The sequence below is a fragment of the Xenopus laevis genome, chromosome 8L, assembly GCF_017654675.1.
Source record: "Xenopus laevis strain J_2021 chromosome 8L, Xenopus_laevis_v10.1, whole genome shotgun sequence".
NCBI lineage: Eukaryota > Metazoa > Chordata > Amphibia > Anura > Pipidae > Xenopus > Xenopus laevis.
Genome location: NC_054385.1, coordinates 59,474,153 through 59,615,252, shown reverse-complemented (window position 1 = coordinate 59,615,252; position 141,100 = coordinate 59,474,153). Strand labels below are relative to the sequence as shown.

The window sequence follows — 141,100 nt, the reverse complement described above, 5'->3', positions numbered from 1 at the left end:
TCATCCTTGGAAGAAAGGAGACATATTGTTCTGTAACGTTGCTTAATAAAAGTGAAATGCTTTGGAACTCTCCAGTGCCCTGGAGTCTTTGGAGGTTTGAGATCGCAACTGATATTAGGATGGTGGTGACACCCCTTTCAGTAAACACCAAGTTGAAGAAAAAGTTTGCGGGTAATATCCACTTAACATGTGGATGGATACAGTATACCACATGTTTAATTGTGTCTGTGCATATACAGTCACATGAAAAAGTTTGGGAACCCCTCTTAATTCTTTGGAGTTTTATTAATCATTGGCTGAGCTTTCAAAGTAGCAACTTCTTTTTAACATATACTGTAACATGCCCTATGGAAACAGTAGTATTTCAGCAGTGTCATAAAGTTTATTGGATTAACAGAAAATATGCAATATGCATCATAACTAAATTAGACAGGTGCATAAATGTGGGCACCCCAGCAGAGATAGTACATCAATACTTAATTGAGACTCCTTTTGCAAATGTAACAGCCTATAGACACTGCCTATAGCCGTGGATGAATGTCTGGATTCTGGATGGCGGTATTTTTGACCATTCGTCCATATAAAATCTCTCCAGTTCAGTTAAATTTGATGGCTGCTGAGCATGGAAAGCCTGCTTCAAATAATCTCATAGATTTTCAATGATATTCAAATCGGGGGACTGTGGCGGCCATTCCAGAATATTGTACTTCTCCCTCTGCATAAATGCCTTTGTAGATTTTCGAAGTGTGTTTAGGATCATTGTCTTGTTGGAATATGTAACCCCGGCGTAACTTAAACTTTGTGACCGATGCTTAAAACATTATCCTGAAGAATTTGTTGATATTGGGTTGAATGCATCCAACCCTCGACTTTAACAAGGGCTCCAGTCCCTGAACTAGGCACACAGCCCCACAGCATGATGGAACCTCCACCAAATTTGACAGTAGGTAGCAGATGTTTTTCTTGGAATGCAGTGTTCTTCTTCCACCATGCAAAGTGCTTTTTGTTATGACCAAATAACTCCATTTTTGTCTCATCAGTCCAAAGAATTTTGTTCCAAAATTGTCTAAATGAGCTTTTGCATATAACAAGCATCTCTGTTTGTGGTGTGAGTGCAGAAAGGGCTTCTTTCTCATCACCCTGCCATACAGATGTTCTTTGTGCAAATTGCGCTGAATTGTAGAAAGATGTACAGATACACCATCTGCAGCAAGATGTTCTTGCAGGTCTTTGAAGGTGATCTTCGGGTTGTCTGTAACCACTCACAATCCTCCGCATAAGGCGCTCCTGTATTTTTCTTGGCCTGCCAGGCCTGGGTATTACAGCAACTGTGCCTGTAGCCTTCCATTTCCTAATTAGATTCCTTACAGTTGAAACTGACAGTTTAAACCTCTGAGATAGCTTTTTGTAGCCTTCCCCTAAACCATGATACTGAACAATCTTTGTTTTCAGATCTTTTGAGAGTTGCTTTGAGGATCCCATGCTGTCACTCTTTAGAGGAGAGTCAAACAGAAGCACAACTTGCAATTGGCCACCTTAAATACCTTTTCTTGTGATTGAACACACCTGCCTATGAAGTTCAAGGCTTAACGAGCTAATCCAACCAATTTGGTGTAGCCAGTAATCAGTATTGAGCAGTTGCATGCATTCAAATTAGCAAAATTAAAAGTGTACCCAAATTTTTGCACAGCCAGTTTTTCACATTTGATTAAATTTCATTCAACTAAATGCTTCACTTAAAATCTTTGTTTAGAAAACTCTTGCTGGGAAAATGAAAGACATACCATCTTTTTTGTTTAAAGTGGAGTAAATTATTGGGGTTCTCAAACTTTTTCATATGACTAATTGTTAAACTTTATGTTTAAAACCCTCACCATACCATTAGATATCTAACCATCTGGAAAAATGGATGAATGTGATGTTCACTAATCTGTAAAACAAATAATGGACGTACAATTTCAGGGAAATCATAATTGACTGTTTTTATCTTGTGGTACCTACCAAAATATGTATGTTTGAGTGCAGATCCCCCCTGAGCCAGTGTGCTGCTCACAGTTGGTTGAGAAAGGCTATAGTTCTTCAGTTGCAGACGTCAAATGGAAGTTTATGGCAACGTGCTGCACACGGATTAATCCTTCTAGTGTAACCTCTTAAAGTGGGGGTGGGGAATACCAGGATATCTGGAATAGATAAGAGCTTTGTAAAATGCACGATTCTTTCTCCACCTCAGTGGAAAGAAAAATACAAATGAACAGGATTAATACATAACGCAATAGTAATTTGTAATAGACAAAAATATTTCTTACAAATGAATGGTGAAAGAGCAGTGATACTTTCTTTTGTAGTAAAAAAAGTGCAAACCTGTATTTTGGCAACACTTTTTTTAAAGCCTTGAACAGAACCCTAGCGAGCAGATCTCTGCATGTGAATTGCACAATATCAAAGAAAAAAACATGCATTCTTTTCTTAAAGGATAAAGCATGAATGAAATAAAACTGCTACCAATGAAGGGTTAAAAAGAAAGCTTTGCTCTGACACATTCTTCAAACCACAGCCAAGTATTCATAGTTGCTCCAAGAAGAATTGTGTAACCTTGCATAAAAACATGATTTCCAAAGAGCTAAAGTATGTGAGCCCTCTCTTGCTGCCACTGAGATTTGTAACTCTTTGCCAAGATATGCTCTACACACACAGTTGGCAACTTTTTGCTTTATATTAAAAAATATAATGATTTGTAGTGGTGATCCATACAATGATAGCCGGCGGGCTTCTCAAAGGAAACCGATAGACGTTGCTTCCATTAAGATACAGACTTAATATTTCAAAAGTATATTAGCAGAAGTTGTGGCTAGCATTATCAGAGTGGGATGCCAATACTTCCAGCTTGCCAATGGATGTGGCATTAATAACTGCATTAATGGACATTTCACTCAGGGCATGTGTGCTGCAGCTATTGACAACCCCCAGAACCCTGGAATTACATTCATATCCAATTCATAGCAGCAGCATGTGCACTTGGTTACTATTCATTAAGTAGGATGGGCACAATTTTATTAGGTTATAAAAAAAACAAAAACAGAAATAACATTATGTATATGTTTCTAAATAAACTGTAATGCTTCCCTGCAAAACCAGCACATTTCAGCATTTATTAATTTTTGATAGGGGTATATCAAATATATTGATAGGGTGTATCAAATTAAAACTCAAATCAAATATCAAAACTCAAGTGTGTGTTTCTGGGCTGTTCAGTGTTAGCCTGAGGACATTTGGGCAGTTTGAAGGGTTGGTGGTATTCTGGCGGAGGATAAAATCACTTGAGAGTGTCAATAAGGAACCCCTCAAAGAGCAAGAATGTTAACATTTTCCACAGTCTAATGTGCTTCCTATATACAGTATATAAGAAAACAAACTAGATGAGAGGTATTTTGCTAGGGTACGTATTTCCATCAATTTTCCATGGTGGCTGGGCTGGGTGCATGAATTTATTAGTCAGAGTACACGTACACAGAACACAAGTTATTTTTTAGGGAAGGTGCAATGGCAATATAGTGTATGTTAACATAATAATAAGACGACTCAGGTATACTCCTGGCTAAATGGATCTTAGCAGGACAAAAGCTAGTTAAGTTCCATATCTTTTGCAAATGGAATAATAAATGTCCTGCACTGAGACAACGTGTTGGGTAGACTCAAATACTGATATGTCTCTTTACTTCAGTAGTGCAGGCTTTGTCTTTGCCTATAGGGACACCTTACTGATTCTGAGTCAGGGTTAAATTCTACCCAGAAATACATTGTGCTGTGCTTGCTAGTCCCTCCTGTCTGTGGCACACAGCCACCAGCTGAAAGCTACAGTACCCTCTCACATTCCTTGCCACTGTCAGTTTGTTTGTTCTCCTTGCAGAAAGTAATGCGATTGTTGCAAAATTCATTATATTCCTAATTCCTGGTCCAAGCTCGAAAACAAAAGAGTCATGTCTGAAATGAGCTTGGTGCATTGGAGATATATCAGACACAAAACAATTACTATCTGAACACTGGGCATAAAATTGATAGTCTGCAAAAAAATCATTATGAAACTATTTCCCTTACTGGATAGCCGTCTAGACCTCTAATGCTACAGTAGTAGTCATTGGCTGCTTGTTTTACCATGCACAGCTTCATGTGGGAATACCCTTTTATCTACAATGACTGACTGCAGACTGTAATGTCAGTATCTGAAGCTTTTCCTGTATTTTAAGACATACATTCAAATGAGATATCAGTGAGTGATAAGACTATTAGCTCTTTGCTTTGTCTGATTCTGTACTTTGTTTCTTCCTCATGCAGGTTGCTGAAACGTGCCTTTACTGAAGCCAACGCTGCTTGGATTTCTATCTAGTGCTGCCTCTCCTATTTTTTTTTTTCGCTTTGCTTTTTTTTTCCCATTTTGCCGTTGCTTGCAGGCCATACCCCAACGGCAATCCATTTAACCTGTTTTCACTTTAACAGTTCCAATTTAACTTTTTCAACATTAAAAATCAGTTATTAGACCCTACTGTAACATTCATTAACTGAATAAATACGTTTAACAGCACCAAAACTAAAAAGTTGCTATTGGTTGAAACTGTTTCGTTTGGAGCACAGAATTGTCTTAAGACTGCCGGTTTCATCTAAGTGATTCCAGAACTGACTGAAAGATATTAAAAAAAAAAAAAAAAAAGAGAAAGAGAGAGAGAAAAGAAAAACGAATACTTTTGAACTTTGACTTTTGCACTTTTCAGGGGCTGGCCTCTAATTAGATTTATTTTTGTTTCCGAGTTATCAGATTAAAAGTCTATTTTATAATTGGATTTTATTCTCTTATTTTATGTATTTTTTTTGTCTTGACAAATAGATTGACTTTGTAAAAACAAACCGAAGTGCTGACAAATTGTTTAAATTTTTTTTAACCAAAGCTACAAGGCAAATTTTTTGTCCCGTTAAGCTTGAAATCCCATACCCCCTAAGTACCCTTTTCTAAAAAGTGGAACGATTGTGTTAGAAAAGGAAAGTACCTCTAACCCAGGGGTTCTTTAATATGGCCGTTAACGTTTCCCTGGTACGTGACACAAAATGGCTGACTCTGGAAGTTTGTCGAGAGTTCCAGAGAGGCACCTGTTCAAGATCTGATATGGAGTGCAAATTTGCTCACCCTTCTCGGAGTTGCCATGTGGAAAATGGTCGAGTGATTGCTTGCTTTGACTCCTTAAAGGTATGACTGTTCATATCACAAACTTAAAGGGATTCTGTCATAAGAAAACATATTTTTTTTACAAAATGCATCAGTTAGTAGTGCTTCAACAAAATTCTGCATTGAAATCTGTTTTTCAAAAGATCAAACTGATTTTTTTTTATTTATCAAAATGTGACATGGAGCTAGACATATTGTCAGTTTCCCAGGTGCACTCAGCCATGTGACTTCTGTTATGATGAACTTCAGTCACTCTTTTCTGCTGCACTGCAAGTGATTTCACCCCCTCCCCCAGCAGCCTATCAACAGAACAATGGGAAGGTAACCAGATAAGGCTGGGCCACACAACAGTGATCTCAGTCAGGCTGCGAAGCAGATTTTGATTCCGAAATACAAGATTTTGCATTTCACAAAAAAATCCGTCATGCCTGCAGCGCAGCAGAAGAAGAGAAGTGGAGCAGTGGGGCAACAGATTCTCGACCTGCAGAGGATCCATTTCGTTTGGCCCTAGTCTAACAGGTTTCTGACAACTACTGCTAAAAATTCTCCCACCTTGTGGTAGATATGAGAACAGCAATCAATAGTAAAAATCCAATTGCCTTTTCCCTTGACCAAATAGTGTTCACTACACCATTAGTTGGGCTATAAAGCTATGAATCAGTGAGCAATCAAATATTTGGCAGACTGGGGTGTACATTTGCATATATAACTCACTGATTACTGGTGGACATTACCTTGGAACATGTAACTTCTGAAATATACATGTGCATGAGTATTTGGAGGGTGAGGTATTTGACCTTCAACAGTGTATTTAGCACTTCATTTTAAAGTGTCAGTAACACTTTTGCACTGATGAGACATTATTCCATAATTTAGTCATATATTTGAAAAAAAAACAAAAAAAACTTTATACCACATTGGGAATTAACAGTAGTTTTTGTGAAACTGTGAAACTGGCTCTTTTCTGTGGCTGATTACACACAACAGATTGGTTGCCATATTTGCAATCATGGTAGGAAAGTGCAAGCCTAGAGATTGGAGAACAATCTGAAAATCTGATTACATTTCAGCATATGTTTTTAGAATGTAATGTTTACAGTTGTGCTGTCATAGCTTTTTATGTTCACCCTCTACAATGCATGTTAAAATGTACTTTTCTACTAATTTAGGTTGACTTTTTTTGTATTTTACCGAGTATTTTGAATTGCTTTCATCTCCGACATGAGTGTTTCTCTCGTATCTGCTACCAAACAAAGCATTTGGGTGGGACTTGTTCACAGGCCCGAATTTGTGGAAAGGCCACCTAGGCCCTGGACTAGGGTGGCAGGATTTTAGAGGGGTGGCATGCTGCTCAACCACACCCACATTGGTTCAAAAACACTAGGGAGATATAAATGCTGGAGATAATGATTTTTTAAATTTCCCATGCACCAATCCCCATTGCTCTGGTCCAGATGATGAAAATTTGCACGAATAAAGGGGAGGGGACAGGGACGATGAACGGCAGTGGGCCTAGGGGCACCCACTTTATAAATCTGGCCCGGTTTGTTCATGTATATGCTTTGTTGTTCTACATGGAATTTGATCAAATATCATTTGTTGGCAATTTATATTTTCTGCTTTATACACCAGGAAGTAAATGTATCTATTTTCCATGCAATGCAATGGTATATATTATAATAAAACCAGCATCAAAATTTAAAAATAAACACTGTAAAAATCAGTGAGTTGAAAAATAGATGGAATATATATATGGGTGGATGAATGGGTGTTGGTTTAAGGGGCAGATTTACTAAGCTCGAGTGAATAATTTGAATGAAAAAATATTTGAATTTCAAAGTAGTTTTTTGGGTACTTCGACCATCGAATTGATCAAATTCGATCGAATTAGATCGAATCGAATAATTCGAACGATTTGATGTAAAAATCGTTATTCGATAATCGAAGTACTGTCTCTTTAAAAAAAAACTTCAACTTCATACTTCGCCACTTTAAACCTACCGAAGTCCAATGTTAGCCTATGGGGACCTTCCCCAGCACTTTTCTAAGTTCTTTTGGGTCGAATAAAAATCCGATTCGAACGATTTTTATTCTATCATTTGATCGAACCTTTTGCGTTAAAATCCTTCGAATTCGATATTTGAATTAGAAGGATTTTACTTCGAGGGTCGAATTCGAGGGGTTTTTTAACCCTCTAAATTCGACCCTTGATAAATCTGCCCCCAAGTCTACTATAAAATAATTTAAACATTGATGAAACTTAGTATGGTTGTTTTGGCTCCAGTAAGGATTAATTATATCTTAGTTGGGATCAAATACAACGTACCATTTTATTATTACAGAGAAATCGGAAATACATTTTATTTAAAATGGAGTCTATGGGAGATGGCCTTCCTGTAATTCAAAACTTTCTGGATAACGAATCTCATACCTGTAATTCCTTCCAGGTATTTTTTGGTGTTGTGCAAATGGTTCATGGTTCTACGACCTACAAATGTTTGGATGGTGTATTTTCAGATTCTAGCGATTTCCAAAAGATTCAAGTTTTTTTCAAAAAACTTGAAAAAATGCTAGTTTTTTTTTTTTTAAACTGAAAATGTGAGTTGAAAAACACAACTCCATCCTTGATAAATAATCTTGTATTAGTAGCCCATACTTCCCATTACAAAGCATTACTATGGCCCATGGGATTGAGCATGAAGCAGTTAGAGAATTCTGTGTTTTTCCTACAGAATTATGCGGCAATCCAAATTCTGTGTGTTCCATGACCCTGAGAGCAATTGGTGGTTACTGTCAGTGCCCAGGTTTCAATACCACTAAACAAGGCCTTACAGCAAAAAGCACATTTTCCATGTTATTAGAATAATCCATTTTAGATAGCTCAGGAGACTCACATATGCTGCTGATCACATGCTGCAGAAGAGTTAATTATGACAAAATGTTTTAGGACTCCTAAAGCCTGCCAACAGGATATGCAGAGAGAATGCAGCTTATTTTATTAACCCCTTTCCAGTTTCTGAAGCCTACATCCTAATACAGAATGGGGACCTGATGTTTAAAAACAAATTTGACTCCAGCATTGTGTGAGCAAACATTGTATCCTGCCAGAGTGTAGATTGCAAAACTGCACAAAAAAAGAGCTGTGCTTCTGCCCTTGAAACATTTGATCCACGGCCAACACAAAGCCTGACTGCTTCAAATGAAAAGATTAATGAGTTTACTTAGTGTTTTTCCAATAACTTGTAGCCAAAATAGAAATACCATATCTATATTTTATATATGGAATTTCTATCTTACCTACAACTCATTGGTAAAAAAGTAAACTCTCATATAATATACATAATCTTCCAGATTTAATTCCAGGATGAGCATTAATTAATAAAACAAGGTATCAGAGGAGAAAATTGATGCATGTCGCTTGACTCATTTAGTTTGAGCTTATACAATATGCCCAAGCAATAGACTGACATTTATAAACACTGGGCAAAATTGTGACTTTGAAGAAAACGTTTGCAACCAATCAGATGTTTGCAACCAATCAGATGTTTGCTTTTATTGTTCTACCTACAGCTGGCAAATCACTGATTGGTTTTTAACGGTTACTACCCAGGCGCATATTTGCCCAGCGTTTATAAATGAGCCCCTATATTCAAACTCTAAAGAGTACGTAAAATGTATATTTTAAGTTGCATTTCAACTTTCTATTGGAGCATTTCCTTGTTTTATTGAAAATCGATACATGCATATAGTGCAACAAACATGTCCATTTAAAAATCAATGAAGCTCATTTTATTTTTATATTGCCTTGTCATTATCTCAAAGTCACTTGTCAGAACATTAGTGAGAGCTCTAATCCAGTCTTTCTACTTTGCAAGTCTGGTGATAAGTCAGAAAAGAGAAAAGTTGTGATTCGGTGACCCCTTAAAGGAGATAACACAGGAAAGAGATCTTAACATGAAGAGTTAAAAAGTATCTATGAGAGATGCAAGGTACTGCATTCGGTTTTCATTTTAAAATGAATCGACATTGCATAATCAAGTCATGGCATTCATAGTTTCACTTAAACTTGCATCTTACAATGATTTGGGTGTGGTTAGCATCACAGAAAATGGAAAATGCATGAGAATTAGCTTGGTAGCTGTTTTATTAGTCTGCAGGAATATTTTCCATTTGTCATGTTAATAGAATATGCTGATTACACCATAATAGGTAAGGTTTAGCGCTGAAATGTATATAATCTGGCTATCATTTAGATTGTGAGCAGTGAATACATTCCATTACTTATCCAACATTAAATTGTTTGTTTTACATGGTGGTGCCGTTAGTTTTCTTGATGTGTAAAGTACCACTCTCATTTATTGTTTTTCAGAAATCACAGGTGCTAGGTTTTCCCATAGGAGTCATCTCCGCTATTTCAATCTGTTAGCTAAAGTCCTTTTTTAACTCCAGCTCAGTGTAACAGAGGCCTCTATTAGCACATGTCCCATTTTCTCCTCTGTAATGATTTCTATTTGTACAGGTATGGGATCCATTATCCTGAAACCTGTTATTCAGAAAGCTCCAAATTGCAGGAAGGCCATCTCCCATAGACTCCATTTAAATCAAATTATTTTTTTTTTTTTTTTTTTTTTTTAAATAATTTCCTTTTTCTCTGTAATGATAAAACAGTACCATGTACATGATCAAAGCTAAAATTTAATTCATCCCTATTGGAGACAAAATAATCCTATTGTGTTTAATAGGTAAATTATATTTTAGTAGACATAAGGTATGTAGATCCAGATTAATGCAAGACCCCTACAGAAAACACCACGTTCTGAACATTCTGGATAACAGGTTCCACACATGTAATTTTAGGCAGTGATTAATCTTATGAATGGGCTGGTGTTTGCTTAGCTTGCAGAAACTAGAAAATGTTTGTTTCTTTAGTCATTTACAAGGCATTTTTAAGTCTGTTTCAGTGTATCCTTTTGGTGGGCCATTCTTTGCTCTGCATGTCTGTATGTAACCAGCCTTAATATGGGAATGGCTAAAACAAATCTGCTAAACATGTACAGTATATGGATAGTTCAACCTATAGGCAGTCAAAGCACTATTACAGATACTGACACCATGATTGCAAATGACATACATATACACCGCACGACTTGTCTTGCTTTCTTACTTTTTTTTTTTTTTTGAATGTATTATTTTCCACTCTTTGCTTTCCTTTACATGTGCTGTTATGTGCTGAAGGTGACAGGCCTCTGTGAAGACAAATGTACATAGGTGACTACAGGATGTAAACAAAAGCAGCATGTTTCAAAAGAAACCTTGAGTCACTTTCTGCCTCGGTTTACTTTCTATCCTGGGGTATGAGCACACATCTTCACAGGACACTTACCTAAAGCTGGCCATAGACGCAAAGATTTTACCTCAATATCGGACGAACGATTGTACCTCCTCATCTCCCAACCTGCCACTAACCATTCAGACCAAATAAAGTAGTAAAAGAACAGATCAGCCGATGTTCTCACCCTACAGCAATTGTATGAAAGTTTATGTCCGACCAAGCTGGTGACAGTCTCCCACTGAAAATCGTCCAATCGGCAATACATGCAGAGATATGATCGTCAGCCAACAGAAATTTTCTAACCCATTGATCGACTGAACAACCGATCGGCATGGCAAGATAAGTGTCGGGACACTCCACACATGATCCAAAAATCGTACAAAACAAGGATTCGTATGATCGAATCTGTGCGCCTATGGCCATCTTAAGGGAAGTATAGAAATACAGCAGGCTCTCGCACACCCAATTATATTATGCTATGTCTGGTGCTCAATGGTAGAGGTTCGGCCACCTCACAAATCATTCAAATAGAAAATTATCCACGGCACACAGGCTGCTGCAAGCAAGGAACCCGTTGCACGTTTATTGCGGAAGTGAGCAATGTTTCGGGGTCACGCCCCTTTGTCAAGTCTTAAGGGAAGCACAGAAATGGTAATCCTCGGCTGTCTTTCAGGAGATTAGAAAGCTAGTATCATGACTGACCCACACAAGATTATTTTGATATTTATATTTAACTGGAATTAACGGACATTAAAAACTTGATTCCATGAAATAGACATTTGGGACTAACCCTTCTTTCAGGTGCAAATGTGAGAAAAGTACTATTACCAGAAACAATATACCCTCTCTGCCTCATTAAAGAAGCATATGTTCTGCACGGTTTCTTTGCTTCAGCTAGGGAGGGGTCCCATGGTTAAACACTGAATTGTTTTTGTCATTCATGATTATAATGAGCTGTATGTGGTTATATCTTATTTAAGATTATAATCATACATCCCTTATAAAGTCTTAGGGGTATATTTATAGAGTGAAGTTAGAAATCGCCAGAGTTCTCTAGAGTGAAATTGCACCACTCTCCATTCATTTCTATAGGATTTTGAAAGGCGTATTTATCAAAGTATGAACTTTCACTTTCACCCATTGATAAATGCTCTTTTAAAAATCCCATATAAATGAATGGAGAGTGGTGGAATTTCACTCTAGAGGACTATATTGATCCCTAACTTCACTCTTTGATAAATATACCCCTTTATCGGTTGAGGTGCACAGTGCAGTACCAAGGCTTATAAGGGGAGCAGCAATGATATTTGAATTCCAATCCAGCCAATACTGCAGTGCTATAATCATTTACATTAACACCATATATTTCTATAAATAGTAGAATAATTAATATACCATTTTGTTTCTTAATATCTATTCTGAAGAAATTAAAATGGTTAAATAGCTGTATGTTTTTTTTCCAAACTACCAATCTGGAGATCTTTACAAAAGTTAGAACTTTTCCGAAAACCAATTGTAATTGCCAACAGTAACGTAGACAAAATTTGTGATTCTAGGTGTTATTTAGAAATGCGCTAAATAAACAGGCAATGTCTGTCCAGTTCCCAGAAGAACGTAAACACATGTTGCTGCAAGCATTATTTATACCAAATATACTCAAATGTTGTTGAAACATTCTAACTTATTACAGATGGTCATTTTCAGCCAGCCAAACCATTTCATTTATCAGAGTTCAGTGTTTGTCTTTTGCAGAAATAAAATGAGGGCTAGGTAAAAATGCACACAAATGTAGCAACTGCTAAAAATTCTAGCTTGCAGTTGAACTTTTTTGTGATTCACCAATCCAAAATACAAATTGGCATCTATGGGAAATCTTGCACGTACAAGTTGTTCTTAGTTTGTGTGCGGAAGAATCACACCATGGGCAGCAAGGAGAGGGAACCGGTGCAAGAACTTTTGTAAAATGCATTTTAGTGCAAAAAATAATCTACTTGTGCTTGCGCTTGTGTTCATAAATAAGTGCCGTTGACTTTCACACTACAGTAAATTGTATTCTAGGATCAATGTTTCCCTAAAAGTTACTCAGTCTTATGATTCAAGCTCAGTGCCGTGATGCACTGCTATTTTCACCCCAATGAAACTTCCAACTGTCCTAAAAACGTATACATTGCGTTTATGTATTTTAATGCAAGTAAGTACATTTCGAAAGCATTTCTCAGTTTCAACATATTTCGAAAGTGGATCCAGCATATTATGGCCCTTACACACAAACTTGTCTAGGAAAATATGGGCTTAATATGTCAAAACACTTATATTGCATTTAAATGAGGAGTGTGTCTAAGGTCAACATGCAATTCTCTTTTTTTGTGTTTTGAACACTTGCCAAAAACATAGAAATGCAGCAGGTTGTCTTTGAACATAATGAAACATAATGGAACTTGACAATGCTTAGTAACACTAAAAACTACATTTGAAACCTTTATGAAAACAAAGCATGTGTGTAAGGGCCCCAAAGGGAGATTCATGAGCAAAGCAGCTAACTTACTGCACTTACTAATCCCCCATGTTCAGTAGATTTAGTTAAATAATTATGTCTTCATTAATCCAGGACAATTTGCAATTGTCTTTTTGTTTTTGAATTATTTAGCTTCTTTTTAGCAGCTCTCCAGTTTGGAATTTCACCAGCATCTGGCTACTAGTGTCCAAATGACCATAGCAACGAGGCAGTGGTTTGAATGAGAGGCTGAAATATGATTAGGAGAGGGGCCAAATAGAAAAAAATAATATCAAGAAAATTGTAGTCTTACTGAGCAATAGATTTTGGCTGCTGGGGTCTGTGGCCCCTTTTTGTAAGCTTAAAAGAGTCAAAAGAAGGCAAAAAACCTATTTGAATTAAAATATGAAGATCAAGTGAAAAGTTGCTAAGAATTTGCCATTCTATAACATGCTAAAAGTGAAGGTGAACTTATCCTTTAATATTTTATGTTACATGACTGGAAGTGGGAATGTTGTTAAACCATCTGGATAAAGACGTTAAGGGTGATTTATCACCCACAGGAAATCTCCTATTCTGTGAGCACTTTACATGCGGCGATTATAGGTACACAGGCATGAAAGCACACAGTAAGGTTGTTACCTGTATTAATTCTGATTTGCCAAACCTGGAGGCCTGAAGTTTGAGGCACTCAACCAGAGAAGTCTGGCAACTTGGAAAGCTTTTGACCAAACTGACTGACATTTGTTCAGTCTAACAAGTAGTAACCTTGTGCATGTTAAAGTCAATAAAACATCTAAAATAAAGTTTTTAATGGTACTTGGGATTTAGTGCATATTTTCAACAATATAATGGTCATTTACATCAAGGGCAGTGTACAAGGTGCAATTTTGAAGGCAAATTGCAATGATTTTTTTTCCACAATGCAGCATTTTCCACCACAATGACAGTATAATTGAAGTCATGCACATTTGCAACCACGCATTTTAATGAGCTGGGTGCATCTGTGCTTTTTAACGAATCAGATACAAGTCAGGGACAAAACTGTCAGGGTGTGGGAGACATGGGCAGAGACATACCTGCCACTTTCCCCCAAACTGGCTTAGGAATAACCAACTCACTCACCATACATTTATTTTGTTGGAGTCTTTTTGGCCACAGCTTTATTGCACAAAACATAATTTAACAATAGATAACACATATCAATAAGAGTTAAATTAACAACATTTTAAACATACAAATCTGAACAGTGATGTACCAGTAACTTGTAATCCTCTGCAAGGCCCCTGGCAATGGACCCAATTAGGTGCATGCAATCGTACCAGCCACCAGCCGCTTGTGCCTTCTAGCATGATGGGTACGCTGGATTGCAAGCTACCACTAATACAACACCACCAACCAAGTTCCATTAACCAACTTGGGACTTGGTAAAAAAACTCCAGCTTCTCAATTAACTCTCCCCATTGCCAGGGACACGCCACCCGGCTGTGACAATGGGCTATTCCCTCTCATCACCTCTTGGTTAGTCAGCCCAATACTCACCATTCCACATCAACTTAACCTGTGCCCCACTAACCCAGGCCACAATTGTGACAACTAGCCCAAAGGGTTAATACAAGTGAGGGAGGGTGGGACTCCTTTTCTTCTTCCAAAATGGATGCCCTCATTAGCAGTTAGTGCTATACATCCCCTTTAAACTCCACCCCCCAACTACGTCACTAAACCCATTACTAATCCCCTGCCAGGCAGCTTTGTCCCGACCCTGTCATGTACCCATTATCTTACCTTTGCATTGTCTAAAATAAGCAATTCAAACACATAATGGCTCATTTATTAATTGAAACCACAGTGGCAGTTGCACAGTTTTTCCTGCAGTTGTTTGTGCAAAACTGCCCCATTCATTAAAGTTACTTGTGCATTTTGTGCCAGTCTGTTTAATTGAATCACATGCAGTTCACCTATTAAGGCAAGTGAACCCTGACACTACTGCCAAAAGCAGTAAAGGTGGCACAGCTCCAGAGTTGACACACACTTGAATCTGACAATTTTCGGCGCATTTGTGTCCAACTTATGTCAAAGTAAATGTACAATTGCAGACATTTAAGTGAATCAGTGACTATTGCATCAGGCACATTACCAACTAGAGGGCACAACTGGAATTATGGCTGGCTGGCACGCCTGGAATTATGAGGAGAAAACACTGTATTGTGGGTAAAAAAAAACCATACACTGCACTTATGCTCGTAAATAAGTCCTATATACTTTGAGAATGAAAATGTCAAGAAGAAATATTCAGGAACATTTGGACATAAGAAACCTCTAATGCCCCATCCATCTCTCAACAAAAGGCACCTTTCCACATTTATGGAATGAAAAGGAAAGATTTTTTCCAATCCAATTTATTAGACTGAATAAACCAGTTTTTTCCACTTTGTTTTAAGGAAGCAATGTGTTTGGTGTAAATACGTGTATAAGTGTTCTGCAGCTGCTTAGGGTTATCACCATGCAGGAAACTGTTCCTTATGAAATAATACAAATAATACTTTAATCCACTGATTGCCATCATCATCATGGTATGAAACATCCTGTCCCTCCATTTTTAGAATTCTAAAAAGGGGCACTTTAATTGTGCATCCTTAAAGCAGTAAACATTTGAGATGTGGTCCTCCGAGAACTTTGCACACGTATGCCAGAACATACATTGTTTTCCCATCAGAACATGCAATTACAGGTATGGGACCTATTATGCAGAATGCTTGGGATATGGGGATCTTTCTGTAATTTGGGTCTCCATACGAGAAGGAAAGTCATCTTCTATTTAGTGGTGCCAAATGTTACAAATATAATTTAAACATAAATTAAACCCAATAGGATTGTTTTGCCTCCAATAATGGTTGATTATACCTTAGGATCAAGTACAAGGCACTGTGTTATTACTACGGGGAAAAGAGAAATAATTTTTTAAAATGTTTTTTGAACAAAATGGAATCTATAGGACATGCCCTTTCCATTATTCAGAGCTTTCTGGATAATGGGTTTCATACCTGTCATTGCGATGTTAAAAATGGAATATTTTTTAGATTTAGGAAACCAATTGTTATTACAATTTAGTATTCTTTAATAAAGTTCCTATTGTTTGCAGCAAAGGTCATTTAAGAGAATGATCAGAATGAACATTTTAACTGGCGAGGTCCTCTCAGGCCCTTGCTTGCTGGCAAATGCTTTCCATTTATATGAATAGGAAACAAATGGGCAATGACCGTGCTAGTGTCAGTCACAGACAGCATGTTTCCCATTGAAATAAATGGAGTGGGTGCCAGCTCACAAATGGTTGGGTATTCTGATTGCTGTGGTTCTCTCAGGGAGAACTGAGATACACAGCAGTGTCTAGATTGTCTTCAGACATAAGCTGTCAATGTGGCTTTAGGAAACCTACATTTAGTATTTCTTTACAGAGACCCCGGCTATGAGCTTTTGAAAGGCAGGGACTGCTCAGGCACTTTCACTTCAAAAAGGACTTAACAGTACTAGCTACTGTTTTTATCAAGAAAAGGGTAGTCTAAATACTGTAATACATTATAAAGTTATTTAGAAGGTTTGCAGGCATACATACCTAAAGAGAAATCTTGCAATAGCATGTATAATCAGCACTTATTTTTAGTAGTCTTTGCATCTACTGCCTTTCATTAGACATTCCTTTGTAAAAACCATGGTTTATGTTGAAATCGGCTGAAGGGCCACCGCTTTGTGGACTCTTTCACAACTCAAGGGGTTACGTATTTGTTCCTCTCAATGCTTTTCCAGGACACTGACATATAAAACAGAAGTGCCATTGTACACCCAAGTGCTGCATTCTTCATTCAGGCCAACATCAGATGCCAACCAATTATGGCATTGCGCTCTAAAGCTCAAGCTATAACAAGAAGTGCAGCCAAGGCCTAATGCTGGGGAGGGTTAGACAAGCTGAAAGATGTCTATTGCACCATTCATTCAGAAACCCTTTATTTTTCAAATGTAGGCTCTGTACGGTCTGTAATCAAGCAAGAGTATATTGGCTGGATAAAGCCTATTATTTAAAATTTTTCTCTTTGCAGAGATGAGAGGTAAATAACACATCTAACAATCTTCCTAGGTAGAGAACAAATGCCCAGTTACTTGATCCTGGCAGATTTAAGTGGAGACAAATCACAGCAATATACTGTATGTAATATTTTATTCCCACTCAGATCTGACATTTTTATATTCAGCACATATTTTTTTTGAATTTCTAAATGCTAGTATATCTGCTGAGTAACTATGGAACTTAATGAAAACCCAATGACAGGAGCAGAGACCCCCCTGAAATCCTGGGTGACCTAAGATATATATCTACAATAAATGACATAACCCATAAAAGGTGCACCCAGTGAAAATATTTATTTTATTAACTAACATCCTAATGTGAAATGTATCACATTGTATTGATGCTTATTTTTTTTTTAAAAAAAGGTCCTATCAGGAGATCCAATTCAACTATTATCCTTAAAGGAAACAAATATATTTAGGGGGTTATTTATTAAAGTCTGAATGCCAAAAACTCGAAAGATTTGAGTTCTTTTAACTGAATTCTTTGTGAAAAAAAAAATTTCAGTATTTATTATACCTCGAGGATGGAAAAAGTCAGAATCCGAATATCCAGCATCTCATTGGCTTACTGATGTCTTAGTTGTACAGTATTTAGGACATTATAGCTTTAACTGTGTGAAAGCCTTACAATATTGACATGGGGCTGTCCCTATTAATCAAGGCTATAAACTGTGCTTTTCTATTTGCACTGTAGGTTCAGTATATTTCAGTATAAAAATTAGGATTGTAGTAGTTTATTCGCAGATGCTTTCGAATGTGATTATTGCAGCATTGTTAAGTCTGCTTTGAGTCTCCGGATGTCTCAGATTGCTATGACTGGTTTCCAAGGGCTGCTTAGGCTCTTTACATTCAATGAGACAATCTTAATGAGTGAAGCGTTTTAAAAGTTTCAGTCATGGCCGCAATTGATTAAATGCAATTACAGCCAACGTGTCCATTTATGCATGACCTTCAGACACTGACCGCAGCTCATATCGGATATCAGTGACTATCAAGTAAATAAATAAATTAAAGAGCAAATACAAAATACAGAGCTTTTTTTTATTATTTTGCAGTATAATTTAAAGATTTTTGTTGCCAGCCATTATCTGGAACAAGTAGCATGGCAAAGACTTACTTACTCTGCCAACAATATAATGATGTGATATCTTCATTGTAATGTGCTTGTGAGATTCCATGCTACAATGCTTCTGAAACTCTTCTGAATCTTTCAACAACCAAGAATGGTGATATCACTCCTATAGAGACAACTACAATGAAGTAATAAAGATCACAATATGCCATGAATTAGTTTCTTAAGACTTGATTACTGGAAGTAAATGGTCAGGAAAAATACATTTTATACTGACTATATGTATTCATAAGGGTTTTTTGGTACTTTTTAGCTCAAAAATGCATTAGCAACTGTTTTACACATACACCGTATCTGCATGGTGTCACAGGTAATGTATGTGTGCCTTTGGGCTATGGGTGAGCAACATTCTAGGGCCAGACCCAAGTTTTTTCCATTCAAATACAGCGAACACATCTGTGCTAAAGCTTGTTCACCATGTTACAGCAGGTTTAGCTCAGGCCTCTATACAACATAGGCCAAAGTGAACCAATAGCTATGGGGCTGTGTTTGTTAATGAATCATATCAGTAACAAGCACGTTCGCTGAAGGAAATGCCTGCACAGGTTTGTTCAATTCAGTGTGTCTGAGTTAAATGGATTTTATTATTATCATCATCATTATTATAGTATAAGTAAAATCAATTTGAAATAGTTTTGTTGCATGTGGTGAAGGTATTAAGCCGATTCAGCTTTTTATTTATGGATTTCCTCTATGTACTCCATAAAACTTATCCTTCTTTCTTTCTATTTTACCTTTAGGGTCGGTGTACAAGAGAAAATTGTAAATATCTGCATCCTCCCCCGCACTTAAAAACTCAGTTAGAAATCAATGGAAGGAACAATCTCATACAGCAAAAGACAGCGGCAGCAATGCTTGCACAGCAGATGCAATTCATGCTCCCAGGAACACAGTTACAGCCAATCGTAAGTGGTCCTGATATACTCAAAAAACAGTATCTCTTGTTGTGTTAACCAATGTGGGTCTACTGAGGACAAATCATAGCTCCTCTATTAGACATGCCATACTTATACCTGCATCTACACTTTCTCAACTTATTGGATATAAAACCATTTCAAATATCATTACCATGTCAGATAACTCCTGTTACCCTTTATCAATCACTAAAGATCATGTTATTTAAGCTAGCACTATAATGCCATTTCAGTGGAAACGTAAACACGGATAGATAATGAGTCGCGACATTTATGAGAAAATAAGGTATGTTATGACATTTATAATGTCACTACCCTAATTACTTTGTGTCAGCTTGAGTTACACCAACTCGACTGTTAAAGTGCAATCCAAAACACAATAAAGTGGGGTTGAATGGTTCTTCTAACATAAAAGTGACACGAAGAAATATACGGCATATAAATATATTTGTATGTATGTGCTTTTTAACCTTGCTACCTGAAGGAAGTTAGTTCAACCTTTATTGTTTCTCTAATAGAATCAGCATCTGCACCCTGAGCTTCTAGTGTAATGTGTTGTTGTGACTGGGTTTGTTCTGGCAGTATTGCACAACACTCCATTTTCTTTTAAATGAATCAAGCAATGCATTTACTGGGTTAATTATGAACTCTGCAAGTCAGGGGGTGCACCCCTTAGCAGGTCTGGACTGAGAATTAAAATAGGCCCTGGCATTTCAGGTACATAGAGGCCCACTCAGCCCACACAGAGGCTCAAACAACCCCACCAGCCCACTAAATACTGACTTTCTATGGGACCTTATAGCAGTCCCTCTGGCATTTGCCAGAACCCACAGGTTGCCAGTCCGGGCCTGCCCCTTAGTGCTTTACAGAAAGCTCTTCTGCCTAGGGTCAGTCTATCCAAAGTGCAGCATTTGTGAGCATATGCCATCCTTACCTTCTGCCCGCTAACCCACCTGAATGCAGTGCTGCCATGTGAGAATTATTTAGGCTGAAATGCATGGTGCAAAATGCAAAAAAAGACTCTCTGTTTTATGGACTTTGCAACCTGCCATCTAAGTCACAGGTCTGGACTGGGGATCAAAATAGGCCTCGGCATTCCAAGTACACAGAGGCCCAAACATCTCCCCACCAGCCCGCTAAATAGTGACTTTCTATGGCATCTGCCAGAACCCCACAGATTGCCAATATAGTATCCCTTTTGTGCCACTTTGGCACTTTATGCAACCAACGGTGCACCAATCTAATGGCATTTTAGCTTCATAATGTATTAATGGCTCCACTAAACAATCAATTAGGAAAAGACACGGATGGTATGATCCTCAGAAGAGCCCTTTATACGTTTTAGAAGGAAAGTAGTTTCGATATCCTTTTGTATTTTGGGCTGCCCAAGCCAATTGCTGGTCAGCAGTAAACTATCTATATAGAGTGACACAGAGTAACAGGTCACTGGCAAAGCACAGAGCATCTTTGTGAGAATGGAAAATGATTTCTGACCATAAAATAGAATAAGCTCTATTTTGATGGCATTTTCTATTATTAAACTGATAGCCCTTGGTTGGCAATGGAGAATAGGACTGGGCCTTTTGTTAGTGTAAGAAAATACAAGCTGAAAAGAAAACATGCTACAAAGATTTATTTTGCTAGGACTTTGGTGTCTGACTGCAATAAAAAGTGCTGAAAGCTACTGCTTATGATTGTTATGTAAAAACACAAACCAATGAAAATCTAATGACAGTTGCACATTACTGGTAGCGCAAAAACCCCACAAGACAATATCCACTGACATAACATCTTGCCACATCTAAAATATCTTAATACACCTTTATTTGTCATCCTCCTTCTCCAATATAGACAGTTTGTGCATACTCATAGAGCACTATGGGCTGGTGTTGCTAAAGACACATTCTCACGTCATCTGCTCTAGAACAGCCTCTGCACACCAGCAGTGATAGAATTTGCTTTCTGACTGCATATGATTATTAAGGTTTCCTTGTTCAATTCACACAGAACATATTCAGTTGAGGGTTCATAAGCGAAAATTACGAACGTTCTTTAGCTTGTTGGTTTTTGTTCAGGCAATGGTTTGACTACTTAAAGCTGGAACTCTGTGGGTTCTGCTCTGTATAGTCTGTAATGTTGCAGGGTCAGTAATAAAAGGTTGCTGTATGTTAATTGAATAGTGATCGAGTGTTCTGCTAAAACTTGAATATGAATAATTATTTGAATGGCTGCCACTTAACCCAGAACCTGCCTATAAGCCATCTATGGTATTTAAATGCTGACATAGATATCATTACACCCTAATTGCTTTTGGAAAATAATTAGCAGTTTCTGTTTAATGACTTTAAATGAATGCTTAAATGAATAGCAATACCTTCATCAGCAATAGCGGGGTTCATTTTGGAAAAATTTTATTTCAGCGTCAAAAATTAACCTTATATAATCTGATTACATATTCTGATTATGCTTAATAGGACCATACTTTTTATACCCATACTAGTGACACTAGTAAGGAAACAAATCTAATCCATCTTCCCATCAGTGGCCAAATGGACAGTGGCTATATACTGTAATACAATAGTTATGGCAAAATAGAACAATCCATAAAATGAAAACATGGTAGACATGTTTACTTTTCTTTTAATGAACACTTCACAAAATCAGGACTAATCAGGACAAATGTACCCTAGCAACCATGCATTTTTTGAGAAAGAGACAAATATAAATGTGAGGGCCTGAATAGAACGATGAGTATAAATAAGTAGCGATAGCAATACATTTGATAGCTGCAAAGAGAAGAAAAAGGCAAATATTTTTTAAAAAAATATATAAAAATTAATGAAGACCAGTTGAAAAGTTGCTTAGAATTGACCATTCTAGAATATGCTAAAAGTTAACTTAAAGGCAAACCACCCTTTTAAATCTTCAAATAAGGTATATGAAGTTCTATATAAGTTAATGTAAATGCTTGTTGATTGTAAATATTCCTAATATTTTTATGAGAAGTTTCCCATGTATAGAACTTAGGCTATTCTACTTAAATGCTTTTTTGGGATATACTCATTTTCCTTCTGATATCTTGTGATATACTGGATATTCACTTATGCTGGATCACCATGAAAACAAGAATTGTATTGAGTCAAGTTTCAAGACATCCTCGCATAAATGACTAAAGAAGGGCCCAGTGACTAAAGAAAACCAGTAATATCCTAGTTTGTGATCTGTCATGCTGGTCTTTTGTCACAAGCATATGTTAGGTCCCTTTAAGAGTCAGAGAGATGAATTTTGCATAGATCATGTAGGTAACCCTATAAATCATTAGGGTAGACAGTTTAAGAAATGAAGACATAATATTTAAATTACTTTAAAAACATTAAAGCTTTTTAAAGTTTCATTAATATTTGGACACATTAATGAGAATCTTGTTTGCCCTGTAATTTAACAGCACTGCAACCAACAATGTGTGGTACAACTGTACCTGGGCCCACCAGGGACAACAGCACAAATATGTCAGACACAGTGAGGGTTTCTGGGGATCCCAGACACATAGTTTGCCTTCTGGGAGATGGTTATGTCGCTCAACAGGGTCAGAATATATAAAGCTCCAATTTGAATTTCAGAACTCAGAATGAGTTGTATCCCTATTAGCAACCACTAGCACACCAATGGGATTGAAATGCGATGGAGAAAATTATTAATGAAACTAAATAATCTGTGCAAGTTTAGCTCAAATGCCAGTAAATCTTATATACAGGTACTGTCTAGACTTAAACAGCATACAGTACATTCTAGAGAACAGCATTTTGCATTTACATTTTACACTCTTTTGTCTTTAATAAATATGAAATTATGTTGAGAGAAATATCTGGGGATAGTTAGTTTTTTTTCTCGCTTTTTTATATGCCTCATTTTCATTTTAATGAGTTTGTTTGAATGGTTATAGTATTGAAAGGTTCTAATTACAGTGCTGCTAATGTCCTGTTGTTGCCTCAGAATGTTTTCTTCAACGTGCATGTTTTTTCACCGATTTAAAGAACAAAATAATGACTAGCATCAAAAACTGAGTGGTATACATAGTATGTATAGAGGAAAAGCAGTTGGCCAAAATAACAGAGGAGAAATTCAATTACTGATTTAATATTAAATTCATAGTAGACTAGGTTGACATAAATGTAAGTATGATCAGGCAGTTTGGTCAGTTTTACAACCCTAAATATTATGTTTGGATCCCCTGGCAGCATATGTCAACAGTATTCTGTGGTTGCACTTGATCTGTCCAGAGAGAACATTTTGTTTGACTTCTGTTGGGGAGTGTAAAGTAGGCTTTAAAGCAGTGATTCCCAACCAGTAGCTCGTGAGCAACATGTTGCTCACCAACCACTTTGATGTCTCTCTCAGTGTCCTCAAACCAAGCACTTATTTTTGAATTACTGACTTGGAGGCATGGTTTTAACAGCATAAAAACCACACATGCTGCTAAACAGAGCCTCAAGTAGGTTAACAGTCCACCTAGGGGCTACCAAATTGCCAATCACAGCACTTATTATACACCCCAAGAACATAATTCATGCTTGTGTTGCTCCCCCAACTCCTATAACATCTGAATGTTGCTCACGGGTTCACAGGGTTTGGGATCCCTGCTTTAAAGTATAGGGGCAGCTACACATTCTCTTTACTGTTTCATCACATGTAGAGAATATTGGATAACAAACCCATTGAATCCACTGGCCACCTTGTTATATAATCCAATCCCTTTTGTAATATAGCAACTTGGAGCATTTTCTAGGGGGAATTCCTGGGCATTTTAGACGTCCAGTTGGTCAATGTAGCAGGTCTGAAGATGAAAAACATCTTAGCAGGCCAGTTAATCAGTGATGTGTTTGTTACCATCAACCATGTAATAATTAAATAACTAATGCAATTTTTCTCTTACCAACAGACCACATTCTCTGTGACACCATCACTTGCTACAAATCCATCCATGGCTTTTAGCCCATACCTAAGTCATATGTCCCCAGGAATGGGCTTAGTTCCTGCTGAGCTTCTAACAAATACTCCTGTCTTGGTCTCTGGAAACCCAGCTGTTACAGTACCTGGTGGCTCTGCTGGTCAGAAACTTATGCGCACAGACAAACTCGAGGTATGCGATTATTGACAACATGTGACCTAATGTACAATGACTAAAGTTAGAAAAAGGTTACATCAAGTATGATCAGAATTCAGGGTATTTAAGGAGTTAAAGAGGAAGGCAGCTTTGAACCCCTCACTGTGGTAGGCTTTATTAGGCTAATTTATATGCAAAGCTATTTCAAGCAGCAATAGTTTACATTAGGCTAATTAATATTGCAAGATTCAAACATGTGTAGCCAAAATTTCATTTGTATTGTATAAATAAATATTGTATAAAATAAGCCTAGGCATAAGCTGAGGCATGCACAGTAGCCAGTTGCTCTGGCAACGTGCATGTAAAGTTCGCTATGCATGAAGAAAGACAATGTGCATGTAAATGATTATGCAAACTACTGCCTGACATCAGTGTCAATAAGCGGTGGCCTGAGGAAATCTCTTAAAAGAGAATATTCCATATGAACATAATGGAAAATAGTCTATTGGTATATAAATTGATTAATTCACTGGGGAATACCAATTTGTTAAGCTCCCCCCAGTGAATTTAAATTGGTTCCTCTTTTAATTTAAAAACAAAAAAAACACCAGCCAGAATATTCCTGTACGTGTCACCATTGTCTATGGATGGTACTGAAAAATCACAACACCCCTTGTGATTTTGCAGCTTGTATCATGTCTAATGCTGCTGACACTTGCTGCCTTTTGTAGTACTTTGCTTTATGGAACAGAATAGGACCTCTATGTACCCAAGCAAGACTTGTAAATGTACTATAAGAGGGCTTAATGCTAGCACCGGTTATGAATCTCTAGGGAATGCAATTGGATCCCGATTATTTATACCACATATACATCAGTAGCGTCACTTGAGGGGGGCGGGCCCTGGTGCGTGACGCGCAGCCGGGCCCGCCCCCCCTCCGTTCAGCCGCATTTGGCCGTTTTTGTCAGTGGAGCGTGAGCTGCCGGGGGGCCCTGAGGGGGTGCGGGCCCTGGCCCGCTCGCACCCCCTGCTCCCCCGGTAGTTCCGCCACTGATACACATATATACAACAACTGTGAAACATAACAATGACTGTCTGATTCACTGCATCGCTCGCACCCCCATTAGATGGAGCCAATACCCCCCCTCCGGCCTGAGAAGAACTGAGAGACAAGGCAAAAGCTACCAGCGATGTGTACCTCCAACCGCTTGTAGCGCAAGTGAAAACTAGAAGTTTGATATATGCTATGTGAAAGAACACGAGACTTCTGATGGCAGCTATTTGTCACCCCTCTAGGTGTCAAATGAGGGATATGGGCAGCACTACTTACACTCTTCAGGTGTTGTTGGATACGGTGGTGCTATTCTTTAGATGTATGGCCACGTCAACACTTAATATTTGCAGGAAAGGCAAGCACTTCACCACTTCTTGCTGTGGAATAAATCCTTTATGTTAAGCCAGTTTTGCCATTTCAAGTGCAGAACCTCGTTTGGGGGGGGGGTTGCACCTCTCTTCGTCAGGTCACCTCTGTAGGTGTGACACTTTAGGAACACCTACATTTCTGTTCCTTCAAAGTCCTGCTGACAACAGCTTTCTAAATTATAATGCAACCCAGAAGGCACAAAACAGTGGCCCAAAGGGGAACTTGACAATGACAAAGGCAACAGGGGCCAAAATCTGGGGTTTCTGACTGTATTCAAGCTACCATAGCTGTTGGGCAACTCTATGATACAGGAATTAGTTATATAATATTATTTAGTACAATATAAAACAAACTTGAGCTGGTCATACACAGGCAGGTTTTGACTGAGTTTGTCCATAATGTTTCCAATTAAGCCATTATGTAGGCTTATACTTGATATAATTGTAGACATGAAACATGTTTTGAATCTGTTACCAGTTCTGTTTTGTACATGCCCAAAAGAGCACATTTAAATTGATGAGCAAATATCCAGTGGTTTTTACAATCAAATGATGGTATAAGTTTATTTGGCAGATAAAACCGAGAGGCATGGTAAGTACTGTTAATAGGATCTCCAGTGAAATGCCACTCTGCGTAGTGCTCCCTTCCTCTCTGGAGGTTTACCAGGCACTCTAAGCAAATGTACTGTATTTTTCTTTAATATCATACAGGGCACCGGCCTACTTGATTATCTCTAGGGAAAAAAACACGTCAGTAAATGCAATACTGCTGAAACCTCAATGTGTACGGAATCCTAAAGTAACTAATTGTGTAGGACAGCCCTTAGGTTTGCCATGTGATATGGGTGAACTTCAATTTTATTCAGCAAGATGGGCCTCTCCTACACACTGGACCACCACAAGGTTAGATACAAAAAGGGGGGTTGTGGGTGCACTCCTATGGCTAAGTAAAATATATAATAAAAGTATAATGGAAGTCAGTAGCATTTCCTTTATACTTTTAATATATTTTTTACTTAGCCTTAGGAGTACACCCACAACCCCCCTTTTGCACCACAAGGTTAGCACCCTGTTACTCACAGAAGTTCAGCTTTCTCTCTCAAGCTCAGGTTCCTTGGCTCTCTGTCTCAGGCCAGAACCCCCAGGTATTTATGGGAGCACACCCTCTACTGGCAGCTCCACTCTTAGCTGCCACCTAATGACCTGACTGGAAGGGAATATTACAGTTTCTCCACTAGGCATTCCCCTAGAGAGTGTGTGTAGGCAAAAAGCTCACAGTACTATTTCAAAAATAGATATACAGTACACAATGCACTGTTGAGCATTTCAGATGACTTTTTATATATTTTTATTATTTCTATCTTTTTTGCAGAATGCAACACAGTCATAAGAAAGTGTTTTTTATTGTAGTATACTGTACTTTTTTTTAATAAATGTGCATATCTAACAAATTAACATAAAAAAATTAATACAGTTGTATGTTTCATTTATTGCAGGTATGCAGAGAGTTCCAGCGAGGGAACTGTACCCGTGGTGAGAATGACTGCCGTTATGCTCACCCAATAGACATTGCCATGATTGACACAAACGAAAACACTGTAACTGTTTGCATGGATTACATCAAAGGGAGATGCTCTCGGGAGAAATGCAAGTACTTTCATCCCCCTGCACACTTGCAAGCCAAAATAAAGGCAGCCCAGCACCAGGTGAACCAAACAGCAGCAGCTGCCATGGTAAGGCCATGCCCTGTCTGTATCTGGGGACATATACAGGTGCCTGGGGTCTAATTAAACTCCCTATAACCACTTGGAAGAGTAGGTTCTGCAATACCTGAACAAACTAAATATAATGTAAAAGATCACAGACTAGCACTAGTAAACATTACTTTTTCAAGAGAACAGAATTTGTCCAAACTTGTGGGTCAAATACAAATGGAGGGGCTAGATTAATCCCATTTCTAAAGAGCAAGTTCACCTTTAATTGAACATTTATTATGTGGTAGATTGTAAGACTGTACTTTTTCAGATTTATGATTCAAAAACAACAAAGGCCAATTGAAATCTGTCTTAGAATGCCACTCGCTACATTATAATTCTTTTGCAAAAACACGCTTGATCTTGGTCTTTGCAAAACGCATTCAGGAGAAAATGTTGAAATTCAGTTTAGGAAATGATTCATGTGTACAGTTCTGCTATCGATTTACTTGTAGACAATCGTAAATTGTTAACTACCAGTAGAAGTTGGGCAGGATGGCAACAAAAGGAGTGGGGTGTGGGCTAACGTTAGAGAGTTATAAAGATACAAGAGTCCAAGGGTAAACTAGTTTGCTAAATATCAACATGTACAGCCCATAACAGTATTGATCTCAGTCACAGCTATCACACACACTTATTTCACCTGGCAGATAAAGGTTTTGGGCCATAATTGAATTACTTATTGAAAATGTAGTTTCTTAAGGTACAATGGTCTAATTGTCTATTTTGAAAGTACTAAAGGTTTGTTTTTATCAGGAATACATTCATATTATAGCCTTTTTTTAAAGTTGCAAAGTATACAGAAGTTTGTGACAATTATTTTCATGTTGTTATGCCAGAGCTGTCTAACCCCATACGTCAAAGACCAACAGGCTAAGTATGCCAGTCAGTGAAAATGTATTGTATCTCTGATCACTTCCCCTTTGCTCAAGTGGAAATTCTGTGTTGGAAACTCTTAAAGCCACTGAGATGTTTAGCCAGTCCTTTTTTTATGTATTAATATAAAACAAATCATCTTGTCAAACAGGGACTTTGACAGGGACAAGATGTGTTGTTTTTACCACTTCTAAAAACAGCGATTTGTCTTTTTTAAAAAGAAAAGCTTAAAAAATGGCTTAAATCAGAAAATAGATTATAACGCTTTTAGTTTTACACTGAAAAGCATGTTTGAAATGGCATGCTTTGTTTCTCAGTAGTCTGCAACAGCAGGTTTCTTGACCACTTGCCTTCTAAGCAGCATTGTTTAAATAGTGCAGTGCATAGAAAACATTGAAGATGAAACTGAAGTATTTTGCGCAATGTTATTCATGCTGGATGTTTTCCTGCATGAATGGTATACAGACAGTTGTGTGCTTAAAGGGGATCACAAAATGAAAATTAAATCTAAGCTTCATCATACTGATATAAGGAACTTTAATATAATCAATTAAAATTCTGTACTAAATGTACATCTCCCTCTAGGCATCTGTTTCTTTTTATTCTCTCTTCATGCAGGAGACAGGTGTCAGATTTTAAATGGATCTAGGTAAGATATTATATGTTTTAGGGGGATCCATTTCCTAGCAGATGTATTACAGCTCACTCAACTCCAGCACAAACAATACCTAGCAAAACCAACCGACTTCGGCACAAATCCTACATTTAGAGAGACATGATTTCTAGTGATTATAAAAGAGTGAGCATCTTCTACGCAATAGGAGCCCACCCAAAGGATATATTAGATCTGACAATCATAAGGGGGAAAATAATGAAGAGTGATTTGATTTTGACTTCTTATTTTAGTATGATGAAACTTATTTTACATTTTCATTTTTGAATTAGTTCCCCTTTAAAGATTTCTCCACCGCACCTTTCACACCACACCTGCATGGTCTGATTGGCCTTACCTTACTCTGTCCTGTAATATGCATTCAGCTGGGAAGGAACAAGTGATCACGATCTGCAACATGAAATGGGGGAGAACAGGGATACTACAGTATCACAGTGCGGGACAGAGTAAGGGATAGATTGAGGTGGATACAAACACTGCTTAAAAAGAGGTTAAAAAGAGAAAATCTGACAGAGGAAAGGAGCGTGAGGGATCGTGTGTAAACGACCTACAGTATATGTGACATGACTCTTCTGCATATTGACAGAAAACACATAGGGGTACATTTTTTAAACATTTGAGACAAACATCACTAATGATGATGCCCATAGCAACCAATTAGCAATTGTCATCTACAAGAACGAAAAAGAAAAGATCTGATTGGTTAATAAATATGCCCTTAAGGTGGCCATAGACGGCCAGATTATATCGTGCAAAATGAATTTTCGTACAATATTTGGAGCGTGTATGGTGGGAAAAGAGCCAATATCGGTCGGGCTGGATGGAAAATTTTGAACGGGTGCCTTTGAAAGCACCCAAACATCGTCCATTGTTAAGTGCTGCATCGTCAGATACAGGTACAATTCTATTGTTTCTACCTGTATATCTGACGATTCAGCTCTACAAGTGTGTATTGAAACGAAGATCTTACTTGGAAAGATCTTTTCCAAGAAAGATCGTAATTGTTACGTCTATGGCCACCTTTAGTGTCGGCAAACAATAGGTTTACAGCATTGTGAGAAGTGTTAGGGTAAGTGTGAGGACTTCTATGACTACAACCACAGCTGTGGACTAGCAAAAATGGATACAGTTATTGTGCACTGTGGCGCAATTACTTAAAATTACTTGCATCCAAAGATTCTCTTTGCATTTTTTACAACAGACTTGCAGCAAAAAAATCACGTGCAGATGTATTTTTAATGCACGAGTGCCAGAAAATATGCAGTTCCGACTTGCATTAGATTCGTCAAAAAGGGTACACACTGCAAACCTACTTTGTGGCAACCTTTTTCCAGCGCAGTGCTTGTTCACTGGTTTCTGTTTGCCTTTAAACCTTTTCATGGACAGGACACATTTGTTAAATGCCAGTTACACATACCTAACCAAATGTTTCCTTTAAACACACTGTGCATTTGCTGGTACATAAACGTTTTAATGACCCCAATTTATTCTGTGCTGACAGCACAAAAAAGCCTGAAAAGTTGGTTTAACAATAATATTAAATAACTGTAGTAACCATTCTTTGTGCATGCTTAGATTTCTTAATATAATGCATTCTTGTGTTTTTTTTCTTCTTATCTTCATCCTCACAATGTTCCTCTCCTTATGATGCACCTCTGCTTGCTGTTTTTTGTTGTGCTTGACCCCCTTGGCTCATTTCCATCACGCGCTCCCTGCCTGCTTAATAAGATTCAACCAACTGTCAGATCACTGAAGCGACCTCACAAGGCAACCCTTGACCTGGTACTTGCATCTTTGACCTTTTGCTTTGCATGTGATCATCTGAGAGAGCTCATTCCTCGTTATACCATGCAATGTTTGCAGCTCATGTCAATGAGGAATTCATATCCATGAAGCCTAGAAACTACATTGGTTTCCTTTACATGCTATATGATTTAGAAATACCTTATTTCAAATGTACCTTTTTTTCATTATAATAAGTTAAACAAGGAAAACTATAGGGGAGTTAGGAGCAAGAGATAGTTTCATGACTTTACATGTGACGTGTGCATTGGGTAGGCACCTTGAAGTAATTGCCTGTATCAATATGTAGACCCCAATATTATGCATGCATACATGTTTCCTTTTTCATACTTTATACCAAACGATGAATAATAATTTTCAATTTCCTCCATATGTCATGGCCCTCCAGGGCAAGTTGTACATATAAAAATTTTAAAAATAAAGTTAAGCATAAAGCAAAAAATAAAGTTTTTTATTGCCACGGATATATTTATAAAACGGCATACTATATTTATTGTTTTTATTTATCGCATACTGGGCCATTTGATGAGAATCATGTTTTAGGTCATGGGAAAAAATGGGAAGGAAACATTTATTAAATACTGCCTATTGTTTTAGCAGAAGGCACCATAAAATTATTTCAATATCCAACCAAAGAGCCAGGATTCATTTTAAGCCATTTTACTATGAATTTAAATAAATCTTGTGACCTTTAGGTGTGACATTTGAAATCTGTTCCACTTTAAATATGTAAATTGGGCTGTATCAATTGAAATTTAAGATGAGATCATACAACTTAAGTGGGAGTGGCAATTAAAGATAAATAGCAATGAGGCATGATTTGAATTTTTTTTTAGAAACAATGGAGATTACATTCCATGCTGCTATTTCTGACAATGTGCTGCAAACCAAATGTCTTCATCTCTGTGTGCAATAATATTAGATTCCCATTGCTTTCTTTTCTTGGCATATCCACGTAACTTTACTCTTCATCCTCTTGTTTCACTTTTCCATAAAATATTTTCCTCTGCTAGGCAGTCTGCAGTTCATTAATTATGTGGTAAACGGATTACCCTGTTCTGTTTGTCTAAAAAACGTATTAGATTTAAACGTATTAGTTGTGGGCAACAGATATAGAGCTATTATACTACTCTTCCCTGTATGCTGTAACCTGGAAGGCCTACCCTACCAAAATCAGCCAGATATCTATTGGGTATGTTTGAAAATACCTTTGGGGGAGGAGATCGGTGTGTTGATAGGTTTCTTGTCCCACAGATCTCCAAAGGAGGCTTTATCATTCAGACATTGACTCAGATGTGTCCCGGCCCAGAGGTGGCCAAACTGAAACCTCACCAAGAAGGGGATCTCAATGTGTATGGCTAGGTTGACATTTTATACATTAAAGCTGGCAACAGTGAGATAAGGCCAGACAATCCAGTTGCTTTTTTGGGCAAAATTGTCAAATTATCTTTCCATTTTTGGAGCTGATCAAGATGAAAAATCGTGCTGTGACAACACAACCACATTTGCTACCAAGCTGTAATATAAAGGTGGGGATGGGATCTGTTATCTTGAAACCGGTTATGCAGAAAGCTCTGAATTATGGGAAAGCAATAGACTCCATTTTAATCAAATAATTTAAATCTTAAAAAAATATTTCCCTTTACTCTGTAATAATAAAACAGTAGATCCTAACTAAAATATAACTAACCTTGGGCTTGGGTACTGTTGCATTCTGTCTTGGGTATGGTCAGAAAGAACTTTATATGTAATAAAAGGCACTAAGTTTGCACAGTCGCAGTAACCCATAGCAACCAATAAGATGTTTATTTTTAAACTGGTGACCAGTAAACTGTATCTGCTGATTGGTAACTATGGGTTACTGCACCTAAGCAAACTTAGTATATTCTATTACATAACACCTTTTTTAGACCAGTAAAGACTAATGCTTAATTATTAAAATAATAGCAATTTTGTCTTTTGCCATAATATAACACAACCCTTAATTTGACTCACCATTATGTTGCCTTGGTTGGGAATCTATAAAATACCTCCATTTCTTTCTTAACATGAATTTGACCCCATCTAGTTCCGGTCATAAGTCTCACTTTTATACGAATTTGTTCTAAGTGGCTTCAATGTTAACACTGCTGCCCAATCATACTGGGCTTGTTTATTAACAATTTTGCACCTGAGCAGCAACCAACCAGTTGCAATGGGTTACTTCCCTTGTACAAGTTTGTCTAGTGCTTATAAATGAGCCCTACCATGATCCAGAGCTCTAGGATCAAATGCGACCAATTCAGCCAAAAGCATATCGACTTAAGCCTGCATCACTGTACTTTGAGAAACATGGTATTAAAAACAATTGTGTACTTTTGTCACCAAAATGCATTTTTCCTAAAACGGACAAATGCTTAGGAACACTGCAGCTGGATTTGATTGATTGGTTAAGTTGCAAATCCTAGTTATTTAGTTAGTTGTTCAGTCATCTTCTAGTTTGGACAAGGCCGTCGTTTCAAGGTCACCAGCACAGTGTGCCTGAAAAAGTAAACCGATCATCAATGTTAACTATTTTCTGTTACCCACAACTATATGTATCAGTACAATATAATCTTCCTCTTTACCTCCTGTAACTTTGTGAAATTATTTGATAATTAAAAACCCAGTAATGGCTAATGTGTGCCTCACAAAGTATTTTTGCTATACAGCTCTGGCATCTTTCAACAACTATTTGCTTTTAGAAACTAATGGGTTACTTATCAAAGTCCGAATTTATCTCAATATTTTCTGCTATAAACTCCGATCAAATCCACTTGGGTTTTTAATGCTTATTTATTATTACATTTTCCAGAAAATTTGCTTTGCGGGAAAAAAAAATAAGATTTTCACATTTTATTCTGATTTTTTCATCCGATTTTCATGGTTTTTCGCCCCCGAAAACCCCGAATACTTCGAGGTATTGCACGAAACCCAGCGCACATCAAAAAATAATTGGAACTTCTCCCATTGACGTTTATGCAACCGCGACAGGTCTGAGATGTCAGATTTTCAGATTCAGACTTTACCATCCTTGGAGTTTAATAAATTCCGAAAAATTCATGATTTTTTAAGTCAGATTTTATAAATAAAAAAAATCACAAATTTTTCGTGATTTTGCATTTGGAGTTTAGTAAATAACCCCCTTAAAGTCGTGAGTGCTACACATTAGTCATTTCTTCCACCTTTGACCTTCTGTTTCGTGTTAAGGAAATAAATATGAATATAAATACTACATATATCAAACTCTGTTAACTTGTACATGTGATTTGCCTCTTTATTCCCGGTAAGGTTTTTTTTTTATTTATTAATAACTCCTTCATTTACAGGCTATGCAGCCTGGAGCACTTCAACCTTTACCAAAGAGGCCAGCACTTGAGAAGAGCAATGGTGCCACAACAATGTTTAACCCAAGTGTTTTCCACTACCAACAGGCTCTAGCAAATATGCAGTTACAACAACCTACATTTATCCCTACAGGTGAGAAATATTCATGGATGATATTTATACTGTAAGTCTAAGCTGTAAATGATCATCTCTTCTCTGCAATAATACTTACAGAGCCATTAATAGTATCAGAACGATAACTATGGATGATATCATCTACCCATTTTTGTCTGGAGTGTAGTGCAGAGGGCACAAAGTCACTATCATTTTAAAAGACTAGGTTTAGCCTTGTAGCTAAATTCCATAGTCATGGAGGCAAATTCACTAAGATCCAAAGTTGCGCTCAGGGAGGGGAACGGTAGCGAAGTTGCGCTAGCGTTAATTCGTCAAGCAAATCGAAGTTAAGCTAGCGATGCCTAATTTGCATACAGTGCCAAGTTAAAGCAGCAAATACATTACACTACACAAGCTGGGAAAGCTTCATAAAATAAAATAGAGTTGTTATTTTGCCCTATACATGTGCCCACTGTATAGTTTAGGTACCAAATGTTAGGAAATGTAGGGGGGAAAGAGGGTACCCCAAAACAATTTACGATCTTTTTCAGCCTATCACCCTTAAAAAAGGAAAAGACGCCAGCATTTTTTGGGACTTAGAAAAAATTTCAACTTTTTTTGAAGCAAGCCATATCTACTCTATTGCACGTCGCCTGGTCTCAGGTGGCGAAGGCAAGTCTAGCGCAAGAGGTAACGTTCAGTAAAATGCGCAAGCTAGTGAATTAGCGTAGTTACGTCCCATTCCCCATAGCGCAACTTCGTCTGGTGTAAGGGTGCGAAGTAGCGCTAGAGTAGGTCCACTTCGCTAGCGAATTTATGCCAGCACCTGTTAGTAAATCGCCGAACGAAATGATGACACGCTGGTGAATTTGCGCTAGCGTTAGCCGCTTCGCGCTGTAGTGAATTTGCCCCATGATGCAGTAGTTATCCTGACAATCACTATGATGTTGGAGTAAATGCAGCAATTGCTAGACCACTTTTATAAATGCTGTTAAGGCACTTATCACAAAGAGAGGCACCTTTTTTTGTCTTGGGCTTAGCTAGAGAATCCAGGTTTAGCATAGGACAAACTGCTTGGTTCCATTTTGGAAGTTCCATCACCAGTAAATGTAACGTTACCGATCAGCTACTTTTTTTATCCCAGTGTTACTCAGCAGTGTTTTTTTGATAATTATATGCAGTCAGAACATAGGAGAGCTATTTGCCTTCACCCTGCTCCATATCTGAAATCATGAAATTGTACTTTCAAATGGTTTGTGTATTTTGTGTGATGTTTAGAAATTCATAATATATATTATATGCACTGTCTTCAGAATTTAAAAAGGTAGAAATAAAAATTAGAACTGCTGAAATAACAAATCACTGGTATATAGAGATGCAATTTAAATTTATAGTTTACGTGAGCAAAGTGGAGCCCCCCTTCCCCTTTAAAAGGCAGTTTAGGGTGGAGAACTCACTTATGACCGAGGTGTTTCTGCACATTTAATATGTAACTACAAGATGTTGCTAAGTAGGCAATACAAACTCAAAGCACATACCATTTTTTTTCCTCTTTCCTTCCCAAGGTTTCTGTGGCTTTGGATGGCTTTGCCACCAGTAAATTGACACCGATATTTTTATTTGCATTCTATTTTTGTCTTCATTGGACCTTTATACACACACCCACAGTTCTTAAAATAAGCAACAGCTGGTTTTGGATATCTGTACATTATTGTATGTGATAATACATTTTCTATTGTAAACTTGCACATGCCAGTGTATTCAACTAGGCCACTGAAGTTACATTCCAAGATGTAAATATGTAGGAAGTTCCTAATAAATAGAGCCTACAAATGTACACTACAAACAAGTCTTTCAATATCATTCTCCATCAGAATTTCATTTCTAACACTTCCTCTTCAAAATGCATGTTTCTTTGTAGAGTGCCTCTCAATCCCTGTTAAGTTACTATTAAGTATTCATTTAAATAATCTTTTCCTGCGAACTTTCTTAAACCTTTGTTTTGTCCTAGTATGTTCTTGAGTGTGTAGCCCATTATTATCATGGTTTGTGAATGTGATCTTTATTAGGGGGTTATTTACTTTAATTTATCTGGTTGGGCTTTTTGGGGCAAAAACTCAAATTTTTCATGAAAAAAACCTCAAATATTGCAAGATTTATTAAACCCGATGCTGCAAAAAAAAAAACTACCTCAGACCGGTCAAGGTCATGTATAAAAGTCAATGGGAGATGTCCCTATCCCAATTGATATAAAAAGATATTGTAGTCTGTGCTGGGTTTAGCCCGGTAATCCGATAAATTCAGGGTTTTTGGGCAAAACCCCAAAAAAATCTAGCGAAATTGGGGAAAAAAAGTCTGAAAAAGTCATACGGTTTTTTATTGATATTATTTGTTTGAGTTATTTTATTAATACATAAAGCAAAATCAGCTATGGTAGTTTGGTTGAGCTTTTTATTTAAATTATGAGATAAATTTGGATTTTAGTAAATAACCCCCATAGTGTCCCTACCAATTTTCTTCTTTCTAAAGTACATTCTCAACTGCCCAACTCTTTCCTTAAAGGACCAGTAACATCAAAAGAATTTTTAAAAAAATTTGTTACAATACAACGAAAAAAAACACATCAAGACCAATTAAAATTTAAAGTAGCAAATCCTTTATTAAGATAACTTACAGAAACTCCACTTCCTGTCTTTTACAGAAACAGCGACCATCCATGCTGCTGTGCTTGATTGCTCTTCTCTGGCTCTTCACCGACAGCGTTCCAATCTCCTCCAGCTCTTCAGAAGGCCGCATCGGTGTTATTATGCCTGTCCCCACTGTAACATAGCAGACCGCCAGCATACAAGGGTAACCCAGAACCCCCTGCCCCTGAATTATTTCAACCCTCCTTGCACCGGGAGGATCCTTCTGCTTGCTGCTGTGGGCTGCTGGGGAGATGCGCAATCAATGTATGCAGAGCCTGCCTTCGGAAGGTAATCCAGCTGGCCGGCGTGTTTGTGAATGGCAGGACCCTGCCCAATGTTGTCCGGCTCTCTCCGCACCCCCAAGGCGAACTTCTGCCTTCACGATGGCTCCAATCACCTAGCAACGCCAAGACTCCCGCCCGTCGTTTCCCGATTCCTCCAGAGCGGAGGTTATACAATCCTCAGCCTTTTGCCCCGCTCGGGCTTCCTTATTGTGTGCAAGGCTCTCCTTTTGGTGCCGGAATCACTCCGGTTTTGTTACTGATGTAACTGCTCTGGAGGAATCCGGAAACGAGAGGCGGGAGCTGCGGAGCCTTGGCACAGGGAACTAGGCTGCTAGGTGATTGCCATCGCAAAGGCAGCAGTTCACCTTGCGGAGAGTACCGGACAGCATTGGGCAGGGGCCTGCCATTCACAAACATGCCGGCCAGCTGGTTCACCTTCCGAAGGCAGGCTCTGAAGAAACGCTGCTCTCTTTACTGATCTATACATTGATTGCGCGTCTCCCCAGCAGCCCACAGCAGCAGGCAGAAGGAATATTCTCGGTGCCAGGAGGGTTAAAATAATGCAGGGGCAGGGGGTTACCCTTGTATGCTGGCGGTCTGCTATGTTACAGACAGGCATAATAACACCGCTGCAGCCTTCTCAAGAGCTGGAGGAGATCGACCCGCTGTCAGTGAAGAGCCAGGGAAGAGCAATCAAGCACAGCAGGATGGATGGTCGCCCTTTTGCCATTTCTGTAGAAGATAGGAAGTGGAGTTTCTGTAAGTTATATCTTAATAAAGGATTTGCTATTTTAAATTTTAATTGGTCTTGATGTTTTTGTTCGTTGTATTGTAACGAAATTTTTTGTAAAAATTTTTTGATGTTACTGGTCCTTTAACAGTCTGATATAAGATGTAGCACTACATTTTATCATGCTAATGACAGTTCTGTGTCCAAAGTTGTTTTTTTTAATTCCCCCTATATTTGCCATACGGCCCAGTCTCTCCACAAGCATACCTTTGTCTGAAACTGTTCATTCAGTATCCCATGAACTTTGGGAGACTGGCTGACTTTTGACCCAAAAAATGTGCATTAGAGCATTCTCAGTCTAAAAAAACCAACTGCAACAATTATGTCAGACAGGTTTCATTAAAGTCAATAGCAGGAGGTATGGCTGTTCCAAGGGGTATAATTATCAAAGAGTGAAGTTGGAGATGGCTACAGTGAAATCCCATTAATTTCTATGGGATTTTTAAAAGAGTATTTATCAATGGGTGAAAGTGCAAATTCACCCTTTGATAAATATGCCTTTAAAAATCCCATAGGAATACAGTCATATGAAAAAGTTTTGAGAACCCCTCTCAGTCTGGAAAATAATTTACTCCACTTTCAACAAAAAGATAACAGTCGTATGTTTTTCATTTCCCAGGAACATCTGAGTACTGGGGTATTTTCTGAACAAAGTTTTAGTGAAGCAGTATTCAGTTGTATGAAATTAAAAACAAATGTGAAGAACTGGCTGTGCAAAAATTTTTAATTTTGCTAATTTGAATGCATGTAACTACTCAATACTGATTACTGGCAACACCAAATTGGTTGGATTAGCTTGTTTAACCTTGAACTTCATAAGCTGGTGTTTCCAATTATGAGAAAAGGAATAAAAGGTGGCCAACTGCAAGTTGTGCTTCTGTTTGACTCTCCTCTGAAGAGTGGCCGCATGGGATCCTCAAAGCAACTCTCAAAAGATCTGAAAACAAAGATTGTTCAGTATCATGGTTTAGGGGAAGGCTACAAAAATCTCAGAGGTTTAAACTGTCAGTTTCAACTGTAAGGAATGTAATCAGGAAATGGAAGGCCACAGGCACAGTTGCTGTAATACCCAGGTCTGGCAGGCCAAGAAAAATACAGGAGCAGCATATGCGGAGGATTGTGAGAATGGTTACAACCCAAAGGTCACCTCCAAAGACCTGCAAGAACATCTTGCTGCAGATGGTGTATCTGTACATCTTTCTACAATTCAGCACAAAGAACATCTGTATGGCAGGGTGATGAGAAAGAAGCCCTTTCTGCACTCATGCCACAAACAGAGTCGATTGCTGTAAGCAAAAGTTAATTTAAACAAGCCACAGTCATTTTGGAACAAAATGTTATTTGGTCATAACAAAAAGTGCTTTGCATGGTGGAAGAAGAACGCCACATTCCAAGTAAACACCCGCTACTTACTGTCAAATTTGGTGGAGGTTCCATCATGCTGCGGGGATGTGTGGCTAGTTAATTAAACTGGGGCCCCTGTTTAAGTAGAGGGTTTTATGAATTTAACCCAATATCAACAAATTCTTCAGGATAATGTTCAAGCTTCAGTCACAAAGTTGAAGTTATGCAGGGGTTGGATATTCCATCAAGACAATAACCCTAAACACACTTCGAAATCTACAAAGGCATTTATGCAGAGAGAAAAATACAATATTCTGGAATGGGCGTTACAGTACCCAGACTTCAATATCAATCGAAAAAAATGATTTGAAACAGGCTATCCATGCTCGGCAGCCATCAAATTTAACTGAACTGGAGAGATGGATTTGTATGGACGAATGGTCAAAAATACCGCAATCCAGAATCCAGACACTCAGAGGCTCAACTAAGTATTGATGTAATCTCTGTTGGGGTGCCCAAATGTATGGACCTGTCTAATTTAGTTATGATGCATATTGCATATTTTCTGTTGATCCAATAAACTTTATGTCACTGCTGAAATACTACTGTTTCCATAAGGCATGTTATATATTAAAAGGAAATTGCTAGTTTGAAAGCTCAGTCAATGATAAACAAAACTCCAAAGAATTAATAGGGGTTCCCAAACTTTTTCATATGACTGTAAATGGAGAGTGGCGGAATTTCACTCTAGCGGACTGCAGCCATCTCTAACGTCACTCTTTTATAAAAAATACCCCCAAGTGTTTCTCCCCCAGGTATTCTTAAATGTATTTTGTATTTGTCTATACTTCTGTAACTCCAATTTCAGACTAATACAATTTGATATTGTATATGTGTTCACTTTCTTTCCAGTTCGAACCAGTTACATTAAATGCATTTACTTGAACAATGGTGATTAAGTAAAAAAATTACTTCACCTGGTGTTGAAAAATAGATTAAATCTTGTGGAAAATCAGCTATAATCTTACTTTAAAATTACAATAGAACTGCCAGATTTTACCAGAACAAATAAAGTAATAGCTTCAAGAGGCTCAAGATCACTATGGGGCCACCAGAGAAAGGATATCCTTAGTCAGAGGGATCAGTAAAGCACAAGGTCACTTTATTTTAGTGATCCCCAACCAGTAGCTTGTGAGCAACATGTTGCTCACCAGCCCATTGGATGTTGCCCCCAGTGGCCTCAAAGCAAGTGCTTATTTTTGAATTCTTGGTTCAGAGGCACGTTTCAGGGGCATAAAAAAACCCCAAACAGAGCCTCCTGTAGGCTCCTCATATAGAGGCTGCCATATAGCCAATCACAGTTCATATTTTGCATCTCCCAGAAACATTATTATGCTTGTGTTATTCTACAACTTTTTTTACATCTGAATGTGAATCACGGATAAAAAGGTTTGGGAGCCTTACTTTATATTGATATAGGGGTACATTAATTTGATCTTTTTACCAACAGCCTGACAGTCAGGAAAATTTCCAACAGCCAGGAAAGTGATACATATAATGAAACAGACAATTCTCTCTTTTGGACTGTTTTGAGTATTTTCTAATAAAATACAAAAACAGACATTACATCCTTTGGCTGCAGTCAATAACTAAGCCTAATTGCATGCAAAAATAAAGCCAATATTACTGCTCAGCTTTAGGCCCAGAATCCCAATAATGTATAATACCACATTGGTTTCATGAATCCCCTTCCAGTATCTTAAGGAACTTCCCTGCAATGCGCTTAAAGGTACAAGCTTGCTATTTAAACATTTTTTTTTTACAAAGAAAATATGCCCTCTTTATTATTGCTTAATATTTAAATCTATTTAGTAAACTTTGAAAAAGGTAATTCTATCTAGTGTACCTTCATCATCCCCAGGTTTATGTGAGCAGTCAATTATTGTAACAAGATAAGATTTATAGGAAAGGTAGATGGTGGAGTTCTCTGTATTTTGCAAATGAATAACCTATGAGAAAATAATATTGAGGAGTAAGTTTACTAAAGAAGAAAAGCCCACAAAACATTTTTTTTTATAAAGAATATTTAACTGGTTGGCGTAATATGCCTTTATGCAGCCTCAATGGTTCCATTGCTTCTATGGTAACATTTCCTCCCTCACCCCATTTTCCACCTCAATGGTGAATCATTGGCTGTCTGTTGCTGGTTCATTGTGTTTGTATTTTTGGTTATGTGTAAACGTATGTTTCTATTGTTTATAATGGCAAATACCCATTTAAAAGAAGCATAAAGGCTCTGTCTAGATATACAACATACTGTTACCCCCAACCGGAGCACTGGTCTATTAGCTCGTACCTTTGGTTGGGGATAATATTTTTGCCCAACAGGTACCCTTTAAAAGTGTGCCCAAAAATATATTTTTTTAGTTTAATCTTTACTTTTTTAAGTTAGGGTTGTTTTTGTAAAGGCCCATCCCTTTTTCCTAACTTTCCCTGCAGTAGATATTCTGTAATTCAATAGTGCTGGGAACTCAGAGTCTAAGGATGGACAGACTTGACAGCACAGTCCTCCTATTAGTAGATTATGGAAGGCTACTTCTGCAGTGCAGTAGAATGGCTCACCTGTGATACTGAGAATGCAGATGTCAGAAACATATCTCCATGCTTCTTACAAGCTTGCCTTGATCACTTTTTAAAGAAGAAGCAAGCCCAAAAGTTAAGAAAACCCTACCCTACATAGACCCCCTCCCTCCTCCCCCTAGCCTAAGTGTTACCCAGGGCTAATGCCCTAAGTGTTTACTTACCCCTTTGTGCAGATTCTGTCCAGCGGAGTTCACTGGTGACATCTTCTCTTCGGTAATCTTTGGAATGAGACCAACGGATTGGCGCATGCGCAGTTGGAGCAATTTTCTGTTTCACGACAACTGAGCATGCTCCAAAACTCACAAAAATTGGCGAAGAACTGGTCTCATTCTGAAAATTACCGAAGTGGCTGAAGATGACGCCCATGAACTCCGATGCCTGAATCTGCATGAGGGGTAAGTTAAAAGTTAGATCCATTTGCCCTGGGTAACACTTAGGCTGGGGGGAGGAGGGAGGGGGGGTCTATGTAGGTAAGGGGGTTAGGTTTTTTTTTAATTTTTGGGTTTGCTGCTCTTTTAAACAGAAACATGCACTTCTGCTAAACATTTAATTAAAACAGGCATGTTTTAAGCAGCATGGAAAGTGTAAATCTGACCCATCAGTAAATATCTGCATTTTCAGTAACATCGAAGACCCAGTGAGACAGATCACAAGAAACCTCAGTAAAAAGGAGTATATCAGGCTGGAATATCAAATCATAGCTTTGCACCTTTTAAACCTTTGAAGGGAACTTAAACCAGAAAAGAAGAAATTCAATTCAAGCAAACTGGAATATACAGCAAAATGTCAATCTATTGGGGTATGTTCCATGAATGATTCAATATTTTTTGGGACATAAAGCTGCGCAGTCCTCCAAATTGCTCTATATTTAGAGGCAGATTTATTAAGGGTCGAATAGTAAATTCAAATTTTCAAATTTTTTTTTTGGTTTTAAAATTCACATATTCGAATTTTAATCCAATATGAATATGAGATTTATCACATCTCGACAATGGAAACAGTTCTAATTCGAATAGTCGCCTCCTAAAACCTGCCGAGTTTATTTACAAGTCAGTGGCAGAGGTCTGTTTAACCACTTGAATATGTTAATTGCCTTCCTAACATTCAAGTTTTTTTCTGAGGGAAAACTCGATTCAAATTTGGTTAGAATTTACGGTTTGTTACTATTCGATCAAATATTAAACATTCAAATTTTTCTTACATAACTTCCCGTTCGAGTTATGAGTATATTCAAATTTATTACAGTAAAAAAAATTCACATTCATTCGAAATTCGACCTTTGATAAATCTGCCCACTAGTGTTGCTATTAGGGTAAAAGAAAAATTGAAAAACGTTTTTTTATTCGGTACTAACCTACCATAAACACATACTGCAATATGTTGGGACTTTCCTGGATCATTCATGTTTCCTTTAATATGCCTTACACATGAGATGGAGGCCTAAGTCTATGCCTATTTCCAGGATACAGCTTTAAAGCTCTGGTTTATCAATGGATATTTATAAAATCAACAGTCAGGGGTTCATTAATAGTAAAACAGAAACTTAATGCCCTGTTTCATAGAGCACAGAACATGACAGTGAACAGACAGCAGGAAGAACAGATTTCTTTAGCAACTGTTAATCAGTTATTAACCAGAAAGCTCTTATGAATCACAGCTCTATATACATTTCTTTAGCCGGATGGCTCTTCAGATTTGAACTCATTCCTCAAAAAGTGACTCCCATCACATCTGTGCTTATAAATGTATTGTGTATAATGTTTTAGTTTACTCAATTATAATTAGCTTTTCCCTTTTTTCTCTTTTTTTTTTTGTTTTCTATCTTTTCTTTGATAACGCTGTCTTGCTTTGCACTGTGATTGCATGCTGCTCCCGGTGTAACCTTCATGGTTGATGTCACATGGCTTGCTGCTGTGATACCTACCACGCTCCTTCAATCCACCATATGTTGCTATGGTTACCATTAACCCTCCACCCTCCTGTATGTCGCTTCCATGGTTCCCTCCTGAAAGTACCCATGATGCACGGTGCTACGCCCACCACTATGTCTGCAGCAACGACACCTGCCACCAGCGTGCCCTTCGCTGCAACAGCTACAGCCAATCAGGTTTGGCCCTTTAAATAGCTTTATTTCACATGTAGAAATCCATATTATATGCACCTTTTGGATGGGTGAGCTCAAACAATGTAGTATTAATGTAAATAAACCCCACATTATTTGATTTGTCCTCTTTAAGAGTATGTTTATTTAAAAAAATGATGAAACCTCTTGCCACACCTATCCTAAGATGTATATATATTGGATGATTGTGGCAATTTCTTCTTCTGCTTAGTAGCAATAAAGCAACTTGTGATTGAAATAGAGAACAGGCTTTATGTATGTTTAATAAAACAATCATTATATCTGCATTTTTGCAAGATACAGTTCACTTTAAAAGTTTATAATACAATGGCCAAAAACTTTATATAAATAAATAAGACACTGTAAATACCAAGACTGAATTATTCTCATTCATGTCCTGGATCTAAGGTTAATGGCAATATAGCCTCACCCCAGTTGTTTAGCTTATGGCTGAAGCAATTCGATTGCTAGAGCATCAGGCAGGATAATGGATGAAAATCAATGAAACAATGGGGCAATAGTTGGTCAGTCCAGTAAAGACATCTGCATGGCAAAGCAGCATTGCTATGAATTATTTGATTAATTCACCATTTACCACAGGGCTACAGCTTTATTAATATCATTAGTTTTTAAAGGTAAGCAGCATTTCGGCCTGTATATCTTTCTGAAATCAGATTATTCTGGACTGAACCTGTATTTATTTTTCCATGTTTATGGATTTATGGAAGTGCCAAAGGAGAATTTGACTGGGTCAAATATGAGATAAAAAGAATTCTACTTGCAAAGCGCCCATTAAAATTACAGTTAATGATCAACTACATCTGCTAAAACCCAAAAACATGTTCTTTATTGCTTGTATGTTATTATTTTTTAATTTAAAAAACAATTATAAATTATAATAAAAATATAATTTCATGTGTGTAATAAAACCAATCTATGTTTGTAACAATTGAAGGTTCACCTATAATAAATGCAAGCACCAAGTGCAAGCCCTTGTGCTTATTCAAAAAGCCCTTGCATCTGGAGTCTTGATGCACTCTGCACAGTCCAACAAAACAGTACCTTGTACTTGATCCTAAGCTGCATATATCCATATTGCTGGCAAAAACAATCCTATTTTATTTAATATTTAAGGTGGTTATTTACTAAACTTCAAATGCAAAAATGACAAAAAATTTGTGGGGGGGTTTTCTTATAAAAGATTTTTTCAGAATTTAATAAACCCAGAGGATGGAAAATTCTGAATCAGAAAATCCGGCATCTCAGACCTGTCGAGGTTGCATATATGTCAATGGGAGAAGTTCCAGTGATTTTTTTGATGTGCGCTGGGTTTCGTGCAAATTTTCGGGTGAAAATTCTGAAAAAAAATTGTGAAAATCAGATTTTTTTTCTCCTGCAAAAGCAAATTTTCGGGAAAATGTAATAATAAACGAGCATAAAAAACCGAGCAGATTTGATCGGAGATTATAGCACAAACCATTCAGATAAATTCTGACTTTTATAAATTACCCCCTAAATGTTGATTTAGCAGTGATGCAAAGATCCCTCATCTGGAAAACCACAGTATTCCAGATAATAGATCCTCCAACTGTATTGGTAATTTTATCTATAGATCCATACACAAGTTACACACCTACGTATGTATATGGGCCAAATAATGGTTGACCAAACTGTTTGGCTTCCAGGCCAATAATTGGATCATAATAAGGGATTAAGCTGATCCTGGCAGGAGAGGATCAGATACAAAATTGGCAGGTCATTATATTGCTCCAATAAGATGCCAATTCAGTTTGGAGTGGTTGAAAGAATTAAAAAAAATAATAAAATAAAAACGCACATGAATTTATGAGTTATAAATGGTACTGCTTAATTATTATAGTGAAATAATTAATCAGGCAAGAATGAAACTTGATTTATTTAAAAGTGACACAATGGTGAATGTCATTGTATGTATATATAAATAAACCATATAAAAAGTTACGAATATGAAGGAACAATTGGGAAAAAAACATGTCCGGCTGGTCCATTTTTTTCTCAATGTATATATTTATTTAAATAGCTCTACTTGTATCTACATATGCTGTACATGCGGCAATTCTTGAAAACTGTTTTTTAAATAACAGATCTTATACTCATCGTGGAAGTCATAAACACTAATATAATATCTTAGCATAAAGCCATATATATTTCATATCATCATGTCTTATGTTACCACATCAAAGTTTGCCATAAAACCAAGTCCTGTCTATCATTGCCTTTTCTCTTGTGTGCATTTAATTTACCCCGATGTTCACTACTTTATGAAAAGAGGCTCTGTATTCTGAACAATTTTATAGTTAATAAGACACAATCCACTAAATACCTGCTATGGGTGAGGTGCTTATACTGAAGTGACGGTGGCAGAAAATGCCATAATGCAAACGAAGACCCCAAACAGGTTTATAGTGTCACTTATATGGACAATTAACATTGGCATCTATACTGGTATGTCATCTGTCATCCAGAAAGCTTTGAATTACGTAAAGGCCATCTTCTGTAATGATAAAACAGTACCTTGTACGTGATTCAAAGTGCAATAATCCTTACTGGAGGCAAAACCAGCCTTTTAGGTTTATTTAGGAGGTTATTTATTAAGGTTCTTATGGTGTTTTCCACAAAAATGAGGTTATTTTTTTGGTCAAAAATCTAATTTTACAGTTAAAAAAAAAACTACATTTTATCATGATTTATTATACCTTGACCCTGGAAATAGCTTGAATCTGTCGAGGTCATGTAGAAGTCAATGGCAGAGGTCCCTTGAACCATTTTAAGATGTTAATAGCATCCATATATCTATCTTGTGTTTCTTCCACACTCCAAATAGCGATAAATGATTCAGGTGCTACCCACAATAAAGTAAATAATAATAGATGTTCAAGGTAAGTGGGTGCACACCAGGAACGTTTAAACAAGTAAAATGTAAACATTTTATTAGAATGGTTACAAACAGGCTAACGTTTCGGTCTCCTCAGACCTTATATATATTGAATACATTTAGCCTTTAAATTTCTGCTCTCTTATTGCCTTTTTTTGGAATCATAAAATCTCACTTTTCATATGTTCCTGTTCTAAAATATTTTCTTTTGTTCTGTTTTCCTCCTCTAGTAGACCATTTATCCATGGGGAGTTGTTCATGGCCTTTCTGTAAATATCCCCATTTGGCATCCTCTACCAGCTCGACAGTAAGCCTGCTGCAGCCTACATGTTAACCAAAAAATTAAAAAAAAATAAACAGAATCATGGGAATGTCTGAATATCGCACTATGAGAAAAAGCAAACATCGCTCTTTCAAAACAGTTATACAAGTAGGATATTATAATAGACTTTTGTAACACATTTACTTTTAACACATGTAATCATTTTATGTGTACCATATTAAATATGTACACACAGTGAACTGTTGGTTTACTGTATATTATTGATGGATTCATGTTTAAAGTGTTATCTTACTGTTTTGTTTACATCGTAGTTAATTCATTTTTGCGTGTGCATCATATTCAAGTATATTCAAGACAATTTTTTCATTGTGATTATTTCATTCATTGTTGTTTTGTAATATTTTAGGTATTATGCCAAACAGGGACGAGGTGGTTTTTGAAATGGGTCTAAAATATATATATATATATTTTAGGGACCTGCCCATCCCATTTTGTACATTAAAAACAGGCCATTTGATCCACTCATTTTTATTAGAGGCATTTTTCATTCCTAATAAGTTTAATGGTATACCTAGAAGAAAGCTGTAGTAATTTTAAACCAGTCTAGTATTTAACATGACTAGGTTTAGCCTTAGGTGGCCCTATTTCAATATGCTGTGAAGATCCATGTTATGAGCTTTTGGAATTTATCACTTCAGACAGCAAAGATCCTGCAGGATAAATATACCAGTTCGAGTATTGAATGACTTATTCTTCGTTGCCTTTAAAAAAACCCTTAAGACTAAACTGTTATATGCATCATTAATTATGGGAGCACACCTTCACAGCCTATTTAATATGGGCCTCTTTAGTCATAAATATAAGACCTCTTCTTGACACACAACATTTTTAAATTGTATTCATTTTTTTTTTTTTTTTTTTACACCTAACCCATCATCTAGCACTTTTAAATGTAAATTTGAATGCCCTATCATTGCAGCACACTTAGCACTTAGTTTGTGCACCAGTTTTCAAGCACATACAATTATTTAGTTATTTATTGTTGCATTATTATTCAATGCAACAATATTTTTAGGACTGTACTACTCACACAAGAAATCTGGAAACGCATACCAAAAATATATCTAGTGTATTATTAAACCACAAAACTGACAGGTATTTAGATTTTGAAATTCCAATTGAATTATATTTTGGACATATTGCTTCTAACCACTTTGGCTCCTGTTTTACAAAATACTGCCACACTTACTGTAAAATTAGAATTGATTAGTGTGTTTTCTGTTTTAAAATGATTTGTGTTATCAACAATGAATTTTGCACAATCTGTGCCAGTGCCTCAATAGTGGTGGGATGTGTCTGAACCTGACTGGATACATGGTGTATGGCTTTATAAATTTAAAGGATATTGGAACTTTTTTGTTTTTTTAGAACTTTTTGTTTTATATCTTGACACCTTAATGTAACCTCTCTTTCTAAATGCATACATTCATATATGTGAAGCTGTGTATGTAGACATACATATATGTAGAATGTAAACCTAGTCATTTTTTTTCCCAAATCCAATTATTTTGTTCACTCCCTTTGAAATGGTTAAAAGGTCAGAAATTTAATTAGTGTTTACAAGTTCAGATTCACTAAAGGAGAACTAAACCATAAAAATGAATATGGCTGAAATGCCATGTTTTATATAATGAACTAATTGCACCAGCCTAAAGTTTCAGCTTGTCAATAGCAGCAATGATCCAAACTTGTCACAGGGGGTCACCATCTTGGAAAGTGTCTGCGACACTCACATGCTCAGTGGGCTCTGAGCAGCTGTTGAGAAGCTTAGGGGGTTGTTGCAAATTATCAATCAGAAAATGAGGTTGGCCTGTAATATAATCTGATGCTACAGGGCTGATTATTAAATTCTGATGCTAATTGCACTGATTTCTGTGCTGCCATGTAATAATTGTCTGTATTACTAATCAGCCTTATATTGTGACATTTCTATTCTATGTGTACTGTATATTGGGAGTTGGTCCCTAAGCTCAGTAAGTGACAGCAGCACAGAGCATGTACAGTGAATCAACAGTTAAGAAGATGGGGAGCTACTGGGGCATCTTTGGAGACAGATCTTTACTGCTAAAGGGCTGTGGTTGCCTTGGGCTGGTACAGAAGCCAAAACATAATGTACAACATTTCTAGATACTTCTAGCTTAGTTAAGCTTTAGTTCTCCTTTAAAATGTTTTGTTTAAAAAGGTGCGCTCACTCTTAAGTTTGTCACAGGTAGATTTTCACTGATATCTGTGGACAATTATTCCCCTACATAGTTAACAGTAAATACTATTTTAAGCCACATACAAGTAGCTGTTACCAAATTTCCTTTGTGACATTTGGCTTGCAGCAATAGCACATGAAGCATTTTGTCATGTGGTGTCAGAAATTGTTTCAGTATCTCGTTACATTTTTTGTTTTTCTGTAATAAATAAGCAAATATGGCTTGAAATAATTTGAATTAATCAAATTGCTTCAACTTAATTGACAAATTAACTAACTAATCTCATAAAAATCTCATTTATATCAAGATTCAAAGCTAAAAATGGTATAGTACTGAAATTGATAGTCAACATAATACATCTATAATTAAGAAATATCGAACATATATTAAGAATGAGTGCACTTTTTATCAAGATATACCAAGATGCTTGGCTTCAGCCACAAGATGGTTTGCCCACAAAAAAAACAAGTCAAGCAGGCGATGCTTCTTGTTCTACTGGAAACTTTGTATTACTAATAATTCAGGTAGCTTAACATGTGTATATATTTCTGACAGAATTATAACGATTTTGTAAATTTCAGAATTGAAAGCTTGAAGCACTAATTTCCTCACCAAATTTTATACAATCTAGGCTAAAAAAAGCCATTTTGAGATAGCACTAAAACTACAAGTTGTGCAAGGACTCAAACTTAAAACAGTAGAAAAAAACCTTCCATAACAAAAGTCTTTCGTATTCCTGTTTTCATGTCATTTACAGAACTTAGCACTATACAAAACCAAAAGGAATATGAGTGGTATTTTCTGATTGGAGTTTTTTTCTACTGCTTGATGTATCTATGCGTAAGTGTTCATGGAAAAAGAAAAAAAAAAAAAGTCATTAGACTCTAAACTTCCTGAATATTCTTTAGTCATAGTGACTCTAAATATAGGTTTCAGACGAGATCTTACAATGTGTAAAAAAATTCTCCCAAGATAATTATGATTGTGTTTTTTTTAATCCAAAGTTTTTTCTGTTTGTCCATTTCTCTCAGCCTTATGCAAACAATATGCAAGAATGCTGACATGTGGATATAACAGGTCTCCAAGAGGGAAAAGATCATATGCTTAATTTATTAGTATTTTAGAAGTATGGTTAAGATACCTGCTTTTGAACGATAATGTAGGTATGAGGTAGTGAGTTTAAAATAAAAATAAAAAAATGAGTACAGTGTTCCTTTTTACTTGATAAATATTAATTCCATTATCAGCCATGTTATATTGTTTAATAATTATTGGATTCCTAGTTGCACCAATATTTTAATATAGGTTATACCAGGATGAAGACAGCATAACTCTGGAGGATTATTTTTTTATATTTTTTTCCACATCTAAATTAATAATATATACAAAGTGGAATATTTAGTCATTATCTCATCCTGTAGCTATTTGTTGTAGTCTGGTTTCTGCATTTATACTTTCTCTGAAAAATTCATTTATGGGCAGATTTTTCAGAAACCGTTAATGAATTGATGCAAATTCAATTGTTAGGGCCAAGTATAAACATATGAGTAGTTGGGACAAATCTTTTTGAGAGTTGCACCATTCATCTGATTGCCAAAAAACAATTCTTTAACAAATATTTCCGATTTTCCATTGGCATATAGTATCTAGTTATCAAGTGCTTTTCGAATTGGTGAACTAAGCAAGTTTGCAAGTATTTAGGCCAAATGATATGATAACGAGTCAAATAGTCGTACTGATTAAAACAAACTAATGTAGGCTAATTCTTTAAGCTATTCAATTGTGACATAATTGTTGTAAAGATTTGTTTTTTTAAAAAATGAATACAAAAACAATGCTAAAAAGTGGGAAAACAATGAATTGCATTCAGAAAAACCTATTCATTGTTTGAAAACCTGCTCTGTAATATTTTAACCTTGTGTTCATCAAATAATGTTAGGATATGAGACAAATATAATTAACATCTCAAAGCTTTTCGACAGAGTATTAAATGCTAAAGGCGTTTAACACTTTGTTTCGGTTTTGCCACATTAGTTAAAGGCTGTGCCATATTTGGTAAATATACACCTTTGAAATTATTTAATGCTGCACACAAAATGCATGCTAATTACTGTTTGAGAACGCTTATTTAATTCACAAATGTCTTGCCCCGTATAAGGGGAATGTCCAAATGCCCAAACTATTTATAAAAAAAAAAAAATGATGTCAGTATTGTGAAGAAACATTTTAAATACATTTACTTAACAATACACTACACGAAGTGTGATATATACATTGAAAATATATTTTGTGCAAAGTGGACATCTCAACTTCAAACCTTGAACTTCATTCAAACATTGACTTCATTTTCACACCATTTATGTCACAAAGAATATTTGAATCCCCCCCCCCCCTCCACCCACAGAAATAAGCTTTTATTGCAGTATAAAAATAAGGTTAAACTATTAGTTTGTTATCTTGATTCTAATGTAAATATACAAGTATATTCACAAATAATGGTTAGCCATTTCTATGGTCAACCAAGACCATAAATTTTCTTTTGCTTACTATTAGACTAAAAAGAGATGTCCATTTGTTAAATATATTTTTTACCCATTGTATTTAATTTTAGCATCTGTAATAATGTCAGTTAAATACTTAAAACAGTCTTTAGCTTTTGAGATAGATTTATATCTCAAATTCGGTTACCTATTTTGAGTAAAACCAAATCAACACTCAAATACAGCAAGATATAGGTTTCAGTTTCTGACTAGATAATGACAAATTATTTTGTAAGTAGAGTCCTAAATCATAGATGTATTGTTACACAATTATATGAAGTTGTTGTTGCAATGGCACCAGAACATGGCTACCTTTTGTATACATGATTTGTGAAACTTTGGCATGTACCGTAATTGAAATGGTGTACCAGTATGAGCCTAGTAAAAAGGGTTCAATACTGTAAGATCAGGATAGGATTTTTTTTGACAAAGCTCCATGTATCAGTGTGTGTTTTAGGGGTTTTCGGCTTCAGTATGCAGTTTTTTGGTTAAAATTGTATTCAGAAGCTATTTTAGCCGAAGCTCTTGATTGTTTTAGTTTTTATTGATGAGACCCTTAAGCCACATATTGTGTTAAGCAACAATTTGAACTTCTATTTATTTATTGTCTTTATTATCGCTGTACTTGCAGCCCATCTCATAGAACTGGATTTCCCAATTACAGACGTTTATTTTTCTAAAACAAAAAGAGCTTTTTAAACACGTTGTGTTCCTGTACTTGTGGTGCCTGTGGCATCTAGCCTCCAGACATAGTTTTCATATTTCACAAAAAATTGCAATAGTGGCAAAGGCTGCAGTTTCTCAGAAAATGGCAGTGGGCTTCATCGAAGATACTGCAATACTCTATGTTGCCAGTGTGACTTAGTTAAGATCCTCAATAGGAGAGGCTAAAAAGAGACAATATGAACATATATAACACATAAGTTTTGAAGAATGTAAAACAAGGCAGAATTTTTACTTTCCTGACACACTGACAAAATCCTTTTAAATAATGGTTTGCAAACTACTTCGAAGTTTCTATTGGTGCTTTAGCTGTTTTTACTAACCATAACAAAAATAAAAAAACAAGTTAGTGGGTTTAAAATACATTAACCAGTAGAATGTGATGTTCCTTTCCATTTCTAGAAGACCATTTTGAAAATCATGTGGGAAGCCACATCAGAGCATTCTGAATAAGGGCCAAGGAGTCAGGTTCCAGAGTCTGAAAAAAAATGTTGTGTGGTCTTGGTTATTCCACAGTATTTGAGTCACAGCTGATAAGAAAGGTAAAAACTGTTATGATAAACAGGCCTTAATTTCTTGATATAGATTGTCACTACATTTTCTCAGGCTTTTACTAGCTCTGACTGTAAATCAAAAAGGAAATATAAACATGCTGGGATATTTAAATATTCATTTATATAGACAGTATGTAGAAAATAATGTGGAATGAACTATTAAAGCTACATTTCATGTTTAGATTCCTACCCACTCCCCTTCTCTGAAAATATGTATGCTGCACTATACACCAGTGATGTATAATCAATCATCTAATCTTTCATCTAACGTAAAGGACATGAACAGCAAAATGACTTGGACTTGATACTTGCCAATTCACTATAAAAGCAAAAGGTCACCGACAGCCGACATGACAAGAATTTTTGGCAATGTGAGGTTTTTTGTTTTTTTCTTTTAACATGTATTATTTTTGTTCAAAAACAAAGCAACATGTTGGTTGAATAATGTAGAGATACGGAGTATAACTGTAAAATGCTGTGTGTTTATTTTCTGGGGGATAATTTTTTTCTGTCTCCCTAAACATGAAATGCTGCTTCAACAGTGTTGGAGATACAAATATGCTGCAGTTAAACGGATTCGATTAGTGTACGAATGTGTGAGACGCACCTTTTTTGCACTTATGTACATAGTCCATGAATAATAAAAAGAAAAAATCTTGGAACATATTTTGAATATAAAGTCCATAAAAAAAACACAGGAAATGTTTGTAAAAGAGATAGGTATTAATAAAGGCTTTGAAAAGAAGGCATTTTGCTATAAAAACGTATCAGAAAGCATGATGTTGCTTTGCCGTTGCAAAAGCTTTGTAGCTTGCCATAGCTTAATATGCACCTGGGAAATTCAGATTTGTAGAAAAGAGGCCCTGGAGAAGGTTTTAGCACCATCAATCAGAAAAGGGTTAAATTCTTCCCCAGTATAAGGGACTCATAATGTGGGTGCACTGCAGTTAAATGCTGTAACCAGTTCTACAATATGTAGACATTTAAGATTAAATTATGTAAACTATTCAATGCTGTCTTAAGCTGGGTTCAATTTTCCTGCGGATAAAGTGTACTTACTGCAATACTTTTAGTATACAGTATGTGATTTGTCCAAATGAAAACAATGAAGCTATTTTAGCCAGCTATCATTAGCTTGGTAATTTGACCTTATTACTATTTCTTGATCATGTTACAGCAACTAAAGTTGTACCTTTGCCATAGATTAGAGTTGATGTGTGAAGATCACTAGCAACCTTTTGCCCCATCACTGCTGGTCTCTCTTGCAAATGCAAAGGTATTTGCCTGTTACCTGTAAATTCCATTATCTTGCTTTTAGGGCAAGCTGATGGCATATTTGCCAACTTCCCACGATTTGCTGACGGTGTCCTCTTCAGTTGTCTCTGTTTATACCTATTTCACCTAGTATCACTGATCAAATGTAAAGGCTGTAGCATTACAAAGTGCATAATATGTCACTATTTGGCTGGTGGTTTCTTTTTAGCATTTATAGAATACCACATGCAATGGGCTTGAATATACCTGCCCTTTGTCTTTGCTTATTCTTCTGTTGGTACAGGTACTATCCACTAACATGAGTAGCTATTCACTAACAGTGAAAGTTTCAAATTGCGTGCACTCACCCACTTGTATCCACGGGTCCTTATCCACACCAGTGCTACAACATATTAAGCGTCCCCGGATCCAGAAGTATTAGACATAAATGCAGCAATGAGGATATGGAGCACAATCCTAATTGCTGAATTTATAGCTATTCACTAACACCACAAAACAAGAATCAACTTTTTTACTCTAAGAATCTTTACATCTTGCATGTACCAAGATATAATTTGAGCTAATTTACTAATAGAATACCTCCTGAAAACATTGCGGTTTTATTAGAACTGCTGCATGCAGTCTTTCTTCTGTATTGCAATGTGTAAAAATGTCTCCATTGTTTCAAAGCTAGGGTACCAAAGAGCTCTCCCCTTACACTGATATCAGACCAAACAGCCTAAACTGATGTGGAGTTACAGGATAACAGGCAATTTCCTTGTGGGGCGGAATGATATTGTTGCAAACATTTTTCTGCAACTCTATCGGTTCTTACACCACATGACAATCGTTTTGCACTAACATTAATATGCATTTTATACACCTTGCTAATGGTCTTCACTGACTCTCTTCATGGTTACAAATCATGTCTTATCTGTTTTGGCACTTGCAGCAATCACCCATTTGTGAAAGTAATGTTTTGCTTTTTTTTTTTTGTTTGTTTATTCATCACATACACACAAACAACGGAATGAAGTAACCTGACGCAGCAGTTATACTATTCTAGCTCTATTCTACTGTGCACAGTAAACAGTTCGACAATAATGTTGGGAGCCACAAATAAAGTTTGTTGCCATGGCTCTCAAATCCTAGCAGATGAGGGATGAACAATTAAACAAATAGGGACACGTTTATAGCCCAAGAGTGCACATTAATTAAAGGTATATAAACAATAGCAACTTGAGCAATTTTAAATATGTTTTAAAGGAGAAGGAAAGCTACGGAGGCATTTTCTTGCCAATAGATTAGCTGCAATAGTGCAAGCTAGAATGCTATATTTATTCTATAGAATGTTTTACCATACCTGAGTAAAAAGCTCTAGAAACTCTCTGTTTGTTTAGGATAGGAGCTGCAGTATTAACATGGTGTGACATCACTTCCTGCCTGAGTCTCTCCCTGCTCTGGGCTCAGATTACAGCAGAGAAGGGAGGGAGGGGGGAAGTGGAGCAAACTGAGCATGCTCTTGCCCAGGGCAATGAGGTTTAAACTGAAGGCAGGAAGTCTGATACAGAAGCCCACGTGTACACAATAGAAGAAAAGAAATGCAGTGTTTCTTTTGACAGGGGACTCAGAGCAGCACTACTTTGGGGGTTTACTGGTATATTTAGATGGACCTTTCTGATAAGGCTTACTTAGTTTTAACCTTTCCTTCTCCTTTAACAAAATTAGTATATTGAAAGCCAAAAGCTTATGCACTTAGAACTCTAGGGTGCCAAATTTATTACACTAGTACCAACAGTGTGCTACAATCTGACAGCATGGACCACTATATTTTCTTTGTATCATATTCTTCAGTTTTGTGGCACCCGTGTAAGAAAAACAGTTTCATAATAGAGAGGTGCATAGTGAAATACTGCCCTAGAGAGTAAATCAAGCACGTTCTCACAGGTCTGGTCTGCGTCAGATTTGGCACCATAGTGTCAATACACAAGGGTTCAGAATGCTGAACTCCAAACTCAAAACTTGGAGGCTCCCGGTGTCTAGAGATAACTGTATTTCAAGTTTGTTCAAACTAATCCCATTTTCATTTAAAAAAAAAAAAAAACTTGCATGCCCCCAGTGCTGCTCAGGGTAACATAGGTGAACTAAATATAACAGCAAAGTGCAAGGACACTTATCACCCACAAAAACAAAGTGTGAATTAATACCGAAAAGGGGCCTTTCATCCAAAGTTGACCTTACTAGCAACCAGTTTCTCCAAAACCGCTTTCTCTCTCCAGCACTTAAAGAAGTAAACCCTACTTCTGGGGATTGCCAGTTGCTATTGAATGTTCACTCTTTTCATAGGTAATATTCTGTGTTAATGACAGCTTGGATCTAAAAAGAGAACACAACAGATCTGTGTTTTAACCCTAGAATGTATCACTATTCATTCCCTCAACTGCTACCAACAGGATGTATGCTTTTAACTTTTTTTTTGCCAGACTATATTGCTGTAGTGCTTGTATGTGCTTTAGAGATGTGCATAATGCTACTCATTTTAGTATGTTACTTCTATATTGTTGTTTATTTTTTGATCTTTTAATAAAGTATATTAAATTCTTGGTTAAAGAGTGTTTTATTATTGCTTTTAGAATCCTACTGTACGTTGCGGACATCGGACGCCTGATATAGTTTGTTTAAGAAATGTTGGAACCAGTCTAATATTCATTTGCTTGTTTAAAATGCATTATGTGCTTAAAGAACAACAAACCCTTATGGGCAGATTTATCAAAGGTCGAATTTCAAATTTATGTGAGTTTTTTTACTCTAATAAATTCGAATATACTGACAACTAGAATGTGAGGTTATTTAAGAAAAAAATCGAATGTCTGATATTCGATCGAATATTCCTGACCTCAAAATTCGCATTGGATTAGAATCGAATCGAGTTTTCCCTCAGAAAAAAAACGTGAATTTCAGGAAGGCAATTAACATTTAAATGGTTCAATCGACCTCTGCCATTGACCTGTAAATTAACTCGGCAGGTTATAGATGGCGAATATTTGAATTAGAACGGTTTCCATAGTCGAGGTGTGATAAATCTCATATTCTAATTTACATTCGAATTGGGGTATTAAAATTTGAATGTGTGAATGGACACCAAAAAAAATTTGAAAATTCAAATTTACTATTCGATCCTTAATAAATCTGCCCCTTAGTGTCAGCAACATGGGCATAGTCTCTTACTAGAAAATACACAATATTTTTTGTATTAGGAAGTAAAAACTCAAGATTATAAATAAAGAGTGCTGCCTATATATATGCTCAAATAAGTGAAAGTTCATAAAAAATAGCAGGAGAGGCCTGGGTGTATAAACCCTTGAGCCCGTCATAAGTAAAGAGAGGCAGACTGAATTCAATCACAAAGTTAAACAGTAAAAGAGCTCAATAATTTGCCTTCCTTTGCCTGTTTACTGATACCAATTTAACTGAATTGAAAATTATCTTAACCCTTCAAAGCAGTTAAAATGTTGCATTTTTCTTTTCATGCCAGTACTTTGGACAGAAGCAAAAATAACCAACATAGGTGATTGTGGTTTCAAAAACTGAAAGTAAGTACTGGATTCCTTTTTAAGGAATTAACATCTTGCAAGCCAACTAATTGGGCTTGGACTGACAGCCATTTCCACAGCAAAATGGTTTAAAATGAAGGAGGTTTTTGAGCACTGTAGAATTGACTTGAGGTTTGCCTGTCCAACAGACCAATCCTATGGCTACCACAGTTAGGCATTCTCAACTTGGGTCCTACAACCACACAAGAAAGGCCAACAGGTACTGAAATTTTCAATTTCTACGAATGGGGGACCTTCATGTTACCGCCTCTGGAACTAAGCGCTATTCTGCAACAGACTGTGTTATATGCACAAGCACTATGCTTTATTTGTTGTTCTTTAACTCGTTTTATACTTTTGACTTACCCTGCTGATTTCCAAGCAAGAATGGCTTGAATACGAGTTGATCCAACTAATCATTTTCTATGTTAAACTTAGCAATACTATATTATTTTCTGTAATTCCAACAATGTACTTGCTACATTGTGAACAAAGATTGTTTTATATATAGCCCTAAGGTTACAGATCCAAAATAACCCCAGTGCAGCTAAAGGGAAATCCTATGACTCATGGAGGCAGATTGGATGCCCTGGAGAGATGGTTAGAGTCACCCACGAAACCGATGTTTTCATCCCACCTGTAAGGGACATATTTATATGTGGAGTCCACTTCACTACATATATAAACTCCCTAAGAGAAGCTGACCTTAGGACTGGAGAGGCCCTATGGGTGTTCCAGTAAGTGTCAGAAGGACTTCTAATCCACTAGAGCCATGCTGGGTCATATATATCAGAAGTGGCACAGCAATGTGTATCAGAGAACAAGCAAGGCTAATAGAAGTGTCACATCTGGAAAGTTACCTGGACAGAGAGCTCTGTGAGAATGTACAATAGACCCAATTCTCAGCTAGTGTAAATGTAAATCCCCAATAGTATAGGAAACAATGTGATAGACATGGACAAAACAGACAAACAAATCCAAACATCCTGTTTGAAGCTAGACAGGTTTGCAGGACAGATACTTAAAATATCCTCAATTCATTCAGAAAGAAATTAACAAGGCTGGCAGATGGAGAATGCTCTCTACTGTAATAACTGCAAACGTCTCACATAAGGGAAGACTATGATCCTGCTCACGAGAATCAAGTACGTTACAGCCTGAGGCAATAGAACAGGTAGAAACAACAGTATGTAACTGAGGAGGCAGATTCCAATACTACTGGTGGTTCAAGAGGGCACTGACCTAGAGAGGAAAAATTAGCACTCATTGGATGCTTCCATCTGCTGTCTAATCAGTTACCTATCTGGTATGGAAGAACAGCCAGCCCTGTATTCTAAAAAAACACTAACTAGGGGTAAAAACAGACCCAAGTAAGTATGCCTTCTGGACACAACAGAAACCTGGCCTTTCAGCCACAATGATGCTTTGTTTTGCTGGTTGTATAAGCAAAGCCATCTATCCTGACATTAAGAATTGTCAATGCATACCCCTGGGTAGAAGACCCCCTCTTTATCATGTGGGAAGCACTGAGGAGCCTCCCAAGAAAGGGTAGAAATACATATAGGGTTATTTCAGCCAACTGGCACTCACAGGATTTTCATAAAAAGGAGGAAACAAAAGTACAATATGTTGAATGAAAATATAGGTTTATTAAGCCGACGTTTCAGTTCTGCACAGGAACCTTTCTCAAGGACAAAACTAAAATATATATATATATATATAAAAAAAGTCCATCCAGTGTATGCACTCACCAGATATTCCAAACAATTTAGGGTGCGTGGGTCAATATTGTTCAGATAAGATAATCAAAGGACTCGCACTCCAATTCCTTTTCGTGAATAAACATGTTAATTTATTTTTAGTTGCATTTTTCCAACGTTTCGCCCCACAATAGGGCCTTTATCATATACATACATATATATATATATACATATATATATATATATATATATATATATATATATATATATATAAATATATATATATATATATATATATATATATATATATATACATACATACATACATACATACATATATACACACACACACACATATACACACCTTAATATTCAAATATATATTTACACATGCCGATGGCCTACTTATAAATGCACACATATATGTTGCTTGGTAGACTCAGTTGTATTATGGAGCTTAACCATTAATTGAGCATTCATACTGAAGGCATTAGAATCCCCCTGCAGGGTGTGGGCCATAGTGCTAGCATGTATTAAACTGTGTGATTATTACATATGCCTCGGTCAGGGCCCTAAGATACTGGTTCTGGCAGAGCACCATGCCCAACCCCAGAGCCCCAGCAATGGATAGTAATTATACTGTACATTTGACTGGAATAAGCAATTATTACCTGGCCCTCCATTCATGCAGGCAGAGATCTGTAATACAAGGCTGAATCTGGGAAAAATTACATTCAACTGCCCCAAATGTACTACATACCTGTGGTTATTGTTAACCCAGCGATCCTTATGGCAGACGGGCTTCAGAAAACTCGTGTTGTGTTTATCAAGACAATATTTAAACTGACCTACCACAGGAAAAAAACATTGCCAACTACAGTAATAAATTACATTCCCTGCTTAATTGGTTAAGCCATACCTTATCCCAGGAACAAAGCAATGGCATAATAAGACATTCACATGTTAGTATCCATGTCAGTACTCATCGGTATTGAACCCCAATGTACCCCAGATATAATCACAACACCATGTAATACATAGTTTAGGTTAGCTGCTGCTTAGAGCAAGCCTATATCAGAACCTAGCAGCCACCAAGCCCAGTGATCTAATCCATTAGGGCTACCAGATGAGCAATAGCTAGAATAAATAATGCAGAGCAAACTAGGAGCACGCAGATACAATCCCAGCAACATGTAATGCATAGTTTATATTAGCTGCTGCTTAGGGCAATCCTATATCAGACCCTCACCAGGTCTGTGCTCTACATCCATTAGGGCTATTTGTTCATGTGAGCAATAACCAGAGCATATACTGCAGAACAAAATAGGAGCACAGAGATATAATCACAGAAACATGTAATACATAGTATAGATAGCTGCCGCTTAGATCAAGCATGTATCATGGCCTAGCAGCCAGCCAGACCTGTGCTCTACATCCATTAGGGTTACTTGTTCAGGTGAGCTATAACCAGAGCATATACTGCAGAACAAAGTAGGAGCACACAGATACACTCACAGTAACACGTAATACATAGTTTTGATTAGCTGCCAATTAGAGCAAGCATGTATCAGGGCCTAGCAGCCGGCCAGACCTGTGCACTACATCCATTAGGGCTACTTGTTCCAGGTGAGCAATAGCCAGAACAAGATATGAGCACATATATACAATCACAGCAACATGGAATACAAATTTTAGATTAGCTGCTGCTGAAAGCAAGCATATATCAGGGCCTAGCAGCCACCCAGCCCAGAGATCCCTATTCAATAGGGCTACTGATGTCATGTATGCAAATGGCCTGAACTCAGCACCCTGCATGTCAGTATACATGCTACATACATGCTAGCCCATTTATCTATTTGTATTAGGGCTACTGGTTGCAGGTGGGCAAGCACAGTGCAGGTAAGCATATGATTACATTGCATGTAAGCAGTTAGTTAGACTTTAGTACACTGCAGAACAGCATATGGACACACTCCTTACCTGCTGCTTATTATGCAAGGCTGGAAACAGACCCCTTAATGCCACATATTTCAGAACAGTGTTCTATTCTGTTGAGTTTAGAGAGTGGGCGGGGCCATCTCCACTTGCTATAGCTGGCAGTTGCACAGGAATCACTTGATTATACTCAGCTGGTGTCAGCACAGACTGAGGAATACTCTGATTTGTCTGCATAGGCAGGTAACCAAAAGCAACTGCTGAGGTTATACAGAGGCAAATTGGATAATTAGTGTTGGTGCCTCCTGCAAGGGCCCAAGTTTGCTGCTACTTCTGTTTTGATTTTTTATTTATTTTTTTTATTTTGACTATCTCCACCTTAGGGAAGACTGTTGAGGGAGACAGCTGGCAATACACCTGCCCCCATTAAAAAATAAAAGAAAACAAAAGTAACAGGAGGCAACAAGGTTCAGGCCCCTAACTAGTAATGCCTAAACTAACTGCCGCCTCCCTCGCCCATCCGTAAAAAAATGGGGTGTAGGGGCCACATACACCACTGCCACTGGACGCCTTCTGGGACGGTCTGGAGGGCACACGGATGGGGGGGACAAGTACCAGCCACCAAATGCTCTCATAGCAATACAGGAAGGCAAATGAAACACAGGCAGACAAGAAGTATCAAACATTGCACACCAGTGCCTTACCTGATCCAGAAGCTAAAGCTCAGAAGACTCCAGATATGAGGTAGTGTGCTGGGGAACAAAAGGTCCCGTGGACCAAAACCCCTGTCCCTAGGATGCCTTTTGGGCAGGCCTAATGCTTTCCCAAGGTTAAAAAGAAATTTTGCTTCCAATGGGGCCAAAACCAAAAACGGGGGAAAAAAAAAAAAAAAAAAAATGGCGGTAAGTGGGTGTGGTTGGCCTTTTAAAGGCTTGGGGAGGGGCCTTCAAATGGGAGGAGGGGCTATCCCGATGAGTACTGACATGGAATTCGTCTAGGGAAATAGTTTTTCCCAGGGGGCTATATGTTGGAGTGCTGTGGTAAAGTGCATAATTTGTATATCAAGCCTGACCACGTGCACCCAATAAGGTAAGGGATGAGCTGCATTTCATTGTGTTTTTTATTCATATATATATATATTTTATTTATATACATATATATGTGTGTGTGTGACTACTAAGAATATGTACCATCTCCATAATGTTGTGCCCAATGCCTGTTATGTTTCAAATGTTTAACATTTAAAAAAAATGTATTGCCAGAACGGCGCGTCACTGCCAGTATTTGTCTATTGCTAACACCTTCAGCACACAGGCAGCAGTATAGACCAAGTGGCAGATCATTTCACTAATGTGCCCAAATATTACTGCTACATCTACATGATTCCTGATCGCACTATGCTGGTGGGCCTCATTATTATTTATTTCATGAAGGAGGCTGAGGGCCAGTGTGGCCCTTGGGCTGCACTTTGGACATGCCTGCATTAGATCCTCCTAAAATAGCCCAACGTTGTCCCTAAATTGTGAAAACAATTTCCCTAGTCTTAAAACATAAGATCAGGAAATAGTGCGCTCCAGCAGCATTCTGCGCTGAAATCCATTTCTCAAAAGAGCAAACAGATTTTTTTATATTCAGTTTTGAAATCTGACATGTGGCTAGACATATTGTCAATTTCCCAGCTGCCCCAAGTCATGTGACTTGTGCTCTGATAAACTTCAATCACTCTTTACTGCTGTACTGCAAGTTAGTGATATCACCCCCCTCCCTTCCCCCCCCCAGCAGCCAAACAAAAGAACAATGGGAAGGTAACCAGATAACAGTTCCCTAACACAAGATAACAGCTGTCTGGTAGATCTAAGAACAGCACTCAATATTAAAATCCCATGTCCCACTGAGACACATTCAGTTACATTGAGAAGGAAAAACAGCAGCCTGCCAGAAAGCATTTCTCTCCTAAAGTGCAGACACAAGTCACATGACCAGGGGCAGCTGGGAAATTGACAAAATGTCTAGCCCCATGTCAGATTTCAAAATTGAATATAAAAAAATCTGTTTGCTCATTTGAGAAATAGATTTCAGTGCAGAATTCTGCTGGAGTAGCACTATTAACTGATTCATTTTGAAAAAAACATGTTGTCCGATGACAGGATCCCTTTAATTTGACCTGCCCTAGTTTACACAAACACTCTTTCCTTTTTAGTCAGATTAGGAGACTAGGATCTGAAGGTAGTAGATGTCGTCCGCAACCAGGAAAAAATATATTGTATCAGTTTCCTGGGACCCTGGCACAAATCGGAGAGGTGTCAGCAGAACATATAAAAGGAAATATTGGGAGGGAGCTGGGTGGTTGAGGGCACGTCAGGAAACTACCACGAAAGAAAATTATTTTTCTCTGTTCTGCAATTGCAACAGAGGTGGGGAGTGCGAGTAGAGGTAAACAAATTGAGAGAGGACGTGCAGCCATTTACTAGCTGCTTCCGGTTGGGTACGTCCGTCTCTACTCGTCACTCCCACAAGGCGGCTACGTGACGCGTCACTGCGCTTACGTGTGGTCGTGACGGCACACTCTCGCGTGATGAGACTTGTGGCGTCGGGATTTCCTGTTAGGCAGGCGGTAAGGAGCTTGCAATCAACAGCTTTGCGGGGCGTGTAAGTAGCCATCCGGGACTGTGGGCTGCGTGAGGGAAATCGGGAGTGTCCTGCTAAAAGCGGGGATGTTGGCCAGTATGCTTAGAGCCATTCACAGTGTGTCTTTTTACTAATGTAAAGGGGCCTCTGTACTGGCACAACATACATGAAACATACATTGCTTCTGCCCTTCAGTTTTCACAGACGTGGGTATTTATTGGCTATGAGTCTGTTTTGACCGGGGCAGAAGCCTCATTGCCCATGTTTGGCCTCCACTATATTTGCCTCCCCTTCTGATTTCTGTACAAGGCTTGGGATATGAGATTTGTGGCACAGGAAGCAGTAATAATAACAGCCACAGTTGCCTCATCATCAAGGGTCTCGTAAAGGGCCAAAGAGTCTGTCAATCTGGCTAAATGAGCTGCTTTGCATAAGTGTATAACTTGTGTCTGTGAATTTGACAACAAAAACAATGAAATGGGGTGGTGGTTCATTTCCTGTTTGGAGCAATGGACTGAAATAGCAGCAATCTGGGCTTGTCTTTGACTTTAATCATATGCCTGTTATTATCTCTTGCAGTTTGTTTGCATTCATCTTATTAGTTGTGCTGTGACAATTCAGGAAAGGAACTTCCCTTACGGCTATCACTGGAAATTGAACTGCTTCCTGGGATTGGCTGTGCAAAGCAAGAGGAATTGCCTGTTGTACTTGGAATCATCAAGCAGAATAATCCCATCGGTCTCCTCAAATAACAACACTGTTTACAAGAGTATATGAGCGACTTCAATCCTAAACCAGCACATTAACGCCGTCTTCACGCCTTCCTGACGTGGTGTATGTGCTGTGTGAGCCCACTTGTCCGAGCCCATGAGGGAGTACAAGGTGGTGGTGTTAGGCAGCGGTGGGGTTGGGAAGTCAGCCCTAACGGTCCAGTTTGTTACGGGCACCTTTATTGAAAAGTATGATCCTACAATTGAGGATTTTTATCGGAAAGAAATTGAAGTGGACTCCTCCCCCTCCGTGCTGGAGATCTTGGACACAGCAGGCACAGAACAGTTTGCTTCCATGAGGGATCTGTACATTAAGAATGGCCAGGGCTTCATATTGGTGTACAGCTTGGTAAATCAACAGTCATTCCAGGTGAGTTAACCAATTCCTTCATATACATTCCAAAGTATACATGGCAATGCTACATGTCAGTGGATTTACCAGATTTTGCTCTTTACTTACAGCGGTGGCATACCTCATTTTTCAACATTAGTTGAGCTTGTGCCTGACATACATTTTGCCTATTAATTAAGAAATATGGGGTGTTGCACTAGACAGAGTGAAATTTACAATTGAAAGTAAAGTCACATTCTACTTCCTGTCTATACATGCACAATCAAATAAATCACTGGTCCACTTTGTAAAATAAACTGCTCTTAAAGGAGAAGGAAAGCTACTGAGGCATTTTAATGCCAATAGATTAGCCACAATAGTGCAAGCTAGAATGCTATATTAATTCTGTATAATGTTTTACCATACCTGAGTAAAAAGCTCTCTGTTTGTTTAGGATAGCAGCTGTCATATTAGCTTGGTGTGACATCACTTCCTACCTGAGTCTCTCCCTGCTCGCTTATAGCTGTGGGCTCAAATTACAGCAGGGGGGGGGGGGAGAGAGGAGCAAACTGAGCATGCCCAAGCCCTGGAGGTTTAAACTGAAAAAGGAAGTCTGATACAAAAGCCCATGTGTACACAATAGAAGGAAAGAACTGCAGTGTTTCTTTTAACAGGGGACTCAGAACAGCACTAATTTGAGGGTTTACTGGTATATTCAGGTGGACCTTTCTGATAAGGCTTATTTAGTTTTAACCTTTCCTTCTCCTTTAAGCAGACTGCAGCGGGGGGAAGGGGTTTGTTTATTCAGTTGTTTTTTTCAGTGGACTTTTGATGTGGGTAACTTTTTCAGACAGTTACTTTGTTTTTAAAGACCAGTAGCATTATAAAGGGATTTAGTCTTTTACATTTAGAATTTGCATTTATTCATCCAGCGCCTAGAAATATACTTCTCGGCAGCAAATGTCTTATGAGAGTTTTTTTTCGTTCTGTAGAGAGTCATTTATGGTATTTGATCTCTTTCTGTGTAAAAACTAAAATCATTCTGCACAATCTATCCTTTTGTTATTTGTTAATGTGCACTCAATAGTCCAATTTCAACTTGAAATGGCTATACAGCAGCTTATCTATAAACTGTTCTAGTGCTTCTGAGACAAATATACAGTATTTACTAGTGGATGTTAACAGCTTATTATAATTAAAATAAATGTAAAACGTAGCTTTTGAATTACATATTTAGCACAGCCTCATTTATTAAACAGTGAGGTTAAAATGACGGCCTTTGATAGAAGGGAACTGAATATTTTATTTTTCAGTATTTTCAATATTAGTGGAACCCTTGGCCATGTATTTAAGGGAATAACCCTTGGTCATGCAGGAAGCCATTATTAACATGTATTTATAAAGCAACAATATATTCTGCAGCACTGTACAGAAGAAGAGAGTATAGATAAAACATTCCATTTATTAATCGACATAGAAGGTAAAGAGGGCCCTGCTTTTTAGACCTTGCAATTGAAAGGGCCATTTGTTTCTTGTGGGGGTAGGGGGTGCAGTGGATCACCATTTGGACAGTATTGTAATAAGGAAACTTTCCACTGCAGGAGGAGAAACTTGTTTAGATTTGCCCTTCTCAAACTTTTGCCAGATTGTAAAGTCCCCCCCCCACCAATAACCTTTGGTTGTAATAACCAAGTCATTTATTGTTCTCTTCTTACAATTATTAGCTCTTCAATTGTGCAAGAACTTTATAAACAGAGGCAGTTTATGTTATGCTGTCATTATAATGTTATTACACTGTTGAAGCTGATGCTGATGTCCATTTACATACTCATTTACATAGATTTCCACTTAATGTGGGTAATCCAGAGGTGGTAATTTCCAAGATACTTACACTTTATCCAGCAGCAGCACTGATTTCCTGTACATGCTGCTACTGTTTATTCAGTGCATTGAGCAGTTTAATAAACCGTAAGGAAATAGCAAAGCATTTTTAAATATATTATAATTACAAAACTCTTAAAGGGGTGGTTCACCTTTAGGTTAACTTTTAGTATAATACAGAATGGCCAATTCTAAACAACTTTTCAATTGGTCTTCATTATTTATTTTTGATAGTATTATAATTATATGCCTTTTTATTCTGACTCTTTGCAGCTTTCAAATGGGCGTCGCTAACCCCTTCTAAAAAGCAAATGCTCTATATGTCTATACATGTACTGTTATTGCTACATTTTATTACTCATCTCTCTATTCTGGCCTTTTCCTATTCATATTCCAGGCTTTTATTCAAATCAATGCATGGTTGCTAGGGTAATCCGGACCCTAGCTACCAGGTTGCTTAAAATGCAAATTGAAGAGTTGCTGAATAAAAAGCTAAATAACTCAATATCCTTAAATAATAAAAAATGAAAACCGATTGCAAAGTGTCTCAGAATATCACTCTCTACATCATACTAAAAGTTATCTCAAAGGTGAACAACCCCTTTAAATTTGTTCCATTCACAATGTTTTAAAGGGGTGGTTCACATTTACGTTGACTATTATAATGTTCTAGAATAGCCAATTCTAAGCAACTTTTCATTTGGCCTTCATTATTTATTTTTACAATTTTTGAATTATTTGCCTTCTTCTGACTCTTTCCAACTTTCAAATGGGGGTCACTGACCCATCTTAAAACAAAATGTTTTGTAATGCTACAAATGTATTGTTATTGCTACTTTTTATTGCTCATCTTTCTAGTCAGTCCTTCTCCTATTCATATTCTAGTCTCTTAGTCAAATCAGTGCATGGTTGCTAGGGTAATTTGGCCCTGAGCAACCAGATTGCTAAAACTGGAGAGCTGCTGAATAAAAAGTTAAATAACTCAAAAGCCACAATAATGATAAACAATTTCAAATTGTCTCGGAATAATACTCTACATCACACTTAGTTTATTTAAAGATGAACAACCCCTTGAAGTAATGCTATTTCCTATATTCCTCTTTAACAGATTTATTGCTTTTTATTGTTGCTCAGAAAACATTTGTTTTGATATGACATACGTTGGAAATCAGTTTACATAAACTCTGTTCGGAACTTCATTCTATACATTTGGTCTATACATTGTAATGGTTTCCTTTTGTCTATACCTGACCAAAATATATCTGTTGGGTTGGATGTTTGCACTGGACCATAACGTCTGCCATAAGTAAATGTCAAGAAATCTAGAACAGCTTTTTCTTCCATTCATTACTAACATGTATTGAAGCTCATGCTTAAAGCTCTCCCCTCCCTTTAATATATCCCCAACAGAATTGCCTTGGTATTGTAAACTATCATTACACAAACGGCTTTGAGCAGATGTTCCAACAAGCAGCTCACAGAATTAGTTTTGAATGCAAATACTTTGTGATTGTCAGTATGTAAGCTACGCCAAATGACCTGTATTGGATTTGAAATATGCCATCATTGGACTCCAGGCAGACATAAGCTTTCATCAATGTATGAATCAGTTAGTCAGTGTAAATTGTATTTGCGAAGTTCAAGTTCATGGCACTCACAGTGTTTCTCTGCCTGATGTGTGGAGAAATGCTTAAAAAACACCCTTCTCCAGTACTCCTGTCATTGACATGTATAGGTAGTTTTCAGGTCTGAAATTGTGCATTTGAGCATTTTTGGTTAATAAACCAACTCTCATGAGCAGTGACAGGCTGTTTTCAGTCATGTCAATAAAAAGACAGTAGATGGTTCTCTGACAGCAGGGAGATCCCATGTGTTGCCATTTGCATTTGACCATTCGTCACTTTTTCCGCTCACATATCTAAGGAAAATGCTTACTTTTGTTTTTCCGTTTTTCGGGCTGATCCTGTGCCTGTCGGTGCACATACATTTAGGAATTAGAAGCCAGCAGATTGGCGTTTCTGTTTTAATGCTATTGCCATTGGGTGTCATTGTAGCAGGAACTAATCTCCATGTATGATACAGGTCTGCAACCAATTAAGTAGAATGTTCGGGACCTGGCTTTTCCTAATCCATAATTTGGATCAACATAATTTTGTCTACTAAAATATCATTTAAACATGAAATAAATACAGTAGGATTGTTTTACCTCTGGTAAGGTTTGGGATCAAGCATTTTAATTATTTGTTTAAAATGGAGTCTATAATTCTGAACTTTCCAGATAATGGATTCCATAGCTGTCATTGCTTCAGGCTTATGGTACAGAGAGCATTATTTTACTGCTTTATGTGACTTGGCCAAGTGCATGTGCAGTACAGAACTTTTTTCAGAGACTTCTATACTGTATTGGAATTGGTGCAGGGAGACCTGGGAGAAAAGAAGCTGGTTGGGGAGCTCAGTACCCTGGGCTGGTGGGTTTTTTTTTTGGTTTTTTTTTAAAGGAGAGCACCAGCCTGGGATAGCAGGTAAGTCACTAGAATCACTGGGGGTGCTTATCTGCTTAAAAAAAAACCTGTGGATTTACTTTTCCTTCTCTTTTAGTGGCAATGGCGCATGGGATATTATCTGGAACATTTAGTATCTTTAGGGCAGTGGCAGTTCGCCCAAAGTCACGTGCTATAGATATAGACTTAGAATGGTTGGATGTCCACACAGGAATCTCATTTAAGAAAATTGTTTTTTTGCCTGTAAGCTTTTTGTTTTGTTAATGGTATTTTTTTTTCACTTATGACCTTTCTTTTTACCTAGGACATAAAGCCAATGCGGGACCAAATCGTTAGAGTGAAGAGATATGAAAAGGTCCCTCTCATTCTAGTTGGAAACAAAGTGGACCTGGAGTCAGAGAGAGAAGTTATGTCAGCAGAGGGACGGTCCCTTGCTCAAGAGTGGGGCTGTCCGTTCATGGAGACTTCTGCCAAAAGCAAGACAATGGTGGATGAACTGTTTGCTGAAATTGTGAGGCAAATGAACTATGCATCTTTGCCTGAGAAGCAGGATCAGTGTTGTACAACTTGCACTGTTCAATGAGGAATTTGGAGGGACCTCAAACATGGCCATAAAGAGCAGGTTGGTTGAAGACGAGTATTGGCTGGATCGTTTGTTTAAAATAGTTGCAATATTGTTTTCAATTTGAGACGTGTTCGGTACTAAGTCCTGGCACAGACAGTTTTGATCCTGTTTGTGAAAAAAATATTTCAAAGTACAGGTACTTTGCAACTTGTAACTTTAGTTACAAAATTTATGCAGGTCTAGTAATCCACATCAATTGACCAGCAGTGATCATTTTCTCATAACCAAACACCTCTCTCTTGGTTACAGGAGCCTGCAGTTTTCTTTTTGGAGAGTTGCGATTGGCAGCAATTATGTAAGCAGATGTAGAGATCATGGAACTTGATTACCAGGCATGATATCTTGAGAGGATAGTACTGCCAAAATACCTGATTAAACTATAAAAAACTGGGTACATAGATACGATGTGTAAAATAAAACAGATTTTCAATATAGTTAGTTAGCCAAAAATGTAATGTATAAAGGCTGGAGTGACTGGATGTATAACATAATAGCCAGAACGTTACTTCTTTGCAGCGCTCTTGGTTTCCACTGGTTGGATACTAGTTAGTAACCAATCAGTGACTTGAGGGGGGAGGGGCACATGGATCCTAACCCATGTGCCCCTTCTTAAAGTCATTGACTAACTCAGAGATAGAGAGCTGAAAAGCAGGAAGTTGTGTTCTGTTATGTTAGACATCCGCTCACTCCAGCCTTTATTCTGGTACAGTTTGCAATTGTTTTTTTTTTTTTTTAATATATGTAGTTTTTGAGTGATTTTAGTTTTTTATTCAGCAACTCTCTAGTTTGTAATTTCAGCAATTTGGTTTCTAGGGTCCAAGTTACCCTAGCAACCATGCACTGATTTTAATGAAAGACTGGAATATGAATAGGAGAGGGCCTCAATAGAAAGATGATTAATAAAAAGCGGCAGTAACCATAAATGTGTAGACTTATAGAGCATTTGTATTTTAGATAGGGTCAGTGACCCCATTTAAAAGCTGAAAAGAGTCTGAAGGAGAAGTTAAAAAATCTAAAACAAAAATAATGAAGACCAGTGGAAAGTTGCTTAGAATTAGCCATTCTATAATATACTAAAAGATAACTTAAAGGTGAACCGCTTTAATTAGTACAAGTGGATCTGTCGGAATTAACTACTACTAAATATATCTTGTTTGAGAGCAAAGCAAATACATATAATCAAATTACTGTGTTACACAAAAAGTGAGTGATAAGTTGAAAACTGCTTCTCTAGATTCAAATGAGCCATCTTAAAAGTGCCTGACCCTGCTGCTGCCGTTTCTTATTCATTTGAATGGGACACGCTTTGCAGCAGCTAGAAGTTGCTATTAAATGCTAAACTGCTGTCATTTCCCATACAAATTAATTGGTAGTGAATGTTCTGGATTTGGGAGCTTCTCAATGGCTGAAAAACACCAGTAGTATTAAAGTTTTAATTCAAATTAGAATTTCGAAATTTATCATACTCTGGCCGATTGCGACTATTCGCCACCTAAAACCTGTATAAGTCAATGGGAGAGGTCCAGGGATCAATTTGGTGACGTTTGTAGCCTTCTGGACATTTGAGTTTTTTTCAGAGAAAAAAACTGTAATTGATTTTCTTAAACTGATACAAGTTTTTACCATTCAAATCAAATTCGATTCGAGTTTTCAGGTCCTTTAAATTAGTTTGACAAATTTCGACTAGTCGAATTTCATATTTAGAATTCGAAATTCCATCCTTGATAAATGTGCCGCTAAATGTAGACCGATATTTTCGGTTTACTAAACGACTGTATGAATGGCTATCATCAGTGTTGTGACAATATTTTTTTTCCTCCCATACAGATAACTCAGAGGAAATTTGCACAGCTATCGCTTTGGAGAACTTAACAGCCCAGGTTGCAGATCTGAGCCGTAATTAACATGTCTGCACAATAGCACATTGCCACAAGAGTCATTGGAATGCTCAGGGAGTGTGTCCTTAGCAACCACACCCCTGCAGCGACCATGCGTTCTAGATTCCGCTCTCCCCCCACAGGAGCTAAAAAAACGTACCCCTTCTTTTTTCTTTTTTTTAACTTTTAATTGATTTAATTAATCATTTTCTGAAACATATATTTATTAAACACTCAGTATTACTTACTTAATGCCTTTTAAAAAGAAAGTTTTATCAGAGGGTTATTTGAGCCTTAATCATGTGGTTATTCCTATATATTACCTCCCATCTGCTCTTAATCCCTTCAGCTCTTAAGAGGCCGGCAGCCCATCGTTCTGTAACGCTCTGCCTTTTCCCTCTATGACTGAAAGGGAGAATTTGCTGGTTCTCTCCTAAAACTGGTTGGTAAATACTTTTGAGATTTTGTTTACGTTAAATGTGTCAAGTGAAGCTGCTCAATATGAACTGGACCTCCTTGAAAACCTCACCACTCTTTCCCATATTCAAGTACTGGGTTACAGAAAATCCCAAAAACAACATGCAGGCTAAGCAAAAGAATATGATGTATAGACAGACCCACAACTTAGCTGATATGGCCCAGTTTGGCTTATACCACTTTTCTTTCAGAGCAGGGCTATCTAACAGGAGGCTGTTGACGGAACCAAACTCACAGCATCCTCTCATGGTGGTTGTTGTACAGGAGTAGTTGGCACAACCCATGTTTCTTTCTCTTTGTTAATCAAGTGCCCGGAGACCATTTACTCAGTGGCTCGGCCTACACAAGAAATGACATATGAAAAATGGCTTAACTAAACATTCTCGGTTAGCCATCTGATTGTCTTTGAATTAAGGCCATCTATTATATAGTTGGGTGGGGTTATGATGGCCTTGGCTGGTGATAACACAATTATGTATTTTTATTTTAGAAAATATACAATATTCTGTCTTAAGCGTGTTTTTTCCAAAGCTGTCTTCAACCAGCTTTACAGTGTTCATTATCAGAGTTTTTTTTTTTACTTGTGTATCTACAAAGTAATATAATTTGGCATTTTTTTTTATTTCCCACCTGTGCACATATAAGTCACATGCAAATAAAATGATTTTACTTTCCTCCCCCCAGTTCATGATAGTGGTGTCCTTTGATATACTTGCTTTGTATGCGTTCAGTTGTGTACGTGCACCTGCCTGTCCCTGCTTACAGGTGAAATTAGCCAGCCCATACTCTTAGCAAGCAGTGACTAGCCAAATGTGCTTTAAACAGCAAATGCCTTCTGTGGTCTTTACCAGATCTGCAGTTTTTAAACTTTTCTAGAATGTGTGATGTGCATTTAACAACGGTTTGCTCGGCGATTGCAGAGACCTGATGATTTCTTGTTGGTGAGCTAATCTCCATTGCTGTGGTGCCCATCCAGTTCAGGGATATGTGAGATTCATAACAAATCTATACAATGCCCTCTCCAATTCTATAATTATATATATATATATATATATATATATATATATATATATATATATATATATATATATATATATATATATATATATATATATATATATATATATATATATATATATATATATATACACAAACTAAACTCTTCCAGGAAGCAAAGTGCACCAAAGCCCACCAATTTTTGAGTTAACGTAGTAAATGATTTAATATCCATATGTTGTCTGGGGATCAGATATTGACCAAAGTTTTAATGTGGTTGTATTTCATTTTGGTGAAATGCGGGAATATTGTCATCTGCATCTTCTTCCAGATACTAGCTTTTGTGAAGCTGGTCACACAACAGGTCTTCTTTATGTATTTATTTTTCTTTAGCCAGAGATGTGTGTTTGCCCAGCATAATCCAGAGGAATTCAGGAGCGGATGTATTCTATTTGGTCGGATGGGTTGGATATTGCAGTTGACGGGTAATGCCTCTCTTTGGCGCCACAGATTGAACAAGTAACATAGTTCTCTCGGTGAAACATTGGTTCCACTTACTGCTGAATTACTTTATCTGTAGGTTTATAATGGCCATAGTAGCTACAGATGAGTTTGTTCGTAGGTCTAAACAAATATCTGGTTCTAAGCTTGCGTGGCCAGATTTAGACCTTAGCTGCACCATTATTAAATTGTCCCATCTGCAGAAAATGTGGGAGCCAATGCTTGAGCATCAATTCATGTCTGTGTTTATCCAACTTGGGCTGTTAATAATGGACCTTGTTTCTGTTTTCACCCCCTGAGTAGGGCATTCCTTATTTATTTCACGCTTGGAAGTAGGAAGGTCTTACTGCTATGTTACTCTGCACTAAGAGTTCATGTGAAAGGCAAGATATTTCACAGCAGCTTCCCAACGTCCCTGAAAATCAGATGACCACTGAGAAACCTAGAGCTGGAATGTCATGCTCAGGATCATGGGATATGTTATTCACAGTGGCTTTTTGATGTAAACTTAGCCTTGCACTCCTGTATGACATTTAGGGGGTTATTAATCAAAGGTCGAGTTGTTTTTTTCCCCAAAAAAAAAAAATTTAGTTTTTCAAGATTTATTATACCCTGAAGCTGGTAATGGCTCCAATGTGAAAACACATCAGCTAAAACCTGTCGAGGTCATGTAGGAGTCAATGGCAGAGGTCCCTTGAACCATCTGAAGATGTTTATAGCCTTTATGATGTTCGGCTTTTTTTCAGTGGGTTTTGCCGTGAAAACTCCATTAATTCTAGTGATTTGCGTTTTTTCAGCCGAAAACTTGATCAATTCCAGTTTTTCACCCGATAACACAGATTCGAGTTTTTTACATTAATTCACATTCTGTGTTTATTCGACCTTTGATAAATAAACCCCTTAATAATGGTGCGGCTTTTTTGTATTTTTTTTCTTGGTTGGACTTGCAATAAAATTTCCGTTATCTGAAAAATCAAGCAATAGACACTTGCCAATCACTGCTACTGTACAGCAGATAAACCAGTGTAGGTCTGAATTACTCGATTCCAGTGGACTAGTGTTGATCTGTGGTAGTATTTTGAAATTGTTTACATTACAGTTTAAGTTGTATCACCTATTTTCTTTAGTGCTATTGTGATGTAAAACAACCCTTACCCTCTTCATGTCCCCCACTTTAATTTTATTAAGGTAAACATTCATGTAGCCTGCACTTTAATACCAGATTTAGTAAATATGCTTTTCAAATTTAGTGTTTTATTGTTGGAAATGCAGCACTGGTTTTTGTTTTGTTTTATTAACACTTGGGTGGAGCCAAAATGGCATGCAGTACCGTGAATTGCCAACTTGCTTTGTAGGGGTCATTAGAAGAATATTGTAACATGTTTTCCCCGTGTCTCGATGACAAGAAGAATTCCAGTGATTCCAATTTGGCTTGAGGGTTACTTTTCCTTTATCAGTGGCTTCTTTAAAATGGGTCATTCTGTTTTCAAGGCAAAAGTTTGAGGTTTATCAACTATCCAACGTATCAAAAAAACTGTTTCTCCGGCATATTGTACAGGAGATATGGACCAAATGTTAAAGCCTCCTGACAAATTTGCATGTGGTATTGCTGTTCGAGGCTGTAAGGTGTAACCTTTTAACTGCATCGCTATAGGAGTTCAAGCCGGTCGCATAAGGAACTACAAGCAGGCTGAGTCATGCATGGACAGTGTTTCTTGTGGATAAGTAACCATTGGATCAGACCACTCAAAGGAACGGGTGACCATCTGCAGAGCTTTGTGATTGAAATTACACATTACAATTTTGTCATTTTGTAAAAACAGCCCCTACAGTTACCCATTTGTAAATTTTATTTTTTTTTATATATAAAAATAAATCTGTATTAATGACTTGGCTGAGTTGATTCATTTCTGACTTTCCTGCATCACCTTATGGTTATAAGCTTTAAACTCACGGGACCTCGCTGATCCTTCATTAGGGGAGGATTTGTATCATTTTCATTCAATGAGAAGAAGAGAAAAAAAATCTGCAGTGCCCGGTCCAAAAGAAGGACGATCACATGATATGCAGTGTGCACTATAATACATTTTCTTTTTAGGGGATCTAGGTGCAGTATATTTTGGGGGATTTTTACAAACATTGGTGGCGGGGTTTTTTGTTTTTTTTTTGGGCAAAATTTCAGTTGGGCAATAGATGGTTATTTGTGTAGGTCTACAATGGTGACCATTTAAGAATATTGTAGTTTTTATGATCATGCTCAATCTTAAATATGCAATCAGGTTTGTTGTACAATCTACCTGAATCTAAACGTGAATTTAGCACATCCTTCCTTATTAATAAGCACTCTACAACATTGTACATAAAGACATTATAGTGGGTCAGACTTTTAGCCTATAGGTTTAGGGAAAGCTGCTACGTATTGCAGAAAATCTCTAAATTGCAATCAAATCATTAAAGGGGTGGTTTAGCTTTAAGTTAACTTTTAGTATGTTATAGAATGACTAATACTAAGCAACTTTTCAATTGGCCTTCATTTTTTTTTTATAGTTATTGAATTATTTACCACCTTCTGGCTATTTCCAGCTTTTAAATGTGGTCACTGGCCCAAAAATGCTTTGTAAAGCAAAAAATTGATAGTTATTGCTACTTTTTATTACTCCTCTTTCTATTTAGGACTTTCCTATTCAAATCCCAGTCTCTTATTTAGATCAATGCATGGTCGTTAGGGTAATTTATACCCTAGGGCTGCTGAAATATCAAACTGAAGGGCTGTTTAATGAAAAGCTAAACCTCAAAAAATAAAAATGAAAACCAAATTGTCTTAGAATATAACTCTCTATATCATTCTAAAAGTTCATTTAAAGGTGAACAACCCCTTTAAAGGCGATCTATCATGAATATTGAAATGTAATGTGAGCTCATGGGAAAATAAGGAACTTTTCAAATATAATCATATATATTTCATATAATCATATATAATATAAAAATTCTGTTCCATATTTGATATAATACAGTTACTCACTTTCCCCCACCGTGCAGGAGGTTAGGTGAAATACAATGTATAAGAAAATATATTAGAGCTAAGTGTCTTTCAAACTAACAAAATCCAAAACCACAGCTGCATGCAGAGAGACAGACTGTTGAGAAGAGCATGCAGGTGAGGTTGCTTAGTTCTACAGATGATTCTCATCAGAAAGCAGGTGGCTCTGGACAGCAGCAAATTTAAAGGGAACTAAAAGTATAATCACTAGGTTGTGCCCAGTGATAATAATGCCTTATCTGATAGCCCGGACTGGTGGTCCTTTAGCAGAAAACTGCACCAGCTTGGGGTATTTCTATTGAAGCTCACTCAGTGTAATCTTCCTCTTTGGTTCTCTTGTCTCCAGACCAGACAGGCACTTGTACAGTAGAGAGAAAAGGCTGACTTTTTGCGTCTAAGTTTGGCTTTCACTCTACTTCACATGCACTGGAACGGAATAAAAACAAAGGGAGCAATACAGAGGTTTATTAGAATAAAAAAGCCTTAAGAGGGACTCATGAAAACTGAAAAAAAGCCAAGTTGCATGTGCAGAATCAAATGTACTATACAGACTTAAAAGGTTTGTTCACCTTTAAGTTTACTTTTAGCATGATGTAGAGAGCGATAAGAAACTTGAACAGAAATACCCCAGTCCTATGCCATTATTAGGGACAGGTGCTGGGCAAGCTACAGTATTCTAATCAGAGAGGAGTGTCAACATTTGGTACCCCCAAAGTTGTTATACCTTTAGTTCTCCTTCAACAGTTTTCTATCTACAAAAAAACAACTTTGCTCATTGGCGTCCATGCTACATCCACTGTATATGATTTTCCCCTGACACTAATTTAAACCTAATGCCTATACATTTGCTTTATATATAAGCATTTAAAGACCAGACTAGGTAGACCTGGTTCTCTTCTGCAATATTTCATGTTTACCATGTACCTATTAAAGTTCTTGGGTGTGGTAAATATTCTGTAGTTCAGCAAGTTCCTTGTTGCATAGTAATATATAAAACCCAATTAGAGATAGACTCTAGCGGTACTTCGCTACCTAACGCCTGGCAAATTTGTGCTCTGACGAATGGACGTAACTACGCAAATTCACAAAGATGCGGATTTTACTGAACGTTACCTCTTGCTCCAGATTTGCCATCGCCACCTCCAACCAGGTGAAGTGCAATAGAGTAGATAGGACTTCCTAAAAAAAGTCCCAAAAAATGCTAGTGTCTTTTCCTTTTCCAGGGTGATAGGCTGAAAAATAGCATAAATTTTTTTGGGGATAACCGGCTTCCCCCCTACATTTCCTAACATATGGCACATAAACTATACACTGGACTGTAGGGCAATATAATAACTGTATTTTATTTTATTAAGGTTTCCTGGGCTTGTGTAGTGTAATGTATTTGCTGCAACATATACGTCCATTCAACTTTAACTTCCCAAGTATGCAAATTAGGCAACTCTAGCGCAACTTCGCTTCAAAGCAAACATCTACTATAGTTTATATAAACAAGCTGCTGTGTAGCCATGAGTGCAGCCATTCAAAGCTGAAAAGGGAGAAAGGCACAGGTGACATAGCAGATAACAGATACACTCTTTATAATACAATCTTATCTGTAATCTACTGTGTGTCCTGTGTTTGAATGGCTGCTCCCATGGCTACACAGCAGCTTGCTTATATAAACTATAGTAGTGTTTCTGAAGCAAACAGACTGGTTTTCCCAGTGCATGGCAAGACTACATTATATTGTCATTCGTTTAAAACACTTTAATTTTTTTGGTGTTACTGTTCCTTTAATAAACAAAAACTCACCTTCTATTATGCTATGGGATTTTTAGAATTGTTTTTACCAATGGGTGAAAGTTAGAACCATTTAAAAACTACAGTTCTTAAAATCCCATAGGAATGAATAGCATGTGTGTGAGTTTTTATTTATTAAGCTCTCAACTCTATTCAAAATCATTTTTAACATTAAGGGACAGATTTATCAAAGGTTGAAGTGAAAATTGGAATTTAAAAAAAGAAAATCGAATTTCAAGCTATTTTTTGTGTACTTCGACTAGGGAATCGTCCAAATTCGATTCGAATTTGAAAAAAAATTGAAAATCAAAATTTATCAAGTGCTGTCTCTTTAAAACTTCGACTATTCGCCATCTAAAACCTGCCGAATTGCTGTTTTAGCCTATGGGGGACCTCCTAGAACCTATTTGGAGGCAATTGGTGGACTTTGAAAAATCAACATATTTTTTTTTAAAAAAACTTCAAATCAAATTCAATCGAATACAATGTTACTTAGATTTGAACGATTCGAATTCGAACGAAAACGGCCTATTCGCCCAGAAAAAAAACTTCAATTTTTTTCATGAATTTCGGTTGGTCTTTTTTTATTTGAATTTTGACGTTTTTTCTCAAAATTCAACCCTCGATAAATCTGCCCCTAAATAAACCAAACATATTATTTTGATTCTAATAAGGATTAATTATAATTTACTTAGGATAAAATACAAGGTACTGTTTTATTATTACAGAGAAAAGGGAAATCTATTCTAAAAATCTGAATTATTTGATTAAAACGGAGTCTATGGGAGACTGGGAGTAATTCAGAGCTTTCTGGATAACGGGTTTCTTGATAACGGATCCCATACCTGTATGTATATACAGTTCACATTGCGCGAAAGAATTGTGAATCATAGGTCCTCAATTAAAAGAGCCTTTGATACTGGTAAATCGGATTTACCTTTGCCACTGCATTTTTTAAAGGAAGGATATAGACTCCGTACTCTAATTTTTTGGGGGATTGATTTAATCCCTGAACCTTATTGAGGTGGTGATTATAAACATATGCTCTTTTACAATATCTAAAAGAATATTTTCAGACAAGACTAATAGATCATTGCTTTATAAAAAAAAAAAACAAGCTGCTTTATCTATTACTTTGCATATGAAAAATACCTGTTTTTTAGGTTGTATTTTTTTGGACATTGGATGTTGTACTTTTTGGACATGTTTTGCTGTATGACAGTGACTCTGTGGTGGCCCTGTGGCTGTCAGTGTGGTTTGGAGGCTTCCCAAGAAATAAAAATAGCAAATCTCTACAGTGTCACACCTTAAAAAGCTAGCTATTCTTTTCTCCTGTTTTCCAGGAAGGTTTGAACTGTCATTGCACAGAAAGCCTGAAGCCACATAGCCCTGGTTGGCTGCTGAGGAGGTTGTGTGTGTGTAAGTGTGTGTGTGTGTGTGTGTGTGTGTAACAGTGTATCAGGGATGCTGCTTGTCTTCCCTTTACATCACAAAGTCTCTCACTTCCAAGGATGCTGCACTTGAAAGTGCAATTTCTCGATGATTCTCAGAAAACCTTTGTTGTAGATGTAAGTATATATGTATTTGCTACATTTCTTGCTGTCTTTCATTCATTTCAGGAATCTAACTTTAGTGCTACCCTTTATTGGCTAATATAATTGATGCAAGCAAGCATATTAGTATCTTTCAGTCAGGCTAAATTGACTTTGTTTTAATACAGTATGTTAAAATGGTTCACTTTGAACAAACGTATAGCAATCTAATGTCAAACAAGTGAAAACTGCACACCTGTAGCCCAGCATTATGTATGTAGCTTGATAATTGTTAGTCCTTATATTTATTCTGGATTTTTTATTTATGAAGGAAATTCATGTATTCTGTCTTGGGCATTACCAGGCACTAACAGTAGCTCATAGTCACAAGCTTGTGCTGGCTACTGGCTTGTATGCTGCTGGTGATTGTATATAACTTGGTGCCACACCAGCATGAGAGTGTTATATATATGTCTGATTTAGTAAATATCCTTCAAATCTGTTGTGTATGCCACATTTTAATATATGTATATATATATATATATATATATATATATATATATATATATATATATATATATATATATATATATATATATATATATATATATTGGTATTCATATAGAGCACTGAGCCTTTAGCTATCTGAGCATGCTGGGATATGTAGTCTGATATGTAGTACTACCTTGCCTGATTGAGCACCTACACCACCCTACAGCTGCAGCCCCTTTCCATAACAAATGTACATCTGTGTCTTTACATCCCCATGGCATACATATAACTTCCCCAACCCTCAGTTGCTTGACCCTCCCTGCAAATACAGACCTAAGATTCCAGAATACCTAGCTTTATAAGATAAGCTGCAGGTCGGAAACAGCTGTTATATACAAGTAGAATAGCTCCCAGATTTTTGGATTTGGCTATTGATAAAAATTTTCTCTTGATAAACGTTGGCTGCTTAGATAAGGGCAGCAGATCAAATGTATGATATGGGGACCTTAGGCTGTAAGCTCCACTGGGGCAGGGACTGATGTGAATGCTGTGTAAAGTGCAGCAGAATTTATGTTATATAAATAATAATAATTATTTAAAAAGGTACACAAGGAGGTAACAGAAAAATATTTGTGGTGCAATGAGCTTGCTAGCAAAAATTACAGCCAAACCAAAGCTCTATTTTTAAAAAGCTACACTCGGTTTAACAAATAAACAAGGGTTAATTTTAGGATTTGTACATGTTTGTGAAGGAAATTTGGGATACACAGCAAAAATAGGATGTTTTAGCTAATTGTTGGGTTGCTTTTGGACAATCTTGATAAATCCAGAACAGTAATCATTCCCTATAGTGTCTGATGCGGTCTTGTTGTTTGTACAATATTCAATTACAAATGCATTATTAATATATTTATAGATGTGTAGTTTATCAGTTCCCTGTGCAACCAGGACAGATTTGATCATTTTTAGACAATGTAAGCTCCCAGCAGGGCACTCACAATGTTATGACAACTAATGGAAATGTTAGTGCTTGTACACTGCACCTATTATGACCATGACTTTAACACTTCAAGGCATTTCATTCATTTCCGGTCACGCAGCCAAAGTAGGTGAATGGAGAGAATAGAGGGGGCAGCTTTTGGATAAAAGCAATTATTGCTTAAAGCAACATTGGGAATAGGATTTAAGCCTATTATGGCCTTTTTATTAGTATCAGAGAACAGCTGGTTGGGTCTTTTGCTTTATATTGGTCTTTTGATATGGTACAGAGTGAATAGTATGGCATGTTAAATAAAAATAAAATATTCAAATAAGATCTAGCGATATTTAATGAATTAATGAACAATAATTAATGAGCAATGGGCAATTGTAGATTAGATGCTAACTTGCTTATTTATACCTTTACATGGCACTAATCGTAGTATTTAAAGCACTGAATCGGAAGTACCAGTTTGTCAAAGTCTCCAATTTACAATGTAAAAACTATAGCGTAACTAGCGATTTTTGGGAAAGCAAATTCTTTAATCTGCATTGACCCTAACCTGAGATAGCTCACGCCACACGCAGTATAGTCAGGAGATGTCATCAGAAGGGACTAGCTTCTAAGAACAATTAGACCTGTAACTCCATCTTGACATGCCTATTGTACACTGTGCCATTCTGAACCCAACCCACCCCGTGGATAAAAATGCTGGTCCCATGGGTTTTGGTTTGATCTGCACATCACTCACTAGTATTTTGCAAGGCCTGGTGTTGGCTGAACTTGCCACAGCTGGTACTTAAAGTGATACATTCTTGTTACTTTGTAAAGACATGCCCATTTATTGTATACATCAAAATACTGCATCTTGAATCCATTACAGATGTGAATGAAGCATATAATTATGCAGAACTTTGATGTAACATTTTGTAGTTTATTTGTTCCAACAACATGTTTCAAGTCACATATAACCCTTTATCAGGTATGTTACATGCATTTCAAAATCACCTTTAGTAAAGCACTAACAGGAACAGGGAGTTACTGAAGGATTAAGGTAGACCTCATTGGGATAGTACCTCTGTAATTGACTTGTGCAAGAAACCCAGGGATGAAAAATGGACAATTTGACTATACCTTCCCTATTGTGAGACAGGGGGATGATGAGAGTTGTGGGTGGGGTTTGTGCACCACTTCCGGTTAGTACTTTCCTGTTAGTGCCCTACTAAACGCAATTGCAATGAATTCAAGTGAAATCTTTAAGGTGGTATCAAGGTGAATTGAAGCATAAGGTGAAAGGACTGGGTGTGCTTAAGAGACAGCAATATTTGTGTGACTAAAGGTTATTTCTTCCCAAGTTTGAAAAACAGAACATTTGTTTTTTTAGATGGGGTCAGACAGTGACCCCCATTTGAAAGCTGGAAAGAGTCAGAAGAAGAAAGCGAATAATTCAAAGTATAATATAGAAAAAATGAAGTCCAATTGAAAAGTTGCTTAGAATTAGCCATTCTATAACATACTAAAAGTGAACTTAATGGTGAACCACCCCTTTAATGTCCTATAACCCTCCATTTTGTTCCAATAGCCAGGCCAGATTTGAGACCACAAAGGACCAGGCCTTGGGCAGCAAAATTTGGGGGGCACCGCCTGCTAGCCACATAAGGAGTTCACAAAGCAGCAGAGCCAACGGAGGAAGCAGTTTGGTGCTAGGGGGGGGTGGGGGCAGGTTGGAGCAGTGGGGGGTTGGGGGAGTTTGGGGGGTGTGAGCAGGGGGGAGTTTGATGCAAGTGGGGGAGGTGCAAGTGGTGGGGGGAGGGTTGTGAGTGGTGGGGGCCTAGGGATGCAGGCATTTTGAAATCCAGCCAATAGCTACCTTAGAACTAGTCTATTCTTTTGTCCTTTAGCAAAAAGCTCAAAAGACAGACACATGGACTATAACGGCACATTAACCAGTCACAAGTCACATAACAAATAGCAAAGGCAAGAATAATAAATCAAACATAGGAAAGATAAATATAAGTCAGCCTCATTCGTCTATAATGGAATAGTACAGGTGTAGCATTACCAGGAAAACCTGTATACAGAAATATCATAAAATGATTTCAGCATTGTTATTCCCTGTACTTAACACAATTTTAATAAGAACCTTTTAGATGTTTTCTGCTGCTGTTGTCATTCTGCCTTGGATGGATAATGTAATACTGTAAATCCTGTCTTCTAACTTTCCAGTTTGTTGAGCAATTGTGCAGTCAGATAAATCAGACCAGTGGGAGATTTCTCGTATTATCCCTGTAATACAGTTTCACCTTACTTGATCTGATGTAATTTAATGGCCCGGTTGGTTCTATTGTTTCTGTTTGACTTTGCCACCGTTAATGAGGTTTGTGTCTACTTATGTCTAAAGATAGAGCTAAATGTCATCTTGTAGTAGATCTTAATCTGCAGTATCCGTCATGTTTAGCAGCTGTAGTGTATCTCTATGAAAAGAATCAATATTTCTCAGAATGACTATTATTTCATACTGGACATCAGTAAAATAAAATCGGTGGACGTATACTGCTGTTTTATTATATTTAAAGAGACTTTTATCCTCAGATTTATCCCAAAATGTATTTGCTGTTCCCTGAAAGTGTAGAGGGATTTTCTGTGCCTTATGCAGAATGTAATTGAATGTTTTGAAAAAAATGATAAAGGTTATAATTATACACTGTCTTCTAGATGCTGACAGGAACCAGGGTGAGCCCAGAGAACTAGACAAACCTGCTATTAAACTGTCACTATACCAGAGACTGAACACAGAAGCATTGTAATTTTACTCAGCAGCCTTTGATTTCCCGGAGCTTGCTCTATTCATTACACCATCAAACAGTTCATCTCTCTAACATCCATGGATTTTCCTACAGTCCATAAAGATAGTGGGAAGTGGGCTTTCATTCATTCTCATGCTAATTTCGGATTCTGCCGCGTTGATGACCGAAACTGGATCAGTACTAATAAGCACCTTCATTTTCCTTTTCCTCATGCATATCAAAATCAAAAACAATACGATTGAGGCAGCAGACCCAATAGATGCTATAGAGACCTGGATTATAAAGGACCCATAGGTCTCTGACAATGCACATTTAAATATTATTGCAGACAGGTCCAGATTTACTGTATATTTCAAGTACAGGTATAGGACCGTTATCCAGAAACCCATTATCTAGAACAGTGCTGTCCAACTTCTGTGGTACTGAGGGACGGAATTTGTCTGGCCTACATGGTGGAGGGCCGATAATGGAAGCCAGTGTTGACCACTCCCTGTTTTAAACCACACCCACTATAAACCACACCCATGTTACCACAAGACCATGTCCACATTAATGGTGGTAGGACACCAAAAATTCAACTGGTTGCTGCTCACTGCAGGGATATTACTCATATGTGAAACAAGTTTATTAAGTCATATTAAGACATACCCTTAAATCCATATGCCTCATCCTCCCCTGTGGATAACACAGCAACCTCCAGCACATAATTAAACACCTTAGGGGCCCCAACAACAATTTGAAAATGCTAACAAACTCCCAGAACAAACCCTTACCAGGCTTATGTCCCACATGCAGAGCACAGGGAAGGCAGAGTATGACACACCCAAGGACAATAGGGCAGGTGGAGTATGGCACACACAGGGAGCATAGAGCGGGCAGAGTAAGGCACACACAGGGAGCATAGGGCAGCAGAGTATGGCACACACAGGGAGCATAGGGCAGGCAGAATATGGCACACACAGGGAGCATAGAGCGGGCAGAGTAAGGCACACACAGGGAGCATAGGGCAGCAGAATATGGCACACACAGGGAGCATAGGGCAGCAGAGTATGGCACACACAGGGAGCATAGGGCAGCAGAGTATGGCACACCCAAGGACAATAGGGCAAGAATAAAGTCTTTAAGCTGGTGTAATGAAGCCCTTTAGCGTATAAATTTCAGGTACCTTACACCCTTGCTCCCATCCAGAGCATGAATCAAGAAAAACATTTTTTTTTTTTTTTTTTATACTGGTGGGTGTGGCCAGGCTACAAAACCTCCTAGCAATTGCCACTAACCAATCAAAATGAAGGTGGGAGGAGTGTGATGTATTTAAACTTTGTATCACTGTGATTGATTGTTACACTTGAAAAAGAGCCTTGCAGCTCGAAACATGTCGTGTGGTGATTAAAGGACACTTTAGCAGCAGAACTCTGCGCTTCCTGGTATTATTACCCCTACAAAATTATTTTTCTTGACAATAGGGCAAGCAGAGTATGGGACGGACAGGGAGCATAGAGCAGGGAAAAGTAAGGCACACACAGGGAATATATGTCAGGCAGAGTATGACACACGCACAGGGAGCATAGGGAAGACATAGTATGGCACACACAGGGAGCATATGGACGGCAGAACAGAGCAGAAGACAGGGAAACCTATCAGGACCACTCTAAGATCAACAGTTCATATTGTGCTACATTCATCAAGCTGTTGGTGCCCCTTCATATGAGGTGTGAACTTGTAAACCATGGTGGCCAGTTTAGTCTGAGCCTGAGTTGTGAACAGTACAGGGCTTTAGGGGTGTGAACAATAGAGGTGTTACATGTGTGAACAATTCAGGACTTTATAATCTCTTTAGTTATATACTTTAAAGCTTTGGACAAATTGGACAGCCCTGATCTAGAAAGTTCCAAATTACAGGAAGGTCATCTACCATACTCCATTTTATACAAATAATCAACATTTTTTAAAATAATTTCCTTTTTCTCTATAATTATAAAACAGTATAGTGTACTTGATCCAAACTAAGATATAGTTAATCCTTATTGGAAGCAAAACCATCCTATTCGATTTGTTTACATGATTTTTTTAAGGTATGAAGATCTGAATTATGGAAAGATCTGTTATCCGAAAAATCCAATGTCCCTAGCATCCTAGGTACAATACCTGCACTCAGAGGCCCAAACAGCCCCCCCACAAGCCCAATAAACAGATTGTTTATTGAATTATTACAGGTACTGGATAAAGGGTTTATAGGCATAGGGCAACATTTCCAGGCTTTCCCAACTGTTATAAAAAAAGAGTAGAACAGCCATTCTATATTAAATTCAAAACTACCTCTGTGCAATAAATAGCAAGCCGTTCATCTAGTAATTATGAATAAGGCTATAAGTGCAGACTTCTATGGACTTGCAAGTACAGGTATAAGCTCCATTATGTGAAAACCCACTATCCAGAAAGCTCAGAATTACAGGAAGGCCATCTCTCATAGACTCCATTATAATCAAAATAATTAAAATTTTAAAAAGTTATTTTCCATTTTTCTGTAATAAAAGAATACCCTGTACTTGATCCAGTATAAGATATAATTTTACCCTTATTGGAGCCAAAACAATTCTGTTGGGTTTAATCAAATGTTTAAATCATTTTCTAGTAGACTTAAGGTATGGAGATCCAAATTATGGATCCCTTATCTGGAAAATCCCAGGTCCAAGAAAATTCTGCGCAACAGGTCCCATACCTATATAATAAAAAGACACCCTTCTTTTTCTTTTTGATAAGTTGTCTTGATATTCATTGTTATTTTTCAGCAAAAAGCTCCTGGTAAAGAACTGTTTAACATGAGTTGCAGTCATCTTAATCTAACAGAAAAGGAATACTTTGGTCTGGAATTCAGAAATCATGCAGGTTGCCAAGTAAGTGAATAACCATACATTGAAGTTGTGTCATGAAAGGGCTAGAAAGGCAGTTGCTAGTTCTGGAATGAATACTATAAAGCACCCAGACCATTGCAGAAATATCCTTTTTATGAAGGACTCTTTAAGGGATGTCATCTTTTCAGAAAATAATACCAGGCTTCTGGTTTCTTCTTCCCTTATTATATTGGCATCAAGCCATCAAATTAATTGGCATTATTTTAACTGGTAAAAAAACTGGCCTTGGTGTTAGTACAGCCCCTACCTAAGGACCTTGCTAACTGCTGAATCTGCTGTAGTAGAGAAAGGAAACAGTTTTACAATAAAAGAGTTTTCCTTTCTATAAAGTCATCCATGGCAGCAACATATTGGGTAAAGGGCAGGATCCAAACGCCTAGTATTAGATGTCCCAACAATAAAAAATAGGTCAGTCAGTAAAAATGACTCTATGTATACTCAAGCCTTTAATGAACTTTAATTTGCAGAGCAAAGTCCCCCTCCAGAACCTTTATGTACACTTGGGTATTTAAAAGGCTCATTTGAGGTGCTGTGTGGTCCCCTGTGCAAATAAAGAGGAATTAAGTTTGGTAGCAGGCCCCTTGATGCTATAAACATTTGCAATGAATTTCTTTCCTATCTTATTGTGGATTGAAACTCACTAATGGCGGCAACATCCTGAAAGGAACAAGTAAAGTATTCCATAACACCAAGGGGCTCCTTTGCTGCTGCTTTCCTGGAGTCAAAAGAGCTAAACAGACGGAAAGTCACCAACAATGGAACCTCATATTTGGTGTTCCACCAGATTTCAGATCAGAGGGTCAATATTATTTGTACTCTCTGCTATCATATATCATTAAAAGCCAGTCAGTGGGGATATATGGCTAAATAAACTTCTAGTATGATCTGGAGAGTGATATTCTGAGACAATCTGCAATTGGTTTTATTTTTTTACTTATTAAGCTGTTTATTCAGCAGTTCTCCAGTTTGCAGTTTCAGCAATCTGGTTGCTATTACCCTAGCAACCATGCGCTGATTTAAATGAGAGACTGAAATATGAATCGGAGAGGCCTGAATACAAAGATAAGTAATAAAAAGTAGCAATAACAATAAATTTAGAGCCTTTGAGAGCATTTGCTTTTAAGATGGGGTCAGTGACCCCCCATTTTAAAGCTGTAAAGAGTCAGCAGAAGAAAGCAAATAATTTGAAAATGATAAAAAATTAAGACTAATTGGAAAGATGCTTTAAGTGGGCCATTCTATAACATACTAAAAGTTAACTTAAAGGTGAACCACCCCTTTAAGCTGGCCATACATAGGGAGATCTGTTCATTTGGCGCATCGCCAAATGAGCAGATTTCTCCCCAATATGTCCACCTTGAAGTGGGTGATATCGGGCTGATCCGATCGTGGGTCCTAGAATACAGAAGAATACAGGAGGTGCGATTGAGGACCACATTCATGAACCAATGCTGTCCTTGATCCGAAGGGATTTTTAAACCTTCCTGACTGACATCCGTCGGAGGGCCCCGTATACTTCCCTATAAGTTGCAGACTTAATCTGTCAGCAGTTTATAGCTGTCCGTGTCCTTTAAACTCAGAGTTCCATCACCTGTAAAAGCTTGACCTGTGGCCTTATGCCTTTATATGGTCATGGGACTTTTTAGTGTCTTCATCTTTCTTTCTATATTGTATTATACTACAAGAGCTACATTATGTTCTGTATAATTTAAAGGTAATTCAAGTATGTGTAGCTTATCAACAGTTTTTTGTCCCAAAATACATAAAGGTCCTTTAAAGAATTTCTCTATACCCAGAATCTGTGTTTGCCTTGTCTATATAGTCAAGCACAATTAATGACAAAGAACATGTAAAGTAAGAACTGGAACAACCTTGTTTTTTTATTTTTGTAATGTGCAAATCCTTTTCCTAATGATATTTGTATTATACTTGCAGATGTGGCTTGGACTTGTAAAACCCATTACAAAACAGGTTAAAAGTGAGTTTTTCTCATTTATTTGCAATATTGTATCAATTTGTTGATTAACTTTAAAACCAAGTGGCATTCATTGACATTGGCTCATTAACATAACACATGTAACATAACACATGTAACATAACACATGTAACATAACACATGTAACATAACACATGTGCTGTTGGTGGATATGAGGTGTTTCACTGTTGCTAAATTACAGCTGTGTCAGTAAATTATGTGTGTTTAGGGTAGGGATTAGGGTTGCCACCTGGCCGGTATTTTACCGGCCTAGCCGGTAAAACACCTGCCAAGGCCGGGGCCGGTATTACAAATATACCGGCAATGCAGTTGCCGGTAATTTGTAATACCCTTTAAAAAAAGCCCTCGGCCTGCCCCCAATTTGCGCAGAACTTACCTTTTTTTGCAGTGTTCTTGACATCGGGTCGATGTTGCTCCGCCCCCTTTCGTGGCACACTGTGTAGCCCCACCCATTTTTGCATCATGACCCACCCCTTTTTTGTGCCCGCCCCCCACCGGCCGGTAATTTTTTTCAGTAAAGGTGGCAACCCTAGTAGGGATGCACAGAATCCACTATTTTGGATTCCTTTGCGACAGATTCGGCCGAATACCAAACTGAATCCTAATTTGCATATGAAAATTAAGGGTGGGAAGGGGAAAACATATTTTACTTAGTTGTTTTGTTACAAAAAGTCAGACAATTTCCCTCCCCACCCATAATTTGCATATGCAAATTCGGATTTGGTTCGGCCGGGCAGAAGGATTCGGCCAAATCCTGTTGAAAAAGGCCGAATCCTGGCCGAATTCCGAACCGAATCCTGGATTCGATGCATCCCTAGTTTAGGGTCAGTGCAGCAAGTAAAAGGGCCAATTGCTTGGTGATTTGTAAATAATTTATATAGTGAATAAAGTACCCCCTATTGTAAAATATAAGGATATCATAAGTCACAGGGGAGTTCCGTGACCATATAAAGGCTCAAGACCAAAGGGCGGGTGCTTTTATACAGGTCCTGGACTCAGAGGTGACTACAACTGGGGGTACATTATTTCTTATAGTACAAAAGTTTTATACACTTGTACACTGATTATAATCAATGACATCACCAAGCACCATTTCTGTGGGTATAATTTACAGGATATTAATGGCCCTTGTGTATTTAATATGTACATTATACAGTATATATGATCTTATATGGAAATCATACATCCCTTGTACGTCACTGGCCCTCCTGGGTAGAATTTATTAGTCAGTGAAGTTATTACAGATGTTGCTAAGCATTCGAAGTAATAAGCAGATGTAGCATGAGTAACTAAGAAACCCTTTATTGTGAGATGATGATAAACCGAAACTAAACAGTTCTGTAGGGACATGTTAATATGAATCAACCTAGAGACTGGGCTTATAACATTGCTGAAAAAAAAACAGTAATACATCTGTCATGCAAAAGACAGATAGATGGATAGAAATCTTTACATCATTTTACCCCAATTTCACAGCACAGTACTGATGGGTCGTGTGAGAATTGCTCTAACATACAATATGCACCACACTAATGGCCACTGCAGTTATGTTCAGACTCCATTGTCAATGTCTGACAGTAAGACACTTCTATGCAACTGATCCGTTTTAAACTCCTGGGTTATTTGTAGGATATTTAAAGGAACCAGCATTTTCTTAACCATATGAATAATACGGACAATAAATTAGGGGTAACCATATGGTGTCAATATATTCTACGCTACAGAGTAGGGGAAGATGATTTTTTATTTTCTGCATTGTTGTCTATTTCTAGTCTGACAATATGAATTCATGTTCGGTTATGTGTGTATATGTATTCTCAGACCCTAAAGAGACAATTTTCAAATTTATGGTGAAGTTCTTCCTAGTGGATCCTGGCTTGCTGAAGGGGGAGCTGACAAGGTACAGGGTATTTTCTTATTAGCATTATTAATGCATGCAAAAAATAAACTAGTGGTTTTCTAGTAGATCCTTAAATGATGTATCTGTATCACAAGGGATACTTAAATACAAAGAGTAGGAAAAGAGGGTATCCCCTTATAAGCTTAGTGCACCTCTAGGTGAGAATGCTTTGCTGGGTGGCTAAACATCATATTAAAGGGGATGTCTACTCAAAAAAGCTGGTTTTTCACTCACCTACTAAATATCTTCCAAAATCTCACAAATTCACAGTTCTCACTGGAAAAAAAAACCTTTCACATATTAAAATGTTTTTTCCTAATGTTACTGGGTGTCCTCATATCCTCACATCAGTGTGATCTGATGGTGAGATTTTCTTTTAAGGTCCCCCTGTATATTAAAATGCAATTATCATATCTCTGCCTTAAGCATCTCTTCTCCAGTGTAGGCAAGCCCATTTGTGTCAGCCTGTCTTCATAACTGACATCTTTCACTCCTATTAACATTTTATGTTTTGTGGAATTTCTCTGTTTCATTAAAATCTCTTTTGCGTAAGTGCTGTAGACCAAAGCATCACTGTGTATTCTAGATGGGGCCTTACCAGCACTTTCTAAATGGAAATAATTAGCCTCTTCAAGTTTCTCCTACTTTGAAAAATTGTCCCTCAGCCTCTGTTATGAAATTAATAATAATGTGGCCCGCCAGCACAGTGCAATCAGCAATCACGCAGTAAAATTTGGACACATCGAAATGATCTGCCACTTGGTCTATACTGCTGCCTGTGTGCTGAAGGTGTTAGCAATAGACACATACTGGCACGTAGTGATGCGCCACTCTCACATACTTCTTTAGGTCTGAAGGTGCAATAGATGTACTGACGTGCCAGTGAGTAAACTAAAGACGTATGCAAGAGCGTTGCATCACTACGTGCCAGTACTTGTCTATTACTAACACCTTCAGCACACAGGCAGCAGTATAGACCAAGTGGCAGATCATTTCACTAATCATGTGCCCAAATATTACTGCTATGGCTACGCGATTCCTTGTATAAATGAGGCGCGGAGAATAAGTCCAGACAGACTCCACTTCTCCACTCCCTAAACGTCGTGTACACATCCATCTTCAGGAGTGAATGATCCTGATCACAAGCTAGCTACCTGGGAATGGATGTCAGGCTGAATGGTCGGCCCCCACACATTTTCACCTCACCAAATCTGGCCCTCGTGGCAAAAAGTTTGGACACCCATGCTATAGATTAAGTTGACCCCGTGGTCTGCATCCCCCCTTCCCAAACCGGGGTTCTGCTTCCTCATAAAAAACAATGACCATTTTTGACATGATCTATCCTTCACAAAGCTATGTTGATTATTAGGGTCAGGGCACACAGGCAGATTCGGGGAGATTAGTCGCCCGGCAACAAATCTCCTCTTCTTGGGGGTGACTAATCTCACAGAAGTTTCTCCCCTGCCTTCCGCCGATTCGTTTTCTGACTTTACATTTTAGCTGGCGAGAAGGCCTAATCTCCCCGAATCTGCCTGTGTGCCCTGACCCTAATTTACAATGCCATGCTCCAAAATATACTCTTAAATGTGACACCTTAAGAAACCTTCAACTAACAACAGATACATTTGTGTCCTCTTAGTTGCTTTACAATTGTTGTAGTATTTATATACACTAAAATAAGCATATATCCCCTTTCTTTAAATGCTTTAGTCTGCTTAAAAATAACTTCTTTACTTATGAGTTAAGCCACATAGAATGTTTCTTAATGCTTCTATGTTTCTTTCCTGAAGGGAATAAAATGAAAACAATAATGTTTGTACAGGTATGGGATTCTTAATTTAGAAATACAAAAGGGGGGTTGTGGGAGCACTCACATTGCTAAGTAGAAATGTATATAAGTATAAGGGAAGTGCTACTGACATAACCAAATGGGTCAGTGCACATTCCCTGGGCCCCTGTCTAAGTAATTCAGTAGATATGCAAATGCATGTGTTCACAAAGACAGGGGTTTCTAGTTACAAAGTTATGATCATAAAGTTGAAAAGCCACTTAATTCGGAAATCTGCTATCCAGAAAGCTCTGAATTACAGAAAAGCTGTCTCCCATAGACTCCATTTTATCCAAATAATCAACATTTTTTTTAAAACGGATTTCATTTTTCTCTGTACTAATTAAACAGTTACTGAACTTGATCCCAACTAAGATATAATTAATCCTTATTGGAAGCAAAAGCAGCCTATTGGGTTTATTTAATATTTACTTGATTTCTAGTGCATTCTGGATAACAACAACTACAATTCTGTGGTTTTTTTTGTATCTTAACACCATTGAAGTGATGAACTTGAGGTGCAGCCTATTCCTGGCAAAGAGCCACAACTCCAGTTGCCTCCCTTACATAACACATGGCCTAGGTATTATCCCTAAAATAAGTGATTCTATAGAAAACGTGGTGTTATATAAATGCCCCCCAATTGGTTAATTCCCCAGATATAATTAATGGACGATTTTAGTACACATGCATGAACTGCTTGCAGGTTACAAGTTGTACATCCAAATAATAACATCTTACATTTCAGCATTGCATCATAGAAAAATCATTTTGCACAGCCTAAATATCTTTACTTTGTGATACATCAGTTTATAATGCCCTGTTTATGTTGAGTATCCTATTTCTCACCATTGATCCACAAATTCACAGGTATCTCTTTGCTCTGCAAATCAAAAAGGACTTGGCGTCTGGAAGACTACCTTGCAATGATAACAGTGCTGCTTTGATGGCTTCCTATGTATTGCAATGTAAGTAGAGTAAGCTTGAGATTAAAAGCCATTCATGATAAAAAATTATATTCAAGCTTCTTTCAGTGATCAGTCTCCCTTCTGTAATGCAACAGTTGAGCCCCAATTGAAACTTTAAACAATTGGTATCAGTCATCCTAGTAGAGTTCCAATCTAGGGCAGAAAATAGATATTCATGTTAAGGCTTAACTGGCCTTCAGTTTGATTTCGCAGAATATCTGACACATCAAATAAATATTTGTGTAAATCATAACCTTACTTCATAGTTGTTTTCCAATAATATAGAAAGCAGACATGTATTCACCCAAACCACCCAGTTGCTGGCCATCAGTCTTCAGCCTTAGAAGCAACTAATATCTACATGGATATAGGTCAGCGTCAGTCAGGGCATATTTACATGACACCGTATAAATGTCTCCACCAATAATGTCATTGTATGTACACACAAAGATTTGCCCTTTCTTCTTCCATGCAGCGGAGTTGGGGGATTATGAGGAGGACACAGCCAGAAAGCATCTGGAACAGAACCAATATTTACCCAATCAGGAATATTTAGACAACAAAATCCTGAAATATTACCAGCGCCATGTGTAAGTGCAATCTTTGCAAGGTACGCTAATTCCTTTTGGTGCGAGAATCATGAAAAATGAATGCAGTAGCAAATCATCATACTGCATTTATTTTCGATGATTCTCATGCTCTAGCTTTTCTTTGTTACTACCTATAATCCATAGACTGGGGTTTAGTTGTGAGACCATGTGTTACTTTAGCCATTTAGGCTTTCCATTGGACATTGTTTATTATTGATACAACAAATTGCATGTTTGCAACAATTAAAGACAGTTGGACATTTTCTGTGTTAATAATTAATTAATTTCAATGTTATTTTATCACGTACATGTATTTTTTAGAAAAATCAAATAAAAATACCATGATTAAATTATTTGTTGGGCAGTTTTCTGCCTTGATAAAGAATTTGATTGGTAACGGAATCCCTTATATGGAAACACGTTATCCAGAAAACTCTAAATTACAAGAAGTCCATCTCCACTAGATTCCAATTTAATAAAATAATTCAACATTTTTAAAACTATTTTCTTTTTCTCTGTAATAATAAAACAGTTCCCATACCTCCCAACTGTCCCTTTTTCGGAGGGACAGTCCCTCATTTGTACTGGAAAGTCCCTATTTTCTCTGCACAGCCCGAAATCACTTAATTGGCGTTTAGCAGAGAGCCCAGAACAGCTAACAGGTGCAAATAAGATACTTTGTAACAAAAAACAGTTTAGATAAGGAGAAATATTTTCAAACTTTCATAACCTGCCACATTTTGTAAAATGAACATGGTAATTAGGGAGTGTGGTCACAGAAAGGGGCATGGTGAAAAAATTCCGCTGTTCTATGTGCAAAAACATTTTTTGTCCCTCTTTTTAATTCCAAAATGTTGGGAGGTATGCAGTTCATGGACCCATATAAGTGGCAAAACAATCCTATTGGGTTTAGTTAATGTAAAAATTATTTTTAGTAATCCAAGTTACTGAAAGATGCCTTATCTGGATAACCTCAGGGACCAAGCATTCCAGATAATAGATTTCATATGTGTACTGTATGTTTTTCTTCCTTATCAGAGGAAAGTCTCCAGCTGAGTCAGACATGCAGTTGTTGGACATAGCTCGAAAGCTGGACACATATGGAATCAGGACTTATGCAGCGAGTGATGGAGAAGACATGCAGATCAATCTAGCAGTTGCACACATGGGAGTCCTTGTATTGCGGGTGAGTTTAAAGTATACAGTATGAACATTCCTTAAAATTATTCAGGGTAAAAAATAATTGGATACATAGAAAAATAGTAGTTTACTCTTGATGGGCAGATGGGCCTATATCACAGGGGTAAGTATAATTTATGCAGAGAGCAGCCAATGTTTCTTTATTAATAGGAAATCTACCTTATTTTTTATAAGAGTTTATATAAAATATACTTCCCCTCTGTGTTACAAAATGTATTATACACAGGGCAACACCAAGATTAATACATTCAATTGGGCAAACATCAGGAAGCTGAGTTTCAAGAGGAAACATTTTCTTATCAAGCTTCATCCTCATATTGACGTGAGTATAATAAATCCTGAAGTGTCATGAGATATCCAGGTGCTAAAACAATGTTTAATTTTTTTTTTCTAGATCACTGATCCATAGACCTGTACAAAATTTGGTGAGCCCACCCCTCTTAGTTCATGCACATAAATGATAACCTTGACTTATCAACCGTTCAGTTATAGTTCCAATAAAATCTAGGACAGCAAATAAGCGGATCTCACCCTTACCCTAATTAGACTTTCAGGCATATCTAGGAAAGCAAATAAACATTGTTCCCATGTGCTGCACTGCCTTGGCTTTTAGCTCCTTTTCTATAAGTTTAATTATTCAAGCTTGGCCTGCCTCTTTTTATAACAAAGATTCCTTCAAGACCAAAGCTCTACTACATACAATCGCTTAGCCTTGGTGCTTTTAAAAGGGATTGAATTATTCAAGGTGAGCTGCTAACACCTTCCCGGAATCCTGTGTGATGGGGTTCAGTAACCAAAACAAGGTAAAAATACACCCAGCTCTTAAACGGCAATGTAAGCCTTATAAATTATATAACAATGAACTGGTAGGGATGGTTCTCATTGAGAAGTCTTTTATTTGTAATTAAGCCTGTTTTGCCTCACAAGGAAACTTCGGGTGACTTCGGAAAACAAATCCCCCTGATTCTAGTCAGCGGGAGGCAGTTCAGGGAGATTACAATACAAACTCCAGCAGCACTCCGGTATAGTGAAAAATAATTTATTTGTGCAAATGAAGCAACGTTTCGGGCGTAACCAGCCCTTTATAAAGCTTAACACCAGTGTAACATTTCCTCCTTTATATACCTCAGTAGGGGGAGGGGGAAACACATTTGCTCCTCCCATGTAATAAATCTTTATATTAACCCTTTGTGACATATATGATGAATAAATACACATTAAATACATAATAAATATTCAAGTATCTTTTGTTTATATATAATCCAAAAATCTTCAAAGTGTCCAGTGTCCTTTAAAACTGCATCCTGCAGAAATATGGTTTGCTTAACGGTAAGCCTTGCAACATACATTAAAATCATTACTCACAATTTATGTGCTCTATTCCTGGGCCAAAAATGCTTATGTATTGAGTTCAGGGAGATTAGTCGCCCCCAAGAAGAGGAGATTTGTCACTGGGCAACTAATCTCCCCAAATCTGAGTGTGTGTCCTGACCCTTAGGAGAGGTGTGGCAAACAAAAGAGTTTTCAGAATTTTATATAGTATGTTCCCTTCATTATCTCTATTAAATAAATCCAGTAGAGTAAGTATAGATACATTGCTCCATCATTGTTTCTGTGTTACTCGTATTTTTAGAAATGTTTGTTCTTTATACAGACTTTGTGCAAGGACACCCTTGTGTTCACAATGGAGAGTCGTGATACATGTAAAGCCTTCTGGAAGACCTGTGTTGAGTATCATGCCTTTTTTCGTCTCTCCGAGGAGCCCAAACGTAAGCCAAAGCCATTTTTGTGTAGCAAAGGCTCCAACTTCAGGTACAGGTATGATGGTGTCAGTAGCTTTAAACTTACTTTTCTGTAAATGTAAGAAGGAACAATACTATACCAAATGTAAATGTAGTTTATGTATAAACAGTGAGGTATTTGAATTACTGAATAGAAACTATAGGAAGGTGCACCTAAAAAATAGGTTGACCCATACCAAATAGCTCCAGTACTGTTTTATATGCTATATATATATATATATATATATATAGTGGATAATGTACACCCTACTGTAATTTATAAAGATATTAAGTCACATATAGGCCCAGTACTTTTATATAGGTCAATATAGGATGGTATGGGGGCTTAATTATAAACAGCACAGAAATGTAATCAAGAGTTTATTGGGAAGTATAACTGCATGAGCACAGAGCAACTGCTGGGGTTACAGGACAGCTGTCAAGGGCGTGAGTAACTGTAAGTTAGTAGGAACAAATCAGGAAGACAGAGCTCTGTAACATCTGGAATTTAATATGTCCCTGCTTTGGTTATTACATGCACACTTTTGTTGAGCGGCCACAAGAAATTAACCCTCATTTGCTGAAATTGAGATATCGCACCCTAATGGGACTACTTAAAGGAGAAACAAACCCTTTACCAAAAAAACACCTACCCCCCACCCCACGTAGACCCCTCCCTCCTCCCCCCCAGCCTAGCTGCCGCGCAGGGGAAATGCCCCTAACTTTTTACTAGTGGCGTAACTAGACCCCTTGGGGTCCTGGTACAGAAATTTACAACTGAGATTTTACAGTAATATCAGACTACACAATCATTCTAATATACTATACGTTACCTGTCTATAAAGTTGTGCATTAACTGCTGCTTCTGCAATACAATACAACAGAAAAGTGAAGCCACCTATCTTACAGAAACTATTTTTCTGATTTTGTTAGTGGGAGAACACAAAAGCAAATTTTTGACTCTTGGACAAAGGGACACGCAAAGAACTTGCCCTTCGAAAGGTAAATTTTTAAAGTTTTGCTTCTTATAATAAAAAAAGAGCAGAATGTGTCCGAATTTTTGTTCCACGGCTCAACCCTGGCATTGGTGTTTTTGCCTTACATAAAAGGGATTTCACACTCCAAAAATGTACAAAAAATGTATTTGATGTTACACAATGGAAAGTTCCCAATGCATTTTAACCATTAAGGTGTTCATTAGGGACAGAACAGACAAAAAAAAGAGGTAGTATGTGTGCTTCCTACTTTTTTCACTTGTGACTTTCAAGATACACATACCTAGCTACTGGTTTCTAGGAATTCGTTAAATCCAGGATTTCGTAGGATTCACCCAAATCTTTTTTTTTAAGGATTATTGTACCCCTTACCTTTTCCTATGTCCCAGGCTTTAGGGTGGTGACACGCTAAGATTCTGGGAAGATTAGTCACACAGGGACAAATCACCTTTTCTTCGGGCGACTTATCTCCCCTAAATGCCTTCACGCCTGCAGGAAGGCTTTTAGGGGAGACTAGTCGACTGAAGAAGAGGCGATTTGTCGATGGGCGACTAATCTCCCCAGAATCTTAGCGTGTCACTACCCTCAGAGTAGCTGAACAAATGGCAATCTGACCATGGAGGTTGGCAGGGTCTTCCCTACCTGGCATCCCTTCAGACATTTACTTCCCATTCCTGAGTGTCACCCACAAAGCTGGAATTAGGGGTTGACAGAAGAGACACATGGCTCAGACACAACAGGTGTGGGGTGCAATTGGTGGTGTAGCAGTGAAATAAAAAGAAGCAGAGACCAGCAGTGGGTGAACGAACGGTTCGGGTTGAGCCATTATGGACTGGGCACCAAGCCAAGGATTATTGCCTTGGGCCAGTGATCCCCAACAAGTAGCCCATGAGCAACATGCTGCTCTCCAACCTTTTGGATGTTGCTCCCAGTGGCCTCAAAACAGGTGATTATTTTTGAATTTCAGGCTTGGAGGCAAGTTTTGGTTGTATAAAAACCAGGAGCACAGCCAAACAGAGCCTCAATGTAGGTTGACAATCCACATAAGGGTTACCAAATGGCCAATCACAGCACTTATTTTGCAGCCCAAGAACATTTTTCACGCTTGTGTTGCGCCCCAATTCTTTTTACTTCTGAATGTTGCTCACGGTTTCAAAAGGTTGGGGATCCCTGCCTTGGGCAATTAATACTTGGACAATTTCAGCATGACATCCTAGTAAAAAGATTGTGGTCACTGAGTCCTTATTCAAACACAATGAAGGAAAAAAAAAACAAGATCTGAGATCATATTCTGAGAAATAAGTCTATCTCTATGTTGCATGAATAGTGTATGTTTTTTACAGAGTTGCCATTCACCGAGCTACAGGTATAGCAAAAGTGCTACCTACTGAATATTAAACAAAATACCATGTTTTCAATATGTCACACTCTTCATCAGTCAGTTCAGTCTTCAGACAAGACTGGCCTTGTATATACAGTATAATCTGCTATTACGGTTATCTTAGCCCAATGCTTGGTTACCCACCTTTACTAAATCTCCCACTATATTTTCAGAAGGCACTTGCAAGCAAACCTACATGAGAGGCAATACAGATCATCTCCAGACCTTCTTACTGAAGTTGCCAGACAGGTAGGAATTTTAAGTTTGTTATATCCATATTCCTGTTTGTTGTTGTTTTTTTTATCCATGTGCATGTATTCATAAGTGGGAGCAGCGATGCATTAATGTGTTTTATATCTTCAGCCAAATGACTTCAAGTTGATATACACCAGCCGTCCATGCTCCAGAAGTGCTAATAGTGTTGGATGGGACCCACACATGCATAAGAACAGGAGGAACTCAGCAGCTGAAATTTTTTCTGCAGTTTTAGAAAGATCGAAACCCAGTGAAGAACCCACCATTCTGCAGCTCTCCAAAAGTAGCAGTTCATTTCCTGGTTGTAGCTATCTAGGTATGAAGGAAGACGCACCTAGGAGAGCATACAAGAAAAGGCCATTGTCTTTTTATGAAGACAGTAAGCATTTTTCTGGAAACATCAAAAGTATGTCCGAAGGTTGCATGAAGGATGCAGCTCCTTTGCCTCCAGCAATATACGCAGATCGGGTCTCTGTGCCACATTCAAGCCATCATCCGAACAGAGATTATGTCGATTATTTATGTTATTCAGATCATTTGTCTTCAATACCACAGCAAACATCAGCCATTGTGGAAGAAATTGTGAGATTAACTAATAAACCAAATGCTTTCTTAGAAACGTCTGCTAACAAAAGTCCAAGTGCTAGAAGAATAAAAGAGTATCACCAACCCGTATATCCCAGGACAAGTTGCAGGAGTAGTTTTAGCATGGGTGCTAAAAGAGAAAGCCAAGGAACGCCTGTAGAATACACTCAGGATCCATATCCCAAAAGATCCTTGAGCCACTCTGATATGAAATCTTCATGGTTTCCTAGTGGCTCGGAATTCAGGCCATTGGGACCATGTCCGATACTTACTAAAAAATACAGCATCTCAACAAAGCCATTTGTACCACAGCACCTTCCTATAGCTCATCAACTTCCTCCTCCGCCTCCTGCTCCTCCTCTTCCTTTGACTGAAGTTAAAAACGTCCCAAGGACCACAGAGAGATATGTGTACAGTGGGACTGAAAGCAGTGATTCAGAAACCGAAATAATCAACCCTTATTACTATGCACTTTTTGGGAAACATAGGTCACCCGTGACAAGAGTTAGACTCTCTTCTGGAAGTTTACAGTTAGACGACAATGAAGATAATACACTAAATCTGTATAGCAGGGAAAACAGGCCAGGATTTTCGAAATGATTAAATAGAAAACTTTAATACATCATCATTTGCTGTTAAATGAGTATATGTTATGGCGTGTAAAGCTATAGATGGACAACCCTCAACATAACAGCTTACCGTGTCTAGTAATACAGTAGCTTGAAGCTAATTCTTCCCTGTAGCTCTTCCTTCATTACTGAGTAGTTCAATGGGCGAGTAACATCACTGTTTTTGTGTGTCTTTACAAATTAGTACTGTGGTTTTGTTTGCTCAACTTTAGCCCTTATCCCATTCTTTTAGTGCCTTCCAAGCAATTAATAACCCATAGTAGTACAGTACATGTAATATATACAGTGGTGTGAAAAACTATTTGCCCCCTTCCTGATTTCTTATTCTTTTGCATGTTTGTCACACAAAATGTTTCTGATCATCAAACACATTTAACTATTAATCAAAGATTAGTCAAAGATAACACAAGTAAACACAAAATGCAGTTTTTAAATGAGGGTTTTTATTATTTAGGGAGAAAAGAAATCCAAACCTGTGTGAAAAAGTAATTGCCCCCTGAACCTAATAACTGGTTGGGCCACCCTTAGCAGCAATAACTGCAATCAAGCGTTTGCGATAACTTGCAGCGAGTCTTTTACAGCGCTCTGGAGGAATTTTGGCCCACTCGTCTTTGCAGAATTGTTGTAATTCAGCTTTATTTGAGGGTTTTCTAGCATGAACCGCCTTTTTAAGGTCATGCCACAACATCTCAATAGGATTCAGGTCAGGACTTTGACTAGGCCACTCCAAAGTCTTCATTTTGTTTTTCTTCAGCCATTCAGAGGTGGATTTGCTGGTGTGTTTTGGGTCATTGTCCTGCTGCAGCACCCAAGATCGCTTCAGCTTGAGTTGACGAACAGATGGCCGGACATTCTCCTTCAGGATTTTTTGGTAGACAGTAGAATTCATGGTTCCATCTATCACAGCAAGTCTTCCAGGTCCTGAAGCAGCAAAACAACCCCAGACCATCACACTACCACCACCATATTTTACTGTTGGTATGATGTTCTTTTTCTGAAATGCTGTGTTACTTTTACGCCAGATGTAACGGGACGCGCACCTTCCAAAAAGTTCAACTTTTGTCTCGTCGGTCCACAAGGTATTTTCCCAAAAGTCTTGGCAATCATTGAGATGTTTTTTAGCAAAATTGAGACGAGCCTTAATGTTCTTTTTGCTTAAAAGTGGTTTGCGCCTTGGAAATCTGCCATGCAGGCCGTTTTTGCCCAGTCTCTTTCTTATGGTGGAGTCGTGAACACTGACCTTAATTGAGGCAAGTGAGGCCTGCAGTTCTTTAGATGTTGTCCTGGGGTCTTTTGTGGCCTCTCGGAGGAGTTTTCTCTGCGCTCTTGGGGTCATTTTGGTCGGCCGGCCACTCCTGGGAAGGTTCACCACTGTTCCATGTTTTTGCCATTTGTGGATAATGGCTCTCACTGTGGTTCGCTGGAGTCCCAAAGCTTTAGAAATGGCTTTATAACCTTTGAAATTGAACTCAGGTGTGATAAACCACAGTTAAGTTATTTTTTAACAAGGGGGGCAATCACTTTTTCACACAGGCCCATGTAGATTTGGAGTTTTTTTTCTCCCTTAATAAAGTAAATCTTCATTTAAAAACTGCATTTTGTGTTCAATTATGTTATCTTTGACTAATAGTTAACGGTTTTTGATGAGCATAAACATTTAAGTGTGACAAACATGCAAAAGAATAAGAAATCAGGAAGGGGGCAAATAGTTTTTCACACCACTGTATAGTGCCAACCCTTAGGCTTATCTTGCCATAAGTTACTAGTTGCTTCTGACTGGAATGACCCTAAATTTTCCAATATGAAAATCGCAAATGATTTTGTCATGCAATGTGATTGATTCGATCGTTTTTTGGAGTGTAAGTTATTATAATATTTGACTGGTTGCATGATATTACCTTCATCTGATATCTAAGTGACCCCATGATGATGCATTACTTGGAGCTGAATTTGCAGCATAAACTCAGCATAGTCTCTTCCGGGAGGGAGAGGGGAGTATGATCGTCTAGCTGTACCAATTCTGTGTAGATCTTTCAGAAGCAACTTAAGATGACACCACTAATACTGCTGTACTACACCAATTTTTAAAACAGATATGGCAAACGGGGTAGTATTGGTGTTCTATAGCAGGTGTTTCAAGGGGTGGTTTTAAACTAAAGGAGAACTAAAGCCTTTTTTAATATCAATATGATAAATACCAGATGCAGGGATTAACCATTTTAGTGTGGAAAATTTACTACTAAATGGGTCCTTCGACCCAAAACAATACATAATTCTAAGTAACTTTCCAACATACATCAAATGTTTCCAATGGTACGTTCTTTGTAAAGGTCATAGCTAATGAAAGCAGCATCTGCCAGGCTTAGTAATGTTAACTGGAAAGTTATTTAGCCTTTTATTTAGGAGCTCTCAAGTTTTGTAGCTCAACAAAGCATTTGTTTTTATATTCGGATGGTGACCCCTATTTGAAAGCTGGAAAGAGTCCGAAGGCGGCAAATAATTAAAAAACTTTAAGACTAATTGAAAAGTTGCTCAGAATTAGCCATCCTATAACATACTGAAAGTTCAAGTTAAAGGTCAAGCACGAAGTTTTGTGTGTGTGGCGAGCCCATTCAAGTCTAAACTTTATTCATACATAAACACTCATCAGTAGTGTGCTTAACATTTTACAAAAAACAATTTACACAGTTTTGGACTAGCATGAAAGAGTCTGATCAATTCTCTGCCTTTTCCTCATGGATTTCATGAATATTTGCAAAATACGAAGCAAGGTGCAAGCTCCGTTTCTCTCAGCCTTGTCCCACACACAGGGCAGAACAGGAACCGGGTCAATGAAATGGAAACGTAGCTAAAAAATAAAATCAAGGTGAAGAACAGAAAACACAGAGGCAGATCGCATTTTTACCAGAATTTAAATATTTATTTTTAAACCATTTAAAATCCCCTGAAATATTGAAATAAGCTTACTCTATTAACAGATTTACAAGTAATAACTACGAAGGATATATGGGTACCACTATCTTTTTTTGTCTATTTGAGAAGAAGTTATCTTATAAAGCTTTCTGATCAAACTGTATTTACAACTTTTAATGCTTTTATATATTTATAAAAATATTCTTTTTATTCATAACATTGTTTTCAAAAACTATTTTCAGACTCTCTCAAGATAAAAATTGACGTGAGCGCGGAGTTAGAAAGCGGAAAACGCAAAACAGAGACAGTTGCTTAAAATTAAACAAAAAACAAAACAGGAATTAAAAGTGAAAGCAGTTGTGTAGGCACCACTTCTTTTTCTCTCCCCGCTCTTGGCATGCGCCGGCCACGTGTAGCAAGTGAAAGACTAAGGAGAACGAACCCCACGCAAAAATAAGCATGCTGCAATATAAAGGTGCTGAGCACTTTGCTTTAGACATTTTCACGCTAGTATGTTCCTTTCGCACTGGAGAATATTCCTGATCTAGAATGCGCAAGGGTGGTTTTTTGAAACACAAAAGGACAAATCTGAGTATTTTCTAAACTGCAGCTCATTCCATGGCGTGCTCAAAAGTCTCATGTTGGGCTCAGGAGTCTAAATAGTTCTGTTAAGGGTATAGAATGATCTGATCTTACTGCAGCTGCACAGCATGTCTACAATCTATATTGATATGGAATCGGGCATTATGATGAAAATGGTAGAGCAAAGCCTAATGGGTTGATGGAACACACTCATACTTTGCATTCTCAGTGCATTATATGCAATTCTTCAGTTCTATAGCACATCACCACCACAAGCTTGAAACAGTGTTGAATTAATAGACCATCCTGCAGTGTTCCACAAGAGATTCGTTCCAGAGCTTGCTGTACGCCATTATATTGTTGCTTAGCATTGCAGCATGCTTATCCCAGCAGAAACTGGAGGCGAGTTTCCCTTAGCCCACTGGATGCCACTAGAGGTCACATAACAGCCACCTCCCTGGTCCCGAGGGAGATCATAATATCCACCTCTGTAAAATGATAAAACACTGTAATGGCAATTTGTCCAAATGCAGCACTTCTGTTGGGCACCTCTGCATTTACATATTTGGCAGACATCTCGTGGGGTTTACTTAGTGCGCAAGAGATTGGCCGTACATTGCAGGAGAGAAATGGTGGGCCAAGGTCTCTGGCACTTTTGGGGGGTTATATTCCCTGTAACAAAAAAAAATGCAGGGCTCAAATCATAAAATAAACACATCCAGTCTTATATATATATATATATATATATATATATATATATATATATATATATATTATATATATAAAAAAAAATTACACCAGCTGCAACAAAACAAAAATGTTGACGTACATGCGCAAATCAAGCGATTCATTCTATATATACAGGAGATGGGCCTGGGAAAGAACGCATCCCATCTAGCAGTACCATAAATATAGGACTGATCATTTACAGTTCTGCTGGCTGTTTAGGAAGGAGTTTTACTGCCAAACATCAGGTTTAAGATGTGAACGGATATCCACAACGGAGCTACTCGTAAGAAATGGTAAATACAGCGTTAAAACACACATTCACTGGAGTATAAATAGGTGATGGTTGTTCGAGTGAATCGGAGAGAAAATAGGTTATATTACATGGAAAATGTGGCTTGGGAGGAAGATGCTGGTGCAAACCATTGTCTCGGTATTCTGGCATGGGGGTAGCTTTTCACATGATATTCAAACCCCATCTGTAGCATAGCAAGTACATTATCAGTTAAGCTTTTGTCTGCAACACATGAGCAATCACTCAAGGCAAAAAAGGGTTATGTGAACTACCATTAAACAGAACAAAAATATTGCTTTCATGGTGTTTAAAAAAAAAACAAAAAACGGCAAACTTACACTGTAGACCGAAAAAGCTTGATAGCAATTGAACTAAAGTTTCTATGCTTTCCTAAACTGCACAAAGCACTGCTGCTGTCACATTATTCATCTCATCAAATGCAAAGGGAAAATAGGGTGCCAAAGTGCATTCTTTAAAGCAGCAGCAGCAGCAATGTGAATGTAGCCTACCTCTACATGTCAAAACCTCTGTAGGCTTGCATGCAATTCTCCAGCAACTGGATGGAAGGGAGGGCAAAAAAGGGGTGCAGATGAGCATAGTATGAGCAGTAGTGATATGTATGAGGGACTGAGAGATTGGTCAGTGCTTACTAGGAGGAGAGACAAGCATAGACTGGCTTCATGGATTCTTTGATGGAGTGCATGCTTATGGTCTACACAAGCCCAAGGCATCTAACACATTTGCTTTACTCTACAGCTGCTAAATGGAGACTGTATTCCACAAACTAATACATTACTTCAGACTCTGTAAAGAATACAGGAGAAGTAAAGCTTTTTCTAGAAAAAAAAAATCCACAAAGATTCCATCAGTGTACAGTGCGACATGACCACCACAACATACTGCTACTCGCATATCTTACTACCCGGGAGCAGAACATTTACAGAATTAAACAAAAGAAGAAACAGTAATAAAAGTCATCAAACTTTACAAAATCATTTCCTGAAAATATAAAACCATTTACACCATCAATGAGAAAAAAAAAATGGGGAGGAGAAAAACAAAAAGGGGGCGGGTGGAGTTGTTTCCTTCCAAACTCTTAATCATGGTCAATGTTGTGTTTAGCAAAGGTCCAAAAAGGCACAAGGAGCTGAAAAAGCGAAGCACGGCTAGGCTTGGAGTAGATTTGGTGGGTGTCCCTCAGCTCTTCTGTTAGAGCACGGTCGTGGTCACAGGAACAAAATTAGGAGTCGTTGACTGAAAACCTAGTAATAAAATAACTATTAGTCTCCAACAGCTGCTCTATGGTACATGGACAAGCAAAAGATTTGCAACTTGAAGTACATCCTTGAAATATGGCAACTATAAAGCTTTATTACACTAAATACATATATACAAAGTATATACAGAGATAAAGAAATAACTTTGAGAAAGGCTGGGTATCCAGCCAAAACGTCAATTCACACTACAATAAATCTTTTTATTTTTGGCATTAGTGTGGTATCTTATTCATCTCTACGTTTATGGTATTACATTGCACCCAAGCATAGTTTTTTCATGTGATGCGAGTGCCTCTACCTTTATGGCTATAAAGTATATATACATATATCCCTTGAATGTGTGCTAGGGTGTTTGCCATAATCTGATCTGAAGAAAAACCTGCATTCCCTTAGGTAGGTAAAAGGTATTGGAGTTGCAGTAGGAGGCTGCCAAACTCTATATACAGTATGTACTGAAAGTAAAGTATCAGCTTGGGGCTGGGTGTTAAGCAACCTATTGGAAGTATCTTAGTATTTAGCATGTGTATGTATAATTCTCAGCACTTACTTTTGGAATTTTTCCATAAGTTTCTTCACCATCTTGTCAGTAATTCCAGGATAAGTGGCCTCAGCTGTATTGATACTTTTTTCAAGTTCTTCAATTGCATGTTTCCTCACTAAGTTGTTTCGGTCTTGCTGTTTCAGCTGAAACATATGATGGCAGACATTTACAACAATGATACAACTGACAGATGTATAACCCTTAATATATAAAAGGCCACTTACCTCTGCAAACACTGGTGATATTATTGCAGATAAAGAACTCAAGGTTTTCACAAGATCCTGGTCCTAAAAGAAAAGAAATGAATGAGCGCGCACATTTATTAACATTCACCTCTCAGATCCAAAAACCTACAGTAACATAAATGGCAAAATAAATCCGTCATTTGCTCCATATTTATTATCTGGATATATTTATAAACACTTTAGTTTTGCCTAATACAGTATTATGCATTTTATTTAAGATTTTAAAGCTTGACCAAAACAGAAGGTTTTTTTCAAATATTTGGATTTGGTAGGGAATATGACACTTTGTTTTCAAAGGAATTATATTTGTCTCTCTCTCTAATTATTAATTAATTATGATAAAGACCCCATTGAGGGTCGAAACGTCGATTTAATAAAGCTTTATTGATAAGTACTAGAGTGCACCAGCATTTTTGTAAATTTATATATATATATATATATATATAGACACACACATTATTTTCATATCTACAGCTACATATCTTGTGTACTTTTGTAATTCTTAATCAACTGTAAAATGGACTTTGTAGGAATGATAATTGTTATTGCTGGTCATACCAGTATATGTATCCTACATATACAACAGAAATGGAGCAGTCTGTAAGATAAAGCATTTCTGGAGCCTTTAAAGAGATCTCATATGCAGTTATACTGGAATGGGTCAGAAATAATACTGCCTCATATTTAAAAAAACATGGAAACATGAATCAGTCCCATTGATTGAATATGTGCTAAATAGAATTGTTATTTTTAAAAATGACATTTATTGGAGCTGGCCATAGCTGTCCCTGTTACTATTTACAAATAAGCTGTGGGGATGCCCAATCTGCATATTCTTTCCCCTTAAAAGAGAGAAACTTGTTGGAATCACCTTTTGGGCTTATCTATTTTAACAGGGAAACCTACTGCAAACCATCTGCAGTTGTTTCCATGTATTTACTGGCCGGCAACATTTAGATGATCAATTTAAATACTGTAGGTGGGCTGTAGACTGTTTTACAGTATGGCCATGCATTTTAAGTGTATAAAAGTAGGTATAGTACCAGAACATACCGTTCCATTCTGCATTGTCTTGGACTCTGGCTTCTTCCGAATAGTAGGAAAACTCCATTCTGGGTGGGTATGGTTTTCTTTGTTGTTTGATTCTCTGCATTTAAGAATTTAAACTCTGTGAACTTGAAATTATGGCCATTTAACAAGAAAGGTTAATATTTTTATTAATTTATAGACCGTTGTCTTCATTAAACGGGTGGTTCACCGTTAAGTTAACTTTTAGTATGTTATAGAATGGCTGATTCTAAGCAACTACTGTAATGCTCTGTAAGGCTGCAAATGTATTGTTATTGCACCTTTTTATTAATCATCTTTCTATTCAGGCCCTCTCCCATTCATATATCAGTCTCTTAGTCAAACCAGTGCATGGTTGCTAGGGTAATTTGGACCCTAGCATCCAGATTGATGAAACTGCAAACTGGATAGCTGCTGAATAAAAAGCTAAATAACTCAAAAACCACAAAGAATAAAAAAATTTAAATTGCAAATTGTCTCAGAACATCACTCTCTACATCATGCTAAAGGTCAACTCAGAGTTTTTTTTGTACCTCCAATGAACTGACAACTCGTATGGTTTCCTATTTAAGAAAAAACATGATTCGGCGAGTTTGAGTTGCGAAACCCAAAAACCAGAATTAATCAAGTTTTCTGTGAAAAAAAGAAACCTCAAAGAAAACCCTCTGAAAAAACTCGAACATCATGAAGGCTATTAACATCCTGAAATAGTTCAAGGGACCTCTGCCAATGACTCCTCCATGACAGATTTTAGATGGTGTATTATCAGAGTCAAGCCATTTCCAGGGTCGGGGTATAATTAATCTCGAAAAATTTGAGTTTTCTATTTAAGCCTGAAAATGTGAGTTTTGACAACTTGAAAACTCGAGTTTTAGTGGAAAACACAACTCGAATCTTAATAAATCTGCCCTAAGAGTAAGTGCTTCCAAAAATTTTCCCAAGGAATTCAATTAAACTTGAACTGCTCATAAACTTAGAGAGACACCCCGTGTAATCCCACAGCTGCTGTAGCTTCTTTCAGGCAGTGTCATATTGAAGCCAAAATTTCAGTTAGCTACTCTTTTAGAAAAGACGCACGTGGGCGCCATTTAGCTTATTCTGCCCCTTACTGCATTTCCTATGAATGTTCTGTTATTGAATAATAGTGTATTAAGTGTAGATTTTCAACTAAATAATAAAAGAATGAAATCTTTAAAAAGCCTTCTCAGTTGCCTGTAGCAGCTTGCCATTTTTTTTTTAGTTTTAATTTAAAAAGAAAAAATGCCATCTTCTAACTGCCAGTGATGATGCACTTGTTCAGAATGCTTTGGGCTGTCGCTGAGAAGCGAAGCGTTGGGGGACCTTTTAAATCCATTAGCAAAAGGTGAAGTTATATTTGTCACAGAAACTGAAGGCTAATTGTGCTGAATCAACTCTGATTCAGAATGCACTTGTTTCTATGCTGCCATGAAATGTTACCAATCAGCCTTCTATCATGAATTTTACACGAATACTAATTATATATAAAGCAGTTGATGTTAAGGCACTTACGTATCAGAATCGTCAGAGCCTGAATCGCTGTGCCCTTCAGCCTTCCATCTTTTGAACCGATCAATAAGCTCAGTCAGGTAGGATGTCCTCTTGGCATTCTTCACAATATATTTGTGTTTCAGGAGTTCTCTAGCAGTGGGACGCTGAATTCAAAATAATGTACAGCGGTTGTATTAGTTTTATTAATATGCTTAGGGCTAAAGAAGTCTGCTTTACTTTAGGTTACATGCGAGACTACAGTGAAGGTGAGTTCGTATTGGTAATGGGGAAATACACATTTACACTTACAACTAACTAACATGTAGTCTGTAAGAATAGTTAATTAGAAAAACAATTTCACTTAATTTATTAAAAAAAAATAAATATGGCATTTCCTCACTCATCCCCTTATCAGAGTGTACGGCCAGGCTTTAATCTACAAAAAAAAAAAACTGTAGCCACAAAATACTCACGAAGCTGGGATCCTTGTTCAAGCAGGAATCGACAAACTCTTTGAATGGTTTACTGAAGTCTCCTGTTAAGGATGGTGGATTATTTTTAGGGATGAGGAACAAAACCCTCATGGGATGCATATCCGAATTTGGTGGCTCGCCTTTGGCCAGTTCGATTGCCGTAATACCTAGGGACCATATATCAGCCTGAAAAACAAATGGGGAAAAAAATTAACTTTGCAATGAAAAGCTATTGTTCACATGTTATTCTTTTAGGCTGGTGCTGAGAAATGAAGTTACAACTCTATTAAAGGGGTTGGTCACTTTCAAACACTGTTGTTTTCAGACAGTCCTCAAAATAGAGAATGAACGATCTAGACTCAGCCGAGCACGATGGGCCCCTCCGGTCAGCTTCACAAAGTTCCGTGTGCTCAATTGGTCTATACTGCTGCCTGTGTGCTGAAGGTGTTAGCTATAGACCAGTACTGGCACGTAGTGACGCTCTGCTCTTAGATACGTCTTTAGTTTACTGTACTGGCACGTCAGTATGTCTATTGACACCTTCAGCCCTAAAGAAGTATGCGAGAGCGGCGTGCCACTACGTGTCTATAACTAACACCTTCAGCACACAAGCAACAGTATAAGTGCCAGATCATTTCACTAATGTGCCCAAAAATTACTGTTACGGCTAGGCGATTCCTTATTCCACTGTGCTGGCGGGCCGCATTATTATAATTTCATGATGGAGGCCGAGGGCCGGTGTAAATTTGAAAATGGGTCGTGGACATGCCTGGTTTAGAAGGTGAACAACCCCTTTAATCCGGTTAAAAAGATTTGGTTGCTATTTCTGACCACTGAATGTTTTTTTGAACGATTTTTGAAAAAAAAAACAAAAAAAACAAAAAAAAAAACAAGACTAAATGACACTTCAGACTGACAATAGAGGGACCAAACAACCACATAACTGGCCCATGTATGGGTTATTAGGATTGCAGCCGCTTTGAAGAGTCAATAATAACCAGATTATGTTTTGATTCAGACTTGAGAATCCAATAATATGGAGTCGCAGCATCAAATGTTGACAGTTGATCATACGTAAGCTCACCTTGGAATCATAAGCAGACTGCTGTATGACCTCCGGAGCCATCCAAAATGGAGTCCCTACAAATGTGTTTCTTTTTATTTGTGTGTCTGTCAGCTGCCCTGCAACACCAAAGTCTGCAAGCTTCACATCTCCTTGCTCAGACAGGAGTACATTGGCAGCTGCAAGATAGAAATACTACTTAGAACCGATTCTGATAGCAAAGACATTCTGATAACAGACTGGAAAATCCAACATGCCCATACCTTTGATGTCCCTGTGAATTTTATTCTCAGAGTGTAGATAGTCAAGGCCTTTCAATATTTCTTTTAGCATGGTAGCAATCTGGAACTCATCAAAAGGACCAACACGAAGCTAAAGATGAAAAATTACCATTGGGGAAAAAAGTCACTTTTGGTGCACATGGATAGGTTATTAAAATGTACAAAGATATTAAAATAATCATCAGATAATTATACGGTGTACTTGCACCTAGGTCAATTTAAATAACCACATACCATAACAAATCTAACTAGAAGGGAAACAAAAATTGCAGGGTAAAGGTATTCTATGGCTTGCTTCTGACATATGGATGGATGAAAAATGGCAAAAGAACACCTGTAAGGTTATAGAATTATTTTCTTTTTTCTAAGGTCTAGGTTGATTAGCTGAAGAACTAGACTTATCAGCCTTGGCCCAGGATGAAAACCCAATTATACTTTTCAGTTGATCCATTTTTTGCTTATTATGTCACAATTTGACATTAGTGTTGCAGTATTTGTGACCAGGCGGTGGCAGCATATCACAGACCACTAGGCTTCTGTTCAATACCCCATGTTATGAAAATTCTCAAAGGACGTGTGAAGTGCTCATCATTGCCATAAATTTCGCCTCCAGTGGAGCTTGCACTCCAATTTCTCACATTCACACTTGAATCATCTTTATACAATTAACCTGCCTGTATGTGTTTAGATCCAAAAGCAGATTGGCACACCTTATTTACAGATGCCAAACTACACAATATGATTTGCCAGCACAGCTGTGGCTTCAAACTGTTATTATATGTGCCGATCACAGTAGGTGATGTGGTCCTTCCGCTAAGCAGCTTATTGGCCAATATATGGGGTGCTTTGATGGGCCTGTCTGACCGATAACTGCCAAAAATGGGCCAGATATTGATCAGGTTTAAAATCAGTCAATTTTAAAGTTGGGGGCAAACTACATTGGCTTAATGATGCAATCCTTGCTCCGACCGCCTGCATTCCCATCATTGTAACCTTATCAAGGTGGGCATATCGGGGAAAGATTCGCTCATTTGGATTGCCAAACAAGTGGATCTTTAAGTTTATGCTTAACTTTACACACCCAATTGGCTTTATGTGCAGGCAATTTGACAGGCTAAAGTGCAACAGAAGTGCATACATGTGCTGATGGAAAAACAGGAAGCAGCATCCATGTGTTGTTACGCAACTCCCTCAAGTGGATTGTCCCCATAAGGAAACATTAAATATACAGTGAAAGTAAAAACGGTTTACAACAAGCTTATCACTTTAGAGCAAAAATGCAGCCTAGAAATTACACACCTGCATCGAAACCATAGTTAATAAATGTTAGAGTATGTGGACTTTAGACTTAGAGATGCCTTTGCCTAAAGAAAATGTGTGCAATTATAGGAAAAATGCACTGCAGTTATTTAAAAAATAAAACCTGGGATAAAGGCTGTTCAATTCATCCTTGGAAAATGTTGAAATATCTAATACACATATAATGGCATGATGAATCATTTCCAGTGTTTTATCATGCCAGCACTCTTTCTGTGGGTGTGGGACAATAACCTAGAATGAAACTGACCCCCACTGACAGCACCCAGCAGTTATTTTAGAGGCAGATTTATCAAAGAGTAAAAAGAAATTTTTCTGTATTTATACCCTTTGATAAACATGCCCCTAAACTGCAAGTTCCTGTAGAATATTTCCTAACTAGGCCTGCCTGTCATTGCTAAACTGCATTAATGTTAGGGTTCAAAAGAAAAGTAGCATTTGAAAACAAATTTTTATGCATTTTTCACTATCAATAGTTCTATACTGTTCCAAGCAGTACTTAAATGTCTGTTTAACTACCGATTGCCTTTAGACAACCTAAAACCTGAGCAATGTCTTTGTGCATAAACAGTTACTAGTGAGTATACATTGATGTGGGCTAAATTAAACGAAATGGCTATTTTTACTTTGCCCGTGAAATCGTTTAATATCTTTAAATGTTTATTTAAAAAAATCAAGATGAATGCCTTGCTAACAAGACAAAAATACAATCCCAGAAAATAACATCAGACCTGCCCAAATAGTCCTTTTGAAAGTTCTAACTTGTGGGTGAATGCGAGAGAGGTGGAAAGAAAGGAGTATGTGTGTGCCTGTTGGCTTTCTCTCACCCTAATGAATGATGCACACACATAAAAAGAAAGAGTGCCATTCAATCCATACACTGTTTAATGTAACCAATAACTGTGCGTGTGGCAGGAAATTACAGCCATGACATTTTCAGGGCAAGGAAAACCTCAACTCAGAAAAGCATGAAAGAGTCTTTATTTAATACAGGTATGTTGGGCAATGCCCACGGAAATGAGCACCCTGTAAACAAACTGAACTCAGTTTCCGCTGCAGTCTTTAAAAAAAAAAAAAAAGAAAAAAAAAAAAGGGTGAAGGAATTGGCAGCACCCATTCGGAACAAGAGCGTAAGGCTGACTTTGCACTGCTTTTTTTCCAGCAAAACAAGAACACTTATGTTCTGCAAGCCGATGGGCTTTTAAGCATGGAAATCAGAAGCTGCTGAAAAGCTGCTTTGTAATATCACCAAACAGTAATTTGCTGCTGCATCTTTTATTATGGGAGTTTTTAAAAGTACATGTAAAGTGCAATGAACCATAAGGAGGGGCGTGCCGTCGTTTTTGGCTGGAAATCCCCTCTCAGATATGATTTTGGTCTCCTATTTGATTGCCCAGTAACACTTTTTTTTTTTGCACGTTTCTATTTTTAGGAAAGGCTTATGAACATTTTGATGATTTCCACAATGGCATACTGCAACCATGTGTTTATCTGGAGAAGCGCACAATAATGACATGCTGCAGTTACTTAAGGACAAGAATAATCACATATTACATTTGCTTACTTGTCATTGTGGTTTAGAATTGAGAATCACTTGTCTCGGTGGTTGGGAAAACAGTGCACATTATCTCAAGAAACAAGAGTGCAGAAGAAACTCATTTGTATTGACATTTATATTGTATATTATTATTTATTAACACCACATGTGAATGCAATAATGATGAAAACCAAAAGGAAGTCTGGAAAGCAGACCTCCCCCATTTCACTTTTATTATAGCTGCCATCAACTTACCAGATCTAGTGCTGATCCTCCACCTAAATATTCCATAATGATCCATAGTTTGGTGCCCTGCAAGGAAAGAAATCCTTACATTAGTACTAAAAATCTGAATATTCTGCACATTTGCATGGATAATAATGGAAACAACCTCAAAATCCGCACTGTTGTAGCATCACCAAAACTTAGTGAAAACTAGTACTACAGTACTAAAATGGACAATTTAAAGGGGGCCTGTCACATTAAGAAATAATTCCAAATTCATTTCTATTCTGTCAAGAAAAATAAACGTAACTTACACAGTATACATTATTTAAATCTTGTTTCCTTCAGTCTTGGAATTACACAGTCACAGCAAGCAGACAGCTGTCATTTTATGAGCATTGCTATTAAAGCAATCTTTGCATCATATCAATGTCTTGTTTATGTAGGGGACTTGATGAACATGCCCATGCACTGGCTGCACAATAAGATGGTGAGGAGGGAAAGGAATGTGAGGAATACAGGAAGCGCAGAATGAAAAGTGAAAGTAATTGCCTGTCCAGTCTCTATGACTGAAGCATAGAAATGGGGTAGGCAGTACATGATTGACAGCCGAGATTTTACAGTACCTTTTCGAACAGGTAAGGCTGTGTTAATATATTGAAAAAAAAAAAAAGTGGAGTTTCATATTTAATTTGAAAAGGACAATTTTTTTGTGTCTAGAGGCATATTTATTATACTGTGCAAAACATGTGTAAGTATGTAAAAGGCTGTGTAAAATAAATGGCAAATTTATCAAGGTGTATGTAATTTTACACCATGCAAATGCCAGATCTGCCACATTATTTTACATTGCTTCCAGCGGAAGTCACTCTACAAAAAAACGTGATGACATTTTGTAACATGGTGAAGCCTGACTATGCGGACTTCTTTGAAAGCAAAGTTGACTATATCCACAAACAATTTTCCCACCCTTCAGACACCAATATTCTCACTCCTCCTAAGGGCAAGACCAGACATGGCGTTTTTACGTTGCACTTTTAAAAAAGCTTGGTCGGGCGTAAATCTACATGCTTTTTTTAGCACGTAGATTTCTTTTCCCGACATGCACTTCTCATTGTTCTCGTTCCCCATAATTCCACTGGCAAGAAATAGAAAAGCTATTTAAAAATAGAAAAGCTATTTACATGCAAAATGGAGCAGGAATGATCGTCAGTGTAATTACGCAACGTAAAAACGCCACGTCTGGCCTATCCCTAAATCATCTCTTTCCCTTTTCAACTCTTTTAATCTTATAACTGAGCCTGAAGTCTCTAAATTTCTCCTATCCTCTCCATCAACAACTTGCTCACTTGATCCTATACCATCACCTCTACTAAAACAGTGTTCTCCGCCAGTACTTACTCGCGAACTTCTGCTACTTTCCCCTCGCTATTAAAACAGGCCTGCGTCAAACCCATTCAGAAAAAGGCTACACTGAACCCATCCGGTTTGTCTAACTACCTTCTGGAACGTCTTGTCTTTTCCCTTATTACTAACTTTCTCTGCACCAATAATCTGCTGGATCATATGCAGTCTGTCTTTACACCTGCACACTTCACTGCCTTATGTAGAGCAGCAAACGATCTCCAGACTGCTAAGGCCAAAGAGCATTACTCTATTCTCATTCTCCTGGACTTATCTTCTGCTTTTGATACTGTTAACCATTCTGTTTTAATGCAAGTTCTCCATTGAATTGGGATCAAGCTGCATCCCGTTTATCTTCCTATCTTTCTGACCGATCCTTCACGTTTACTTTTGCAAACAAATCCTCTCCTCATCTTAATGTGGGGGTGCCTCAAGGTAGAATCCCCCACAACGTGAACCGCAACACGCAAATTTACCCATTATGATCGACTACCCGACCCGGACCCACAACTGCTTTATCTGAAACCCGCCAACCCCTATCAAACAGGAAGTGATGTTGCTGCAAACCAGAAGTGACATCAAAAGTGGACGGGACTGAAACAAGTTTTATAAAATTTTAAAAGAAGTAAAATAGACAATATAACATAAGATAAGAAATTAAGATGAGACCCGCAAACCTCATCTATACCCGCACCTGAAAATCCTACCCTCATTCTGCAGGGTATCTACTTCAGGATTCTGTACTTAGTCATCTGTTGTTCTTTTTGTACACTCTCTCTTTAGGAGGCCTTATATCTTCATTTGGCCTTTAATATCACACGTATGCTCATGAAATCCAGATATATTTAGACACCCCTCACTAACTGCTGATGTTTAGACGAAGATCACAGATTGCTTAGTAGCTAACTCTTCCTTCCAATACCAACTCAGCTCAACTTGGCCAAGACTGAACTCATGGTCTTTCCACCCAAACCTAGCCCATCTCTTTTTTTCACCATTACTATTGATGGAATGATCATTAACCCTATTAACATAGCATGCTGCTTGTGGGTCATCTCTGACCAGTCCTGACCGTTTTTTTCACAAACAACAGCCAATGCCCTAATCCATGCTGTATATAGTATCCTGTTTAGACTATTGCAATCTCCCAACTGGTCTTCCTGACTCCCATCACTCTCCCCTTATCAAACTCTGCTACCAGGATCCTTCTGCTCTCTCCTAAAAGGGAACCTACTTAACCCCAACTAAAATCCCTAGCATGGCTGCCTGTTAAGCAAAGGATAGCATATAAAACCCTTCTACTGACATTCAAAGCCCTTCATTCTTTACTACATTTCTTCTCTTGTCTCACTGTATGTGGTCTCCTCTGCTCCTTTCAGAGCCACCTTCTCTTCACACCATCCACATCCACCTCTCGTCACAAACCCTTCTATCTTGCTGCTCCTTACCTCTGGAATTCCATCCCTGAAATCCTCTGTAAGGAATCCTCTCTTAATCTTTTCAAGAAAAAACTAAGAGTCTACCTTTTGAAGCACTTGAACATTAACCTAGTCCTGTAGCTACTGGACTATGCCTTACCTTGTGTACTTTTTAATCTCCAATTTGTGCCTGTATGTTAGCCTCTCATCCACTCAAGACTGTAAGCTCTACAGGACAGGGACCTCTCTCCCACAATGTCTCTTACCACATAGCACTTAAAGGGGTGGTTCACCTTTAAAGTAACTTTTATTATGTTATAGAACGGCCAATTTTATGCAACCTCTCATTTGGTTTTCAATATTTATTTTTTTAGTTTTATAGTTATTTGCCTTTTTCTTCTGACACTGTGCAGCTTTCAAATGGGTGTTGCTGACTCCGTTCTAAAAAAACAAATGCGCTGTAAGGCTACAAATGTATAGTTTTGTTACTCTTTATTAAGGATCCTTCTATTCAGGCCCTCTCCTATTCATATTCCAGTCTCTTATTCAAATCAATGCATGGTTGCTAGGGTAATTTGGACCCTAGTTACCAGATTGGTTAAGATGCAAACTGAACTGTGGAATAAAAAGCTAAATAACTCAAAAACCAATAATAAAAACAAATTGCAAATAGTCTTAGAATGTCAATCTCTACATCATACTAAAAGTTATCTCAAAGATGAACAACCCCATTTAAGCTCTTTGTCCTGATATGAACTCTGTGTATATGTACTGTGTGATTTGTCTTCCTTAGTATACTTCTATATACATATATTTTATACTTTTATGCACTATATAGTGCTGCGGCTCCTTAACAGCATTTTACAAATAAAGTTATATATACATACATACAATATCCAGCTGTTTTTTTTACACAGCATAATAAATATGCCCCTAGGGGTCAGGTCCCCTTTAACTGCAAAATTGAACTGTCTGGTAGAGGTCTGCCCAACTTGTGCCCACTTTTAAAAACATTGAGTGGGCAGAGTGTTGTGTGCATAGAGATTCATCCTTAAAAGATGTGTACTGCGAACTGATTTTTTACTGCTGAACCTCCACTCCTTAAGCCACTAATAATTAGCATTTAGAAGGTTTTATCTTTATGACATTCAGTGAAAATCCAGAATGGCAGGTGAACCTGGCAACATCACTATGTACTTTTCCTGCATCAGTGACAACTTGTACATTAATTCCAAACAACTTCTTCACGATTTTAAGGTTTCAGTTCGGCCAAGAACTGCTGAATGCAGCTGAAAGGCCAAATACTAGCCAAACCCCAAATGAAATTCAGGATTCGTTCCTACTTTTCTAAGTCTATAATTCTTTTAGCTTTTATTAGAATACAAAGATTATGAATTAAAGAGCATGATTCTGTTGCCACTTGTGTATACCAGGCAAATATTACAATATAAAGGCTATATTATTTCCCACTTACATATTAGCAAGAGATACACACAAAGCATTCTTCAAAAATACTGCACTGGTCCCAATCCAATACCTTTTTGTATCTTAAGAGGCACCAACAGCACTGATGATCCCTGGCAATCAAAATGTGTGACATAGCCCTTTTCTGAAAGGTTTCCTTTAATTTATACCACTGCATGCTCAATATGGCAGTGACACAATTAACTTGGAGAATAGCAGAGATAAAAACACCAATCCAATATAAAATAGAACACCATACACTTGAGTTTCTGAAATCATGGTAATGCTGAATGATCTGGAAGTGCAAACTGAAACTCCTATCAGTCTACTGGCTGGAAATACGTCTTAAAGGAAAACTATACCCCCAAAATGAACACTTAAGCAACAGATAATATGATATGAACTAAATGGCATATTAAAGAATCTTACCAAACTGGAATATATATTTAAGTAAATCATACCCTTTTACATCTCTTGCCTTTAGCCACCATTTCATGATGGTCTGTGTGCTGCCTCAGAGATCACCTGACCAGAAATACTACAACTCTAACTGTAACAGGAACAAGTGTGGAAGCAAAAGACACAACTCTGTCTGTTAATTGGCTCATGTGACCTAACATGTATGGTTTGTTGGTATGTTTGTGAGTACAGTGAATCCTACGATTCCAGGGGGCGGCCCTTATTTTTTTAAAATGGCAATTTTCTATTTATGATTACCCAATGGCACATACTACTAGAAAGGTATATTATTATGAAAATGGTTTATTTACATGAAGCAGGACTTTACATATGAGCTGTTTTATGCAATATCTTTTTATAGAGACCTACATTGTTTCGGAGGTATAGTTTTCCTTTAAAGAAAAATCATTTCAAGAGGGTGGGCTACAAGAGCTTAGAGTTGCTACATTTTAAATGTTTCCTGCCTTGCATCATCTCCATTAAAGTCCTAAAAGCCACCTAGAAGAAAAAGAGTTTGTTGTTAAAGTAAACAAATGGACAGGACAGTGTGTTTAACATATGATCTCACATGGCGATCATGGAACTGTAGAGTCCAACATACACAAAGTATCCATTTTAATGGCTGTTGTGACGCTACAAAGCCTGACTTGCTTTTGTGTGCTTAGAAAAGAAAATGAACACAGGTTTCTTTTCATACACATTCCCCTTAGACACACTAGATTCTTACACATGACAGTTAAACATTGAAAAGAAAGAACAACTTTTGGCTAATAATGTTTCAATTTGTGTCTAAAAGTAGCAGAGTTGAGTAGCGGCAGGAAAAATAACCATTCATCATTTTTTCCATTTCCTCGTAACCAAAAGGGTGCAGTAGCATTCGTGAAAGCACAATACTCTATTACTGTGAAAGAGAAGGACAAAGTGTGTGTGTGTAGGACATTTAGACCAGTGCCCACACTGATAACTAAACCAGCAGCACCAATAACCTCTGTAGATCTGTGTCCTTATAAACTTGTTGTAAACTTTTAAAATAGTCATTTCAACTGAGTCATTGAAATTATTTGTACGCAGAGGCCTCTTCTACCAGGGCTGCCAAGAACAGACTGTGCTGCAGCGCATTGTTGGCTCAATTGCCTGAAAATGGCTCCGGTGAATAGGAATGCAACTTTGTGAAATTATCTGACACATGACTAATGCCCAAGGGGCGGCTTCACTTTGAATACAGAGGAATGGAGCAGTCCCTGACTGGAATCTTTTAGAACTAGAAAACAAAAAAGGGACACAGAAATCACTGGCCTTCTTTAAGGGAGAACTAAAGCTTAATGGGATTCTGTCATGATTTCTATTATGTAGTTTTTATTTATCAATTACACTGTTTGCACTGCAAATAATTCACTCTACAATATAAAATGTAATTCCTGAACCAGCAAGTGTATTTTTTTTAGTTGTAATATTGGTGTGTAGGCAGACTTCTCAGATCATTTTGCCTGATCCTGTGCTTTCAGAAAGAGCCAAGGTGAAACAGCTTTCTGGCAGGCTGTTGTTTCTCCTACTCAATGTAACTGAATGTGTTGCAGTGGGACCTGGATTTTACTACAGAATGCTGTTCTTAGATCTACCAGGCAGCTGTTATCTTGTGTTAGGGAGCTGCTACCTGGTTACCTTCCCATTGTTCTGTTTGGCTGCTGGGGGGGGGTTAGGGAGGGGGTGATATCACTCCAACTTGCAGTACAGCAGTAAAGAGTGATTGAAGTTTATCAGAACACAAGTCACATGACATGGGGCAGCTGGGAAACCGACAATATATATAGCCCCATGTCAGATTTCAAAATGAAATAAAAAAAAAAAATCTGTTTGCTCTTTTGAGAAATGGATTTCAGTGCAGAAGTCTGCTGGAGCAGCACTATAAACTGATGTGTTTTGAAAATAACATTTTTCTTCCATGACAGTATCCCTTCAACTAAAGAAGTTGGCTAGAAGTGTTGTACATTATGTTTTAGGTTTCTGTACCAGCCCAAGGCAACCACAGCCCTTTAGCAGTAAATATCTCTGCCTCCAAAGATACCCCAGTAGCTCCCCATCTTCTTTTCTGTTGATTCACTGTACATACTCTGTGCTGCTGTCACTTACTGAGCTTAGGGACCAACTCACAATATACAGTAAATATAGAATCTAAATGTCATAGTATAAGGCTGGTTAGTAATAAATATAGATAATTACTACATGGCAGCACATAAACCAGTGCAATTAGCATCAGAATTTAATAATCAGCCTTGTAGCATCAGCTTATATTACAGGCCAACCTCATTTTCTGCTTGATAATTTGCTATGACCCCTAAGCCTGGTGACCCCCTGTGACAAGTTTGAAATCCTCGATCATTGCTGCCATTTACAAGCTGAAACTTTAGGCCGGAAGTTCAGTATATAATATATGGCATTTTTAGCCATATTCATTTTTAGGGTTTCGTTCTCCTTTAAAGGACAAGTTAAGTCTGGGCATAATTTGGCTCCACTTTGTAAAATACATAGCGCTTTATGTAGTTTCCTACAGCCAACTGGCATATATTAACCTAAAGTTCATTGTTATACCCAATTCAAATTACAGTTAAGAGTTAATATGGCTCTGCTTTTTTGAGCCTTGGATCCAGCACAACCGTAGCACATTGCTTTGGGGTACAAGGTGCTTTATTCTCACATGATACAACAAATAAGAATAGGACAAGAAGAGTCGTGCGGGTGTTTACATGGTGGGGATCTAAGAGTCAATGATATGCAGCCCTAAAATAATGGAACCATATTTGAGTACAGAGCAACATTTCATGCATTCACCCCACTCTTATTGAAGAGAAGGCTGTAACATTTCCTACAATTTAAATGGGAGCTTAAGCGTCACACTTCATTAACAAATAAAGCAAGTTTTCCAGCCAAATGCATTAACATGCCAGTGTCACAGGGCTTGGATGTGCTCCGATGCTTAAGATTACTGTTGCAATAGATGAGAAGGGAATAAGTCTACCAGTTATATAAAAGGAAATAAACCATCTAGTGGTCTGCAATTTATGTGACATTGCCACTATCAGCCATCAGGAAATCTCAGAGACAACCTAAATAGTGCAGAAGAGCTTTGTTTTTGTTTTTTAATAAACAGAATGACCAGGCAATACCTTCAAGTAGGATCCATAGTACTTGGTTACATATGGGCTATCACATTGACTGAGCACTGTAATTTCTTGCTGTATATCTTCTATTTCATCCTCGGCTTCTTCCAAGTCAATGATTTTTATAGCAACAACATGCTGAGTCCGGTTATCAATCCCTTTGAAAACTTCACCAAATGATCCTTTGCCAATGCGTTCTAACTTTGTGAACAACTCTTCTGGATCAGCTCGGTGGTTCTAAGAAAGAAAAAAAAGGTTTTAAGCCATATACAATTTTTACTCAAATAGTTTTTTAATATAAAGATAAGTCTATTCTGACTTCACAGGGAGGCTAAATGGAAACAACATGAATTGCACTATATGGAGGAGACAAGATTACCCATTTCATTATATCTATGAGGGCTTATAGCCATGACTCTGGAAATATCTATGAAGGTCTGGAAGCTAGAATGAGATATCTTAATATTAAATGTCTCAAGTGTCAGGCCCCACTGGGGGAGGTGGCTGGATCCTGTTGCAGTTAAAGGGATACAGACCCTTTTCCACAAATGCTATGTCATCAATGGTTGCTCAAACTTGGGGACTACTATTGCAAGTACAGAACACTTACTAAAATCAATATTATGTGCTCCCTTATAGCTGGGGGCAGAAATGGATTGTACTAGCCACAAAAATAGAGAGATAAGGGCAAGTTCCATGGCTAGGATAATGGTCCTGGGGATGATGTGCTATAATTCAGCAAAATGAAAACGCACTATCCCTTTACAAAAAGATACAGCCACAACTCCCATCATTTTGGCAGCACTATCACCTCCAAGAGAGGTTGTCTGTGAAAGTCACAGAAGTGAGTAGTCAGTATGAAAAGAGCAGCTGTCACACCCTGCCCAGCCACACTGACACAATGAACATTAAGCAATTAATATATTCAGAACTGAACAGAATATAAAGCACATATAAAGAGCATTTTTAAATGTGTTTCCCATGTTCTGTACTGAAACCACTACATATTGTTTACCAGGGGCTGTACTTAGAGGAAAGGAGACCAATGCTGAAAACCATAAAATTAAGTCTTGATCATAATTGTGTTTGTTTCTAGTCCAAACCACAACACAAACTCATATAAAAAGAACCTCTCTGTGTACCCTTAGAGAGTTGCTCACTTAATGAAATGAACTACTGTATCAGAAATTCACAGATAGAATTCTATATAACTAAAGGTGGCCATACACAGAGAGATCCGCTCATTTGGCAATGTCAGAAGGTGGGCAATATCGGGCTGATCCGATCGTGGACCCTAGGGCCCAACGATCGGATCCCAACGGGCGGTCGGATCGCGGGACTGCATCAACGAACAGATGCCGCCGCGATCCGGCGGGATTTTTAGTCCCGTCCGATTGACATCTGGCCAACTTTCGGCCAGATATCGATCGTGGAAGCCTGCCGGAGGGCCCCATACAGGGGCCAATAAGCTGCCGACTCTGTCTGTCGGCAGCTTTTATCGGCCCGTGTATGGCCACCTTAAGGGACAACTTTTAAAGCTCCTGTCATATAAGTGGTATGCCTCGGGGCTAACAGAGTTCACTACTGACCAGATCAGAAAACAGACGCTTATGTGCAAGGTGTGCATAGAAGTCTATTTTAAAACTTGTTTGTGGAAGAATGCTGAACCATCCCTACAATAACTGCCTCATAGGACAGTGTCTTGGTGACAGCACAAGTGGAACACAAGTGACAGCAAGTTTAAGTTAAAAAAAAAGTTCAAGGCTGGTCAATTAAGGTCATGTCTTTGGGAAGAACTACAATCACTCTCAAGGACTCCTGTTTCAAGCTATTGTAGTACACACAAACACACACACAGGGCAGAACATTAATGTACTAATACAAAAGAAAGTCACGATGATACTGTAAACAGTTGTGTGTCAGCATTTAAATATTCATGAAACACCTAGCATTCTCACATAGGAGTAAGTCATCGTTTACATGTAGTTTCCCTTTAAATACCCTCATATTTTCTGAACTTTGCTTAATACCAATGGATTTCTGTGTAGGAAGAGACCTAGAAACTCTCTGTACAGGCTATGATAAAACCCATGAAGCTGGAGAGGCCAATTTATGGTACTATTCAGCAGATCCAGTTTCCTAAAATCATACCCATTTGACTAAGTCCTTTCTGTCATTTTGTAACATTATAAAAACTTCTGAAGAGCTTATTGTAATCACCATCTCAGTGAAGACCCAAAAACTGCCATTGCAATGACCAATATTCTTTAAAGGAGTGGTTCAACTTTAAGTTAACTTTTAGTATGTTATAGAATGGCTAATTCTAAGCAACTTATTATATATTTATTTTATAGTTTTTGCATAATTTTCTTTCTTCTGACTCTTTCCAGCTTTCAAAAGGGGTCACTGACCCCATCTAAACACAAATGCTCTGTAAAGCTACACATTTATTGGTATTGCAAATTGTTACTACTCTTTCTATTCAGGCCCTCTCCTATTCATATTCCAGTCTCTTATTCAAATCAATGCATGGTTGCTAGGGTAATTTGGACCCTAGCTACCAGACTACTGAAATTAGAAACTGGAGAGCTACTGAATAAAAGCTAAATAACGCAGAAACCACAAATGATAAATAATGAAAACCAGTTGAAAATTGTCTCAGAATATCACTCTCTACAGAATACTAAAAGTTTACTCAAATGTGCACAACCCCTTTAAATCATTATCAACTTTTGACTTCTCTTGTGCACAATGCCTTGTTCTCCGAGCTTATGAGCACAGCATCAATTTATACTGATGGCAAACAATTGTTTTTTCATAATTTAAACAGATTATGTGTGTGGTATTTTCAAATTATGGGAAGTCCCTTCTTCCAGAAAGCCAAATTTCATGCAAAATAGATCCCACACTTATATTAGGTTTTTATGAGAGTTTAAAGGAGATATACAACATACCTTAAAACCCCTCCTAATCTTGAAGGCAATAATGAATAATATATGGAGCTGGATTGACTTTGGGATATAAATGTATATTCTCTTTTAAAATGGCCCCTTTCTTGGAGCTCCCTATAGATCTGCTAAGTCCCGGTTTCAAATGAGGGGTGGGTGTGTCCGCATGGTCCCTACTAGAAGCAGTCGCACAAGCAAAGACAGGCTTCTGTTCCATAACACGTCAGCCTATCTGCTCATTGGTTCCTATGCTACAGTGCAGTGTGTTGAGTACCACTGGTTCCCTGCACAGCCTGGGAAAGGAGGCAGCAGGAATTGGAACAGATGGGTGGGACTAGTATGGGATTTCCAAAAAATTTCAATAAATCAACTCAAAAAACCTTATTTAAAGCCAATTTCTTCTACATCTTGTCTAATGGACAGACACATTCTTATTTTTCACCCAATAGGTCTCCTTTAAAATAAAATTAAAAAACAAACAGAAAAACAGCAACACCACCCCAACATAAGACTCCAATGACAATCCTCAGACCTCGAGCTGCAACACTTCTACAACTGTTACAGAGAATGGGCTGTAGAAAGTAGAGGGGCAGCTGATGCTTGAGAAACGGTTACACTTAGATACAAATAGGTGTAGCATTATTGATATCCCTAAAAGTGTGCAATGATTTAACAACTGCATGATTCAAGTATTGGTTCCCATCCTATTGAAAGCATTGGGTACTGCAATGGAAGCCAATCAGAAAGTAGCACTTTCTACACAACAGAGCCACCAAACCTGCTGCCTTCAAGAGAATTAGAACTTTTGCTCACATTCCGCTGCAAAAAAAATGTAGCAACGAAAAAGTTGAATCTATTAAAAGCAGCTTTAAAAAAAAAAAAAAAAAAAATATATAGTTCACAAACTCAGGTCATACATTATACATCTATATCTCCACATAGACACATGCACACATATAAACACATTGCTAGAAAATGCAGTATTTTGGGAGAGTGCCATCATGGTGACAAACAAGTAACCCTTTGCACTTTTAGTCCTTTCAGATCATTTCCTCAGTACGTGAGATGGGACAGAGAGAGTTCAAAGACAAGACCAGAGACATGCTGGGAAGCTTTCTGCAACTGAACGACTTTGAACAATGCACATATTTTTGTATTTCTTATATGGCGTGGAAAGCAGACTTCAAACGTCTGGCAATGAGAAAACATGGAGAGCCTGCCTCACCTTGTTATGGGTGTGTCTGATAATTACTGGAATGGCAACATTGTTATTAATCTATTGCTGCACATCTTTGGGGGGCAGATCTTACCATAACGTCAAGCTTTTCTAAGCAATGATCATTACATTTGATTAATTATAGGTCTAGCAGTGAAAAATCAGTTTGTAGCCACGGCGCTTTTCTTGCATTCAGTTCCTCCTAGTTCCTCTGTATGACGTGCTAAAGGACAGATTACGTCTGGCTTTTTTTCAGTACTTCCAGTTGTGATATTCTGCTCACAGGTGTGGCACCACTAACAGTTTTATTTTAAAGGGCAAAAGGTATTAGCACAATGCTACCGGACAGACTGCATTTTATGAGAATGCATCACACTCCCAGCGGAGTCTTGTCAGACACTTGTCTCATGTGTATAAAGCAGTGGAGTAATGACAGCTTTATTTGCTATTGTAGGCATGTCTAACCTGCTGCTGCCTAGCAGCTGCTGAACTACACATCCCAGCAACCTTAGACACTGGATATAGAGCTGCACAGAAGGCGTTTGCACTTCACCTTTGTTAAAAACTGCGTCACGATGGCCAAAATCCCCCACTGATATTTCCCATTGTTGGCAACGGAAATAAATTCTAAATCAACATGAGGGTATTTTGATGTTTTAGGCAAGGAATTTGCCAAAGGGGTCTGTGCTGCAATTTATTATCCAAGTTTCTTTATCTTTTAGGAAGCAATTGGGGGCAGTGTTGCATTTTCAGCATGGCAAAACGCTGAAAAGATGCTGCTGCATGTCACTGCTCAAATGTTTCTGGTTTTAACGTTGGACAGATTTAACCCTCCTTAGGAAAATAGTCTTCCACAAAAGTCTTGCCTTTGTTACTAACCAAATAGATATCATTAGCTACGAGTAACAATGTAAAACGTAGATTATTGCAATTGTGATGCTGTAGTTTCTTTTTTTTTTACAGCTAGTGCTGCTCATAATTATCATTTTTCTCCTACTACAATTTATTAAAAAGCTAGAGATGTTATTTTTGTTTAGGATAGCAGCTGCAGTATTAGCTTGGTGTGATATCACGTCCTGCCTGAGTCTCTCCTTGCTCACTTACAGCTCTGGGCTCAGATTACAGCAGAGAAGGGAGGGGGGGGGGAAGAGGAGCAAACTGAGCATGCTCATGCCTGGGGCAAGGAGGTTTAAGATGAAGGCAGGAAGTCTGATACAGAAGCCCATGAGTACACAATAGAAGGATAGGAATGCAGTGTTTCTTCTGACAGAGGACTCAGAGCAGCACTACTTTGAGGGTTTACTGGTATATTTAGGTGGACCGTTCTAAAAAGGCTTACTTAGTTTTAACCTTTCCTTCTCCTTTAACCAAACAGTGTGATCATACTTTTGAGAGCAGACTTTTTCGGCAGTCAACAACATTCCAGAAGTCACCAACTAGCAAGGCTGGATCATGTATGGTGATTTTATTTTCAGCAGATTCTGGAATGTGTAGACTTACCACAACCAGTACTATCATTTTTAGGCAGCATAATGTCTAGAGATAATATTGTGACTGCCAAGCCAAAAGTGTTGTGGTAACAAACCATGCTGAAAACTTTGCTAAACCAAGGGGCAGGCGGTAACTTGTGGTCTCTACCTAATGTTACACATGTTGTTCACCTTCAAACACATTTCCCAGTTTAGTTGATTTCAGATAGTTCACATAAAACCTTTTTCTAATTACTAACGGTGAACGTTTTTCAAATATTTAAACGTAAAGTTTCATCTTTCACCTTCTTATGTCTTTCAGAAGCAGCTCTAGGGGGAGAGGGGGTTGCTGACTCTGTAAATTGTTTTAAATGGATACCTTTAGGCTAGGGCCAGACGATGTTAGCAATGTATTGCATTTCGGTACCAATATGCCTGTAACCTGTGGAAACAATGCTTTAGGGTACAGGCAGACCATGAGTGGAAGAACAGCGAATTCTCAGCCTGCAGAGAAATACAGGCCGAAATCCACTATCATCTGACCCTAGCCTTAGTTGATACATTTCTCATCGTTGGCCCTGTTGAGCAGATTCATTGAGTTTCATTAAAGGCAGCTGTTAGAATGGATACAATAGAAACATCATATTATCAATGCATACAGGAACGTTCAGATTTGTTACAGATTGGTTGTTGCACAAATATATACTAATGATCATTATGGATGGATGATAATCAATAATTAATAAATCTGCTCTTATATGTGACCTTAGCCTAACAGCCCATCATAAAGAAAAACAACATATTCAGAACAGAAAAAAAAATGTAAGCTTGTAAAGATCCTTGGCATTTCAGAGATACCTTTTTTAGCAGTATTGTGATAAAAGGGGCTCTTAAGTTATTTACTATTTACTTATTAACAGAGTTCGAGATTGTGTTAGTATTGCTGTGTTACCAATAAGAGATATGAGGCTTGGCCTCATCATGAAAGAGTGTTAAAGAATGTGAATGAAGCCATAAAAGGAAGCAGATTTGTTATACGTAAACAGAACAGGTTAGGCCAGTGCTGGCAAACAAGCAAAACTTCACAGTAACCAATATCATGAATTCTATCTCGACACACTAGTGTACCAGAAGGGTTTCTAGAATCTTGGATCACTTTCCCTCATTATAGTATATTAGCTTTGTGTCTCTAAATCTATTTATGGAGTGCCCAGTCTGTTAAGATAAAATGTAAATCTGGAATTCATAAGGCCGTTGGGGCAGAACAATCACATTCCAAATGGATGAGAAGCAATGAAGCCCTGTACAAAGACATGATAGAACCTTCTGTTAATTAAAAGAAGTCAACAGATATAATGAAACCGGTATGAAGGGGCCTTCAGAGGGATATTTATATCGTACAGTGTACTCTGAAGGTATTCCCCTGCACACTATCACAATAAGATTGTATATTTTCAAAAATATATGTGTGTGCGCAACAGACTAAGTGGAAAACAGTTAAGCAAACCAAGATCACACGGACATCCATTTTTGTATGTGCATATAAAAAAAAAACACTGTACACACTAAGTTTTTCCAAAAATTCTAGCAATATTTAATAAATAGACCAATATTACCCACTATTTTAGCTAATCTTAAAGGGGTAATTCACCAAATTTTAGAATGGCCAATTCTAAGCAACTTTTCAATTGGTCGAACAAATGCTCGGAAAGGCTATAAATGTAATGTTATTGCTGCTTTGTATGATTGATCTTTCTATTCAGGGCCTCTCCTATACATATTCCAGTCACTTATTCAAATCAATGATGGTTGCTAGGGTAATTCGGACCCTAGCAACAGACTGCTGATATTGCAAAAATTCTTGGCTGAAAATGTGGCACAGTAGTGAATCACAAGATAAGTGGCAATGCAGGTGCTCTCAGGCAATCCTCTCTGTGGGCATGACTGTCTTTACTCACAGTAGAGTCTGCTTCAAGCCCTACCCTTCTTGCCCAACTGTGCATTGGCCACTGAGAGAGCTAGGTTCAAGAGAAGACAACCTAAAGTATGTTGTGGACATAGGACTAGAACCAGAAGTACATGCAGGACAAGGAGCAGGAATAACAAAGGAAAACAAAATGGAGGCAATCACTGCACTAGTAGATCAGTCTGCTTCAGAGTTTACACTGTTACCAAATTTGGAAGGGAGTGCATCTATTTTAGTTGTGATCAACAACTTAATAGCAGGTAAACGCAGTCACGCCTTTCAGGGAATATTTAGAGGCTCTTTAAACAAATATTAGCTCATGCAAGCAAAATGTTAGCCTATGTCTTGCTGTCAAATCATTTTAAATATAGTCTTAAAGAAGGTTTTTTTCATATTTTAGCCAACTGAAATATAATTTGACACAAACTTTCATAAACTCTTCACCTATAGTCCAAAGCTTAATCTTATGATCTAACTTGAATTGATTACAATCATGGACCTTATTATACTCACCATGAGATTCAGCTGCTTCCTAGGGGCCTCTTAGACTGTCTGGGACCACATGTCAATTAAACAGGGCCCTCTATACCTCTAATTCAGGGGTCCCCGACCGCCAGGCCGCAGCCCAAAAGCGGGGTGCAGACACTCCCGCATTGGGCAAAAACGAGGCACGCCGAATTTGACCTCATACATCTCCAATTGTAAAGTCTATTAAACAGGGCCCTCTTTACCTCTAATTCAGGGGTCCGCAACCACCGGGCCGCGGACACTCCTGCACAAAAACGAGGTGCGCCGAATTGGACGCCGGCGCTTCCAAATTTGCTGCCGCCCCCGCTGACCACCTGCCGCCCCCACCCTCGCAAAAAAAAAAAAGGCTGAGTACACCTGCTCTAATTGGTTATATTTTTGTACCTGTGTGTTCAGTATATACACTCGTCTATTTACAGCACTGTGGAATAGATTGCTGCTTCGTACATGCATAATATTTTATTTAGCAAAGGGAAGACTTTTTAAAAATTAGAATGCTTTAATTAATTTTTAGGAATACAGTCCCTGCCACTTAAACTTGGGGCAACCTACACTGCTAAGCGTAGTTACATTTGCCTATACTCACTGTAATGCAAGAGGTTTAAATACAGTTTGATCTTTATGCTTTATTAGCAAGACTGTTTCAAGCAATGAAAATGTGGCTTAACAGTTACACAGGAATTTCAATGCGTTCATTCTATTCTGCATTTTCTGGATGAAAAGCACTGGTGGTGGTGCCTTCAGGCATATATCACTCGAGTGAATGGAAAGTGCAGGGTACAATTTTGCAAACTTTTGTGCCAACCTAAAAACACCAATTTCAATCTACTCTGTGCGCCATTAACTCATGCAGTTAACTGCGTATTTTAACTTCAGTGGGCTGTCCTGTGTGCTTTTGTCAGCCTATAATCAGAAGGAATAATAGTATTTAGTGAGTGAAAGCTAAAAGGCTTATTTTAACACAATGCAAGTCTATGGGACAAATGTATGAATTGTTAATTTTGCATTTTGCATTATAGCAACCACTAAAGAATGGAAAAATGAAGATTATAAAAAAAGAAACTCATGATCTTTTAATCACCAACCGTAACCATCATTATCATATGAAAAAATGAATCTCCTAAATCAGCCAACAGTATCCAGACACCTGCTTGTTCAAGATCTCATTCAAAAACCAAGGGTTTTAAAGGAAAAGGAATTCAACAATCACTGGGGGGGGAGCAAAATGTAGTCACCCCCCCCTTAAGGCACCCCAAGTGATTTTGATTATTCTTGTCCTTTAATATAAAGTTGGTACATCTAGGATGACAGAAATTTGACATACAAATGTGGTGTCGCTGAGCTCTTCGATACAAAACATCCTACGGCCAGTTGTTTGTTGCTGGAGATTAGGAGGGTTGTAGGCTTAATTATATACCAGTGTCAGAAATAGGTGTGGCTAAAGCAGCCAATTCTTCTAATAAGAAGGGGTGTATCCAGATACTTTTGAGTAATAACAGTGAAATAACTCAAAACAAGACAATGGTCAATTGTAGGGTATTCAAGAAAAGCAATTATCTCAACCCTGTTGAGAATTTGTTAAAATAACCTGAAGTAAATGTGCCAAAACCACTTTTGAACAGTGTGAAATTGCGGTAGAAGCATAAATCAAAAGACTTGATTATTTCTGCAAAAAATGGCTCTACAAAATATCCAAGTGAAAGAATTCAATGCTTATGCAAAAATTTAATTTAAGCTATTTTCATTTCTCAAGACTTTTTTTTAAAAATGATAAATGTCCTTAAGAAAACTGATTGTGTTCAGTACATTAAAAAGATGATAGGATTTGTTATTCAGTGCAGAGGCTCATACTGCAGTATCATGAATTTGCCAAGTTAGCTGGACATGGCAAGCTACAGGGAGAGAGGCACAATTTAAAGAACGTTATATTTTAAGCATCTTCAATACAAAACTTTATATAATAAAAGAAGAAATGCTACAAAACAAGCCAAATGCAATGTAGAGAATGCATAATCATATACATGTTTTGTACTTGTATTAAATATACCATTAAATAATACTCAAGTTATAACTAAATGATAACGTCCAATATATGCCTCAAATACGTTGTTTTTTTTTTAATCACTCCAACCTAATCTCACACAACATGAGGCACGACTGCAGCTACATTACGAAGAAAGTTGTAAGCAATAAATCAGAAGCTGAAAGATTCTTTTTTTTTTCCATTATTGAAAGAAAAATTCTTCAAACGATATCCTGCCTGATAGACTAATTCTAGTAGTATAAAAGTGGACCCATACATTCTTATAAGATCCATTGCTCAGACAAATGTAACAATACAATCCGATGATATCAGTACCTGTCCAATCACACAAAATAATTCCAATCAGCCCAACCACAAAGCCAAAACAAGTAACGTACTTTGCAGATAAACAAATAAAAATCCTGTGATTGCGGTTTTCCATTGTTTTCCCACTGTGAAGCCAAAAAACACTGAGTTAAGACACAAAATGGTTTATGAAAATTCTGAGGCTCCAAAGAAAATGCAGGCTTAAAAAAAAAAAAATTCTATAAATTGCAGGAAAAAAAATCTGTTTTGAGATTGCACCACACCATGAAAACCTTTAAGGAAAGATGCCTATAAACAGCATTTCCATGAAAGAAGGAAGATCGAGAGTCACAGCACATTTATTCTCCAACCACAGTGCAGTAGATCTTCAACCAACACAATTTGTATTGGCTCTGTCAAATAGGCCCCATATTCCTAAGCAGGTCTGGGCTGGGAGTCAAAATAAGCCCTGGCATTCCAAGTACAAAGAGACCCAAACAGCCCCCGACAAGCCAACTAAATAGTGACTGTCCATGGCATCTTACTGCAGCCCCTCTGGCATTTGCCAGAACCCACAGATTGTCACTCTGGGCCTGTCCCTAAGCCCTACGGCATGGGTTATACAAGCAAAAGTGTAAACTGCCAAATTCCTCCCTAATGCAAGTAACTTTGATAAAGAGGTAGCAGAAAGGGTTCAAAGCTAAACTTAGATCCATGCCCGACCTGCTGACCCATAACCCGACCCACATCCACCACCCAATGCATCTTCCTACCCAGAATCACTATCTGACCCAGACCAGAAAGACTAAACTTACATTCCAACCTGGGACCTACAAAACCATTATAGATCGAAGTGCCGTCATTCTGCGCCAGTACATCAGGGCAATGAAATAAAATTGCCCAAACAACAGGGCAGGATGGGTTAGCCGCAGGATGCCTGCACTGTCAGGGAATTGGGGACATTCTGGCAAAAACCTGATTGCTTTGCAGGTGTTCCACGGGTACCCGTCCAAGTGCAGTACTGTATTCAGAGCCATTTTAACATCTGTAAGCCTGGCAGTGTCATGCCATAGGCTGCACTATACTGTTAAATTAATCCCCACTGGTGATTATGGCCCCAACCTAAACAGGTGCAGTTATGAGGTCAAATAGGGGATGGACAGAGAGTAAAGCTGGCCATAAAAGGGCAGATATAGTTGCCACCATGCAAACAATCTGATCAATTTAACAAATTAATCAGCCACGGATGTTTAATGATATGTTAGGAGACTTTTGATGTAGCTTTGTCAAGTTGGCTGAAATATAATTTTATATTAACATGGCTATTACTTTTACATTTAACCCAACCCTTCAAAATAAGGGACATTCATTTAAAGGAAAACTATACCCCCCAAACAATGTAGGTCTCTATTAAAAGATGCTGAGTAAAACAGCTCATGTGTAAAACCCTGCTTCATGTAAATGAACCATTATCATAATAATATACTTTTTTAGTAGTATGTGCCATTGGGTAATCATAAATAGAAAATTGCCATTTTAAAAAATAAGGGCCGCCCCCTGAGATCGTACGATTCACTGTGCACACATACAAACCACATGTAAGGTCACATGAGCCAATTAACAGACAGAGTTCTGCCTTTTGCTTCCTCACTTCTTCCTGTTACAGTTAGAGTTGTAGTATTTCTGGTCAGGTGATCTCTGAGGCAGCACAGACAGAGTCACGAAATGGTGGTTCAAGGCAAGAGATGTAAAAGGGCAATATTTATGTAAATATATATTCCAGTTTGGTAAGATTCTTTAATATGTCATTCAATTTGATATAAACTATCTGTTGCTTAAGTATTCATTTTGGGGGTATAGTTTTCCTTTAAAGATGATTACCTGACTGTACCATCCACATACCAATTTCATTCGCTACTAAAATGTTTAAACCTGTCCGACTGCTGGGATGATTTTACAATCATTTACACTTCATCATTGTAACGACAAACAGACAATTTTATCAGATCGTCCTAAAATCAGTCATTTCACTTGACAAGATCTGCCCATGTATAGCCACCCTAAGGCCAACCACAGCCCAGAACTGGAAAGATACAGCTATATTCCTGACATTTAACAGAACAATGTCAATTGTGTCAAAAAAGGAAAAACAATGTTATGGTGCAATGAGCATTTCCAACGTAATGAAACATTGGGGATTGCCATGGGCCACTTCCCACTAAACCAAAGAGCCCCTATTTTGCAACATATGCAACACCCCTACTAGTAATGGCATGGAGCAATTTCTAGAATTTTGTAAGTGCAACATTTGCCAACATTTTATTAAAACCAAAAATATATAGATTAAGGCTAAGAAAATATCTAATTTCTTAATATTTGCATTAGACAATATAAAAGCTCAGAGGCTTCAGTTGTCCTTCAAGATAAATAATTCAGTGCATTTGGAGTAAAGTGATTGTTCTTTCAGTGATTAATTTGGCAAGATATGCTTGGGGTTAGGAAATATGGTATGAAAGGAGTAATAAGCCTGGAAGAAGGAAAAAAGACTTATCAAGGAATTGTTACAATACGACCAATATTTTATAACTTAAAGCATGGCAAATGTTTATCAAGCATAAGCAGGCCAAGATAAAGATTTTTCTTCTTTTTTATATTAAATATGCATAATGTTTCCTAATTTATAGAAAATCTTTTTTAAGTAATGCTGCTATTGTCTGAGGATTTCTAAAGAACTGCTAGCAAAGCCTCAAACAGCTTAATGCAATGCAGTTATTAGTAAGGAAAGTACCACATGTAAGGTAATTGCAAACTGGATGCAGAATTAAGGCAATGGCACAAGTGTTTCAGCCAAGACAATTCTCAGTATTGTCTATGGCAGGGTATGTTCTGACGTTTTGTAGTAGTGACAAATTGCGGGCGACAAACAGCACTACATGTCTGGCCTTATGATACATTGGTACTAAACAGGCTCATCTCCATTGGAGAAAAATTAGTAAACTGAAAATAAGGGAACAAGAAAAATAGATGCTTTAGAAATATCTGTGCACTGAATCTGTCCTAGACAAGAGCTGCACAGTAAACAGTTCTGCAAAGTGTTTAATAGCAAAGTTTTGACCTTGGTTGGGGAAAAAAGTCTTACATGAGGTAATTCAACACTATACTTTTTAGACACGTATGATTACCTCAACAAGATAAAGTAACCTTTATATGTCAGTGCATTAAAATCTGTTTAGCAGCAATAAAAATGTACTGTTTAATGCCACTGTGCGTAATTACACTCAGAACTTTCCTCCATTGGCCATAAACTGAATAAGTGTAATTGTTCCCATTCCTACAGGAAGATATACAGAGAGTTAAACAGCCCCTAATATATGCATGTGATAAGCTCCACTTGTGCAAGGACAAATCTCAATGCTAACCAGTATATAAAAAGTCTGTGCAGTATGTTGATGCTATATATAAGGCAATAATATTATTCCGGATCATTAAGGTAAACTATGAAACTTACTTGGAACTTTGGTCAAGAGCTTCTTGATAACCCTTTCACTTTTTGACAGCACATATTTTAAGCACAAACATCTTTTTCAACAGGAGTGAAAAACTAACATTCTGGTCTGAAATGCTCTGTTACAATATTGTCCATGGAGGCAATGTAAACTATATATGAAAACATTGCTTGCACATTGGTGTAACCCTAACAATAATTCCAACAGGGATGATCCAAGGTGGGAGTTATAATTAATATGTGCGTAGTCAGTAAAAGGGAATCCTGATACTGGGTCGGTTCAAGCTGGCCACTAAAAACTTAAATCTCAGCATAAAAATAACATCTGAAAGTACAACTAAAGTGCCACATCATGAGCAACAAGAAGCCCACTAAGTGGCCATAGATGTTAAGATTATTAAAAGATCTTGTCGTTATTGAAGGACCTGTAATGATTGTTTAAATGTACAATTTGCCCATCAACAAATCAACGACCATTTCAATCGAAACAGAAGGAAACTGTGGGTGGCTGCCTGCGTGGCCCTGCAATCAGTTGGACAATGGATAAATTTCACTGTGACCAATGAAAATTTTCTAATCTGACCAATCGATTTTCTGATTTATGTCGGATCACAATAATTTGATGGATTTGTCCGATCGCACAAATATTGGATGAAGAATCTTAACATTTATGGCAACCTTAAGACTTATTTTTCAGTTTATCTACACTTGAGGGTACAAATTTTGGAGCGCCTGGTGTAACTGACCCCAGTTCCACATAGCATGGGATTTTCTTTTCTGTTTCTTTTTTTTTGTTTTTGTTAGTGCATTATATATTAACAGGCATGGCATTTATTGCATACAGGGAGAATTCTTATGTTACTGGATGACATCCTGAACATACAGTATTGCTACGTGTAATAAAATCCAAATTGATTCTGGTCAAAGTGTGGATATACTAGATATACTTCCAACTAATTGTGGATTCACAGCAAACATTTCATATGTGATATTCCGCAAATAAAAAGTAGCAGCTATCACGAGGGGTTTAGCATTATCTATGTAACAGTTACAGTATGTTGCAAAAACATCACTTCCCATTGTATGTTCCATTAAGTCTACACTCATGAAAACAGCCGTTAATGGGCATTCAATTTGTTTGGCATGGAGTTTTTATATTGTCCCTTCTCAAATGTGAACCAGCTACTTATCCAGATGCAAAAAAAACCCATTGAGACACAACTGGACGAATCAGAGCCAGATATCGGACGGCCCGTAGAAGTCATAGCTGAGCAGGGTCACATAGGTGACATCCCTGATCTTATATAATGACGTAGCAGCAGTGCAACACATCTCCACGCGCACAAGTGCAACACATCTCCACGCGCACAAGTGCAACACATCTCCACGCGCACAAGTGCAACACATCTCCACGCGCACAAGTGCAACACATCTCCACGCGCACAAGTGCAACACATCTCCACGCGCACAAGTGCACCTCCCGCAAACACATCTCCACGCGCACAAGTGCAACACATCTCCACGCGCACAAGTGCAACACATCTCCACGCGCACAAGTGCAACACATCTACACGACACAAGTGCAACACATCTCCACGACACAAGTGCAACACATCTACACGACACAAGTGCAACACATCTCCACAACACAAGTGCAACACATCTCCACGCGCACAAGTGCAACACATCTACACGACACAAGTGCAACACATCTACACAACACAAGTGCAACACATCTACACAACACAAGTGCAACACATCTACACAACACAAGTGCAACACATCTACACAACACAAGTACAACAAATCTCCATGCGCACAAGTGCAACATATCTACATGACAAGTGCAGCGCTTATGGGATGGTGGGGAAACCATTACTCAGACAAGGTAACAAACACAAATCCCTTGTCTCTGTTGTGATGTGGAAGAGACCAATTGCAGCCATATAAGTACAGACACACTGCCCTGTTCTAAGTATCTATTCTACAGGACACTGGCTCTCAGCTCCAGCTGCACAGTGTTTAGGTTATACGTACAACCCCTGGCTGTGCCCGAGCTTCGAATTCAGATTCTAGAAATCCTGGCTGTGGCAACTGTGGCCAGACTATAAGTACAGGTAGTGCCAATCCCCGGAGCACGGACTATGCCCAAGCTTTGCTAGAGATCCTGTCTGTGGGTTCCATAGCAATGGGTGAAATGTCTGCCGGCTGATAACTTTATGCAGAAATCTCAGTCGCAGCTCTAGCGTGGCACCTCACCTGCATCCCGGGGACTTGCACGGCTACCGGGGAGTGAGCCATGGCGGGCTGCGTCTAGGCCTCCTACTCCGGCTTGGCGGTGGCGTGCGAGCGGGGATTGCTGCTGCCCGCTGCTGCTTACAAACTGCTCTGGCTATATGGGGCTGTCCGGCTGCAGTCCGACACTGTGACCATTTCTCGGTAAAGGTCCAAGAACTGAAAGCTTGGGAAGAAGCTCAGCAAGCTCGAGCCGCCATATTGGGAGAGGACTGAAGGCTGCAGCTGAAGCCACGCAGGGTGGAGCCGGAGTCTGACTGAAGCCGGTCACGTGGGGTTGTGCTGATGTCAAGCGGCCCCGCCTCATGGAATCATTAAAAGCACTAGTATGTGGAAAGGTGACTGGAAAGATGAAATGTTACCTGGGCAGGGCTGAAAAGCTTCGCATAACGAGGCAAAACCGTCCCAGACTTTCTATTTTGTTATGTCAGTCATGCAGGATGACGCTTGTAATATCTCAGTCTGACTAAAGTCCTCAGCTGCCCTGATTTGTCCACGAACTGTTCTCCCAGAATCCCCAGTGCTTCTGTAGTCTAAGGCTTTCCTCTCATCATGCTTGGACTAGAAGCTTGACTGTCCTGTGCCAGGTCACATTGGCTCTTCTCAAAGTGCACTTTAATTACTCGTGCTTGTAAGAACCTGCACTGTAGGGCTACAGCCAATAAATATAGGAACAAAGGCACACTCCACTCAATGCTTCTGCATGAAAACTCCAATGCT

The 141,100-nt window shown here is 37.9% G+C and overlaps 4 protein-coding genes across 15 annotated transcripts in view; 3 read left to right on the top strand and 1 right to left on the bottom strand.

Annotated features, from left to right (window-relative positions):
• LOC108698483 (muscleblind-like protein 2) overlaps nt 1-47,609 on the top strand; it is a 71,605-nt gene extending 23,996 nt beyond the window's left edge. For 3 of the 8 annotated variants that reach the window (XM_041572793.1, XM_041572795.1, XM_041572794.1), the window contains exons 2-8: nt 4,333-5,236; nt 19,039-19,203; nt 24,152-24,352; nt 27,235-27,471; nt 30,770-30,823; nt 34,192-34,342; nt 44,064-45,122. In XM_041572793.1, the coding sequence (XP_041428727.1) occupies nt 5,063-5,236; nt 19,039-19,203; nt 24,152-24,352; nt 27,235-27,471; nt 30,770-30,823; nt 34,192-34,342; nt 44,064-44,176 (1,095 nt within the window). In that variant the 5' untranslated portion in view covers nt 4,333-5,062 and the 3' untranslated portion in view covers nt 44,177-45,122. Of the gene's footprint in view, nt 1-4,332; nt 5,237-19,038; nt 19,204-24,151; nt 24,353-27,234; nt 27,472-30,769; nt 30,824-34,191; nt 34,343-44,063; nt 45,123-47,317 lie in introns of those variants that run through there. The other 5 variants (XM_041572798.1, XM_041572799.1, XM_041572797.1 and 2 more) reach the window with 4 other exon arrangements.
• Nucleotides 47,610-62,994: 15,385 nt separating this feature from the next.
• On the top strand, nt 62,995-73,703 carry rap2c.L (RAP2C, member of RAS oncogene family L homeolog). 4 transcript variants are annotated; one of them, XM_018229211.2, is made up of 4 exons: nt 62,995-63,019; nt 65,138-65,698; nt 70,346-70,663; nt 72,494-73,703. In XM_018229211.2, exons 2-3 carry the CDS (start codon nt 65,426-65,428, stop codon nt 70,622-70,624), a joined length of 552 nt encoding a protein of 183 aa, XP_018084700.1. In that variant the 5' UTR covers nt 62,995-63,019; nt 65,138-65,425; the 3' UTR covers nt 70,625-70,663; nt 72,494-73,703. The 4 variants fall into 4 exon arrangements, with proteins under 4 accessions (XP_018084700.1, XP_018084698.1, NP_001089659.1 ...); XM_018229209.2 differs by lacking the exon at nt 62,995-63,019 and adding an exon at nt 64,396-64,544; NM_001096190.1 differs by lacking the exon at nt 62,995-63,019 and adding an exon at nt 64,484-64,579.
• Nucleotides 73,704-80,754: 7,051 nt separating this feature from the next.
• frmd7.L (FERM domain containing 7 L homeolog) lies at nt 80,755-102,509 on the top strand. The gene is made up of 12 exons (XM_018229998.2): nt 80,755-80,907; nt 87,939-88,043; nt 89,997-90,039; nt 91,879-91,957; nt 94,656-94,753; nt 95,229-95,343; nt 96,382-96,529; nt 96,770-96,865; nt 98,198-98,361; nt 99,258-99,326; nt 100,874-100,949; nt 101,064-102,509. The coding sequence occupies exons 1-12, from the start codon at nt 80,851-80,853 to the stop codon at nt 102,138-102,140; spliced, it is 2,127 nt and encodes a 708-aa protein (XP_018085487.2). The 5' UTR covers nt 80,755-80,850; the 3' UTR covers nt 102,141-102,509.
• Nucleotides 102,510-105,067: 2,558 nt separating this feature from the next.
• Nucleotides 105,068-140,657, bottom strand: LOC108698480 (serine/threonine-protein kinase 26). 2 transcript variants are annotated; one of them, XM_018229996.2, is made up of 11 exons: nt 140,345-140,655; nt 124,131-124,361; nt 116,252-116,308; nt 113,125-113,233; nt 112,883-113,040; nt 111,799-111,984; nt 111,347-111,489; nt 109,802-109,895; nt 108,728-108,790; nt 108,510-108,646; nt 105,068-107,947 (listed from the first exon to the last, which is right to left on the bottom strand). In XM_018229996.2, exons 1-11 carry the CDS (start codon nt 140,384-140,386, stop codon nt 107,926-107,928), a joined length of 1,242 nt encoding a protein of 413 aa, XP_018085485.1. In that variant the 5' UTR covers nt 140,387-140,655; the 3' UTR covers nt 105,068-107,925. The 2 variants fall into 2 exon arrangements, with proteins under 2 accessions (XP_018085485.1, XP_018085486.1); XM_018229997.2 differs by lacking the exon at nt 105,068-107,947 and having other exon boundaries at nt 108,506-108,646; nt 140,345-140,657.
• Nucleotides 140,658-141,100: the final 443 nt, after the last annotated feature.

Bases quoted from the DNA above. Each gene is read 5' to 3' on its own strand.
- rap2c.L (XM_018229211.2), top strand. From the start codon at position 65,426: ATGAGGGAGTACAAGGTGGTGGTGTTAGGCAGCGGTGGGGTTGGGAAG. The intron at 65,699-70,345 runs GTGAGTTAACCA...CTTTTTACCTAG, and splicing joins TAAATCAACAGTCATTCCAG to GACATAAAGCCAATGCGGGA.
- frmd7.L (XM_018229998.2), top strand. From the start codon at position 80,851: ATGCTGCACTTGAAAGTGCAATTTCTCGATGATTCTCAGAAAACCTTT. The intron at 88,044-89,996 runs GTAAGTGAATAA...TTATACTTGCAG, and splicing joins GAAATCATGCAGGTTGCCAA to ATGTGGCTTGGACTTGTAAA. The intron at 98,362-99,257 runs GTATGATGGTGT...TGATTTTGTTAG, and splicing joins GGCTCCAACTTCAGGTACAG to TGGGAGAACACAAAAGCAAA.
- LOC108698480 (XM_018229996.2), bottom strand. From the start codon at position 140,386: ATGGCTCACTCCCCGGTAGCCGTGCAAGTCCCCGGGATGCAG. The intron at 113,041-113,124 runs GTATGGGCATGT...TCTATCTTGCAG, and splicing joins AATTCACAGGGACATCAAAG to CTGCCAATGTACTCCTGTCT. The intron at 111,985-112,882 runs GTGAGCTTACGT...TTTGTTTTTCAG, and splicing joins AGTCTGCTTATGATTCCAAG to GCTGATATATGGTCCCTAGG.